This window comes from Adiantum capillus-veneris, chromosome 22 (assembly GCF_014529385.1).
Source record: "Adiantum capillus-veneris isolate H3 chromosome 22, ASM1452938v2, whole genome shotgun sequence".
Taxonomy (NCBI): Eukaryota; Viridiplantae; Streptophyta; class Polypodiopsida; order Polypodiales; family Pteridaceae; genus Adiantum; species Adiantum capillus-veneris.
This window is the reverse complement of record NC_140952.1, coordinates 3629452-3751347: the sequence shown is the minus strand read 5'-3', so window position 1 is coordinate 3751347 and position 121896 is coordinate 3629452. Positions and strand designations below refer to the sequence as shown.

Here is a 121896-nt window from a genome sequence, read left to right as displayed (position 1 = left end):
ACACACTCTGTGTGTGTTGATGTCGGAGAACAGATATTGTATATTTGGAGTCGGAGAGACGAGATGTTGATGTCGAAGAAAACTGTAATGTTTCTGCTCTCTCTCTCTCTCTTGCTGTCTCTCTCACTCGCTTGCTCTCTCACTCTTAGCTATCTCTCAAATTCTCAAGCTCGGGGTGTAGGAGGGGTCGGAGAGTTGGGATCGTCGAGGCTCACTTTGTGGGAATGATAGCTTACACACAAGAAGGTGTGAGCTCGAGCCACAAAAAAATGATTCTGACGAGCGTGCAGGGCTGTTGAATCCGGAACGACTATGTGCGTGTGTGTGGGCTCTGGTGCATCTCGGCTTGCTCAATTCCATGCAGCTCTCGGACTTGTAGGCATTTGCTTATGCGTTCGATTGCAAGCTCTCTACTCGGCTCTGCTCTGCTGCTCGCTGTACGGTTCGGGTAAGCCAATGCTTCTCGTTGCTCGCGACTCTGTTCAAGCCTCAGAGCTTGCACACGCCTTCAATTGCAAGCCTTTTGTATGCTTTTGATTCCACCTCTCTCATGCTGCCGAGGTGCTCCACAATTCTAAGCTCCCCCTCGATCTCGCTCCTACTCACCTATTGCCGAATTGAAGCATAATTGCCCCCCTGCTCGGCCTTGGCTAACTTGGCTTTCCTTGCCTTGGATCTCTATTGCTTCCAAAATTCCCCCAAGCTTTAGCCCGATCTCCTGATGAAGCTGTTCAATTCCAAGCTCCCCTAGCTAGGGGTCGGTGCACACACGGTTAGGGAGGCGGGAGATGTTGGGGCTTGGGAGCCGTGCTCTTGGGCTCTGATACCAATTGATGAGTGCGCGTGTGCATGTGCGGAGTGTGTGCAAGAGAGGGGGAAGAAGAGAATGGGGAAGGGGATGATACACAGATAGCCTGTGTTGGGTTAGTGGAGAAGAAAGAGAAGAGTCAACCCTTCCTCTTTTTCTCCCTATATTGATTAGGTGAAATCAAGTGTACAAGGGCGGTTTCCCATGGCCACCTGGCCTACACCCCAACAATATATAGCATGATTGGGTGGAGAAGAGCATGCATTTATTCCACGGTCCTCACATTCTCTCTCTGTGTGTGTTCCTATTCTCTAAGCATAAGGAGCCTCGACCTCTTCACAACCAACGTTCAAAGATGGTCTCGACCTCTTCATGACCAACTTTTGTGAAATTTCTAAACAAAGGAGAGGGGGTGCCAAGGGGGAGGTGTGGAGTGCGCAAAGGGGATTGGGTGTAGGAGAGAAGGTGCAATAGTCAAATTCACCAGTTCCAACAATGTGCAGGAAAGGAGGTGAGGGGAGACGGGAAGGATATTCCAAGATGTTGGGAGGTTTTATTGATGTAGAGTAAGTATGTAGCTATTACCAATACATTACATAAAATGCTCAGGGTATCCAGCTCAAATCAGTATTTCAAAACATAATAATCACATAGGTTAGTATTCATGTAAAACATAGACACCGGTAAAACCTTGAGCAAGTACCAAATGGAGTGTGGAAAAACTCTACAATGTTGAAGATGAAAGAGATAAATCATAAGAGAGTTCAAAGGTCAAAAGTCCCTTCCATTGATTATAGAAGTCTTAGAAAGGATTGTGCGCTTAATTTTCATTCTCTCATTCAGAAGATAGATAGAGAAATCTCTCCAATTAATAAGCTTCTCAACATGACGTGATTAAGTCTCCCCAATCTCTGGAAAAAAAAAATCCCTTCCAAACATATGAAACATATGAAGTGCATAAGTAAAGGGTGAGTTCATGAAATGAAGATATGCATGAAAATGGAAACTCAAAACACTTTTCGTCTCCATATAAAGAGATGGTCGAGTGCATATTGATACATATTTGCTTTTCTTTTGCTTATTTTCACTTTAGGGTAGAGGAGCCAAATTTCAGCTGTGAGCCTAACCAGTGCATTCAAGGAATCGACTCATTTTTGATGCAACTTTATCTTTTTTATTGGGGTGGGCAAGGCTCTCTTTGGAGCCCGACCACTTATTGGCTCCTCTACCCTAGTGTTTTCCTCTCTAAGAGAGCTAATATATTGAAATAGCGTGAAATAAGTGTGTCAAAAGTTTTTTGACCTACTATATTAATAGGAATCTAGGGGGATTCTCAAGTAGCCTTAAGGAGAAAAGAGCACCGTAAAACACGTGGAGGAGAGAGAGAGAGAGGGAGGGAGGGAGAGAGAGATGCCCCTTTGAGAGATATTTTTTGCATCCGCATTCTCTGGGCGACGAGAAAGAGATATGCAGGGTTTGTCGAGTGCTGCTGCACCGCAAGAAGAAGCAACCATGTGAAACTTGTGCGCCATTTTGCGTGCCAAAGGCGAGTAGGAAGAGATTTTTTTGATGTGGGCGCTGCACATGTGAGGGTGGAGGGCATGGGGTGGGGGTTCACAGGCAGGGCTAATATAGAGAGATGTAGGCAGTAATGGAGACGTACAACACCAATGGGATGCTACGAGTAGGTGAAACATGTGGGCCCTTTTGCGTGGTTCTGCAGAGGCAAGAATGAAAAGCGTAGGTGGAGAGAGAAAGGCGGATGGTCTGTGTGAGGGCAAAATCGAAGATAGAGAGGGTGACGGTGAGGGGCAGCCACTGCGCGTGAATGGGGATTGGAACCTCCTTTCCTTTGAGATTTACAGATTCTTGGAATCTTTGAGATAGCCACACATGGATGAACATTGCGTCTTGCAGCATGTGAGGGGTGTTGGGGAGGAAGAGGAGAGCATTCACTTTACTTGGGGTGCAGGTGATGATGGGTAAGAGAGGCAAATGAATATACATAATAAGTATTGAATTTCTTTTACGTTGTGCAAGTAGGACCCCCCTCGCCCATATATGACACCGTGACGAAGTGAAGGGATCGACGACGGAGACATGACATGCACGGATCTTGAGGTGCAAGCGAGAGTGTTGCCCTAGCCAAGAATGCCATGCACGATGGTTGAAAGGCTATCGTGCTTTAATGACAATGCTTATGCATAGCCCAATTGATGACGTGGCCATTCATCCAAAGACATATATCTCGCCCATGGAGCCTGTAGCCACCTCACCCGTCCATGCCTTCAATAGCTCCTGTGCCACCTATAGGCCCCGCCCCCCCCCCCCCCCCCCCCCCCCCCCCCCCCCAACCCCAAAAATAAAAATAAAAAAATAACCGAGCCGCTGGTAGGCTAGACAAGACTAGTAGTCCACCTCTTTAACTTTCAAGCCTTAATGTTCCAACTTCCGTGTTGTGTGAAACTCGAATAGAATGCAGCCCGCGTTAGAAATTGAGGGTTCCATTCGAGCATCTTGTCGTCGCCAGTGAGGTCTATAGGGTATGGATTCAGTAAAGGTGTCCCGAATACAGACGGCTTTCTCTTTTCCTGCAATGGAGGCTTGGTCCGTTTTGTGAGAATCCATCACTCTTCAATCTATGTTTTATGATTTGCGGCGAGATCCATGGAAGCTTGATAGCGGCAGGAGAATGGTGGGGACTCGTTTTGTGGTAGCGCAATCGGCAATATCTCTTTCTTTCCTGCTCTACTTGGTACTAGGGTTTGCAAATAGCAGAAGGAGGACAAAGAACAGGACAATAGTGGGATTGCGCAATATGACTTGTAAATGCAACGGAGACAGGTTAGAGCAGGTGCAGCAGCCGCCCTTTGCCTACCCTCAGCCAGGTGCGTCCATCATGGAACAACTTGTCCCCGAAATTACCCAGCATATGCTTAGTTACCTGGATTATCAAAGCCTTTGTAATGTCTCCATGACCAACTCCTGTATGCGTCGTGTTGCCAATGATGACAGTATATGGAAGGCCTTATTCCATAAGGTGCATTGCTTATTCACTTTTTGTTATTCACACTTTGTCAATGTAACTTTTGCACAGCTAGATATATGCATATGCACGCTCCGTAGGAAGTTAAAGTGCATATGCATGTGTGAATATATATGTGTGTGTATATGTTTGTATATTTATCTACAGTATGTTGTGTATATATGTATATACAAAACACTCTTATGTGAGAGAGAGAGAGAGAGAGAGAGAGAGAGAGAGAGAGAGAGAGAGAGAGAGAGAGAGAGTAGCCATAGGGAAAGGGGCCCCGGAATGGAGGAACGGCCATTCCCAATTTCCCCACATTGCCTTTTAGTGAATGTTCCCTGTCTTCGTTGTGACAAGGGAACGTGTTCCTTTTGTTTTGGAATGCGCTCCCTTGTGACACGTTCTCTTTGTTTTTACAATTTGGATTTATTGAGGTAACTTTAGAATCTTTCTTTCTCTTACATACACCCACCCACCCTCTGTACACTCTCTTTCAAGACACACAAGCAGTGAGCACATAGACAAACGGGCCTTGTGAAGGGTGTTCTATTCCTTGTTGAGATATTTATAAAGTGGTAGTCATAAGTGTAACATGCTTGGATATTCAAGCTAGAAATCAATAGCAACACACGAAGAGAAACTGCAACAATTGAACTTGAATATATATACATATTACATACATATACATACATACATACATACACACACACATAAATATATTTACACACACACAATACACGAAGAGAAATTGCAACAACTGAAGTTGAATATACAAATATATATAAATATATATACACATACAATACACGAAGAGAAATTGCAACAATTGAAGTTGAATATACAAATATATATATATATATATATATATATGTGTGTGTGTGTGTGTGTGCGTGTGTGTATGTATATATAAAGATTCTTAGTGATGACATAATCACTTATGTTATAACCCACGTGGCTGTGCTAGCACTTAGTGTCTAGAAGTTAAAAGTGCATCTGCATGTGTGAATATATATGTGTGTGTATGTTTGTATATTTGTCTATAGTATGTTGTGTGTGTGTGTATATATATGTATGTACAAAACACTCTTGTACATGAGAGAGAGAGAGAGAGAGAGAGAGAGAGAGAGAGAGAGTAGCCATAGAGAAAGTGGGTCCAGAATGGAGGAACGGCCATTTCCAATTTCCCCATGTTGTCTTTTAGTGAATGTTCCTTGACTCCGCTGTCACAAGGGAACGCGTTCCTTGTGTTTGGAATGCGCTCCCTTGTGACTCATTCTCATTGTTTTTAAAATTTGGATTTACTGAGGTAACTTTAGAATCTTTCTTCCTCTTACATACACCCACCCACAATCTATACACTCTCTTTCACGATACACATGAACACATAAACAAATGGGCCTTGTGAAGGGTGTGCTTGCCACTGCTATTCCTTGTTGAGATATCTGTAAAGTGGTAATCATTGAACAGAAACTTCATAATCACTGAACTTTAATAGAGAGAGAGAGAGTCGTAGTGTCGTGCCCAGAGGTATTGGCCCCAAAGTCTGGCGCCTCTATTGGTATGTATCTTTCATTAATCATTGCAAAGTATAACTCTCGAGGGGCCTTTGCTCTCAAACTCTGCGTCTAGATGCTCTGAAGAGTGAGGCCCTTGGGTCCTTTTTATTCTTACAAGGGATGCCCAAAAGCTTCTAAACTCAAAAGCAAATTTTCCCAAAAGCAATTGGTCAAAAAGCTGCCCCAAAAAGCCAGCAGCGCAAATTGCGGATTTTTCGTACGCCAGTCAGTGTAAAATCCGGGACTGTCCGTACAGTCTGCCACGTCAGCATGCCAACGCTTTTTGCGAGGGGTGCGTACAACAGCCACAACATCATCTGTTTGCTTTTGCCACGTTAGCAGGCTGCCACGTCATTGATGTGTGCCCGGGCAGTACCGCCACGTCATCAGTTTGTGAGATACCCCCCTCTTGGAAGCATTGTCATTGCCCTTGATTACGCCTGCAAACTCAGACATAAGCCATAAACCAGTTCAGTAGACACTGACTCTAAGTACTGACGCACTAGACGACACAAATCCAACACTTGCACAAAGATGACAGTCACTGAACGATCACGTCACATTTAAATCAAATCAATCACAGAAAAATTCATTTTAAATCTCCGACCATGATTGCCAACAACGTATTTAGCAATCGCATCTAGATCCATCCGGGACCTCACTGATGTCGGATTAACTAATTCATATTGTGATCATGTCTATAGAGATTCTCAAGACTGAAATGTTGCAGTCATTTCGTCTTTGAGTCCTGCACTCTAACACAGTCACATGTTAGAGTGTTCATCAATTAGAATCAGTTTCGGGAATTCCCATGTCGAAGTACTTTCATAAAGTCACCAGCAAAATATTGTGAGCCCATCAGTATCCGTGAAATCCAAAGGAAAATGAGTGACTTTATTCTTTCTAGGTAATCTGTGACAAAAGAGCGGAGTAACTCCTCTCTTATGTAGTCCTACTTGCACCAGATTGAACCTGCTGATCTCCGGGAACTCTTGGAATAGCCAAAGCTAGACCAAAAGCGTCAAGTTAAAGTTCCAAATCTGAGGAGTATGTGCTAGGTCCTCCTCCTCCATCCACTCGCATTCAATCCCGGATAGTTCTTGACTCAGAACTGTAGTCCACTTTACCTTTCTCTTTCCTTTCTTGGTGAGTCAATATCTGTCCTAGAACGAGTATCTCTTCGCTCTCTTTCCCTTCATGTTACTCCTCAGGCTCCCCGTCGATTAGCACCTCACCCTCGAAATTTTTCAATTGACTGACATGAAAAGCATTTTAAATCTTCCAAGTTTTTGGCAATTTTAGTCTGAAGGATACATTATTTATGATTTTATTTTCTCTTGAATGTGGAAAGTGCCATAATCATTCTTAGCTTTGGAAACAGTCGCTCCTTTCCTTAGGCATGCCTTCTCAAACCGTAAGAGCTCCCAATCATCTTCCTTCAGCTGCAAGTCGTGTCGAATCTTGTTGGCTGCCCTCTTATGCCGTGTTTGAAACTTCTCAAGAGCCTTGTGCACCTTGGCAAAACCAGTATCTAGATCTAGATCATACTGATCTGCTTCAAAAATCTTATCCTGGGTCTGGGGAATTCTCTGATCTACCAATTGATTTCCTTTTTCCTTTCTTTCCTTGTGCCCTGGAACCTGTGGGTAGCGTCTTTCGCTTCCCCTGTCCATTGGCACGTCAGTATCAATCATCGGAACCCTAAGATGCATTATCATCTGATTCCCTTTCTCTGGAATCCTTTGATGAACTTGCATCTGGTTCCCTTAGTTCGTCGGAACCGTCTGATTCTCTAGAATCCTGTGATGAGCTGTCATCGGGTTCCCCTAATTCATTCTTTTCAATCTGGTGGACTCTTGCCTTGTTGAGGTGGATACTATCTTCTGGTTCAGATAATATTCTCGAATCTCTTTTGGCAAACCACAACAAAACCGCTCAATCTGGTCTTTCAAAGTAATCTTCCGAAACGAAGACATTGGCAAATAAGTATCCCTAAACCTCTGGCAGCAGTCATCCAATATATCGTTCTCAATCATTTTCAAGTGATGCCAAGCCGTGATGACATTTGTTGCATATTCATATGCTATCCAAGTTGACGTGAAAACTGTCTTGAATTTTAATAACATCGCAGTTGCTTCTTTGCGTAACAATAGAGTAGACCACCATGTCTGTACAATTTCTTTCAAGTAAGATGCCGCCTTTCGCACCCTGGAATGTTTTGAGAACCGTCCTCCAGAGAAGGCGACGTCAAACTGTTATACAAACTCAAGGGCTTGATGGGTGTCCTGGTAGTCTAAAAACGTCTAAAATTTGACGACTGACTCCCTTCCTTGAACTCCTTGATTTTCTTGTTGATTTGGTCATTGTCAAAAGAGGACGAACTTTGCTCCTCTAAATGGCTAGATGGCCTTCTATGCCTTCTAGACTTTTTTTTTTTTTCAAAAATTTACTTTAAAAGAATCTTGTCTTTGGTGCTTAAAAATTGAGGAACCTTCTTAGCACCCTCGAGTACTTCAAATGGCGCCGTCCGCGTGCGTTGTTATAGGCAAACTCCACCAAGGGCAAATACTTTTCCCATCAAGTCTTCTGATTTGAAATATAAGACTTCAACAAATTCAATTTCATTGAATTGGCTATCTCAAATTGCCCATCTGTCTGCGGGTGGAACGGGGACGAGAATTGCAACTGCGTGCCAACGTTCTCCCAGATTGCCCTCCAAAATAATTTAGTAAACCGGGGATCTCTGTCCAAATCAATGGACTCAAGCATGTTATATATATTCAGAAAATTTGTGAGACTAAAAGTTTCGCCAAATATCGGGCTTCAGTGTCTTCTTTACCTGAATGAAGTGGGCCTGTTTACTGAATCTGTTGATGATTGTCCAAATGCCATCGTTCCCACTTTGAGTCTTGGGGAGATAAAAAATGAAAACCATAGCAAGGCTTTCCCAGGGGTGGGTGGGAATGGGTAAAGGCTGTAAGAGTCCATGTGCCGTATGATGTCAAAGCTTGACCTTTTAGCATACTAAACAACTGCGAACAAAGTCATCCACATCGTTTTTGAGTCTCGGCCAATAGAAGTAACGCTCCATACCCTTCAAGGTGGTATTTATGCCGCGGTGGGCTGTAAAAGGTGGACAATGGCACTTTGTCAAAACCTTTTCCCTCAAGGGCTGTGTAACACACAACATCGTTTTCCGCATCAAATAGCCATCCCGTATGGAATAGCCTGAAATTGTCTCCCCATCGTGTATCCTAGCAAAAATATCAACAAAGTCCGTATCCGTGGCGTACTGATCAACCATATCCTCGAAGCTTCTGTGATGAATCGCGGCCTCTGCCTGTGGCCTTTAGCCTATCCAGCATAATTCCAAGTCGAGCGGCCAATGAAGTTGGCCTTGGCTCCTCCATCAAAGAAAATGAAGGCTTCCTGATCGTTCACTTTGCCCCATGTGTGGCAAAGTTTTGTGCTTTCGTTCATTTGATTGGGTGTGTCTCCACGCAATGTGGTACCAATCCTGCTTTGATCTTTCCTTTTTAGCCCTTGGTTGCTACTCTGTAACTTTCTGGCTTATCTTCTGGTGGTCCTCGTCACAAATTGATGACGTGGCATGACCACCCGTTGGCACACTTGATGACGTGGCAGAGAGCTGTACGAATAGGCTGACAATAGTACGGATTTCCGAGTTTTGCGTTGACATGTTGATGTGGCAGATTTTACGGTTTTCCACGTCGCACACTGGCTGTTGACTTGGATACTATGGCCCTTTCCTAATTCAAGAGAAGATAAATGATGTATCCTTTAGATTGAAGTTACCAGATACTTTGTAAGGTGTAGCGGAAGTGAATGTTGAACTTTGCTCAATGGAGTGCTCCGGATTGTGCTCAAGGGTTCCTTTTACTTACGGAAGGGAGAGCCTTCCGTTCCTTTAGTGAGAAAGTGCAATGAACACTACTTTCTCACAAACAAAGTGGTGAACAGTGTGAATGAAGGTGCTGAGACTGAGAGATAGAGAGAGAAGAATACGACACCGGAATGTTGTCAAACCCTCCTCCGAAGGCCCCACTCTCTATGGCAAGGGCTGTGTGGGATTGCACAAATCTCTACAATGCTTTGGACTTACCGACGATGTCGACGACAATGAGGACTACGACGAGATGGGCTAAAATTTGAAAACGCTAAGGGTTGAAATCTGCAAATCTTTATATGCTGAATTCTGACTCTATGTGGGTGATGACGATGCGACGATGACGCACTGAAAACGTAGGTACTGAAATCTGCGTTTTCCGGGCTGAATCTACAAACTTCGGTGGATCTGACCGTGCAGCGAGGATCTGCTGCGGGAAGGTGAGATCTGTGAGGTTTGGGACTGCTACTGCGGTGTCTTGATGGTGAAAACTGAAAACGTTGGTTTAACTGATGAGTCTATCGCGGTATATCTGCAAAATGCCGAGGTTGGTCTGCAAATAAAAAACGCTAGGATTGAATGCTGTCCAGATGCAAAAACGCTAGGTGTCTTGCTGTGGTCTGCTAACGCCAGGTAGATCTGCAAGTTGCAAAACATTGGTTGATTTGCAACTGTTAAAAAACGCTGGCTGATCTTTGGTCTGTGGCTGAAAACGCAAGGTTGACTGTCGGGGGGGGGGGGGGGGGGGAGTGAGTCCTGCTGAGAAGGTGCCTGCTGAACACTTGGTTCCTATTGCCCCTTCTGCCTAAAAGTGCTAGCTCTAGGTTTCTTATGTACTTGCTTATCAAAATTGCCCTACCCAATTTTCCAACAAAAGTCACTTAAAACTAATAAGTGAAAATTGGCTAAAATAGGGAAAATAGGTTCATGCACTGTAAAAATGCTCCTGATGGTAATCTGATGATCATGCTGTCTCAACCAAAGGATATGCATCTACTCTAAGTGCCTGGACATGCACGGTCTGCGAACAGACTTACAAAAGTGCCAGAACACTTCCTAAGCTAGGCTGACTGAACTGAACTGAACCCTTGTCATGAAGTAGCTTGTCCATGTACACATAGGATATGCACGTGACATCCCCTCCTTTTCAAAGTGAGGTATTGGTACCGAACTGTATGGCATCGAGGGAGATCGCCAACAGCGTCTGGAATTCTGGAAAGGACTCTTTGCCGGCCCACTCTGATGCGTGGGTCATGCGATACTTGAACTTCATAAAGGTCTGCAACGCTTGCTTCTTTGGACCGCGCCGAAAGCAACAAAGTCATCTGGGGCTGCTTCAATGTTTCAACTTTGTCTTAGTCATGCGTCTACCTTCTTAAAGAATCTCCGAGGACGAAAATTCCTAAAACCACTTCCAACAGAAACATGAACATACCCATTCCATGTAAAGTGACTGGAAAAATTTTAGTCTTCTTGAAAGACTGTGCATGCAATGTAGATGAACATAGAAACGGAGTGCCAAACCGTTCATCAATCACACGCAAACAATGGATTCGAAACTTGTCTTTTTGATCTAAATCAATCAACTGCGGCAAATCACAATGGAAATGCAGATGCTTGATGCTCAATCCTTCTTGTGATCTTTTTGATACTGTGTCATGCCAAGGAAGAGACATGGAATGTGAATTCCTTGGATGCAAACATTTCATCTTTTCATGCGTAATCCGCATACATCCGTGCTCATTCATGAGTGATTCGTGTTCATCGTATAATATGACATGCCTGTGAAAAGGGATCACATAAGGACGGCGACTAAAATACAGGAAAGCATCACGAATGAAACACTCAAACAATGCATGCTGACTAATCATTCGAACATATAGTACTTCCTGTGGGGGTTCTTTGGAACTCGACTCGAGAGCCAAGATCGATTCTTCATGATCTATCGAATCTGCAATGATGTTAGCTTCACTAGACAAAGTATCAACTAAACCATCATCCTCGTGAACAATCACATCTTTATCCTGCAAATCATCATGCTCGTGAATAATCACATCTCGATCATGCAAATCATCATGCTCGTGAATAATCACATCTCGATCATGCAAATCATTATCATGCAAGTCATGTGTATCGTGCTTTGGAGAAGAAGAGACTGAGAGTCTCCTTCTCTTGATTCTCTTCAATCTGCGCGTGCACATTAGAAAAGAGTAGGACCAACTATTGCATGTGTTTGTTTGTCTGCGCTTCACGCTCTAAACGTCTTTCTTTGCGCTCGCGATCCAATTCGGCTATTCTTTCTTTGCGCTCGCAATCCAATTCTGCGTTTCTTTTTGTGGCCACCAAGCTCACTTGCTCGCACTCACGCTCTATGGCTGCCATTCTTTCTTCGTGCCACAGTTCTTGTTGTCTACTTCGTCGTACCATCATGTCCATCATCACTTGACCAAAGCCTCCATAGGAGTTGGTGCAAACCTTGGCGTAGATGGGGAAGGGGGAGGGTCAGAAAAACCTCTTGGTATTCTTCTTCGCCATTGCCATGCTCATCACCTCTATGCAAAGTATCCATTCCACTTCGGGTAATGACCATACACTGAAGTCTTGGGTTCTTAAGTTTATGAGGAACTTCGGTTCTTGTGGGTCTTGGGTTCTTGGGTTCTGAGGTTCTGGAGTCTTGAGGTTCTTCTTTAGCTTGCAATCTGTGCTAGAGAAGGACCTTCTCTTACCTGACCTCGGGCGCACCCCTTGGCGGCCTTGCGCTCACACCAAGGTTGCTTTTTTCCACCTCACGTCGATTGGCCGGCCGCTAAGTGCACGGTCTGCTCTTAATGAGTGAAAAGAGGCACAAGGGGAGGCTGGACAAGCCCTGCTTTCTTGTGTTTCCTGTCACTCGTCAAAACACGATTAGGAATCGACACGCCCAAGTGGACTTGGGTGTAAGGTGCAGTGGAATGAATGTTTGCGCTTTGCTCAAGATGAGTGCTCTGAACTGTGCTCAAGGTTCCTTTTGTTCTTATGGAAGGTAGAGCCTTCCGTTCTTAATGAGAGAGTGCTATGATCCCGCAAACAAAGTGAATGGACACTGTGCGTGCAAGTGAATGAGACTGAGAGATAGAGAGAGAAGAGAGATACGACACGAGAGACGTTGTAAAACCCTCCTCCGAAGGCCCCACTCTCGTCGGCGAGAGTGGTCTACTTATGATTGCACAATCTGGTACAATGGTGATGCATGAGACTGATGCAAGTCTGCCCAACCATATGGCCTCTTTAGAAGCCTTAGTGGCTGAAGTATATTCAGCCTCAGTAGTACTCAATGCCACAATTTTCTGCAGTCGTGAACACCAAGAGACAGCACCACCAGCAATAGCAAACACATAGCCACTAGTGGACTTCCTGGTATCCAAGTCACCTGCCAAATCTGCATCACAATAGCTCTACAACTTCAGGTCACTTTTTCCATAGCATATACACCTAGATTGTGTACTTGACAAGTATCTCAGAATGCATTTCACAGCTTCCCAATGTGCTTTGCCGGGATTGGACATGTATCTACTAACAACTCCCACCGCATGGGCAATGTCAGGACGAGTGGCAACCATAGCATACATAAGAGAACCACAAGCTGATGCATAAGGGATTCCCTTCATAGCATTCACTGCCACGTCATCCTTTGGGCAATCGGCTTTGCTAAGTTTTGTGTGTGGAGGTAAAGGTACTCCAAGTGACTTAGCTTCAGCCATGTTAAACCTATCAAGTACTTTAGCAATGTACTTTTCTTGAGATAAGAAGAGCAATTTCAACTTTCTATCTCTCTTGATTCTCATGCCCAAGATGTGCTCAACATCACCTAAATCCTTCATTGCAAAAGCTGAATTCAGCTGACGTTTAAGAGCATCAATGGTAGACTTATGCTTCCCAGCAATCAACATATCATCTACATATAGCAGAAGGATTATAGGACTTCCATCATTATCCTTCTTTGGATACAAACAATGGTCTGAATGGCTGCGTTTAAAGCCTTGAGACAGCGTAAAAGTATCAAACTTTTTGTACCACTGACGTGATGACTGCCTCAAACCATACAGTGCCCTTTTAGTTTGCATACAAGTTCCTTTCTATCAAGAACTACAAAACCCTCAGGTTGCTTCATGTAGATATCTTCATCAATGTCACCATGAAGAAAAGCTGTTTTTACATCCATTTGATTCAATTCTAAGTCAAGCACTGCAGCGAGAGCAAAAAGGACACGGAATGTCATAAGCTTTACAACAGGGGAAAAGATCTCTTGAAAGTCAATCCCCTCTTTCTGTGCATACCCTTTGGCAACTAACCTTGCTTTATACTTGGGCTTTCCATTAACACATTTGACCTTGTAAACCCATTTGTTAGGAAGAGCCTTTCTTCCTTTAGGCAATGGCACAAGATCCCAAGTATTGTTTGCATGCAAGGATTTCATTTCCTCTTACATTGCAAGCTCCCACTTACTGCTTGACTCACATGTCTTTGCCTCTTTATACGTAAGAGGCTCTCCCTCATCTGTCAACATAACATGATGCAAAGAGGGGTCAAAGCGCTGTATCAATCTTTTGACACGAGTAGACCTGCATACCCAATGATCTACATTCTCAGGCACAGGTTCTACATCAAGAGGCAACTCATTTTCAACATGCTCATGCTGTTGAAAATCATTTTCAGCCATGACAGGCGGCTGTCCATCCTCATTTGGAGCATCTAAATCATGTCCTACCTCTTCTGGCTCAAGGTTAACTGGTTGATTATCAATTTCAGCTTGTGGTAATGCATCCTGAGGCTCTTTTTCAACATCAATAGGTGGCAAGAGAGGCTGAAATTTGACCGATTTCTTGTCAATTTCATGAGATGTAGCATTTTTCAGCAATTTAGACTCATTGAACACTACATCTTGGCTGCGTACAACCCTCTTAAACTGAGGCAACCATATCCTGTAGCCCATTGAACCCTCTTCCCCATAACCTAGGAAGAGTCCTTGGATGGACTTGGCATCTAGCTTTGTCCTCAAGTCATTACGAACATGGACAAAAGCCTCGCAGCCAAACACTCTCAAATGATCATAAGAGGCAGGTTTGCCAGACCAAACCTCCTCTGGAATGTCATTTTTCAGCGTACTGTTAGGAGAGCGATTGCATACATGAACTGCAGTTTTCAGAGCCTCTTCCCAAAACCCACGAGGGAGATTAGCCGTGGACAACATGCAACGCACTCTCTCACATAAAGTACGGTTATACCTCTCAGCCACACCATAAGAAGATGGATTATAAGGGGCTATCAACTCCCTTTTAATCCCATATTCTTCGCAATAACGCTGAAATTCAGCAGACGTGTACTCCCCCCCCATTGTCAGATCTCAGACATTTAAGCTTACTACCCTTTTGCGTGGTCACAAAAGCATGAAACCTCTTAAATGCATTAAATGTCTCACTCTTATTCTTTAACAAATATGCCCAGCCTTTCCTAGTGCAATCATCAATGAATGTAACAAAGTATGATGCACCACCAAAAGACTTAACAGGCATTGAACATACATCGGAGTGAATTAAATCAAGAGCATTAGCTTTGCGCGAGACACTAGAATAATAAGAAGACTTCTTTTTGTTTACCATACAAACAGTCATTACAAAAATCTAACTCGGTGCCCTTTACATCAACCCTCTTCAAAGAGGAGAGCACATCAAGTCCCTTCTGGCTCATATGGCCAAGTCTTTTGTGCCACAACTCCAAATGAGAAGCAACTTCGGCCACTGCAAGAAACTTGCCAGGCAAAGCTTTGCCATGTAAATAGTACAATGTACCACTCTTGCATCCCTTGACAATGAGCATTGATCCCTTAAGCAACTTCCATGAACCCCCAACAAAAATGGTTGTATAACCCTGTGCATCCATCTGGCCAACAGACAATAGACTCTTCTTGATGCCTGGTACATACCTTTACATCTTTAAGCATAAACTCTTGGCCATTGTTTAATGCCAAGCGCACAGTGCCCATTCCCTCAATGTCACAAGCATGGTTATCCCCAAGGTAAACCTTGCCATACTTGTCTGCATGATAAGAAGCAAAAAATTCCACAGATGGAGTCACGTGAAATGAGGCACCCGAATCTACTATCCAAGATTGTGTAAGGCCATCATTTGCACTTAGCAATGCATCAATGACATCTCTACGTGAGATAAGCATGTCTTCTGCATTTGCTACAACAAAATCTGAGGGGCATGAAGCTGCAACCATGATCTCCTCATTGTCGGATAACTCTGTGATAACCACACTAGAGGATACATTGACAGTCTCCGAATCCTTGGAGGAGGTACCTGCTGATTTTTCCCCTTTCTTATCCTCTGTCTTCTTCTTCTCCTGTGATTCCTTCTTTCTTTCCTGCTCTTTCTTGAAATACCTGCAATCTGGGTTCTTATGGCCTTTTCTGCCACACTGATAACAAGTCACATCCTTATCCCTAGACTTGCTTTTGCTCCTGTTTTGAGTCTTGGTACCTGTATTTTGCTTATGACTTCTGCCTCTCTCATTGTAAGCAGAACTGCCACCTTCTCCACCACTAGACTTGCGTCTAATTTCCTCATTTAAGATGGAGCCTCGCACTCCATCATATGTGAGGTTGGGGCTATTACTCAAAGAAACCACAAGCGTTTCCCAAGAGTCTGGCAAAGTCATCAACAAAAATATGGCTTTCAACTTGTCATCAAAAGGTTGAAGCCAAGTATCCTGTAGCTGACTCATAACACTGGTGAAAGCACTTAAGTGCTCAGAAGTCGACTTGGCTTCGTCAAGCATCATGTTCACCAGTTTGCGCATCAAATGCACCTGATTCACAGGGGTGGCATTCTCATAAGTGGCCTCTACTTATGCCAAATTGCATATGCACTGTCCAAGCCCTTTATGTCCACCAGAATGTCATCGGTCACAACCATTTTGATGTAGGCCTTTGCCCTCTTGTTGAGCTTGGCCCAATCCTCATCCGGCATATCCTCAGGCTTTACAACCAAAAGGGCGTCCTCACAATCCTTGAGGAACAAAATCCCCTGCATCCTGTCCTGCCATAGGTCGAAACCTGTACCGTCAAATCGCTTGATTTCCATCAAGCTCTTGGCATCGGACGATGAGGAAGTAGAGGCCAATTGCACGGATAAAAATGCAGCAGAAAGTGTCTGCACAAAATCTGAAAATTTCCAGTGATCACAATATACAGCACGTTGCATACAATGTGCTAAAAATTTCAGCAATTAATAAGTATCCCCAATGCGTACTTCTATAAACCCACAAAAGGCATACATAAACCTCAATTTGTGTAGATAAAAACAGTCCAATTCTGAATTTTCTGCAAATTTACTGTTTTGGCGCATCAATTTGCATCAAATGGACCTATTTTGAGTGAAAAAAGCAAGGGGCATTCACGGGAATCGATTTAGAACACCCGCGTTTGGCTGTTTTGACCTGTAATTTTTTGGTTTTTACCTGTTTTGACCTAATTTCACCCTGTTTTAGGCTGTTTTGGAAACCCTAATCACCCTAGGTGACACCGGAAGCAAGGGGCTTCACGATGAAAGCGGAAATTTGACGCGAGAGAAGCCTTTCGCCTGCTGTGTGGCCACCTGCGCAAAGCTTCTGAAACCCTAATCTGGCTCTGATACCAGTTGATGAGCGCGCGGCGGTGTGTGCAAGTGATAGAGCACGCGAAGATGTGCAGGCTTTGAGGCTTGAAGCGGAGGCACTGTGCTGCAGAAGGGAAGCGCTAGCAGAACGAAGAGGGAGAGAGAGAGAGCTCACATTTTTGGGGAAAACTCAATAAGTGAGTTTTGGGTTTTCCCACTTTTAGTATAAGTGACCTTTAAAAAATGTGTCCAGGTTCTAGTATAAAAATGTACAAAAAAGGGGTTAATTAGGCCTTTAACCCAACAGAATCTGCTACTCTTTTATTGCTGAAAATCACCAGGCTGAAGATTGCAAAGGTTGAGATTTGCAAACGCTGGGATCTTCAGAAAACGCTAGGGTTGAAGGCTTTCCAAAAACGCTAGCTGAGCTTGTGCTGTCGATAGATGCTAATGCAAAACGCTAGGCAAGGGAAGGTACTGTGGCTTGTGTCTGATGAAACCGCCAAGGCTGATGCACTCCAGAAACGCTAGGTGGCTGATGGTCTTTGCTTAAGAGGAATCCCACCAAGGTCTTGTTGGAGAAGTTGCCTGCTGAGCTTGGCTCCTGTTGCCTCTGCTGCCATATAGTGCTAGTCTAGGTTTGCTTATATACAAACTTACTCAATTTGCCCTACCTACTTTCCAACAAAAGTCATTTAAAAATAATAAGTGAAAAATGTTAAAAATAGGTAAAATAAGCTAAATGCACTGAAAAATTCCCCTGAAGGATTCTGATGGGAATGCTTATGATCATGCTGTGTGCAACCAGAGGATATGCATCTACACTAAGTGACTGGGCATGCACGTTCTACGAATAGACTCACAAAAGTGCCAGATCACTTCTAATCTAGACTCACTGGATTGACTGAACCCTGATCATGCTGTAGCTTGTCCACGGACACATAGGGTTGGATGTGTCACGTGACATTGGGTTACGTGCGACCGCAACAAGCAAAAAAATACTTTCTTGTGGTTCTATCATTGAGTGATACACAACACTGCCAAAGCTCTGATACCAATTAAGGTTTTTATTGAATGAATGTTGAACTTTGCTCAAGATGAGTAATCCGAACTGTGCTCAAGGGCTCCTTTTACTTACAGAAGGGGGAGCCTTCCGTTCCTTTAGTGAGAGAGTGCAATGAACACAAACAAAGTGGTGAACACTGTGAATGAAGGTGCTGAGACTGAGAGATAGAGAGAGAAGAATACGACATCAGAATGTTGTCAAACCCTCCTCCGAAGGCCCCACTCTCTATTGTGAGAGCGGTCTACTATTGATTGCACAAATCTCTACAATGCTTTGGATTTGCCGACGATGTCGACGACGACGAGTCGGGCTGAAATCTGAAAACGGTAAGGGCTGAAATCTGCAAATCTTTATCTGCTGAATTCTGACTCTATGTCGGTGATGACGGCGACGACGATGATGCGACGACGACGCGCTGAAAACGCAGATGCTGAAATTTGCGTTTCCCGGGCTGAATCTTCAAACTTCGGTGTATTTGACCGTGTGGCGAGGATCTACTGCGGGAAGGTGAGATCTGCGAGGTTTGGGACTTCCACTGCGGTGTCTTGATGGTGAAAACTGAAATGCTGGTCTAACTGATGATTCTGTCGCAGTAGATCTGCAAAATGCCGATGCTAATCTGCAAATAAAAACGCTAGGGCTGAATGCTGTCCAGATGTAAAAACACTAGGTGTCTTGCTTTGGTTGTTAACGCTAGGCAGATCTTCAAGTTGCAAAACGCTCGCTGATCTGCAACTGTTCAAAAACGCTGGCTGATCTTTGGTCTGTGGCTGAAAACGCAAGGTTGACTGCCCGGGGGGGGGGGGGGGAGTCCTGTCGAGAAGGTGCTTGCTGAACACTTGGTTCCTGTTGCCCCTTCTGCCTAAAAGCGCTAGCGCTAAGTTTCTTATGTACTTGCTTATCAAAATTGTCCTACCCAGTTTCCCAACAAAAGTCACTTAAAAGTTAAAACTAATAAGTGAAAATTGGCTAAAATAGGGAAAATAGGTCTATGCACTGTAGAAATGCTCCTGATGGTAATCTGATGATCATGTTGTGTCAACCAGAGGATATGCATCTACTCTAAGTGCTTGGACATGCACGGTCTGCGAACAGACTCACAAAAGTGCCAGAACACTTCCTAAGCTAGGCTGATTGAACTGAACCCTTGTCATGAAGTAGATTGTCCACGTACACATTGGGTTAGATGTGCACCTGACATACTTGGAAAATTCACAATGTATTTCATGTGAGGCTGTTGAGACCTTTCAAAGGTGAGGTGCCAGTGGACAGGGAGTCAGAGGAGCAACCTGAGGTGGAAGAGATAGGGGAAATTCTTATTCCAGAACAAATCTTGGCTCACAAGGAAAGGAAATTTTTATTCCAAAACAAATCTTGGCTCACAAGGAAAGGAAAGTGAAAGGGAAGGTGATACGTTGGTATTTAGTCACAAGTTTAAGAACTATCCGGCATTGGATGCGAAATGGATGGAGGAGGACCTAGCAGATACTTCTTGGATTTCATAGCTTTACCTTGAGGCTTTTGGTTTAGCTTCGACTATTCCAAGAGCAATTGTCAACGGGTTGAATCTGGTGCGGTGTGGGTTGCACAAGAGGGGAGTTACTCCGCTTCTTTGTTTCAGATTACCCATATGGAATAAAGTCACTGATTTTTTTTGAGACTTCAGGGATATTGAGGGGCTGACAGTATTTTGCTGTGTGACTTTATGAAAAGAAGTACTTTGAAATAGGAATTTCTAAAATGAATGTGTTATATGTGCTCTCTCATGTGTGTAGTGTTTGAGTGCATGTCTGAAAGACGAAATGACTGCAACATTTTGGTCTTGCACACTTGAGGGGTGATGTGGATATGATAGGAACAAGATTTAGTCAATCAAGACATCCACTAGAGATCAGTGAGATCTGGATGTGATTGCTAAATACGTTACGAGATCATGATTCTCATCTAAGATCTTGACAGGGATAGTGATGTGAATGTCGTGAATGTTGAGTGGCTGTCGTCTTCGTGCAAGTACTTGATATGTGTTGTCTAGTGCATCAATACTTAGAGTCAGTGTCCATTTTACTGGTTTTTGGCTTATGTTGGTTATGTTGATTACAATTCTTTCAAGAGGAGGGTATGTCACAAAGTGATGACGTGGCATGACCTAAAGGACGGACTCCGGACAAAGAGGGGTCAGAACCCTACTGAAAGATGCTGAAAAAGTTGATCCAACTTGCAAAACCTATCAGAGAGGCCTAAAATTAAAGGTCATCAATTTTATAAGTTGTTCTAACTTATGGGGCCCTGTGCGATGGGGCCTAAGGGACACAAGGCTAAAACGTGGCATGGAGGGTTGATGACGTGGCAACTGTACGGATGCTTGCGAATTTTGTTGATGACGTGGCAAGCCGCATGGATCTCCGCGATATACGTTGCTGACGTGGCACCTGTACAGATTTTTGCAAATTGCGTTGGTTGCCCCTAGCGCTAGCTTTTGGGCCAAGATGCTTTTAGACTTGAAGCTTTTCATGTGTATAGCTTTTATCGCCCAGGGCCTATAAATTGAGTGCCAAGGCCTCAGTCTCAGGCAAATGAGGTTGGGAGCATTGCTGAGAAGAGGACCCTCGGACATTGTACTTTGTGAAGCATTAATTATAAGAAATATGGAAAGGGTGGCTAGTCTTTGGGGCGAGTCTCTCTGGGCGCGGAACTACGCCGTGCCGTGTCGTCTCTCTCTTAGTTTTGTTTAGTTCTTTCAGTTTTCTCACGTGTATTGTGGTAGATCCTCAACCCAAGTCTGCTGCACTTCTTCCCCCTCTATCACACAGAACCTGCACTCACAATATCACTCTCTCGTATCTCTCTAGTCTATTGCACAACTCTCTCATGAAATAAAAGGAAACTTGAGTAGCATTGAGAACTCATCTTGAGTTATCGCCACAAATCACTCAGCTGCATATTACATTGGTGTTAGAGCTCTTTGGTAGTGTTCGGTATCATCACTCAAGAAAAGCACTTAAAAACCTTTCTTAGTTTTTTTATCAAAGAAGTTATGTGTGAGGTAACTTAAAAAATTAGGGCTTGTCCAGCCTCCCCTCGTTCCTCTTTTCCACTCGTTGATAGTAGACCTTGCACATTGCGGAAGGCCAATCGACTTGAGGAGGGAAAAAGCAAGTGAGCGCCATGCCACTAAGAGGTGCACATGTAGGAAGGAGTTGAGCTTGTACACTCCAAGCCAAAGATTGAATGCAACACATGTGAGCGAAACTGAAACAACTAAATAAAACTAAGAGAGTTGAAACTGCACCTTGGAGTTCTGCGCCTAGAAGCACATGCCCCAAAGACTGGCGTCCCTTCTCTGTATTTTCTTTATTTATTAAGCTTCCACAAAGTACGAAGTTCGAAGGTCCTCTCTCTCTGGCAAGCTTCAAGCTAATCTGCCGGCAGAAGAGGCCATGGCACTCTTTTAAAGGCCTTTGACCATGCCCAGTACTTACGTGAAAAGCATAGGTTCTATGTCACGTGCGCACAGCACTTGGGCTACGTGGACATGCTTTTGCTACAGTCTAGCGTCAGTCTTAGCTTAGAACCTAGCCTGGCACCTTTGTGAGCCTCTTGCAGGACGTGCATGATCAGGCATGTCCTAGTTGCATACCCTCACTTGCACAGTTAAGTCACTTAAGCATATAGACATATGAACAGTCACTTAAGTCATTTATTGATAAGTGACTTTGACATGACATTTATTAAAAGTAGGGTAGGGCAAATGGCTAAAGGACCTATAAAGAAACCCTTTGAGCGCCAATAGAAGGCAGAGGAGCAGTAGAAGAGCCTCTCAGTAGTACTAGCGCTTGGCCAACCATCAACCAACGTTTTCTCCAGCAGCCATCAGCATTTTCAGCCCTATGATCGCCATCAGATTTCAGCCCTCAGCGTTTTCAGCATAGCCTCGTTGCGGCTGTAGTCCTTGCCGCAATACCACCAGCGTTTTCAGATTTCAGCCATCATTCTCCTCATTGTTTTCAGTTTTCAGCCCATCGTCGTCCTCGGCGATAGTAGATCAGCCCATAGATTGTCTTCTTCGTCGTCGTCGTCGTCGCAGTACCAAGTTTCTCCAGCAATACCCATTAACACCTCAGCAACACCACAACACAAGTACCCCTCCTCCTCCTCGTCGTCCTCGTCGTCGACATAGTACCCCAGCATCTAGCACCCCTTGTGTTTTGGCTTGGCTCTTGCCTACATCAACATAGGGATCCCCAATACCCACAGTACCCCGCAACATCTACAGCAGTAACCATTAGCATCTTAGCATCATCAGCATTTAGCATCATTGTATCAGCATTTGTGCAAGAAATAAAGAAAGTACTTGCTCTGGCAACAGAGCAAGGGGGCCCTTGACGGTTTGGGACCGGCATTCGGTGTCGTCTCTTTTCTCTCTCTCTCTCTGTTGTGTATCTTTCTTTCATTCAGTTTAGTTTAGTTCTTTCAAGTGAAGTAAAGTGTCCCTTGTGTTTGTGTGGAGTACTAGATCCGAGCAACATCCTTAAACACTTGCTGTCTCGCAGGTAATGGAGGATTTCAAATTGATTCCCTCCCATTCTTTTTTTTCTTTGAATTATTGTTTACTTACATTTCTGATGTAATCCTCTTCTGGCAACGATAATTGCAGACTTTCTTACCGTTGCACCTGACGTTGGTATCAGAGCTCTGTGCGCGTTGCACTTGGCATTGGTATCAGAGCTCTGTGCGTGCTTCGACTTCGCGAACTCAAGGGAAGAACCGCAAGCAGAACTAAGAACCCAACGAACCTCTCTCTGTTTTTTTCCCCCTCTCAAAGAATCTTCGTGCACCTATCCCGGACTTATTGACCACTCCCACCCTTAGTCCATCATGTATTGGACGCACATAGTTGCCACGGAGTTTCGAAACGTTTCGTTTGAAACGAGTTTCAGAAGTTTCGAAACAGTTACGTCCGAGAAAGAAACGCCAAATTAGAAGTTTCGTGCAAACTAAAGAAATGTATGTAAGTTTAAGTGGTATAAGCTGAGATCTATGTTTTAAGCATTACCTTACAATTACAATACAACAAACTGGCAAGAGGTGGATTCGTGTTGGGGTTTCCTTCCCATGTAGAGACCGTGTCAGTGGTCTCATGTGCTGGAACAATTGGTAGTGTGAGTAGCAGTCGTAGTTGTGTGTACCTCGGGTCTATCAAGTTGGCATGTTAGTTCTATGCTGGACCACCCTTGGTCACTTGTATGAGCAGCTTCTTGTTAGCATGGAGAGCCTTTCCCATCTCTCTCTCTCTCTCTCAAATTTTCTGTCTCTTTCTACCTCAGCAATCTCTCTTCTCCACAGGTGTGTGTTGTTCATGTGTTTGGCATTGCAGGTGTTTTAGATCGGAGTCGAGGTGCCCACCGGATCATGAGCCAATTCTTGTCTTCATTGCACCTTCCGCTGTTACAGACTTGGACACCCCAAGTCGGAGATCGGGCGCGACACACGAGAGAATCACTTACAATACTTCACAATTTTATCACACTTTTAAAACAGAGTCGACAGGGCCGGACATAGTTCCGTGCCTAGAGGTATTGACCCCAAAATCTGGCGCCCCTTCCGATATTAATTTTTATATCAATGCTTGAGCAAAGTCACAACTTCCACGGGCCCTCTATGCTCAATTGCGCGTCAGCACACTGAGGGAAAGTGTCACGAGGACGTGGCAACTGCTAACCTTAGTTGTTGATTTCTTTCCAATGATTTTTGTTTAATTTTTGAATCTCTCTTTTTGAAGTTGCAAATGGTCGGACATTGTATGGCCAATGTGAATGGTAGTTTCACCCGCAGAAGGAAAGTTGGTCGGCATTGGAACTCGTAAAGTAAAAGGAAGTCTAGGCTCAGTTCAAGATCATGTAGGTCCCCTCGTCGCGCTTAGCAAGTTGGTGGATTCTAGGAAGTGAACTCAATGAAGGTACAATGTCAAGGTGGGATCACCAACAGAAAGTATTCGACAGTTGGGCCACATTTTATTTCTGGATCCGGTCCCAGTGGGCATTGATGGTCAGATGACCAATGGGAGTCCAACAAAAGCATCTCCTAAAATTTAGGGACCTGCTATTTTGGGCCATGAAATCTGTTTGCACCGTTAGCTTCAGAATGACAAGGGGAACATTTTGTTACTCTGCTGCAAAGCCAATTGATGCATCAGTTAAGAGATGCTTAAGGAGGAAGCCCAATGCGGGGAAATTGCATGCATGAGTGCCAAGTAGCACTTTTTGGTCAATTTACCAAGTTTGGGAGAACATAACTCGTAACTGACTTTTTGGAGTAGTTTTGGAGGTTGATAATTGTGATTTTCAGCCATTTCTCTCCATTTTTGAGCTTCCCATGACTTTACCTAGGACCAAGGAGCTCATTTTCAGCATTAGAAGGCATCAGATGCGTGTTTACAAGCTGTTTTGCCGCGTTTTCAGCGATACGCAGGTTTTGGCAGCCATGGAATTCTTTCCCTTTGGCATCTATTTGTTCACATATGCATTACAGGTCAAGGATAGAAGAGGGGGTGCTCGATTTATGCTGGGGGGATGCTTCATTGAGAACCTGTCACAGGTTAAGAACTATGGAGTGCTTTCTTTCCCTCTCATGCATAGTGTGGTGCTAGGAGTGATGCCCTGCACACCACACATTGCTCTCTCTCCCCCCTACGTGCAGTTATGTGATGCCCCATAAGAGGGCTCTTCATTTGACTGATGTACAATTGTGTGGATTCATGCTTTTGTGTTGAGGTAAGAGCCTCCTTGAGCAAGAACAGGGATAGCTAACTGCTACTCTAAAGCAGGCACCGGTGAGGGTCATAACCTTACCGTACAGGTGCGTTTTCAGCGCTGTGTATGCACTGTAAATTGACTGTTTTTTAGCCATGCGGATGCCAGAACCTTTGGGAATGGTGTCCCACTAGCAGAGGACAGTTAGGGGACTGTTTGGGGCTGAAACAAGGCAAAAACCAGTAAATACAGCGTGCTGAATTTACTGTTTTTGGGCAGGAATCAACGGGTTTATGCCAATGGAAGTGAGTTCTAGGAGGGGAATTGGTCTCTCGCAAGTTTTGGGGTTGTTATGTTGCTGAAATTTTCCAAAACTAGTAGTATCTAGCGGGATACAGGTAAAGGATTCCCAGGACTCTACTTTGTAATTTACCCTCTCAAAGTATAAAGAAATAGCGAAAGGGGCGCCCATTTTGGGGCCTACAGGTTGTCGGCAACTGCTCGGGGCATTCTAGCTTTCGAGCTGTGTGCGTGCTTAAGTGTTAATTCCCGTCGCAGGGTTCCTTTGCACGTTCTCTGTGTGTGTCTAAAGTAAAGAATTTCAGGTGAAAGCCAAAGCCTACCGCCCAACGGGCAGGTTTCAAGGTTCCATTGCCGGGACATCAATCACTTTTTCCTCAAAGAGTGGGCCTCGATTGTTTTGGGTAAAGACACAGAGTACAGGAACGCGGGATTACACTATGGCCGACCAAGGGAAGGGCATTGTGGAAGAGGGTTCCTCTTCACAGGACAGACAGGAAATTCCGCACGTTCGCCCTGTCAAAAAGTGATCAAATAAGGGTTTATTTTCTGCTGCGTTTTTAGGGTTTGCAAGTATGAACCAAGATGAGATAGGGAGAGGTCTCACGGTGGTAGATTGGCCACTAGATCTTTTGCGGGAGTGATGTGGGTCTGCCAGGTGACACGGTGCTCGCCGATTCTCTGAGGCGATTGCTTGGATTCTTTGATGCATTGGTAAATCAGCTTGCAATTTGAGCTTACTTGGTTGCGGGTAGCACGCTACAGTGTTGCAGAATTATGCTCGTTTGCAGAGGCAAGAGCCTCTTGCACAGGTAAAAAGTTAAGGGACAAGTTGCTAGATTCTATTTGGTGAAGTTCAAGAACCATCCACCTATGGATGCAAAGTGGATGGAAGAGCACGAACTGTCAGAGTCACCAAATGTATTGCAGCTTTACCTTGAGGCCTTTGGGTTACAACCTGTGTATGTCCCAACCTAATGTCTGCAAAGGAGGGGTAATGATAGAGCTAGCACATCAAATGTACTCGTGGATTCAGTGCAATAGCAGTGTATAGTTTGACAAAAGTATGAAGGTCTCATTAAGTCATTTGTACACACGTTTTGACAGTCTCTCTTGCGGATACATGCAATGATAAAAGGGTGCTTACCACACAAGATCATCTATGGCATGTATTTATGGTATGCAATCTAGGACGTTTGCGATTTCGAGAGGGGGGTATGTCACGAGGACGTGGCAACTTCTAACCTTAGTTGTTGATTTCTTTCCAATGATTTTTGTTTAATTTTTGAGACCCTCTTTTTGAAGTTGCAAATGGTCGGACATTGTATGGCCAATGTGAACGGTAGTTTCACTCGCCGACGGAAAGTTGGTCGGCATTGGAACTTGTAAAGTAAAAGGATGTCGAGGCTCAATTCAAGATCATGTAGGTCCCCGTGTCGCGCTTAGCAAGTTGGTGGATACTAGTAAGTGAACTCAATGAAGGTATAATGTCAAGGTGGGATCACCAACAGAAAGTATCCGACATTTGGGCCACATTGCATTTTTGGATCCGGTCCAAGTGGGCATTGATGGTTAGATGACCAATGGGAGTCCAACGAAAGCATCTCCTAAAATTTAGGGAACTGCTATTTTGGGCCATGAAATCTGTTTGCGCCATTAGCTTCAGAATGACAAGGGGAACATTTTATTACTCTGCTGCAAAGTCAATTGATGCATCAGTTAAGAAAATTTTAAGCAGGAAGCCCTATGCGGGAAAATTGCATGCATGAGTGCCAAGTGGCACTTTTTGGTTGTTTGGGAGAACAAAACTCGTAACTGACTTTTTGGAGCAGTTTTGGAGGCTGATAACTGTGATTTTCAGCCATTTCTCTCCATTTTTGAGCTTCCCATGACTTTACCTAGGACCAAGGAGCTCATTTTCAGCATTAGAAGGCATCAGATGCGTGTTTACAGGGCTGTTTTGCTGCGTTTTCAGCGATTCGTAGGTTTTGGCAGCCATGGAATTCTTCCCCTTTTGCATCTATTTGTTCACAGATGCATTATAGGTCAAGGGCAGAAGAGGGGGTGCTTGATTTATGCTGGGGGGATGCTTCATTGAGAACCTGTCACAGGTTAAGAGCTATGGAGTGCTTTCTTTCCCTCTCATGCATAGTGTGGTGCTAGGAGTGATGCCCTGCACACTACACACTGCTCTCTCTCTCTCTCTCTCTCTCTCTCTCTCTCTCTCTCTCTCTCTCCCCTACATGCAGTTATGTGATGCCCCACAAGAGGGCTCTTTATTTGACCGATGTACAACTGTGTGGGTTCATGCTTTTGTGTTGAGGCAAGAGCCTCCTTGAGCAGGAACAGGGATAGCTAATTGCTACTCCAAAGCAGGCAGCGGTAAGGGTCATAACCTCACCGTACAGGTGCGTTTTCAGCGCTGTGTATGCACTGTAAATTGGCTGTTTTTCAGCCATACGTACGCCAGAACCTCTGGGAATAGTGCCCCACTGGCAGAGGACAGTTAGGGGACTGTTTGGGGCTGAAAACAGTGCAAAATTCAGTAATACAGCGTGCTGAATTTACTGTTTTTGGGCAAGAATCAAAGGGTTTATGCCCATGGAAGTGAGTTCTAGCAGGGGAATTGGTTTCGCGCAAGTTTTGGGGTTGTTATGTTGCTGAAATTTGGCCAAAACTGGTAGTATCTAGCGGTAAAGGATTCCCAGGACTCTACTTTGTAATTTACCCTCTCAAAGTATAAAGAAATACCGAAAGGGGCGCCGATTTTGGGGCCTACAGGTTGTCGACGTCTGCTCGGGGCATTCTAGCTTTCGAGCCGTGTGTGTGCTTAAGTGTTAATTCTCGTCGCAGGGTTCCTTTGCACGTTCTCTCTGTGTGTGTCTAAAGTAAAGAATTTTAGGTGAAAGCCAAAGCCTATCGCCCAATGGGCCGGTTTCAGAAAGAGGGGCCTTCGGTTCTATTTAAAGGCCCTTGGCCTCAAAATCAAAAGTAGTTACATGTAAAGCTTCAAACTCAAAAGCAATTGGCCCTAAAGCAACCAACAAAAATGGCGGAAACCCGTACAACTTGCCACGTGGCATGTCAATGGATAACGCGGAGGTCCATAATGCTGCCACATCAACATGCCAACGCAATTTCCGATCGTTTGTACAGTTTTGCCACGTCATCAGCTTGCCACATCATCAGTTTATGACATACCCCCCTCTTGGAAGAATTGTAATCGCCCTCGATTACGCGTGCAAAATCAGACATAAGCCATAAACCAGTTCAGTAGACACTGACTGTAAGTACCGATGCACTAGCCGACACAAATCCAATACTTGTACAAAGACGACAGTCACATCACATCACATTGAAATTATATCACATAGAATCCATCCAGATCTAGGATCATGATTCTTGACACCGTATTTAGCAATCACATCTAGATCCACACCACACCTTACTAATGTCGGATTATCTAAATCTTATTGTGATCATGTCTATAGATTTCTCAAGACCGAAATGCTTTAGTTATTTCGTCAATCATTCCATCTTTCAATCTTGCACTCAAACACAGCACATGTGTGAGTAACCATTTTCAGGAATTTAGTACATCAATCAGACACAGAGTTCATACTGACAGAGTGTTCCAATTATTTAGTCTAGTCATCTTATCGTTGTGTAGCCATCTCATCCCACGGGAACTCTTGATGCGCTCACCACAGTTTCATTCGATCATTCATCATCAATCATCATGATTCAAAATTCATGGTTCTTATCTTGAATCGTGATCGGGTTCATTCTGGAGTTGTCATTGCTCCCAATTCGTGATCATCTCACTGTCGATTTCACATGTTATCTGCACACAAATAGCAGGATCTTCTAGAAAACATTAATTTCATTCATAAATTAAAGTTATCTTCGAAAATTCCTATTTCAAAGTTATTCATTTATAAAAGAAATCATGAAGGAAAATACTATCGACACATCGTTTTCAATTTTCTATCGAGTATTTGTTCTGGAGCGAGTATCTCCTCGCCCGGTTCTATTTTCGTCTCAGTCATTCTCATTCTTGTGCCTTTTTGGGACATCGCATAGATATATGTCCTTGTCCCCCACAATCAAAACACTTCCCTGTTTTGAGGTATTCGACTTTCTATTGCTCTGTCAGTTGAGAACGTGTATCTTTCTTTCTTGTGCGTGCAAGTGACTGAGACTGAGAGAAGGAGAGAGAAGAGATACGACACCGAGAGGTTGTAAAACCCTCCTCCGAAGGCCCCACTCTCGTCGGCGAGAGTGGTCTACTTTGATTGCACAAAGGTGTACAATGCGTATGCAATGGACTGATGCAACCTTGACTATGCCGATGACGATGACGGTGATGACGACGACGACTTGGTGGCTGAAATCTATGATCTTCTAATCGCTGAATTTCGGGATTGTTTCGGTGGCTGAAAATGACTGTTTTGGCTGCGTTTTTATGGCTGAAAATGGGGGAACATTTGCAACCAATCTTGGGGGCTGATCTGCTACTGTGTCATAGGCTGAAAACACTGTGGTTCTGATGCGGTAAGGGGCTGAAACTGAAAACGCTGATGAGTCCTGTTGCTAGCCAAAAATGCTAGGCTGATCTGCATCTGCAATCTAAAAACGCTGATTGGGCTGTTTTGGGAAAACGCTAGGGAAACTGATGAATCTGTTGGCGATGGCAGTAACCTGCTAGCGCTAGGGTGCTGGTGGTGTTGACGATCCAGGCTAGGCTGAAAACGCCAGATCTTGTGGGTCTGCGAGGATGGGATCTCCAAAAACGCCAAGGTGCTTGAGGGGGTACTGCTGAGAAGTTACCTGTTGAGCGAGAAGCTCTTGCTGCCTCTTCTGCCAGAAAGTGCTAACTTGGGTTTGCTTATATATTTTCTTAACAAAATTGCCCTACCTACTTTTGTTGGAAAATCACTTAAAAATAATAAGTGAAAATAACCAAAAATAGGAAAATAGTCTAAATGCACTGGAAAATTCCCCTAACTGATGCTAATGGATTCTGATGGGAATTTCGATGATCATGCTGTGTGCAACCGGAGGATATGAATCTATGCTAAGTGACTGGGCATGCACGGTCTATGAATAGACTCACAAAAGTGCCAGATCACTGCTAATCTAGACTTGACTGGACTGACTGAACCCTGCTGTGGTGTAGGTTGTCCACGGACACATAGGGTTGGGATGTGTCACGTGACAGATGCAATGTGTGGAGACGACGGCGACGACTCGACTTGCTACCTGCGGTTGTGGACTTGAAGGTTGAAATTCTTAATGACGCTAGGTCCCCAAAAACGCTAATGGCTGTGGTATGACAACAATGATTTTTGCTGGCTGTTTTGGCCTTTTTGCTGCTGAAAGTAACACTATCTTATGGCTTTGGAACTGCTGCTGAAAACGCTGCCTGTTGGGGCTCACAAACGCTGAATAGGCTGGCTGAAAACGCTATGCGCAAAGGGCTGAAAAACGCTGAATAGGCTGGCTGAAAACGCTATGTGCAGACGGCTGAAAAACACTGCACAGGCTGGCTGAAAACGCTGTAAAGGCTGAGGCTATTGGCGATGAAGCTAGCTGCTGAAAACGCCAGGGAGCTTGTGTATAAAACGTTGGAATTGCTGGGGAAAAACGCTACCCAAGGGGGAAGTCTTGCTTGAGAGAGAGAAGGGGAACCTGCTGCACTTGTGCCTGTGTTCTCCTTCTCTTCTGCTCAATTTGCCTAATCTTAGGTTTGCTTATATATAACTTTAGCAAAATTGCCCTACCTAGTTCCCAACAAAAGTCCCTTAAAATAATAAGTGAAAAATGTCAAAAATAGGGAAAATAGTTTTAATGCATTGGAAAATGCTCCTGGTGGATTCTGTTGGATTCTGATGGTAATGCTGATGATCATGCTATGTGCAACCAGAGGATATGCATCTACTCTAAGTGCCTGGGCATGCACAGTCTGCAAACAGACTCACAAAAGTGCCAGATCACTTCCTATTCTTGACCGATGTGACTGACTGAACCCTGTTCATGCTGTAGCTTGTCCACGGACACATAGGGTTGGATGTGTCACGTGACATCCCCTTCTTTTTAAAGTGAGGTACACCGTACTGGTACGGAGCTGCATGGCCTCTGGGTAATCTTTGAAAAACTCTTCGTCGACCCACATTGTTTCGTGGGTTCCATGATCCTTGAACTTGAAAAAGTATTGTCTTACTTGCTTCTTCGAACCATGTCGAAACCGATGCAACAGCACTTGTTCCTGCTCCATGACTTCAGCTTCATCTATGATCTCCGGTTCTTCTTCTTCCGAAACACTTTCAACCAAGAAACACGGAAAACGTTGTGCATTGACCATGAGTTAGGCAACTGCAATTTCATTGAAACCTTATTTATCTTTTTAATGACTGGAAATGGACCATACATTCGAAAAGACAACTTGGAACACTTGTTTCCAACTTGTTTAAGACATTGCTTCATGATTCTTAAATACACCCAATCCCCTTCCTTGATCAAAACATCCCGACGACGCTTATTAGCTTGTCGTGAATAAGATTCTTGAGCCTTGCTTAGCCGAAGCTTCACACTCTCAGAAATCTCATCCAATGATTGACTTTCAGTATTGGCATCAGGCATTTGACTGACCGAGCAAGTCAAGTGACTGGAACGGACGGCCAAAAGCTGTCTCATACGGTGTTCGACCAATGGTAGAGGAACAAGAGTCATTCAAAATAGCCTGAACCAATGGGAGATAGAGCTCCCACAGAGACTGCTGATCATGCACATATGACTTTAAAACATCAAAAGCCAATTGATTGTAAATCTCTGTCTGACCAGCTGACTGTGGATGAAAAGCCGATGAAAAATTCAAATTAGTGTCAAAATTTTCAAAGAGTGCGTGCCAAAAATTAGACGTAAACTTAACATCCCTATTTGAAAGAATTGATTTTGGAAAACCACAGAGTACCAATGCTTAATGAACAACCGTGCTACATCTTGGGCGGTTACTGTGGCTTTACAAGGAATCAACATGCAAAACTTGCTAAAACGATCAACAATTGTTAACATTGAGTGTTCCTTGAATGCAAACTTGGTGGAAGGTTAGTCACAAAATCCATGGAAATATCTTGAAAAGGTCCATTGGGAATAGGCAGCGGAAGCAAGAGGCCTTGCTGCTTACCCCGACGAGCTTTTATCTTTTGACATATAGTGCAGTGAGTGACATAACGAAACACATCCTTTCACATTTTATGCCAATAAAAGAGTCTTTCAAATTTTTGCAAAGTGGTGTTCTTTCCCCTATGCTCACCCGTGAGAGAATCATGTGCAACATACAATATGGTTGGCCTAAGAGAGGGCAACACACATAAACATTGACGAAAATACAACAAATCATCACGAATGAGATAGTTGCTTGGCCCTTGGGAAGCAAGAGCCTGCAACCAATGCTTACCAAATTCGGAATCCCCATACTGATTCTTCATGATGCCGAAAGATACACCCTGAATAGAAAAAGTTGACCTTGACTCAAGAACCAAAATCTGTCCTTTGCGACTCTACGCATCTGCAACAGGGTTAGCTTTTCCAGGCACATACTCAATCAAACCTCCAAATTGCTCAAAATATTGTGACCACTGTGCTTGGCGATCACTCCAATGTGCACTAGGCATAGACTGGAGCCACTTGAGGGCTTGATGATGTGTGCGAACTGTAAACTCTTTACCGTAAAGAAAATGCTTCCAATGCTTGAGAGAGTGAATGACAGACAAAAGTTCTTTATCATAAACTGAATAAATCTTTTCTGCACTATTGAGCTTCTGGCTAAGGAAAGCTACAGGACGACCATGCAGCTGAAGCAGAGCGCCTATTGCGACATTGCTCGCATCTGTCCATACCTCAAAGGCATCATCCCAAGAGGCATAAGACACGCTGCTTCTGTCACCGCAACCTTGAGAGCTGCGAAAGCCTCAATGGTTGCTTCGGGCAAGTCTACGCGCTGACGGCGAGTCTTGACGCCTTTCAAAACATCAGTCATAGGTGTGGCAATGCGTGCAAAATTCTCTATATGCGAACTATATGCTTGACAAAAACCAAGCAAAGAATGCACATCATATGCAGTTTTGGGCAAATGCCAATTACGAACCTGGTCCACCTTCGCGGGATCTAGCTTGACGCCTTATGCAGAAATAATATAACCCAGATAAGTGACTTCAGTAAGAAAAAAAACAGACTTCTTAGCTGCAATGTATAACTGACACTCACCCAAACGGGTTCGTACCCTTTCGACATCCCTTTCATGTTGTTCCCACGATGCAGAAAAAATGAGAATATCATCAAGAAAGATGAACACACATACACCGACCATATCGCCGACACAGCTTACCATGAGACGATTAAGTGTACCCACTAGGACGTATGAATCCTCTAGCCACCAACTCCGTGAGTTGTCGCTCTAACTCTTCCTCCTGTGACTTGTTCAAACGGTAGGGAGCCTTACTGACAGGCTGTGCTCCCTCCATAAGCTCGATGCGATGGTCCTCCGGCCGCTCCGGTGGGAGACGAGGTGGAAGATCATCTTGCAAAAAGAGATGTTTAATTTCGTAAACAACTCCGAATACTTACGTGGAGCTTGAATGCTCTGAGAAACTGGAGCAGAATGGATGAATGCCGATTGTGCTCCTCGTCGTAATTCACGCTTTACCTGTAGATGAGAAATGAGAGGCAAAGAATGCGGACCCTCCTCAACACGAATGATGATGGGGGAGTCAGTCTTGGCATTTAATGTGAGAGTGTTAGCCTCCCAATCAATGAGAGGGTTGTCACGTGACACATCCAACCCTATGTGTCCGTGGACAAGCTACACCATAGCAGGGTTTTCGTCAAGTCCAGTCAGTTTTAGATTAGAAGTGATCTGGCACTTTTGTGAGTCTATTCGTAGACTGTGCATGTGTCACAAAGCGGGCACCACGTGCCAATAGAAAAGAACAGACTGAACAGACTTTTAGCACTTCAATAACAACTGTTCAATAACAACTGAACTGAGAGAGAGAGAGAGAGAGAGAGAGAGAGGCGACACGGAGTGGCGAAATTCCACCCCAGAGAGTATTGGCCCCAAACCTTGGCGCCCCTTTCGGTATTTCTTTATATTACCGCTGATTCGCAAAGTACAACAGCCGGGGAGCACCTCCTCTGCAATCTGCGCGCTGAAGAGTGCCAGAGAGGGCCCCCAAGGCTCATATTTAAAGGCCCAAAGCCTAAAAGCATCAAATATGAAAAGCTGACTCCAAAAAATCACTTTCCTAAAATTTCAGGATTTCCCTAAAAATCCGCCGCGAATTCCGGGACGTCCGTACAGGTGCCACATCATCATATTTTGATGTGAAAAGTCTTTTGAGTGTGTTCTGCTTTATTTTTAATGCCTTTATGTCACTTGGGGCCCCATCGGACGGGATCCCCATAAGTTGGTAGGACTTCTTCTTCTGTTGCTTGTTCTTCTTAGGGTTTCTAGAATTAGGGTTTGCAGGTTTTAGGGTTAGGGTTTTCAGAATTAGGGTTCAGCAGTTAGGGTTTCTAGCAGAAATTAGGGTTTGCAAGTTTTAGGGTTAGGGTTTCCAGAATTAGGGTTTCAGCAATTAGGGTTACCACGTCCTCACTCTGTGACACTTCTTCTACTGCTTCTTAGGGTTTAGGCCCCTCGGCCGGCATCTGTAAGTTGGCTCCATTCCTTAGGCTTTGACACGTCAGCAGTTTGTTACAGCATGCCCAGTCACTCAGTGTAGATGCATATTCTCTGGTTGCAAATTGCATAAGCATAAGCATTTCCATAAGATTCCATCAGAGTCAGTTTGGGCATTTTTCAAGTGACTTTATTTTTCCGTATTTTTGACATTTTTCACTTACTTATTAAGTGACTTTTGTTGGGTACTCAGTAGGGCAAATTGTTTAAGTTATATAAGCAAACCCAAGTTAGCACAATTGGGCGGATGAGCAAGGAGCACATCGGGCTTCCCCAAGCAACAGGTGTTCCCTTCCTCTCTCAGCAAGACCCTCCCCAAGCCATCTTGGTGAGACCCCCCCCTTCCTTAAGCCTTCAGCGTTTTCATCATCGCCATAAGGATCCATCCCCTTGGCGTTTTCCAGATTCAGCCATCGCCATCCCAACACCATTGCCTGGCGTTTTCCCCCTTCAAAGCCTCCCAAAGCCAGTGTTTCTGGATCGCTAAACAAACCATCAGCAAGCTGCAACGTTTTTGCCTCAGCTTTTCAGCCATTAAAACGCAGCCGTGACTGAAGCAACCTTAGCGTTTTTACCATCAGTTTCAGCCCTTGGAAAACGCAGCAATTCCTCAGCGTTTTGAGCCGGCAGCGGTCATTCAAAACGCAGCCTGAACCATTGATCTCAGCGTTTTATTTCAGCCTAGAAACATCGACAAAACAGGGATTTTCAGCCACCAAGATCACCCCCAATTCTCAGCCCTTAAGCCCTTGTGGACAGCAGATACAAGAAGACCCAAATCGCCCTAAAGTCATCACCATCGTCATCATCGGCATAGTCCTAATTGCATTTGAGTCCATTGCATTGGCATTGTACACCTTTGTGCAATCAAAGTTAGACCACTCTCGCCGACGAGAGTGGGGCCTTCGGAGGAGGGTTTTACAAGCTCTCGGTGCTGTATCTCTTTTCTCTCCTTCTTTCAGTCTCATTGACTTGCACGCACAATATCCACTCACTTTGTTCGTGATCATAGCACTCTCCATTAGACGGAAGGCTCTCTCCTTCCCTAAGAATTAAAAGGAACCTTGAGCAATAAAGATTACTAATCTTGAGAAAATACAACATTCATTCCGCTGCACCTTACATTGGTATAAGAGCTTTGGAAGTGTTCTGCATTACTCAAGGAAAGAACCACAAGAATTTTTTTTTGCTTGTTGCGGTCGCACGAACCCAAGTTTACTTGGGTGTGGCGATTCCTAATCGTGTTTTGTTGAAGAGTGACAGGAATCCCAAGAAAGAAGGGCTTGTCCAGCCTCCCCATGTGTCTCTTTTCACTCATTGAGAGCGGACCGTGCACTTAGCGGCCGGCCAATCGACGTGAGGTGGGAAAAAGCAACCTTGGTGTGAGCGCAAGGCCGCCAAGGGGTGCGCCCGCAGAAAAGGGTAGAACTCGGATGAAGAGAAGATCCTTCTCAACGCGATTTGCAAGTGAAAGAAACCCTCAAGAACCTCAAGATCCTCAAGAACCCAAGTTTCTTGTGAACTTAAGAACCAAAGACCCTAGTGCATGGTCGTCACCCGAAGCGGAATGGATACTTCGCATTCAGGTGATGAGCATGAGAGAGGCGACGAAGGATTCTCCCCACCAGGAGATTTTTGCAACCCTCCCCTTTCGCCATCTACACCTCGAGTTGTTCTAACTCCTATGGAGATGATGGTTAAGTCAATGATGGACATGATACTGGCACAACAAGAAACGACTCGCCTTACGATGGAACGAAATGAAAGAAACGCACTACAACAACAAGAAGCGACTCGCCTTACCATAGAGGCGAATCGGGTTGCGCTAGCACAACAAGAAGCCAATCACCTTGCTTTCGAACGCGAGCGCGATGAACGAAATGAACGAAAAGCAGAAAAGGACGCCGAGCGTGAAGCTCAAAGGGAGATTCGCAATCAAGAGTTTATTTCCCACATGCTAGCTTCGAAGACCGAACCACCCAAAGATCGTGGGAGTTCCTCTAGTGGTGCAAGCCACGATGCGGATTCCAACAACCTAGTCACCAAAAAGTTGACTTTCAGTAAGTATGATGGTAAGATGTATGCTACGGTGATTCATTCTTGGTTGCATCAATTTAATGCTTATTTTGCGACAACTAAGAAAACAGGAAAAAGCAAAGTTTTGACGGCAGCTATGTACCTTGCCGGTGATGCCATCAATTGGTACCATGCATGGCAAGAGGCACAGCTGGCCGCGCACCTAGAGGCAGCCGACGATTTCACGCCCCTCTCTTTTAGTTGGGCTGATTTCCAAGACAAGCTCAAGGCGCGGTTTATGCCACCTCAGTACCTCGCACGATTGAAAGAGGATTGGCGTAATCTCAAGCAACATGGTATGCCAGTCATGTCTTTTTCTAACCGTGTTTTGCAGCTAGGCACTCAATTACGCAAGTTAGATGATGAGCGCAAAGAGGCTTTTCTCTTTGGGTTAGACGAATACATCAAGTTTGATGTTGAAGTCTTTGACCCTGCGGATCTCAACAAGGCGGTAGCGATCGCTCTCGCCCAAGAGATGAAGCACAACAAGGGAAAGAACAAGTCTTCTCAAGGGACATCTCAGAATTCTCAGAACACATAGAATGGTAAGAACGGTAATTCTTCTAGCCCTTCCTCCTCTAATTCCTCGGAAAAGAACTCTAACAATGAATCTAAGGGTAAAGCTAAAGCACCTGCTAAACCTAAGCTAACCCCTGATGAAAAAGCTTCACAAGGAATTATAGGAGGATACATCACGGCTGAAGAACAAGTGATTTATGCTAAAGAAGGTAATGTTTTCAATGTCACGTCAAGGGTCACATTAAGAAGGCCTGTCCTAAGACAGTCCCACCTAAAGAACCAAAGGCTGCCACAACTACCACAAACTCTGTCACAACACAACCTGCATCTTCTCATGACTCTGACACACACATTGATGAATCTCTCATGAAGTGTTATGGTCATGTAAAAGGACAACGTTTTATCATATTGCAAGGTTGGATCAAAACGTACGTACTGATCCGTTCCGTACCGTACGGACGTTATGTACAGATCCGTACCGTACGGAACGATCCGTACGCCGGTTTTTTGTTTTTTGTTTTTAAAGGGGTTGTGTGGGAAGCCCGTATAGTGCTGATTTAAAATAAAAATCCAAATCTCTTGCAATAGTTACATAGTATATGGTTGTCTTGTAAAACTTGTCTTTGAATGTCTCTATAAGTTGTTGGCTTCTCTCTTGTTTTTTATTGGAAATGTCCTAGAAAATTTAGTACTTTGCGGGTTTTTTAGAAGAGTACGTATTTTTACGTACGTAAATTTTTTTCCTGTACGGAACAACGTATAGTACGTACATATACGCCACGTACAGTACGTTTGGTACCACCTTATCATATTGTTTGATCTAGGCAGTATGCATGATGTGATTAGTCCCCCTCTTGTTGAGAGAGCCCGCATAGAGGTTAGTCAGAAATCTCCTCTCGAGGTTTCTGGCTTCGCTCCTGGTATGGACTCTCTTATCACCAAGGAGTGCCTTGATGTGATGTTTACCGTTCAACAAGCTTCTTTTCGTAGGAAATTTCTTGTGTCTCCTCTCTCAGGATGTGATATGATTTTAGGCATTAAATGGTTTCGTGAATTGAATCCTCTCATTGATTGGGAGGCTAACACTCTCACTTTACATGCCAAAACAGATTCCCCCCTCATCATTCGTGCTGAGGAGGGCTTGCATTCTTTGCCTCTCATCTCGCATGTGCAAGTAAAACGTGAATTACGACGAGGAGCACAAGCGGCATTCATCTATGCTGCTCCAGTTTCCCAGAGCATTCAGGCTCTAGGTAAGTATTCGGAGTTGTTTACGAAATTTAAACATCTCTTTTTGTAGGATGATCTTCCACCTCGTCTCCCACCGGAGCGGCCGGAGGACCATCGCATTGAGCTTATGGAGGGAGCACAGCATGTCAGTAAGGCTCCCTACCGTTTGAACAAGTCACAGGAGGAAGAGTTAGAGCGACAACTCACGGAGTTGGTGGCTAGTGGATTCATACGTCCTAGTGTAAGTCCTTTTGCTGCTCCTATTTTGTTCGTTCGCAAGAAGGATGGTTCGTCTCATTTGTGTGTTGATTACAGGGCATTAAACAAGATGACCGTCAAAAACAAGTTTCCGATGCCTCGCATTGAGTATATCCTCGATAGGCTCAATGGGGCAAAGGTTTTCAACAAGGTCGATCTCAAAAGTGGATACCATCAGGTACGGGTTTTCAAAGGCGACATTTTCAAGACCGCCTTTCGCACCGAGCGAGGGCAATGGGAGTATATTGTTATGCCTTTTGGATTGACAGGAGCCATGGGTACGTTCAATCGTCTCATGGTAGGTCGTTTCTGCGATATGGTAGGTGTATGTGTGTTTATCTTTTTAGATGATATTCTCATTTTTCCTGCATCGTGGGAATAACATGAAAGGGATGTTGAAAGGGTACTAACTTGTTTGGATGAGTGTCAGCTGTACATTGCAGCTAAGAAGTCTGAAATTTTTCTTACTGAAGTCACTTATTTGGGTTATATCATTTCTGTAGAAGGCGTCAAGCTAGATCCCACGAAGGTGGAACAGGTTCGTAATTGGGATTTGCTTAAAACTGCATATGATGTGCGTTCTTTTCTTGGTTTATGTCAAGCATATAGTTCACACATAGAGAATTTTGCACGCATTGCTGCACCTATGACTGATGTTTTGAAAGGGGTCAAGACTCACCGTCAGCGCGTAGACTTGCCCAAGGCAGTCATTGCGGCTTTCGCAGCTCTCAAGGTTGCGGTGACAGACGCTCCGTGTCTTATCCTTGCTTCTTGGGATGATCCCTTTGAGGTATGGACGGATGCGAGCAATGTCGCCATAGGCGCTGTGCTCCAGCAACATGGTCGTCCTGTAGCTTTCCTTAGCCGGAAGCTCAATTGTGCAGAAAAGAATTATTCAGTTTATGATAAAGAACTTTTGTCTGTCATTCACTCTCTCAAGCATTGGAAGCATTTTTTGTATGGTAGAGAGTTTACAGTGCGCACAGATCATCAAGTCCTCAAGTGGCTCCAGTCTATGCCTAGTGCACATTGGAGTGATCGCTAAGCGCGGTGGTCACAATTTTTTGAGCAATTTGGCGGTTTGATTGAGTATGTGCCTGGAAAAGCTAACCCTGTTGCAGATGCGTTGAGTTGCAAAGGACAGATTTTGGCTCTTGAGTCAAGAACCACATTTTCTATACAGGGTGAGTCTTTTGACAGCATGAAGAATCAGTATGCAGATTCGGAGTTTGGTAAGTATTGGTTGCAAGCTCTTGCTTCCCAAGGGTCCAACAACTATCTCATTCGTGATGGATTGTTATTTTTTCGTCAGCGTCTATGTGTGTTGCCCTCTCTCAGGCCAACCATATTGCATGATGTACATGATTCTCTCACGGGTGGGCACAGGGGAATGAACACCACATTGGAAAAGATTGAACGTTTTTTTATTGGCCTAAAATACGGAAAGACGTGTTTTGTTATGTCACACAGTGCACCATATGTCAAAAAGTAAAAGCTCCTCGGGGTAAGCAGCAAGGCCTTTGGCTTCCACTGCCTATTCCCGAGGGACCTTTTCAAGATATTCCCGAGGAACTTACCATTTCCGCTGCCTATTCCCGAGGAACTTACCACCAAGTCCGCATTCAAGGACACTCAATGTTTAACGATTGTTGATCGTTTCAGCAAATTCTGCATGTTGATTCCTTGCAAGGTCACAATTACTGCACAATATGTTGTACGATTGTTCATAAAGCATTGGTACCCCCTCTGTGGGTTACCAAAGTCCATTGTTTCAGATAGGGATGCTAAGTTCACGTCGAATTTTTGGCATGCTCTCTTTGAAAATTTTGGCACAAAGTTGAATTTTTCATCCGCTTTTCATCCACAGTTAGATGGTCAAATGGAAATTTATAATTAGTTGGCTTTTGATGTGTTGAAGTCTTATGTTCATGATCAACAGTCTCAATGGGAGCTCTATCTCCCATTGGTTCAGGGTATTCTCAGTGATTCCTTCTCTTCTGTTATTGATCGAACTCCGTATGAGGCAGCTTTTGGCCGCCGATTCCAGTCACTGTTGACTCGATCGGTCAATCAAATGCCTGAAGCCAATGCTGAGAGTCAGTCATTGGATGAGATTTCTAAGAGTGTGAAGCTTCGGCTAAGCAAGGCTCAGGAATCTTATTCTCGACAGGCTAACAAGCATCGTCAGGAGGTCTCAATCAAGGAAGGAGATTGGGTGTATCTACGAATCATGAAACAACGTCTTAAGCAAGTTGGAAAGAAATGTCCTAAGTTGTCTTTTCGTATGTATGGTCCATTTCCAGTCATCAAAAAGATTAATGAGGTTTCAATGAAATTGCAATTGCCTAACTCATGGTCCATGCACAACGTTTTCCATGTTTCTTGGTTGAAAGTGTTTCAGGGAACACCTCCAAAGGACGTTTCGGAAGAAGAAGAACCGGAGATCATTGATGAAGCAGAAGTCATGGAGCCGGAGCAAGTCTTGTTGCATCGGTTTCGCCATGGTTCGAAGAAACAAGTACGACATTATTTTTTATAGTTCAAAGATCGAGGAACCCATGAAGCGGTGTGGGTAGACGAAGAGTTCTCCAAGGATTATCCAGAGTTGTTGGTAGACTACAAGGAAGCCATGCAGCTCGGTACCAGTACCTCACTTTAAAAAGAAGGGGATGTCACTTGACACATCCAACCCTACGTGTCCGTGGACAAGCTACACCATAGCAGGGTTTCTGTCAAGTCCAGTCAGTTTTAGATTAGAAGTGATCTGGCACTTTTGTGAGTCTTCGTAGATCGTGCATGCCCAGTCACTCAGTGTAGATGCATATCCTCTGGTTGCACACTGCATAAGCATAAGCATTTCCATTAGATTCCATCAGAGTCAGTTTGGGGATTTTTCAAGTGACTTTATCCCATTTTTCACTATTTTTGACATTTTTCACTTATTTATTAAGTGACTTTTGTTGGGTACTCAGTAGGGCAAATTGGGTAAGTTAATATATAAGCAAACCAAGTTAGCACAATTGGGCAGATGAGCAAGGACCACAGTAGGCTTCCCCAAGCAACAGGTGTTCCCTCCCTCTCTCAGCAAGACCCTCCCCAAGCCATCTTGGTGAGACCCCCCCTTCCTTCAGCCTTCAGCGTTTTCATCATCGCCATAAGGATTTATCCCCTTGGCGTTTTCCAGATTTAGCCATCGCCATCCCAACACCATTGCCTGGCATTTTCCCCCTTCAAAGCCTCCCAAAGCCAGCGTTTTTGGATCGCTAAACCATCAGCAGGGTGCAGCATTTTTGCCTCAGCTTTTCAGCCATTAAAACGCAGCCTTGACTGAAGCAACCTCAGCGTTTTTACCATCAGTTTCAGCCCTTGGAAAACGCAGCAATTCCTCAGCGTTTTGAGCCGGCAGCAGTCATTCAAAACGCAGCCTGAACCATTGATCTCAGCGTTTTATTTCAGCCTAGAAACATCGACAAAACAGGGATTTTCAGCCACCAAGATCACCCCCAATTCTCAGCCCTTAAGCCCTTGTGGACAGCAGATACAAGAAGACCCAAATCAGCCCTAAAGTCATCACCGACATCATCGGCATAGTCCAAATTGCATCAATTATTGCATTCGCATTGTACACCTTTGTGCAATCAAAGTTAGACCACTCTCGCCGACGAGAGTGGGGCCTTCGGAGGAGGGTTTTACAACCTCTCGGTGTCGTATCTCTTTTCTCTGCTTCTCTGAGTCTCTTTCACTTGCACGCACAATATCCACACACTTTGTTCGTGATCATAGCACTCTCCATTAGACGGAAGGCTCTCTTCTTCCCTAAGAATTAAAAGGAACCTTGAGCAATAAAGATCACTAATCTTGAGAAAATACAACATTCATTCCGCTGCACCTTACAGGGTTATGCTCACGAAACCATCTAATGCCCAAAAGCATATCACATCTTGAAAGAGGAAATACGAGAAATTTCCTACGGAAAGCAGCTTGCTGAACTGTAAACATCAAGACGATTCCTCTTCTTTGAGGCTACATGAGCATACACACTCCAAAGTTGCTCCAAGCAACTCGTAGTGCATGCTTGGCTAAGAATGTGAATAGCTAAATTTTGTAAACCGTCCAATCCCGCCCCAAACTTCTCCCACCAAAGAGCACTCCCCATCTCAAAGCGAGATGCTTGTGCATCGGGCATGTGACAAATTTCTCCCTTTCCATTCCTGTAGACATTGATTTGCCTCCGAATCTCAGTCCTTTCCTTTGGGTCGGGCACAAGGCCCGCAAGGATGGTTTGCCAACCATTCATCACCTCTTTGTTCTTCCATTGGTTCCCTTGTTGGAATTGTGGATCCACTACATAAGTGGCCGCATGAAGAGGAGAATGGTAGGCATTCCACCTTGACACACACAATTCTTGGATCTCCTCGTACCTACGTTATGAAGATTCAAAACAAAGTTACAAACTCAAGAGAGTAAACTTGTAAAGCATAGGGAAAACTTAAAAGTAACTCGTGCGACGTGAATACCTATCGGGGTCGGTCACAAGTTTTTTAAGAGAGTCAATCATGGTGTCCATGGCCTCATATATCTTGCCAATGCAAGGCTTCATGGAATCCAACACCCGCAAGAGGTGGATGATAGGCTTCACCATTTTGGAGATTGTCTTTACTTCCTCCCACCATTCTGACATGTCGGCCCGTGCTCGGCATGCCACTCCGTTGAAATTTTTGACTCTGGCATTGCCAAGAACTCATCACTGATGAAGAGTCCCTTCAATGCCCCACTACATGAACTCAAGCGATGGAGCATAATGAAGTTGTAGGCGAAACGAGTCTCTGAGTATTTGAGAAGAGCTAGCTTTGACCTATTTAGAAAAATCAAGTTTCAACATTCAAAACGAGAATTGGCCTTCCATATTGAAATTAGATTCGAATTGAAATGAGATTGGTTAACACTTAATGGTTACCTTTTGATGATTATTGACAAAAGTCACCATTGAATTCGCATGCTCAATGACGGGGGAAATCCATTCCAAGGCGCCTATATCTTTGAGAAGATTGTTGAGGCAATGAGCCATGCAATATGTGACCGTGGTTTGTGGATAAAGGGATTCGATGATGGCTGTGGCGGCACGATTGCTAATTTCTCCATCGGTGACGATGGCAATGACATCATGCTTTCCCACCTTCTCAATGGTAAGCGTCCACTCCGATGCAAGGACTTGCGCACTCTTCTCGGTCCCCGATGCATCATGGGAGTCAATGAAATACATCTCCCCCCGAGAATATGCCACTACGCCATGAATGGAGCGGCGACGGGTACCACTCCACCCATCCAGAAGGAGGGATACCTATCACGTGACACATCCAACCCTATGTGTCCGTGGACAAGATACTTCATAACAAGGGTTCCGTCAATCTAGTCAGTCTAGATTAGCAAGTGATTTGGCACTTTTGTGAGTCTGTTCGCAGACCGTGCATGCCCAGGTACTTAGTGTAGATGCATATCCTCTGGTTGCACACAGTATGATCATAAGCATTCCCATCAGAATCCATCAGAATCCTTGAGGGAAATTTTCCAGTGCATTTAACCTATTTTCCCTATTTTTGACATTTTTCACTTATTAATTTAAGTGACTTTTGTTGGAAAGTAGGTAGGGCAAATTGAGTAAGTTTGTATATAAGCAAACCTAGGCTAGCACTAATTGGCAGAAGAGGCAGTAGGAGCACCTTGCTCAACAGGCAACTTCTCAGCAAGATCCTCCCCTTGGTGGCGTTTTTCCTCCAAGCAGCAAGACATCCTCTCAGCCCTAGCGGTTTTCATCCAAGCACCCATCGCCACAGATCTCAGCCTTTGGAGTTTTCAGCAGGTATCATCGTCAGAAAACTCACAGCCCTAGCGTTTTCTATCCCTAGCATTATCGCCACAATCCCCCCCCCCTCCCCGCCCCCTGTCACAAAACGGGAGCGTACACAAGCACTTGAAAATCTGGAAATTAAAATAGTTTGCAAATGTGAGAGAAGGGAGAAGATCGACACAGTATTGGGGACCAAAAGATGGGCTGGTCCCCCCCCCCCCCAGTTAAGAGTATTCTTTTATTCAGGGAGAATTCGTATACAAGCATGAGAACCCGAGGAAACCCCTCCGTTCTGTAATCTTAGACCCGAAGGTCGTGCTTTCCCGTAAAGGGCTTGGGCACAAGGCCGTTCCTTCCCGTAAGGGACTTAGGCGCGAAGCCGTACTTTCCCGTAAGTGACTTAGGCGTGAAGCCGTACTTCCCGTGAAGGGCCGTCACGTAAGACGGGAGATTCCTGCAAAACAAACCACACAAACACGCGACAACAATTCGTATGGCGAATCCACAATAGATACCTGTCGCTCTTGCGCGGGAAAAGCGACTTCCGTGCTTCGTAGTCTCGCGATCTCTTGCGGCAGAGTCTTTTCTTGCTGACGTTGGTACCTCCTTTGAGTGAGGGCATGTGGTGCTTTTATAGCTCCCTGGCCACGGCACGAATAGCTGCTCGCGTAGAGATCGCGGCCGGTTTGTTTTTTTTTTAATTTTTAATTGCGCACTATTCTACCCAAAATAGGGAGAGAGAATGCGTTGGCTGGTTTTGTTGCTTTATCTTCTAAGTGGCTGCCCACTTATTACGTGGGCGGCCGGCATATTTTAAAATTGGTATGAACCTGCCCAAAAACTCAATAAAACCTTATAAGTTAAAACCAATGCATTTCACAACAGTTCCTAGGCGGCCTTGGATGCAACCACATGCACGAATGCAATGCAAACATAGATTCCTCGTGGGAAAGCGTCTGCCTTCCCGCGATTGTTCCTGCTTTTCGTAAAAAGCTTCATTGAACCCATCTTTATTCTTGTGCTTGCGTTCTTACGCGTATTTTCTTACTCAGTTCGGATTTCCTCCTTAGCCTACGGGATGCCCCCTTACTGATGCACCCGTCACCCATCATGTGACGCATCAGGGGCACTCGTAACCCGGCCCTTTCTACCGAACGTACGAAAACTCCTTCGCGATGTTTACCGTCACCCATCAAATGACACATCAGAGTTGTCGGTTCCTGATGGCAGTTCCTGTAGCTACAATCTTTTAACAGTTCCTAGTGCACATAATAAAATATCCTAAAAAAGAAATTAATCATTAAAAATAAGAAAATAGTCCAATTAGCAACACCCCCCCCTCCCCTTTTGTTGGCGTTTTTCAGCAGACAGTTACCGCTTCTTTCCTAGCGATTTCAGCGGTACACAGGAGCAGCAAATCAGCTGCAAAAGCATCAAGCATTCAGCCATTCCGGAGCAGCCAAACCAGCGTTTTTTTGGAGTCCTTTCACGGCTGCAAATCAGCGTTTTTATGGGCAGCAAAACAGCGTTTTCAGCAGCAGCAAATTTCAGCCCCTTGCGTTTTTGGACAGCAGGACAAAAGCACCCATTTTCAGCCCTTAGATCGGTGTCGTCATCCCCGTGGTCGACATCTATCTAGCCTAGACTTGCATCAGTCACATGCATCCACGTTGTACTAGTTTGTGCAATCAATCGTAGACCACTCTCGCCAATGCGAGTGGGGCCTTCAGAGGAGGGTTTTACAACGTCTCTGGCGTCGTATTCTCTTCTCTCTCTATCTCTCAGTCTCATACACTTTCACGCACAGTGTCCATTCACTTTGTTTGTGTCCATTGCACTCTCTCATTAAGAACGGAAGGCTCTCCCTTTTGTAAGAACGAAAAGGAACCTTGAGCACATTATGGAGCACTCATCTTGAGAAAAGAACAACATTCACTTCCGCTGCACCTTACAATACCCCATTCTTCTTCCATGAAGCCCTTGTGGATGCACATGCCGCCTCCACCATGATTTTCTCCCTGTCAAGAAGAGTGGTGCGGAAGCTCTCCGAAGAGGGAGGGACAGATGTGGGTCCAAACTCTCCGATCTTCCGTCCCATTTCTTTATAATATGGAGGTCTTTTATGTAAAAAAAAAATGTGTAAATGAGACTTGAGTGGTATACATTGTATAAACTAAAGATTAAAGCTTAGCTTAAGCCTTAGAAGTTAAAGTCTATACTATATAGAGCTTACCGCGCTGCATTGAAAGCAATAAGGTCGTGGTAGAAAAATCTTGCTATGGCGACATCTACCTCCTCTTTCAAGGCCGGTTTCCAACTATCTCCAAGAGTTGCTTGCCGCTTGGGTGGACGAAAATGAGGGACAGATGACGATGAAGGGTTGGTAGAGAGTGGAGGTGGGCGGTCATCGTCGGTGCCGGTTGATGCACAAAATGATGCTGAAGAAGGGGATGCCGATGCTCGGATGAAAGCCGCCATGGCCATCTCCCTGGGATTCACCGCGTGACGCTTGGTACGATTCTTCTTGGCTTCTTTTATATCCGCAAGAGTCTTCTCAAGGTTTAGGAGCTTTTGCTTCTCCTCTCCCGAGCCGGTTTGCTGGCAAAATTGAACTTGATGTCCTTTTTCGTGAAGGAAGTGGGCACGCAACTTCCTCACGGAACCATTGCACTCATAGCCACAATGGCGGCACTTCCACCTCCAACACCGGACTTGGGAGCAATCATCTCATTCCACCATGTCCATGTGAAGTCGGCGGAGGAAGGGCGTTGAGAAGCGGCGGCGGGGCCGAAGGAAGGAGAAGGAGGAGGGTTTAAAGAAGCTTCGGATCCATCTTGAGATGCCATTGATGATAGATATTAGTGAAAGCTTGAAGAGAAGGAAAGAGGACTAGGAGAAAGCTTGATGGGAGAGGGAGAGAGAGAGAGAGAGGAGAAAGAGGCTCGAGACTCGAGTGTCAAGAGACTCAAGGGCGGAGTCTCGGGAGTTGGAGGGCAACTTCAAACTTGGCTCTTGGCACTTGCAAGGCTTGGGCAATGCAAACTTCAAGGAAGTGGCCTTGAGCCTTGAGGCTTGGGTATGATACTATGAGGCTATGAGCCTTGAGGCTTGGAAGTTGGGTGCTGTTAAGTAGAAAGAGCTCCCCCCAAAATGGGGGTTTGAATTTTGAATTTTGAAAGGCCTCCCAAAATGGGTGTTTAAATTTCAAAAATCCCACCCCCATTGGTTGCTGCCCGCGTCCCATCCGCCGGTGTCCCCGGCCGCCGGTGTCACCGGGGACGTGCGTCCCGGTGACACCGGACCTGTCCCACCCCCCATCCCCTGTGAGGGACGTCCCCCCGTCTCAGAAATGCGTCCCCGTCTCCGTCCGGAGTCCCCCGTCTCGTCCCCGCACAAATGGGCCGCGTCCCCCCGTCCCGTGTTTCTATGTCTTGTGGGTCTTGGGTTCTTGAGGGTCTTGAGTTCTTGAGGTTCTTGAGGGTCTTGAGGTTCTTGAGGTTCTTCTTTCGCTTGCAATCTGTGTTAGAGAAGGATCTTCTCTTCACCCGAGTTCTGCTCTTTCCCGCGGGCGCACCCCTTGGCAGCGTTGCGCTCACACCAAGGTTGCTTTTTCCCACCTCACGTCGATTGGCCGGCCGCTAAGTGCACGGTCCGTTCTCAATGAGTGAAAAGAGGCACAAGGGGAGGCTAGACAAGCCCTTCTTTCTTGGGTTTCCTGTCACTCTTCAAAAACACGATTAGGAATCGACACGCCCAAGAGGTCTTGGGTTACGTGCGACCGCAACAAGCAAAAAAAAAACTTGTTGTTCTTGTGGTTCTTTCCTTGAGTGATACCGAACACTGCTAAAGCTCTGATACCAAGGTAAGGTGCATTGGAATGAATGTTGAACTTTGCTCAAGATGAGTGCTACGAACTGTGCTCAAGGTTCCTTTTTCTTATGGAAGGGAGAGCCTTCCGTGCTTTAATGAGAGAGTGCAAGTGATCACAACAAAATGAATAGACATTGTGCGAGAAGGTGCATGAGACTGAGAGAAGAGAGAGAAGAGAATACGACACCAGGGAGTTGTAAAATCCTCCTTCAAAGGCCCCACTCTCGATGGTGAGAGTGGTCTACTATTGATTGCACAAACCGGTACAAGACTTTGATGCAAACTTGAGAGCTATGATGCAATGTGTGGAGACGACGGCGACGACGGCGACGACTCGACTTGCTACCTGTGGTTGTGGACTTGAAGGCTGAAACTCTTGATGACGGCTAGGTCCCCAAAAACGCTAATGGCTGTGGTATGAAAACGCTGATCTTTGCTGGCTGTTTTGGCCTGTTTGCTGCTGAAAGTAACACCATCTTATGGCTTTGGAACTGCTGCTGAAAACGCTGCCTGTTGGGGCTGACAAACGCTGAATAGGCTGGCTGAAAACGCTATGTGCAGAGGGCTGTAAAACGCTGTACAGGCTGGCTGAAAATGCCATGTGCAGAGGGCTGAAAAACGCTGTAAAGGCTGGCTGAAAACGCTGTAAAGGCTGAGGCTATTGGCGATGAAGCTAGCTGCTGAAAACGCCACGTAAAACACTGGAATTGCTGGGGAAAAACGCCACCCAAGGGGGAAGTCTTGCTTGAGAGAGAGAGGGGGAACCTGTTGCACTTGTGCCTGTGTTCTCCTTCTCTTCTGCTCAATTTGCCTAATCTTAGGTTTGCTTATATATAACTTTAGCAAAATTGCCCTACCCAGCTCCCAACAAAAGTCACTTAAAATAATAAGTGAAAAATGTCAAAAATAGGGAAAATAGGTTTAATGCACTGGAAAACGCTCCTGATGGATTTTGTTGGATTCTGATGGTAATGCTGATGATCATGCTGTGTGCAACCAGAGGATATGCATCTACTCTAAGTGCCTGGGCATGCACGGTCTGCAAACGGACTGACAAAAGTGCCAGATACTTCCTATTCTAGACTGACTTGACTGACTGAACCCTGTTCATGCTGTAGCTTGTCCACGGACACATAGGGTTGGATGTGTCACGTGACAAAATGAGGATGAACTAGACACACACTTCTTTTGTTTTCGTGCATTAGCAAAAGAAGACTGACGACCCAAATAACCAGGGTAATCTGTTCCCTTGCTGCGTCTCTTTGGAGGCTTCGTGGTCTTCGATATTTGGTTGACTCGTCGTTCAATCACATCATCAAGTTCATCTTCAGTGTACATCCGCGGAACATGTGGTTCCTTGAATGCGGACTTTAATGGTGAATCTATGGCCGTACGCCATCGGGAATCCACCTCATCAATCGAGTGGCGGCTTAAAAATTTCGCGTGTTGGGGATCCTTCAAATACTGTAGCACCTGCTTGGCATAGGCATCAACCTGCTGTTGATGTTGCATCTCCATTCGTTCATACTCCGTAGGTCGTGGAGGCCCGTACTCTTCTTCCGATTGCCCATTTGAATTTCCCATATTTTCGCCCGATCCAGAAATGTCGGGTGGGTTTGTTTGATTCTTGCAGGATTCATCACTTGAATCCATGTGTAATCTGGGGTTGTTTATGGCTTATGTCGTGTAAGATAGAGCGATGAAGATGGGAGCGCACCTGATGCGCGATGAAGTAAGGGTGGGAGTGGCTATTAAGTCCGGGGTCAAGGCACCAAGATTCTTTAATATAATTTCCAGTAAACTTTAGAGGACCGGTATACTTTGATAAAAGCACATGCCTGAAGCTTTGATACCACTGTTACAGACTTGGACACCCCAAGTCAGAAATCGGCTGCGACACACTGGAGAATTACTTGAAATACTTCACAATTTTATCACACTCTTAAAATAGTCAATACGGCCCAGCGTAGTCTCGTGCCTAGAGGTATTGGCCCCAAAATCTGGTGCCCCTTTCGGTATTTATTTTTATATTAATGCTTGAGCGAAGTTACAACTTCCGTGGGCGCTCTCTGCTCAATTGCTCGTCAGCACTCTGAGGGAAAGAGGGGCCTTGGGGAAACCCATTGAAATCCACGACTAAGATGACTCTCTCCCGTCGATGAATTCTGTAGAATCCTAGTTGATAGCACCTCGAGGGTGATTTTTAATACTCCCCTCTTTTCCTCTATTTGACCATTGCAGAAGAATGCTTCCTTCCCCTCTTGTCTTTGTTGCTTGATTTGGGGCATGAGTTCTTTCCTTCTCTCCATTTGTGCTCTTGTCAAGTCAAAGTAAAATTTTCTCGCAACTAGATCTCTATTCTTTTTCATGAAGTCCCTTCTATTCTCCATATGCCTAATTGTAGGATCGATGGCCTTCCCTCGCTTGCATTTGCCCTTGATTACCATGTCTGAGAATCCCTTCTTTAAACCCCAATGTACTGTGTAATTTCTTGGCATCCTTCAATTGTGTACTCCATTTTCCCATGCCTATTTACACGTACATTAAGGCGCCGTGCTTGTCACATCTTTTCTTCCTCCAATATGGCTTTGAACCACTCGTCCTCATGTGCTTCCTCTCTTTTGCCTGTCTTAACTTTGCTCCTTACCACCTTTACCCATTCCGTCTTATTCGCCTCCAACTCCACCTTCATCTCTTTCTTTACCACTATCTCCCAACCTTTCTTGAGTCGCTCTTTGAGCCCCTCAAGATTGGGGTCCTTGACGATTGCTAATTCTGCCCTCTTGATTTTGTCTCTCGCGATTTGTAGCTTCTTGATTTCGGAATGTAGCACTCTTCCTGCCAGCGGCTATATCCTTTTTGGCTTGCAAGGTGTTTCTCCATCTTCTCCAACACGTATGTCAGTTTTATGTGAAGCCCACTCCATTTGCTTTCTCTTGTAAGCGTGGGAGCTTGTTAGGTGCAGCGGAATGAATGTTTGCGCTTTGCTCAAGATGAGTGCTCCGAGCTGTGCTCCGAGCTGTGCTCAAGGTTCCTTTTGTTCTTATGGAAGGTAGAGCCTTCCGTTCTTAATGAGAGAATGCTATGATCACAAATGAAGTGAATGGACACTGTGCATGCATGTGTATGAGACTGAGAGATAGAGAGAGAAGATAGATATGACACCAGAGACGACGTAAAACCCTCCTCCGAAGGCTCCACTCTCGTCGGCGAGAGTGGTCTACTTATGATTGCACAATTTGGTACAATGGGAATGCATGTGATTGATGCAAGTCTAGGCTATGTCGGCGATGACGATGGTGATGATGAAGTCGACCTAAGGGCTGAAATCTGCAATCTTTCTACTGCTGTCCAAAAACGCTATGGGCTATCCAAAACACTGATTTGGGGACTGTTTTCTGTGGGTCTTTGACGCTGAAAATCTGCAAGTTTAGGGCTGAAAACTGATGATCTTCAAGGCTGAAAACTGAGGTCTTTTTGGGGCTGAATCTGCTACCTTTTTAGGGCTGGTTCTTGTTGGTCTTTAGGGCTGCAAATCAATGCATGTGCCGGATCTGCAAGGCTGAGGTTGAAACCAAAAACGTTGGGATGTTGTAAACCAAAAACGCTAGGGAGGCAGCTTCTTCAAAAACGCTAGCTGTAGAAACATCTGCCGCGGTGGTTGCTGATGCAAAACGCTAGTGCTGAGGTCTTCTTGGCGATGGGATTGCTGAGGAAAACACCATGCTGGTGTTGATGAAAAACGCTAGGACAATGGGGGATCTTGCTTGAGAGAATTGCCCCAAGGAGTTCTTGTTGAGAAGTTGCCTGTTGAGCGGTGGAGCTCCTGCTGCCTCTTTTGCCATTTAGTGCTAACTTTGGTTTGCTTATATATTTTCTTACCCAAATTTACCTACCTACTTTTGTTGGAAAGTCACTTAAATTAATAAGTGAAAAATGTCAAAAATAGGGAAAATAGGCTAAAATCACTGGAAAATTTCCCTGACTGATTCTGATGGATTCTGATGGGAATGCTTATGATCATGTTGTGTGCAACCAGAGGATATGCATCTATACTAAGTGACTGGGCATGCACGGTCTTCGAATAGACTCACAAAAGTGCTAGATCACTTCTAAATCTAGACTGACTGGATTGACTAAACCCTTGTCGTACTGTAGCTTGTCCACGGACACATAGGGTTGGATGTGTCGCGTGACAGAGCTATTCTTGACTGCATTTTGATCCCTCCTCGTCCTAAAGTGTGTGTGTGTGTGTGTGTGTGTGTGTGTGTATATGATAGTTACAGGGAATGGCCATTTTCAGGTCCTTGTTCCCATCCTAGTTTCTTATTCCGGATTCCCGTTTCGTGTTTCAAACACGTGTGTGTGTGTGTGTGTGTGTGTGTGAGAGAGAGAGAGAGAGAGAGAGAGAGAGAGAGAGAGAGAGAGAGAGAGAGAGAGAGAGAGAGAGATGATATATTAACGTATTCTTCAAAAAGGCCAAAATATCCTACGAGACCAATCCGTTACAAATTGTTGATCTGATACCATGTCTGGGTACAAAAAAGAGACACTAAAATGAATCTAGAAGTGCTACTAGCTGGAATCGTGTGGGATATGTGTGGCCACTAATGCGATGGGTGCCCAATACAAGTGGATGATATAATGGGGGATGAACCCATCCTCATCTGTATGCTAGATGTCGAGATAGTATGGCTCTAATCCTCCGTTGTAGTCTCCGTCAATGCTGTGAAGCACCTTCCTCAATTGTGGGCATCTCATCTCCCTAGAGAGAGAGAGAGAGAGAGAGAGAGAGAGAGAGAGAGAGAGAGAGAGAGAGAGAGAGAGAGAGAGAGAGAGACTTTACTATCGTCCTCGGAGGTCAAATATGACCTATGGGACCAAAAGAACATACATAGCGAGACTTTTTAAAAGAATGTATGAAAATCTGGATACAACGAAATTGTGACATATGTCACTCAAGAAGGGGGGGGGGGGGGGGGGAGGTGGGTAGGGGATGGTGGTTTGGGGGTTTTTGGAACCCGAAACTCTTCAATGATAGCCTTGCCACCTCTATAGACGGCCCATTTGCATGCGGTCGTGCTTCTCGTCTGTGTTGAAGCTCTTGCTTTTTGACTTTGAGTTTGGCCTCACTAATTTAGACTTTGGTGTCCTTGAGGAGTTGTGCTTGTTGTAGAAGCGAGATGCGCGCCTCTTTAGTTTTGAAGACAAGAATGCCTTGGTTGGTGCGGCTGTCACGGTGAACCTTCTCGATGGTGTTAAGGTTGAATTCGGTTGGATGGATAGCTTAGTTGAGCTTGACTAGAGTCGAAGTGCAGTCGTCCTCCTCCCCAGCAAGTAGAAGGCAAACTGCCGATGCGAACGAAGAGAGCCAGTCCTTTCCATTGACGGCGTTCTCGCATGCATTCTTCTACCTTGGAGGAGACGGTTCATGGTCTTGGGTGGTAAGATTGACCACGCTTGCAGCGAGTGCGTGCTAAACTTCTTTAGCTTTGACAAGGAGGTGGCTATTGTCGGTTGGCTTCTGAGACTCCAAGGAGGAGAGACTCGAGGGCGGCAAGGCGCACCTTGAGTTCCACGTTTTCGTCCTTGAGCTCTCGTATTTTTGCTTGAAGGCGATCCGTTGGGTCCACTCGTGGGGTGGGCACGAAAAGCCTCGTCGGTTTGATAGGGGTGAATGAACCTCCGTGTTGCATTGTAGCTTGAGGGTCTCCCATGTGCAAAAGAGCCCTTGGTACTTCCGAAGTGAAAGGAGCTTCTCACTGTGTGAGCAAGCTCTCAACTGTTTAAAATGGTGGCACCTTGCAAGGGTTGGGCCTTAAGGCCCTTAGACTTGAGGCTTAAGTTGGATCTAGAATGAGTACAACTGGCAGGTTGAGCAGTAGAGTGTGGGGCTGGTCGCAAGGAAGACATGGGGAGTTGGCCCGGAGATGGGAGAGAGAGGCAGAGCTCTGTGGCCCCCCTAGTGTGGGGGAGCAGGAGAGAGAGCCCACTTGCTGTCCTATGGAATGAGAGTGAAGGAGAAGGGGAGATTGGCGCAGAAAGAGCACACGCAGAGAAAACGTGAGAGAGAGAGAGAGATCGTTATATTTTATTTGGGCTTCACCTTTGAGTATATGAGTAAGTGACTAGGGGGCCATTCACACTTGGGCCCCCTCACTTATAAGTCCTTTTAACTTATAAGTTATAAGTACAAGGCACCTAGGCCTTTATTCCCTAGCAACCTCCCACCTAAAGGCAATGTACCTTGGGAGATCAAAGAATCAGCTAACTATGATACAACAGCTGATCATGCACTTACTCATCCAACACCCATCATCTGTCGGCAATATGCAAACCGCTCTGCTGGAAGACTCTTGGTCAAAAGATCTGCAGGGTTGTCATCTGTGTGCACCTTGACAAGTGTAATGCTCTTGTCATCAAGCACACTCGTGATAAAATGATACTTCACCTCTATGTGCTTTGTCTTGGCATGAAAAACAGGATTCCTTGCAAGCATAATAGCACTCTGACTATCACAGTGTAGCACAGGAACCGGTGACTTAATGCCAAGCTCTTCTACCAAACGCATGAGCCACAAAGCTTCTTTGCATGTCTCGGTGGCAGCCACATACTCAGCCTCAGTGGTAGACAAAGCAACACATTTTTGTAGTCTAGAAATCCAAGAAACTGCACCTCCTGTGAATGTAAACACATATCCAGAGGTAGACTTCCTGCAATCTGGATGTCCAGCAAAATCTGTATCTGTAAAGCCATGCACAGATGTCTCACTCTTCCCAAAACAAATGCACAAGTCTTTAGTGCCTTTCAAGTATCTCAAGATACACTTCACTGCTTCCCAATGCTTTTGGCCAGGATTGCTCGTGTACCTGCTTACCACTCCCACCGCAAATGCAATGTCCGGACGTGTAGCAACCATAGCATACATCAAACTGCCAACGGCTGATGCATAAGGAATCTTGGCCATTTCAGCCCGCATATCATCTGTGTTTGGGCAATCATGTGCAGTCAATTTTACATATGGAGGCAGCGGAGTACCAAGTGCCTTTCCCCCATCCATATGAAAACGATGTAGCACCTTATTAACATAATCTCGTTGAGATAGATACAGACGCCTGTTGGGTCTATCCCGAGAGATACGCATGCCCAAAATATGATTAGCATCACCAAGATCCTTCATGTCAAAGCGATTCTTTAAGCTTTGCTGTAATGCATCCAACTCCGTGACATTTTTACCCGCAATAAGCATGTCATCAACATACATAATCAACAATAGAAGAGATCCATCACTTGCCGTTTTGATATACAAACAGTGATCAGAATTACTTCTTTTGTATCCTTGAGACCTCATGAATGTATCAAACTTGTGATACCATGCACGGGGAGACTGTTTCAAACCATACAAGCTCTTCAAGAGTCTACATACTTTCTTCTCTTGCCCCTTTGACACAAAACCTTCTGGCTGCATCATATAGATCATCTCAAGCAAATCGCCATGCAAAAACGCTGTTTTGACATCCATTTGCTTTAACTCGATATCTTCAGAAGCAAGCAGGCCTAAAACAAGACGTAATGTGGTAAGCTTTACAACAGGAGAAAAAATCTCATGAAAATCCACACCATGCTTTTGCTTGTACCCTTTAGCAACCAAACGTGCCTTGTACTTAGAAGAAGCATCAGATGTGACCTTGGTCTTGTAAACCCATTTACATGGCAGAGCCTTATGCCCTTTAGGCAAATCAACCAAGTCCCATGTATGGTTTTTCTCCAAAGACTGCATTTCCGAAACCATTGCTTTGAACCATTTCTTACTGTCTTCCCGTTGCATAGCCTCTTTATAGCAAGACGGCTCACCACAATCAGTAAGCATGACATAGTCCAAAGACGGTTCATATCTATCGGGGGGCCTTGTCACCCGAGTAGACCTACGCACCCAATGATCCATAACAGGTGGATTTTCAGCCTGTAAACCATCAAAAACAGCAGACTGTTCAGCCGGTTGCATCGCAACAACGGGCGGTCTAGGAGCATCAACCTGTTCCCCTACCTGTGGTGCATCAATGGCAACTTGTTGGGGCTGATTTTCAGCAGCTAATGGCTGATTTTCAGCACCATTTTCAGCAAGTAAAGGCTGTTGAACATTGGGCCTTCTTGGCTGTCCATATGTAACATCTTCACGAAAAACAACCCGGCGCACTTCCTCGACCTTTGTGGGCTGTTTGTGCATGCAATTCTCATTGAAGATGACATCATTGCTGCGTATGATTTTCCGTAATGCGGGATCCCATAATCTATACCCCATTTCACCATCCTCACCATATCCTAGGAAAATGCATTTATGAGACTTTGGTTCTAGTTTGGTGCGCAGTTCACTCCGGATGTGAACATAGGCCTCACAACCAAACACTCTTAAATGTGCATATGAGGGTGGCTTGCCAGACCACACCTCCTCAGGCACCTTTCCACCCAAAGTCTTGCTAGGTGAGCGATTAATCAAGTGAATAGCTGTTTGCACAGCTTCTGCCCAAAAACCATGAGGTAATGCAGCATGTGACAACATACTCCGAACTTTCTCTTGGATAGTCCGGTTCAACCTCTCTGCAACTCCATTTTGAGAGGGATTAAAAGGAGCCGTGAGCTCTCTTTTAATACCTTTAGTAGCACAAAAGTCAATAAATGCTTTTGATACATACTCCCCCCCATTGTCTGAGCGCAAAGATCTAAGCTTCTTGTCAGTTTGATTCTCAACAAACGCAAGAAACTTCTTGAAAGTATCCAAAACATCGCTTTTAGCACGTATTGGATACACCCACACCTTACGTGTAGCATCATCGATAAACGAGACAAAATATTTCTTTCCCCCTAAGGACAACTGTGGCATTTCACATACATCGGAATGCACTAAGTCTAACCTGTCAGACTTCAAAGAAAGTGACCTTTTGTGCGGTGTTTGACTGTGCTTACCGTAAATACAGTGCTCACAATGAGAAAAATCAGCATACCTCAAACACGGCAAATAACCACAACGAGACAGAGTTTCCATTCCTCTTTTACTCATGTGTCCCAACCGGCCATGCCACAAAGAAACACTTGGCTGCTCGGTTACGGCGACAACATGGTCACGCACACTAGATACATGCTAAGGATACAAAGTGTCCGATTTACAACCCTTGGCTACAATCCGGGCCCCTTTACAAATTTTCCACTTGCTATCACCAAAAGTGGTGTGATAGCCTGCATCATCTAGCTGCCCTGTACTAATCAAACTCTTCTTGAGTTGTGGCACATGGCGCACTTTGTGCAAAACAAAAGTCATACCATTAGCAAAGGAAAACTGGACACTGCCAATACCTGCAATGTCACATGCATAGTTGTCTCCCAAATAAACAGTACCCTGCACCTCACCTGAGTACTGTGTAAACCAATCCCTATGAGGTGTTACATGAAAGGAGGCACGTGAATCAAGAATCCAAGTATGCATGTCCACATCAGAACCCATAGCAAGGGTATGTGCATCCACAGAAGAGGCATTGAGTACATCAGTGCTGCTGTCACTGTCACAACTACTAGCAACATTGATTTCGTCAATCAACACAGTGCTCTTCTTGGCATTTCCCTTGTCCTTTGCATCAGTTTCAACACCCTTGTTCTTCTCTTTCTTCCACTCATAGCATTCCCGTTTATAATGCCCTTTCTTTCCACAATGATGACACACAACATCTTTCCTACGAGATTTGCTGCGTGCCCTGTCCTTACTGTCAGATTTCTCCCTCTGTTGAGACCTGCCTCTCAAGTGCAATGCATTAGAAGACCCACCTGTGGTGTTCTTCCTGTTCATCTCTTCCATCAAGAGAGAACTCTCTACATCTGCATACTTAAGTGACGCACTTGAGTTACTAAGAGCTGTCCGGAATACATCCCAACTCTCGGGCAATGTGCATAGCAGAAAAGTAGCTTTGAACTCCTCATCAATCGTGAATTTCAGCTCTGTCAGTTGGCTGAAAATAGAATTGAATTCATTGAGGTGCACTGACATGTGCGTGCCCTCCTTCATGCGGAGATCCATAAGCTTCTTAAGCCAATACACTTTACTGGCAGCACTCTGCTGTGCATACAACTCGTCTAAACGCTTCCACATGCCCCATGCTGTCTGCTCATTCTCTACATTGAAGAGTAAATTGTTAGACACCGAAAGCATGATCGTGGAGCGAGCCAACTCGTCCACTTCTTCCCATTCTTCAACCTCCATATCAACCGGTTTCACACCCTGTAACTTAATAGGTTTCGCCTGTTTCTTCTGCAACATCACATTATAACATTGCTTCTTCCATATAGCAAAGTTATGGGCACCTTCAAGCTTGCGAATGTGCAACAAATTGCCACTTTCACTGCTAGAAGCCATTCTGAGTGATTGCAACCACTGAAACCCTGTTTTGCCGACCTAAACACGCCCAAATGTGCGCAATCGGGCAAAAAACAGCTTGCTGTTACAGAAAAACAGCGAGCAAATTTCACGCGGAATCACCCCAAAACGGCGTACATTCACTGCCAAACCCTTACCAAAGGTTTCCACAAGATGTGTACATCATTTGCTTGCTGAAATTCCCTGTTTTAGGGTAAAAATCAGACCTGTAAACACCTGTTTTGCTGAATTTTCAGAACCTCGTTGGTGGAAACACCTGTAAGATTGACCTGTGAGACTTGCCCTAATGAAATTGCATCAAATTGACACCGAAATTGGTCAATTTCAGCAGAAATAGGCTGCTGTTCGCCAGTTTTTGAAACCCTAATTTTGGGGAAACTGTCACCGGAGGTCGATTCTACACGGTGAGAGGATCCCTTCGCGACAGAGTTGATCGAAAACGGTTGAATATCCTTCCCACAGCGAGCAAAAACAGAATTCTGATCTGTGTTGCGAAGATGGCTCTCTTGGAAACCCTAAAGCTCTGATACCATGTGTGGGGGAGCAGGAGAGAGAGCCCACTTGCTGTCCTATGCAATGAGAGTGAAGGAGAAGGGGAGATTGGCACAGAAAGAGCACACGCAGAGAAAACGTGAGAGAGAGAGAGAGATCGTTATATTTTATTTGGGCTTCACCTTTGAGTATATGAGTAAGTGACTAGGGGGCCATTCACACTTGGGCTCCCTCACTTATAAGTCCTTTTAACTTATAAGTTATAAGTACAAGGCACCTAGGCCTTTATTCCCTAACACCTAGGGCTGCCCCTCACCCAGGGAGGCTAGTGCGAAGAGATGATGATGATGATGATGTATTTACGTCCTCGGGAAGCCAGAATGACCCATGGGACCCAAAATCTCATATATGAGACTCCCCCCTTCCCATGTGAAGGAGGGGGCGTGTCATGATTGTGTGATGATCTTGTTTGTGAGTGTGGTGTGATGTTCTAGCACTTCGGCAAGATAGATGCCTAGTGCTACTGGAGAGGGATGTGTTCTTGAGAGAAGCTCCTCAAATGTAGTACATACTGAGGAAACTCGAACCGAATGTGTGCATATGCTGGACATTCAAGGGTTACATGTGCCTCATTTTCCAATGAATTCAAGTTGCATTGAGTGCATCTCCTCATGTTTGCATCAATATTCAGCTATCCTCCCGTTTCACTTTTGAGCATGTGTGATCTTGTCCGCATCAGGGTGATGGCCCGTCTCGCACTGTAGGACATGGGTGTCCTGATATGTATTTGGGTTTCCTCGGTTTTGTATTCTTCCCAGTATTGTGTGTTTATGTGCTTGCAATAGTATTCAAACTTGGACCTGTGCATTGCATTCTTCCATTTGCTATGAAGGGCCTCAAGTAATTGTAGTTCAAAATTCAGCTCGTGCTCATGCTCGATACCTTCCTCTACATGCATGTCCATATATGCTCCCACATTCGGCTAGAGGTGAGAAACTTGCTTTTGTGGTTCTTTTGCAGCTTACATCCTACCTCCCATGCTATGTGAGGCAAACGGTTATTAGGCATCAACTTCACCTTCAAGAGATATCTATGCATTCTTTGCAAAGCAAGCATTTCCAATGGTCTTTTTCTAGTCTCCAATAGCATCACTGAGTATGGTGTTGTGGTTTTTATCCCCATATGTCTACATAAGAACTTTTTCTGAATTTTCTCAATGTCACTCCAAGTGCTGGCCGGAATACTTGGTCCCCATACCTCTACCCCATACAATGGCATTTGGACCACACACACATTGAAAGCCATTGACTTTATTAAATATTTCCCACCTTCGAGTGACGCTTTGTTTGCACACAGAGAGAGAGAGAGAGAGAGAGAGAGAGAGAGAGAGAGAGAGAGAGGTTGGACTTGCCACTAATATTGTTAGTTGTGCCCTTTCGATGCAGGATTTTACTGTGGAACAGAGTTGTGTAATGGCCCCATGTGGATGGAAGGCCCATTATGCTGTCACTAAAGCTGTCTTGGAGGTGAATAGGAACTTCTACAAGAGCTTCCATGCGAAGTCCATAAAAGGAATGAATCGCCTCTGGTTGCATTCAGATTATGTTAAGTGCATACATCCCAATGGTGAATGTCTATCGGGGTAGGACTTAAAAGTTTTGACTAAAATGTCGATTTTAGTGTGTGCTATCTGTTTTCTGTTGCTCACTTTCAAATTTGGTTGATGATTGGCAGCTATGAAAGCATCATGGAACATTGGCGCACTATCTTCAGTTGGAATCAAAGATTCGAGTTTGATCTTCAGGATGAGCGTGTACGGGTTTTTGGCAATGTGGCCTGGGTAACTTTGAAAGAGAGTATCAATTCATCTCCAGACCTCATAATGACGACCAATGTGTTTGAGCTGCACCACGGTCACTGGTACATGGTCCATCATCATAGCTCTCTACAACTGGAAGGAGGCAATTTTGATTTTGGGCCATTTGTTAATTGAAGACAGTTTTGGATGATGGCTTTGGTGAATCTTGCCAGAGTCGATCATTGCATAGGTATACACAGTCTGACACCCAATGCAAATGGGTAATTGTTGTATAGGAAAGACACGCCTCTCTTGTTTAAATTTTCTGCAGAGTGAGTCTGTAAGTATGAGTTTCATTTATCAGGGTTTTTTGGCCTCCGTCAAGAGGTGAAGCTGATTGTTTTTTCTCTCTCAATCTACATGCATGCACTGGTGCACCCACCCACCCCCCCACGCACACATGCCAGCGTGCGCGTGCACGCACGCAGTACTGCAACATGACTGGGCATGATGTCATGATCATAACCTAAGGTATGCAGCAGAAACAAAGCAGATTAGAATAGCTTCACACAAATGCTGTTGAGCAAGCTGCCATACGGTGTGTTCCTGCATTGGGAGGTTCTTATTCTTCGTGACATGTAATCAAATGTAAAACTTGGGGCAATGTGACTAGGCATTGTATCTCACAGGGTATTTGTATGTTGTTATGTGCGCGTAAGATTAGAATGACATAGTAGCTATGCTACATGGCACATTTTTGGTAAGCTACCATGCTTGGATCTGTTTCTGGTTCATCACATAATGGATGGGTTGGGTAGATTGGACGGGTGAACTTTTCACATAATATTCTCCAAGCAAAAGCTTAATTTTCACTGATTGTAGCAGTTGTAACTTGGGGTGCTCTCTTTTCTTTCAACACTTTACCTTATATATATGCTGTATTTTTGGCTGTTTGACTTGATCATGACGGCCCAGTACGTACCACTAGATTAGTCTAAGCTTGTCAAGTTTCATTAACAAGATTGAGGGAGACCAGAAGCGGTCCTTACCGTTACAGGGTACTTTGTTGAGGATGGAAACATGTTTCACACCTTTGTCCATTGTTTTTTAAGACATGGACGTTCTGAACCAATACATTAATTATGAATCTGTTGTATCTCTTTAGTTATGAGTATTGAGTAGCCACATTTGTATACGTCCTACAGAATGTGAGCACACAACACACATGGAGGGAGTTTGCACTATTCTCCCTAGCTATCATTATTCTTAGAATCAAAGAGACGCGTCCTCTTTTCCATAAGCGTAAGGGACTCCTAGTGTTAGGAATCGGGTTTGGGTTTGTAGTGTTGGGAGAATAATTTGGTGCAAAATCAACATGATAATAAAAAAATTCTTTTTGTGATATGCTCAAATTGTGAAACTCTTTACTTTTCCGGGAAGAAAATAAATAAATGAATTCCAATGCAAAATATTCCATCTCACGATGTTATTTCCTTGCAATCCATTGGTTCGACTCCACAAAGATACACCATTGGCAATGAGCATACTTGTGCTATTGCACATGTATAAAAGTAACTTTTCATAGTGATCCAACTCTTTTTCATCCATTGAAGTACGATCATACAAGTGAACTTCCTTTGAAATGTATAGCATATCAAATTGTTGAATATCATGTTGCAATGTTTTTGTGCGAGCATTCATATCCCCAAAGACAATAGCATCATCTTCGTCTTCGAAATAAGCAATGTCTTCTTCTAAATCAAAAAATGATTGAACTCTATCCATGCAAACATAAAAGGGGGAATCATGATGAGGAATGTAGTTATCGACACACAAATGGGTGCTCTTTTTGGTGTCTTTGTTTTTAGCTATACATAATGTTTGTACTTGTCATCTTTCACAATTGATACAAAATCTTCCAATTCTTTTTTAACCATATACGGTATCTCTCCTTGCCCTATTCGTTGCTTTGGATTCTTTGATCACATCAATGAATGTACATTGTAATCCTCGAAGCCATTAATTCTTTTTGTATCATGCTCCCAAATTTCAACGAGAAGTATAACATCGTCTTTTTTTGTTAACTCATCAATGCCAACCCCCGTATTCCATAGGTATTCATTTCAATTCCAAAAGCATATTTTCAATTGTAACTCGGCCTCATAGATCACGCATTCCTATTTTCTATATATATATATATGTGTGTGTGTGTGTATATATAGACACACACAGAGAGAGAGAGAGAGAGAGAGAGAGAGAGAGAGAGAGAGAGATGTCGCCACCATAGGTAGTGGCTACAAATTAGTATTTGTTTATATGTGAGTATAAAAATATCTTCTGTCTCTTACTAAGTCAAAACCAAATAAAACTCAAAACAAAACATCGACTGGAACCTCGAGAGACAATTGTTAAAGTCACGACCCCACCTTTTAAACAATGTAATTATTTCTTAAAGTTTTTAATACTTTTATGCATTACTTGAAAGACATGTGCCCATCAAGACTAAGAGATTAATGAACTTTCATGCGTCCCCCCTATGGCTCGTTTAACAAGCCAATGAGGTGAGAGCTCATGAAAGTCCTTTTGATAAGCTCAAAATATTCATGAGGGTAGTTGAACTTTGAAATTTAACATGAAAGATGTCACCGCGGGTTCGAGCGTGGGTTCTTACTCACCCACATATCCACCTTGATCACTAGGTGACGAGTGTGTGCTGGCTGAAAAAAGACAAGTATAAGTCTTTACCTTGTTTACATTGTAAATGGATCTTTTTAGTGAAGGGCATTATGATTTTCCTTTACACTTTTCTTATAGCAATCTCTAAGCACGACAAGGCCTAAGATAGCATGGTAAGGGTCATGGCTAGAAAGGTAAAAAATCGCTCTTAAAGAGGCCAATGGAAGGGGCTAGAGTTGCACGACAAGCTGTTTGCCCCTTCGTGGTCCTCCTTAAAACTAGAAAACTAGTATGGAAGCGCAAGAGAGAAACATAGGTACTAGAGTGGAAAGAATTAACCAGATACTTTTAGAACTCCCATCTCTCACTGGTCCCCTTGAGTCTCTAAAGCTAGTAATGTGCTTCTTAATCCTCTTTGGAGGGACATTACCCAAAACATGAACAACAAAGGCTTAAGTCATCTGGCCCATTTCTAGGACTGCAATGATAGGAAATGGAAGGATTCTGATCAATTGGCTTCTCAGTTTAGCCTGAGTGTGACAAAAAATCTAATGGCAATCAAAGTGCTAGAAGGCTTGGACAAATGTTGCATGCCGGTATGTGAATCTGAATTTGAGTGGAAAACCTGGCGATGGACCAAGGGTAGGCATTTTGAGAAATTGGAAACCAAAGACGTTTATCTGACTCTTATGGGCTCTGTTGATTGGTTCTCTCCCCTCAACAAGCTGTGGAATATACAATGGACGGAGGCAAGATGTGGGACGATAGTGAAGAACATTTGGACCCCACAATGGCCCTTGGCAACGAAGTGCTTTATTTAGAAGGTGTTAGTGGGGGTACTTTTGATATGTATGAAAATTCATGCTAGAGGGATTGGCCCGGATAGATGTAGTGGCTGCAAAATAGCTTGGGAGGATCTTCCTCACCTGTTCAAAGATTGCTCGACTATCGATGGCGTAGCAAGAAAAGCTTGCAAGTGGATACAAAGGACATGGAGGATAGTTTTCCTTCTTTAAAGAAATTTGGAAGACCAAGAACCGTAGGGTGTTTGAGAAGACCCTGGCAACTGCAAGCTTCTCTGAAATAGTAGTGGAAAGCAAGGAACTGATTGTCTCCATTGGTAGAAGGAAGACCTCAAATGAATGGTAATGGGCCATCAACGCAGTGACGTCATGTTAGAATTGTTCTATTGAGGGACTGTGGATTGCGTCCTTGAGGAACCCTAGTTCTATCGAATGTAATTTGTGTTCCCTCAAGGCTCGGTATGAGCTTGAGGTCCCTGTACATTTTCTTGATGAATACAATTTATACATTTTCTATTGTGAGTTTGGAAAAAAAACCTTTTGTTTTAAGATTACTTGTTTTTTTAATAAATGCTCCCTTCATTTAAGTCCAAGGATTTTCTTTTCAGCTTTTCTTTTTAAAATTCTATTGTGAGTTTATTTTTTAGTAAACCAAATGAATAATTCACCACGCTTATCAATTAATAGAGTAGAGAAAGTATAAACGTGGAAGAATTGGGCTTTAGGTTACTCTAGAGTGGATTTCTTTGTTTCCTATAGTTTTAGCTTATCCATTAAATAAAAGTGATATTGATCCGAGGCAGGGAGGGATTGGGATTATCAACCCAGGGCTATTATGACGGATATGATTGGGAAGGCTAAGCTCTTCTCTCAGGTGGCCAATGGAAAGGGCTCGATATGCATGACAAGTTAGCATAACTGAGAAGAGCTCTAGAGATAAGAGGAAGAGATCCATAATACGTACATGTCAATGTTTTTCCATCCTTGCAATCATAGGGTTTGCATTTCTCAATGTTAAATGTCGTACATAGTTATGAAAATTTATGATGCCTGCGAAAATTGCCTTGAACACGTTTTGATTTTGTGGGTCAGTTCAACATTTTTTTCAAGGAGATCGGGATTGAGGAGCATTTGTTTGTTGTTTGCATTGCAGAGAGGGATGGTTTTTTTCTTAAAAGCTCTTGACGAAAAAATCTTGTCATGGATATTTTGCTGAAGTCAATGTCTTTCATAATGCCACATGCTTTAGGGGCTCTAAGATACAAGTGCCCTCTGTTGAAAACATGCGATAGTTCTTGGAGGTTGCCCTATCCATGTTGGACATATCCTTCAATGAGTGCATTCCAACATGGAACGTTAATTATTGCAAGGGATTTCTTCCAAAACGTCTCGATTGAGCCTGATGATGATGTAAGATGGCAATTAGAAAGAAGTAATGAGCAATATTTTTTGATGCAACTTGTATTGTTTTGATTTTTTAAGTTAGTAAGAGCTATTTCACCAATTTTTTTTTGGAAATTCCATTTCAATGCAACGTCAAATAATAGAACTTTTGATTCTCTAAAGGAGAAACATGATTTTTGTTGAATCGGATGTATATAGCACAAAGATTCACCCTTTATTCGGGATTACATGCATGCATGCACGAGAATGCAACACAAAACACTTTCGCAATTAACTTAGGAAATGGATTCGAGTAGTTGCAAGTATTTTGATGAAATTAAAGGTGAGTTGTTTTCTTGATGTTTGCATGGCGGACATAAGGAACCAACTTATGATGTCAAGTATGATTTAGTTCAATGTAAGAACTTCGAAGCTCTAGAGGCACAACCTACCACATTAGAGCACCAAATTGCTACATTAAATGAGAATGTTATTTGTATCAAAGATCTCATAGTAAATTTTATGAGTCAAACATGCAACACTAGGCCTATGTAGCCTACAATATAGGGTCCCTACATTGGCTCTAGTAGCATCTCCTATAGAAAAATCCGCCCAAGGGAGTGGTATTTCTACTGGTGTTGATTTGTGTGCCGTATTTGGACCCAAAGTAGATGGTGAAATTGCTAAAGAGAATGAATCCCTAGAGCTTAAGATGCTTCAAGGCATCACATACAATTCTTGCGCTTGAAGACGAGGCCTAGAAGTGGTGGACGGCATGCAAATCACATGACCATTGCAAAACATGGGTATCTTTCAAGAAAGTATTTTGAGACGAGTTTCTTCCAGCCAAGGAATAAGATCAAATCAGTCAAATTAAAATTTGTGTTTGATGTGGCGATAGTGATCATTGAACCGATACATTAGTCATTATTGGAATTTTATTAAAATTGGACATGCTGTATGATTTCTAAAAAGTTTATGGTTTTATTGGGCGTCTTGATTGAGAGCTTAAAGAGTAGCTTAAGACATAGAATCCCAATACTGTAGAGGATGCCATAGTGCAAGCTCACATTCATGATAATCCTAACAATATTAACCTATTCATTTTGTTCATAAAGCACAATGGAGTAGGCCTCGAGGACCCCTCTCTCAAATGCAAACCCTTCAATTGTTCTAGTCTTAGCCTTGATTTTTTGGGTCAGATGCTTAATTAACACTATATTGGTAACATGACACTTCTATGTCGAGTTAACCTGTAACGGAATTAAGCTAATAACTTTGAGTGTAGTGGAAATAGATTAGCCATAGTGAATATTTCATTAAGAAGATTCCTAATGAAGATAGAGAGATTGCTAGGTTGGAGATAGCAGTTTTGCAAAAGAGAGAGAAATAGAGAAAATGACAACAATTGAGGACCGGATTTACCTGGAGCGGGTCCCTGCTTCAATAGTCTTTTGTATCATGCATTCTCCCATGAAGAAAAAATTGGGACAATACAATCTTTGTGCTCTTTAAGACCACTTTGGTGCCATGAAGATGGAAAGCTTCATGCACCAAACTTATGCTCAAAACAACAATTAATCTATTTGCAATAAACAAGAACTTGTTGTCTGCGGCCTCAATCCCAAGACCTCAAACACCATCAAAGGTGGAGAGAGCTAGCATGGAGTGAGGAAGATGAAGAGAAGAAGATGTATTTCTATGAGAAAGAAGTAGTCTCCTCACATATAATCACTCTTAGAGCATACCTTAGTATAGTGATAATGAAGATGGAGAGATTGATAAGCATTGCTTTGAGCATAACTCTTGGTTGGATTTGCATTCCATAGCCAAGGGGTGTTGGTGTAGGCTCTCCAATTCTCAAGCTTGGAGAAGGAGATGACTTGTGTGCACAACACACAATGGGGGAGTGTATGCGTGGCTTGTGGAGTATATGAGAGGGAGAGAGTATTTGATTTTGTCATTTTACTGTTGTTACAAGCCTATTGGCTTAAGCCTTGGGCTAGCCAATGAATGGCTCTAGTCATAACAAGCAAGGGGTGTAGCATTTTGACAAGTGTCCTCCTTTCCCCCTTTGAAAGAAAGATCTTAATTATTTAATTGTAACATTTGGACAATCAATGCAAATGATACCAAGTCAATCTGTGGATATGAATCATGACAAGAAAGATAGATTCTTACATATTATCCTTTTGCAATGCACCGCATTTAAGAAAAAGGGAAACGGACCGTTTCTTATTGAAGATGTATCTACAAGTGGAGCAGTTAAGTTGTCCACCCTAGATGGTGAACCAATGGCTAATTGGATTAGTGGATGCCGTTGAAAGAAGTACAATTCGCCACTAACCAATGAATTACTAGAAAAGATGCATGCAACAAAGCAAAGAAAGATAAATGGATAGCAGGTCATTGATGAAGCCCAAGAGGAAGATCGACTTCGAGTACTCAAAGAAAAGCTGCTCTCAAAAGTCAACAAATACCTATTTCCATCAACACTCTGGAACTAAATGAATGACTATAGGAATTACAGAAGGATGCATTGTCAACGGATGATGAATGGTTAGATAGAATGGACCTCCGCATCAAAGTACAACTGAACAATCATATCACAAATGCATTGGTCGATACAAAAGCTCGAGTAAATGTAGTCAGTTATTCCACGTACAAGAGAGCAACGGATCAGTCTTTGACAACAAGAATATCGGCTATTAAAGGATGCAACAAGAACCCAACACCAACACTAGGAATAGTCAACTTAAATGTGATAGTACATGGATGTTCATGCCCTCATCAATTTGTATGCTTACCAGATGAATACATGAATGAAAGAATGACTCTTGGAATCTCATGGATGTGGATGTACAAGGAAGTACCAGATTGGGATACCAATCATCTCAAGCTATCACCTAAAGGAGGAAAACTCATTGTTCCAATTGCACCAAGCAAAGAGGAATGGAAAAGAGATTACTAGGAAAACAAACCACGAAGCAATCAATCTTCTCCATCGTATAGACAAGCAAATTCTACAAGTAGCATGCAAGGAGTCAGGCATATCTGGGTACCAAAAGCACAACTTAAGGACAAACCTGTCAAATTTGGTTGCCCAAAATATCATCTACTGTACCAAAGACGGTTCTAAGGTTTAAAACACAAAGAAGAGCATCTTCGAGCAGGGAACCTAAAACAAGATGGATTTAAAGGAAAAAGGAGCACTTATCTTCTCCGCAAACTGTAAAACAGATGAAGCAATGGAGAGTTAAGTCTCAAAACACTCGACCACAATATTTCATTGAAGAAAAACCAAGATACCAATGACGAGTTAAAGCTCAACAACCATCATCATTGATACCGACAGCTCAGAAAATGAGTGTGCGAAAGTGTCCTGACGATAAAATAAAGCAACGAGCACACAAGCTAGAAGATTTTCTCTTTGGAAAACAGCAAAAGAAAACCTCGACCTTAGAAACCCTTGAGTTAATTACTCAAGACCCAACTCTTGCACAACATAATGGTTTGAATTGCATTGATCTTCAAAGCATGATAGAGCCAAAAAAGGCTATGCATAGACACAATTGTTCAACCCATGCACAAAGTCGTCCCGGAGTACGCCATCTAGGAGAGGTGGAAGGGAACTAAGTAATTAAGGGCAATGTTTGAAGAGGGAGGAAAAAGTTGGATGTTAACCTGTGATTTTTGCAAAATTACCTAATAATACCCTTAACAAGTCATCAACAGGGGAAATTTAACCGATAACATCTTCTCGATGTGTGTAAATAGTGTATATACTATCAGGAAAACATCAAAAAATGATATTTTTTGATATTTTTCATCATTTTTCTTGATATTGGGAGTTAAAAATGGAGAAAACCACCAAATAAAGCAGTGTTTTTCAATGGATTTTCTTAATTATTGATATTTTACTTTGATTTTTTAGCGCATTTTATTAATTTCTTTGGATTTTTTCAATAAACATGTCAAAAATTAATAATAAATAGCAAATGAGCTCAAATGAAGAAACTGAAGATATGTTGACGATCAGAAGGATAGGGCGCACAGGCACAAAAAATTTCAATCGAATTGATAGATGGAAGCGGGAAGCCTAAATTAGGCTGCCAAGGCTTACTTTCGCAAATTCTTGCAGAATGAACTAACGGAATCCGATGGAAGAAATTTTTGAGTCTAACTAGATTTCACAGCCTAGTAGGACTAACAAAGGAATTTGAGAAAAAATAGTTTGGGAAGTCCGAGTATAGATATCCAAGGTACCCCAAAATCACCTCATTTCCACTAGTCACTCTTGGAGGAAAGAGCTCTCTGCCTTCTTCGTGCGCGATTTCCGTAGTCTACAGTCGTCTATTTACAGCGTCGTCTCACATGAAACATGATGGATAAGTTCTAAGATTATCAATGAAAATTTCTATATGGCCGGGTAGCAAGTCTAGACTCAAGAAAAAACCCTAGAAACCCAGCAATGCACAAAGTCCTACGACACAAAATTGACCATAGCGGTCTGTCAGGTCAACCAAATTGGATGAGACTTGAATTGTAGCATACCCCTATGTAATAGAACACTTTAATATCACTAGATGACCATTTGGCAGGGGTTGGACAGGGTCCCAAGTAGATAATCTAGGTTTTTGCCATATGCCAAAATTGGATTCTGACTCCACGGACAACTTATAGACTGGGTCTATACACAATGTACCTAGATGGTTTCATGAAAGCAGTCAAGGAAAGCTCTCGAAAAGCAAAAAATAGCTCGAAAGCTACAAAGCGTCAAATTTGACATATGAAGTCTAACTGACTTCAAATGGGCAAAAACTGATAAGTAGCATCATGACTATGTAGCGGACAAGTCCATAGCTTCAACAGTGACTAACCAACTCCATATGACATCTAGTCACAAAAATTGGTGATTTCAGAGTCGACAAGAGCACGAAGTGATGCCGACACGATCGAACTTTACCAAATTCATTTTAGGAATTGTTTTAGATGTATTAAATATGTTTAGGTCATCAAATTGTCAATTCTTGCAAAAAATGACTGCAATAAATAATCACGATTATTTACTTTTGTGCTTGTTAGGCGTGAAATTGACCTCTTCACTTCACCTATCACTTGTACAAATCTAGTACATGCTACATTTCAAGTACAAGCCAAAATGATCAAGAAAAACTTTGAAATTGTCAGAAAACGCACCAAGTCTTTCCAATTCAATTTTTGAGTTATTTGTTACATTTATTGATCTAAATCACCCCATATCTCGTAGATAGACTCTACATCATACCTAGAACCAAGTTGCAACAAAAAATGTACAATTTGATGAAAAAGTTAATAATCGTGAATTATTTACCTTTTTGCCAAAATGGGTGCAAATTGCAACTTTGACCTTATGGGACCAAAGAACATAACGTCCCAAGTCCACTAATCAAATTTGAGCAAGTTTAGATTCCAAAAGCTCAAAATCTCTTTATATCTACTGTTTCAGAGTCTGAAAGCCTAAATCTGGCACCATTTCCACCTAGAGCACTCAAATGAGCCCACACCTAAATGCCATATGTTTCAAGCCTATGATGTCCAAAATGCAAAAAGTTGGAAAAAATCCCCAATTGTAAATAATCACGGTTATTTACTTTTGTTGCAATTTTTGCCTGAACCGTATGATTTTGATCTCTACATGTTTTTATGCATCTATACATGCTCCAAAATTGATTTGAAGCAAAATGGACATCATTTGTCAGCAATTCAGACTTAGGGCATTTCAGAGCGGAATTCACAGAATTTTCTAACTTTGACACTGTATTCACTTAGTAGGAGCAATGCAAACAACCGAGAAGGCAAAGAATAGGGTGTCCCAGAAAGAAAAGTTGCAAGAGTTGCCACCATACCAGTTAGATCCAAGCTCAGTGAAGACAACAAAGGCAGTGAAAGCTCGGACAACGAAGAAAGACGAGCAAGGATTGAAGAAATGAAAAAGAAAGCAATAGCAGCTCACCAAGAGGAACCGCAAGAAAAGAGCGAGATTTGAAAGAGAAAAGCAGACATACAAAAGGAGCCGCCAAGCTGCAGGTGAGGACCCTGAAATATGGAGTCCAAGAGATACAAGAACCAAGAGCCAAGAACCCTGCAAGGAAAGGAAGAGAGGATCCCAAAGATTTCCTTGAGCGGATGTATGCGAAAGCAAAAGCCTTAAAGCTGAAGGAAGTTCAAGAAGCTCAAAGAAAAGCAAAGGAAAAAGTGGTCGAGCAACAGAGACAAGTGGAAGCTGCTGAATAAAGTGAGTTCCATCATGACCATGAGGAGATGTCTCCAAGACCCACTTCACCCACTACGGAGCAAGAAGACCATCCCATGCCAAGTCCAAGCTCTTCACCAACTGCTAAACTCAATGAAGGCGAGGAAGCCAAGGGAAAAGAGAAACAATGAGAAGAGGCCAGTTTTGAACAGCCAAAGGGAACACGAAAGACTGAAGTTGGACCTTCTACGACAACTGAACCAGAATCAGCCGAGGCATCCGCTAGTCTCAAGAAGCAGAAGCAGCCGAGGCATACACAAAGCCTCAAGGAGGAGAAGTAGAACCTCCTCCACGGTCACAAGCAGAAGCCATATCACCAACCAAAGACCCACAAACTGAAACAGTCCAAACCTCTAAACAATCCCAGGTAGAGCCTGAAGATTGGGAAACAAATGAAGAAGTCATCATGGAAGTGAAGAATACGCCAAGCAAATGCAGTAGATGACAGATAAGATGCGAATAGCAGCACTTAGCCACAATGCTAAGGCTAAGAAGCTTGAACTAGTCATTGATGCTCTACAAGTAGAGCTAGATGACAGGATGAACATCATTGCAGATATTCAAAGGCAGTTCAAAGAGCTGAAAAATGAAGGAGAACAACACTATATTACAAAGGAGAAGCAACAAAAAGAGATGGAAGAGCTAGGAGAGCTTCTGACTAAATTATCTGATGCATGCAAAAGCAAAGATCAATAACTAATAGAAGTAACCAATGAACTTCTAACCACTACTCTGTCAGTAGAAAAGATCCAAGTGCAGCTCAATGTAGCTAATGCTTCTTTGAAGTACTCCGAGCAATAGATCAAACCCTGCTGTCGCCTCAATCAAGGGAACATATGAAGTCTACAAGACTTTAGAAAAGAGGACCAAGGACCTTGAGCTAGAGCTGAAGTTGGAACAATCGCAAAGACGAGAGCTTGCATTGATGCGAGTTCAAAGAGAAGAGCAATTTCTCAAAGAAATAGAGGAATTAAAGAGAGTGAATCAGCTACGAAGAGAGGACAACCAGAAACTCAGGATCAAGTTGGAACCTTTGAACAACCAACCATTGACATACCATCAGTCTCTTTTGCTGATATGGAAACACAGCCATTAGAAGGACTAGCAGGAGAGTCGGATTTTCAATTACCACTCATTGAAACCGAGCAAGTGCCAATGGTCCATCTTTCTAAAGCTGAGGAAGATGCACTGAAAGAGTAGATTGTTCAAGAAACAGATGCTGAGTGGAAAGCAACAATGGATTGGGAGTTGAGAGTTCTCCACTCAGTATATGTAACTGAACTCACTCCGAACGAAATCAATGCTCAGTGGCATCAACAATCACTACCCTACCCATTGATCAAAGTGGAGCTATTACAGGTTAAGGAAAGACTATACAAGGATATGCAGGCAGAAGGCTCAGAGAATATCCACCCCAAGTGGAAAAATAATTGGTTGAACAAAAACTCCAGATATCTAATTCTGTTCACAAGAGCACCTGCAGCCCTATAGTAAGACCCTGCATTCTGTCAAGTACCAAGGGTAAGGACATAATAGGCATACGATGCACTGAAAAATAAGAGGCCGACATGGCTGAATTACCCACGACTACCAGCTCCAGAGCAGGGACCAACAACGGAAGAATACATGGTGAAAACCCTAATGGGCACCATTACCTCCTTCAAGAGCCTCCCTGACCTCTCATGTGTAATGTTGTGTAAGATTTGCAGAATGCTGCTCACCTGCATTCAAACTTTTCACAAGCCTGAGCAAGTAGGAGTACCATGGATGTCTTTCCTCGAAGGAAACAAAGATCTATGTTATGATTTAAGTGGACAACCTTTAGAAGAAGTCTTCTACGACTCTATGCCAGATGCATGTTTCTGCCATCTAGCAATGTTGGCATTTGAAGAGGCATTCTAGATAGGTTTCTTCACATGGCAAATGAAGATATTGTTAAGTATGGAGCCTGATTTACCCTTTGTAATTTTCCGTGGTAAAAGCGCACATTTGTAAGGCCCCCATTATGAGGAGAAGCCATCATGCGTGAAGGAAAATCACTCACCGGAAACCAAAATTTTCATGGACAAGAATAAGGGGCAACTTTAAAGGCCTCAGGGGCCGGAAAGTGGTCGGAAAACAACTGGTCGGTTGGCCGATGGCTGGTAGTCAATGGCCGATGGCCGGTGGTCGGAAGTCAATGGCCGGTGGTTGGTGATCGGAAGTCAATGGCAAGTGGCCGGTGGCTGAATTCAATGGCCGATGGCCGAATTCAAAAGCGGACTTGTCTTCTCAAGGGCGGCCATACATGGGCGAATTGGAGGGTCCGATTTAGACTTATTCGCACAAGGGTGGCTACACATGGCTGTCTCTCATAAGAGAGGGTAGCCCTTTTGGCCTATAAAAGGAGGCCATTTCTACACACATTTCATAGTGTGAAGTTGATGCAACAAGGTGAGTGTGAGGTGGTGAGAGTGAAGCAAGGCGGGAGCTCCATTAAGGGTATAATCCCTTTGTAAACTACTTCTTCTCTTGAAGTGCTAAAGCCATTGAGTGGCTGCTTTCCCGTGGACGTAGCCCACATTGGGTGAACCACGTATATCGTGTGTACTCTCTCTCTCTCTCTCTCTCTCTCTCTCTACTCTATAATCTCTTGTGTGTGAAATCTATCTCTCTCCATTAAGTAATCTACTCAAAAATCTATTTAGCTACGTTTTATTTCCTAACAACGGGTATCAGAGCAAGGTTTGCTCGTAGCTAAATTATCTCAAGGAAAGGATTCCTTGAATTGAGAGGGAGTTATGGCGGAGGAAGGGAAGCTCAAGATTGAGAAGTTCATCGGAAAAAACTACCAACATTGGAAGATGCAAATTGAAGACTATCTCTACCAGAAGGACCTCTATTTGCCACTAGGCGGTCTTGCGAAGAAGCCCGCAACAATGGCAGATGAAGCATGGATTGTCCTTGATCGAAAGTCACTGGGAACAATCCGGTTAAGCTTGGCGTCAAGGGTGGCCTTCAATGTTTCGGAGATGAAGACCACGGAGGACTTGATGAAGTCACTTGACGACTTCTACGAGAAACCATCGGCATCCAATAAGGTATTTCTTATGAAGCGCTTGTTCAATCTAAAGATGGCAGAGAATGGTTCAGTTGCAGAACACCTAAATGACTTTAACACAAACATAAGTCAACTTCGATCAGTGAAAATCAATTTCGATGACGAAGTGCGAGCTCTCCTTATACTATCATCTCTACCGGATAGTTGGGACAGCCTTGTGATGGCTGTAAGTAATTCTATCTCTGGCACAAATACTCTTAAGTTTGATGATGTTGTGGGTGTTCTCCTAAGCGAGGAAATGCGAAGGAGAAGCACAGGAGAATCATCAAGTGCTGCACTATCAGTGGAAACAAGAGGAAGGCCTAAGGAGAGGTTCAAAAACCAAAAGGGTCGTGATCGCTCAAGGCGGAGCAAGTCACGCACAAAGTCAGTTCTTGAATGTTGGAACTGCGGCAAGAAGGGCCACGTCAAGAAGGATTGCTGGTCCAAGAAGAAGAAGAAGGAGACAGAGTCTCAAGACAACAAGCCAACATCGGAGGCCAATGTGGCAGGTAAAGTAGAGCAAGATGCTCTAATTCTCTCATTAGACAATGTGTTTAATTCCTGGATAGTAGATTCCGGGGCTTCATTCCATGCGACACCACACAAGCAACATTTCCAAGACTACACCAAAGGTAATTTTGGGTATGTATACTTGGGGAGATGATGAAGCTTGTGAGATTGTCGGCAAAGGTACAGTTTCTGTCAAAACTGCTAACGGAAATGAATGGAAGCTTAAAGATGTTAGGCATGTTCCTTCTCTTCGCAAAAAATTGATCTCTACACGACAATTGGACGATGAAGGTCACAACATTGCATTCGGAAACAAACGGTGGAAGATCTCAAAGGGATCTTTGGTGGTTGCCAAGGGTGGAAAAGTCGGTACACTTTACTTGTGTACTGTTAGCACGCAACCTTCAACTTGTGCAGCAACTACAGAAGTTGACAGTGCGGTGTGGCACTACGGACTTGGGCATATGAGTGCCAAAGGAATGCAAATCCTTCAAACAAAGAAGCTTCTACCAGGTTTGAAAGAAGTGGACTTAGAGTTCTGTGAAGATTGTGTTTATGGTAAACAAAAGAGGGTAAAATTTCAAAAATCAAGAAATGAAAGAAAAAATAAAAAACTTGAGTTGGTTCATTCTGATGTTTGGGGTCCTGCAAGTACACCATCACTTGGTGGCTCATTGTACTATGTAACATTCATAGACGATGCGAGTAGAAAAACACGGGTTTATGTCATGAAGAATAAATCCGATGTATTTTTCATATTTCAAAGGTGGAAAGCCTTTGTGGAAAATGAAACAGGTACCAAGGTTAAATGCCTCAGATCCGACAATGGAGGCGAATATTGCAGCCAAGCTTTTGAAAGCTTTTGTGCTAGCAATGGAATTCGGAGGCAAAGGACAACCCCAAGGACACCTCAACAAAATGGGATTTCGGAAAGGATGAACAGGACAATCATGGAACGAGCACGAAGCATGCGGCTACATGCAGGCCTACCGCTTGAGCTTTGGGCGGAAGCTGTAAGTACGTCTGTGTACTTAATCAATCGGTCACCCTCAACGGCATTGGATGGGGGAGTTCCAGAAGAGGCATGGACAGGTAAACCGGTGAATTATGCATTTCTCAAAGTGTTTGGGTGTGAGGCTTTCATGCACATAGATAGAAGCCTAAGATCAAAGCTAGATGCAAAGTCCAAAAAGTGTTTCTTCATTGGCTATGGAGAAGGAGACTTTGGGTATCGCCTATGGAATCCTGAAGATGGTAAAATCTTAAGGAGTAGGGATGTAATTTTTAACGAACAAAATATGTACAAAGATTACTTGGAAAGAAAACAAACAAAAGAAACAGGTGATGAGTACATGGAGCTTGAGGACGGTGAAGACTCAAGGACTGCAAACGGTGACAATGTGCAATAACGTCAACCAAATGAGGAGCCTCAACCTATTCCCCGAAGATCTACAAGAGCAAGTAGACCTCCATAAAAGTTTGTTCCTTCCTTCAACCATCTCTTGATCTCAGATTCTGGAGAGCCGGAATCATACGAAGAAGCTATGCAACATGAATCCAAAGAACAATGGACGAAGAGCATGCAAGTGGAGATGGACTCACTACATCGCAACCAAACATGGGAGTTGGTTGAGTTGCCTAAAGGTAAGCGGGCACTTCAAAACAAATGGGTGTACAAGCTGAAGGAAGAAGAAGGTGGAAAGAAAAGGTACAAGTCTAGGCTTGTGGTAAAAGGTTTTTCTCAAAAGAAAGGTATTGACTTCAATGAAATATTTTCTCTTGTTGTAAAAATGAACTCAATTAGGCTTGTCTTAAGCCTTGTGGCTGCTCATGATCTAAATCTCGAGCAAATGGATGTAAATACGGCATTTCCTCATGGTGACTTAGAGGAGGAAATCTACATGCTTCAACCAAAGGGGTATGAAGTAAAAGGTAAGGAGAAAATGGTTTGCAGATTAAAGAAGAGCTTGTATGGTTTAAAGCAAGCATCAAGACAATGGTACTTGAAGTTTGATCGATTGATGTTGGATCATGGATTCACAAGATGCAACTCGGATCACTGCGTCTACACGAAGAATTTGGGAGATGGGAAATTCATCATCCTAATGTTGTATGTTGATGACATGTTGATTGCAAGTGCTAACATGCAGGACATCAAAGACCTAAAAGAGGAGCTGTCCAAATCTTTTTCAATGAAAGATTTAGGTGCTGCAAAGAGGATACTTGGTATGAAAATATCAAGGGACAGGACGAAGAAGACAATAAAGCTATCTCAAGAAGATTACATCAAGAAGGTACTAGAAAGGTTTGCAATGTAAAATGAAAAACCAGTTTCTACACCTTTGGCTGGTCATTTTAAACTAACGAAGGATATGTGTCCGAAGACACAAGAGGAGATAGCCTATATGTCTAAAGTTCCATATGCTGCAGTGGTAGGTTCTCTAATGTATGCTATGGTCTGGACAAGGCCAGACATTGCACATGCAGTGGGAGTTGTGAGTAGGTTCATGGACAACCCAGGTAAAGAGCATTGGCAAGCTGTGAAGTGGATACTTAGGTATCTAAAAGGGACAAAAAAAAATGCTTTGTATTTTGGAGGAACTGATATTTTTCTAGAAGGGTATGCTGATGCAGATATGGCAGGTGACAAAGATACTCGAAGGAGCACTACTGGCTATGTGTTCACGGTTGGAGGCACAACAGTAAGCTGGGCTTCAAAGCTGTAGAAAGTGGTTTCACTTTCTACCACGGAAGGAGAGTATGTAGCAATGACGGAGACAAGCAAAGAAATTCTGTGGCTTCACAGATTCTTAGAAGAGCTTGGATTCAAACAAGACAATTGTGTCTTGTACAGTGATAGCCAAAGCGCTATCCATCTTGCGAAGAACTCAGCCTTTCATTCAAGGACAAAGCACGTTGAGGTGAGATATCACTTCATACGCACTCTTTTGGAAGAGGGACAACTAAAGCTAAGAAAGGTGCTCATCTTCAATCGGCATTCAAGGATAAGAAGCCAGAATGGAAAGCAGTCACAGGTTTGGTTTGGAGATCAGTCTCCAAGTGGGAGATTATTAAGTATGGAGCCTGATTTACCCTTTGTAATTTTCCGTGGTAAAAGCGCACATTTGTAAGGCCCCCATTATGAGGAGAAGCCATCGTTCGCGAAGGAAAATCAGTCATCGGAAACCAAAATTTTCACGGACAAGAATAAGGGGCAACGACCGGAATATTCCTTTTTGCGGAAATATTATGGCCGGACGGCGGCCGGAAAGTGGTCGGATAACAACTGGTCGGTTGGCCGGTGGCCGGTAGTCAATGGCCGATGGCCGGTGATCGGAAGTCAATGGCCGGTGGTCGGTGATCGGAAGTCAATGGCCGGTGGTCGGTGATCGGAAGTCAATGGCCGGTGGCCGAATTCAAAAGCGGACTTGTCTTCTCAAGGGCGGCCACACATGGGCGAATTGGAGGGTCCGATTTGGATTTATTCGCACAAGGGTGGCTACACATGGCTGTCTCTCATAAGAGAGGGCAGCCCTTTTGGCCTATAAAAGGAGGCCATTTCTACACACATTTCATAGTGTGAAGTTGATGCAACAAGGTGAGTGTGAGGTGGTGAGAGTGAAGCAAGGCGGGTATAATCCCTTTGTAAACTACTTCTTCTCTTGAAGTGCCAAAGCCATGGAGTGGCTGCTTTCCCGTGGACGTAGCCCACATTGGGTGAACCACGTATATCGTGTGTACTCTCTCTCTCTCTACTCTATAATCTCTTGTGTGTGAAATCTATCTCTCTCCATTAAGTAATCTACTCAAAAATCTATTTAGCTACGTCTTATTTCCTAACAGATATTTGGGCCAGTGAAGTTTAACCTTACATTAAAATTTGTTGGCTATTCAGCCAATTAAACTTAAAAACAGAGTCACCATGCAGTTTTTGCAAGTCCTGACAAAGAAAGGCGACTCAGATATGAAAAATCCCTACATGTGCTAAAAGACCGCCTCGCCAGTCGTCAACTTGAAGACTACTTCAGTCCATGAAGTTGTGGCAAGGGACAACACAGTCGAGGAGGAGGGAATGTTAGCAACAAGCTGATTCGAATAACATTTTTCGGAGCTTTTATTGTAAAAACACTTATTATTTTGATGAATCGGGAATGTTGTGACTCCTACTTTCCAGATAAACAATGTAATTGACGAGCCGGAGCTACAAGCTTCCAGATTGTATCAACCTATCTTTAGTTAGAGCTCCCAGATTATTAGTTTTGATCACAGAAACCTTGGCTAAGGTATAAAAGCCAATTTTTGTAAGTATTTTGTAAGTTTTGGATAATAGAATCACAGCGTGAGCTAACGCTGATCACTTCTCTCCTTCTCACACTTCCTACTCCCTTCCCAATTGTCACATTGCAGTGCCGTTTGTTGCGTTGCAGCCGCAAGTAAGAGCTCTACGCATTGACACAAACATCTCATGGTAATCCATAGCTTTTGGCATCGCCAACGCACGGCCTAATTTCATCATAAGTAGGAATTTAAGCTTCAAAATCATAAACTAAGTATAGGTGGGGTATTGGGGCATCATTGCTAAGCATTTAGATGCATTCGGGGTCGAAACCGACTAGGTCAAAAACTCACTGCTGTTAATAATCATGATTTTGCACTTGACCTAAAGTGAGATTTGAGACCTTAAGCATGCATTCTTAGGTCTTATAAACATGTCCTAGAAGTTTCGTAACGCTTGGATGTCCTTTGATATGTAACGATTATGATTTGTTTGCCGATTAGCGACTAGCTTTTGGTGATTTCTGTCATTTGAGTGTAGCTTGAGTTAGATGCGAGTTGTTTGTTGTTTTCCAAGAGGTTGAAAACCTGTTGTAGCCTCTATGCACTAATCAGTCAGCTTCGTCCCATGGATTGACAATTATATTCGTGGTTCTCGCTATGTCTGCAATAAGATAGGAGTGAGGTTAAACACCCATCCCACAGTCCCCCACTGGCACCTTGAACGATCGCCCCTATAACCTATGGCTACTCCTATTTGGTGGAAATGGCATGCGAATCCAAGGTTGCACACCCCCTTGCCTTGTGTGCAAGCCCACATTCTTGCGCGACTCAAACTGTAGAGAAGCCCGCCATCGAAGGTACAAATAAGATAGAAGTCATGTGCATGCAATTCATGCAAAACTCCACAACCTCCCCTGCTCTAATGTCAATGTGAGAAATAGTTAGAGGTTCCTTCTTGCCCAAGGAACAGTCTCTTACTACAAAAATATGGATTCCAATCATTCATTATATATTTTACTACGAAAAAATCGTTCCACATATGAGTGCCAACTTTGGTAGTGAAAGATATGCCGAAACTGCACCCAAGTCTTAGGTATCCTTGCAGGTGGAATAGACATCCACCATTTTTATACCTTGCTATGAAAAGCTAAACTAGTCTCTGTAGGACATGCAACATTGGGTATGGACTGCATTATGGTGAATGTCGATTCATTTATGCAAGAATATATTAACTGCATAAAATCTCTTGTTACATTCATGATCTTCACCTTTGTAGGTTGGGAGCTTCAAGTCCTTCATCTGGGACGAATTCCTTGGGTTATCGCTCTTTACAAGAAAAGATTTTGATCCATTGGCTCCTTGGGTGATAGCCCCTAGAACATATGGCCGCTCCTTGGCCATATGTACCATAAATTGGTTAACTACCTCCATGTGTGTAGTTAAGTTTTTGTTTATGACGGCTAAGTTCATTTCAATTTTTTGAATTCATTGTGAGAGAGCATTAAGTCATGCACATCAACTAAACCGTGCTCTGTTGGCAAAAATTTGTTCTCTATTGCTCACATGTCCTAGCACAGCCACATCTACCCCAAATTGTGGAGGATCTTCAAAATAAACATATGATTAGCTGGAATAGCGTTTCTTGATGACATGATAGCTCGTATGAAATTATGCTCCGTAAGAAAATTAGGAAAGTTTAGGTCCAACAAGGGATGATAGAATGAGGATTAATTGTGTATTCATCACCCCAAAGAAGCCCTTTGCTTGAGTAAGGAAAGTGTGCCTAAGCACATTTCTTTCAAAACTTGACGATGTTCTATGAAAAATAACTGAAACATATTCTAGTCGAGAATGGGCAACGGAAGCATGCATACATGTGCATGCAAGAAAAATCTGCTTCAAAGAGCTCTCAACACCAAGATGATGAAGCTCTGAACATAAATTGCATAATTACAAAAACTTAAATGCCAAATTTCTACACTTACCATGTTGAGGAGACTTTGTGACTTGATCTCTGACTTGGTGGAAACGGTGCCTTGAGTGATAGCTCCTGGAACTTATGGCTGCTCCTTGGCTGTCTGCACCATAAACTTGTTAACTACCTTCGTGAGTGTGGTTAAGTTTGTGCTTATGGTGGCCACACTTGTTTCAATTTGTTGAGTTTGTTGTGAGAGAGCATTGAAGTCCTACAAATCAACTAAGTCATGCTCGCCTAGCAAAAAGTTTGTTCCATCTGGCCGCGATTGTGGGGAGGAACTTCAAAATGAGACGTATGATTGATTAGAATATTGTTTCCCAAAGACATAATGAGAAGATCGTATGATATTATGCTCTATGAGAAAATTACAAAAACTTAGCTTCAAAAAGGGATGGCAGAACAAGGATTACTTGTCTACTTGTTGCCACCCCAAAGAAGAACTTCACTTGAACAAGGAAAGTGTGCCTGATACACTGGATCATCTCCTGTCCCTATGTTTGTCTTGGAACTCAGTTTTGAACTTCCGGTATTTAGCAATCTCTTCCTTCGTGCTTTCTTTTTCTTTGCTTGGGCAATCAATGCAGTATCTCTCTCTTCAAGGATATGGTTTGAATTTTGTAGCGTTGATCGTGTAATCATATTGGTGGGTACAACGGGTGGTAGTGTTGATGTCCCACTAGCAATTTTGATCAAATTCAAGGGTGCGATCTTGGGTGCATTTGGGTTGTGCGGACACTATGCAATCAAATGATCTATGCCACAACAATTACATTTGAGTATTGGCATGGAGGACGTGCTCCCCTAATTGGTTTGCACTTGTATGGCATTGTTTTTTGTAACCTAATAGGAAATTCAACTATCTAAGGTGGTCACCACACTCGTAGCATTGAAGAGGTGGTCTCCTAGCCATGAAGTTGATGTTTTGACCTCTTGCTGCAAGAGCAGCTGCTTGATAAACAAAATTGAATTGCCTCCAACAATCTTCCATGTAATATATGGGGCCCTCTTCAAGAGTATTCATCCCATAGGCAATACTAGTATCTATTTCTTCCTCACAACCATTCAAACATTCTCTAGATGGCTCACAACCCATATGATTCACAGGGGTGACTCTTGGATGTGGGGTTGCTATCCTAGCTCTAGAGGTGGTAGCGGTGTAGCTTGAACAACATTTTGGGCTCTAGGAACCATGTATTGTGATAGTTGCTCAACAGGTGGGGCAGGCATCAATGTAGGAACTCAAGTTGAATCTGTCCAGGTGAAAGGTGGTCTATTCCTACCACATGCATTGCAATTCTTGTTGAATTTTACTCTAAATGTAGAATATTCACTAGTGCTATGTGGACCAAAGCAAACTGAGCACCATTGTTGTTCCCTTCTTGGATACATATGATTGTTTTGTAGAGCACAATTATCTCTAAGAATTTATTGAATGGCCTTGGTGAGATTTGCCAAAGTGATCTCAGATATCTTTCACTCTTTAACAATAGGATTTATGGTCATTGGCTCATGCCCCGATGCTTACGAGCTACTAGACTTTCACTCAAAGGACTCCTTCACCTGCAATCATTAAATTGTCTTCCAATTGGATTGCATTGGTAGTGACAACTTCCTAGATAGTAATACCTAACTAGGCCATTATAGATATTTTCATGTTGCAATACTCAAAGGAATCAATCTAGCAATTGATTATTGTTGAAACGCTCATTTACAGGACATTGAGAGTTTAAGTGTTTTAGACGATTGCTAAAGTCTCTCACTAACTTGCCTTCCTCACTTTTGGCGTTTTGTAGTTGAGATGTTACAAAAACAATCTCCAAAGAGTAGGGTTAATCGTTTTCATTCCATCCTGAAGGTCCTATACCAATCTCCAGCCTTCAAGCTTAAAGCATTGCCCTTATGTAGTTCATTGTGTTCTCCTAGGGAATCACATACTTCGATGTTCTTTTGAGCATCTTTGTCCCCATTGGATTTTTTCATAAGCTTTGCAATTTGTACTACTTTACTCCTAGGTTCTCTCTCAGGTGCATAACGCATATTCTCTGCAATAGATCGGCCTATCATTTGAGAAAATGCTGCCAAATTACCTAAGTGAGGAGGTATGGCCGGTGGAGGCACTCGTAGAATCATATGTGGGACGGGGGTGATTACTATCCCTGGCATATATGTAGCCGATGTAGGATAAGTACTATGACTTGGCATAGGCCCACTCGGATGAGGACTCAAGAATGGCACGCGTGGAGAATATGCTATTTGTTGGGTCCAAGCCCTTGTAGATCAGCCCGTGGGAAAAGCCTCTCATAGGCATGCAATAGAGATCCAGTTAAAGTCAAGTTTGCATGGCAAATTGACTTATATATGTAAGGTTTTAGAAAGAACAAATTAATCACAAAAGCATGTTCTGTGTTTTTTTGCTGTGTATCGAGTCTCCTCTCTCCTCTCTCTTTCTCGCTTCTGCTGCACGCCATCCTCCACGCCATGGAAACCCTTCGACTACATCCACCATAGCCACTCCAACCCCAACATTATTGGTACAATCAAAGGTGCAGGAGCCATGTGTGGATAAGTGGACATAGACATATACGGTCAAGGCCCAGTGGTGGATACTACGCCACTAGGTAGCGGTACTGCACTAGCCCTATATGTCATGGGTGCATTCTCTGTCAGGTCCATCGCTGGAGTCGGCATCTCAGTTTCTCTGAGAGGAAGTTGAGCCAAACTAGGAAAACTAAAGTTGCTGTTCGTGGGCTCGGACTACATCAAGACTCCAGGAAAAACGACATATGAGGGGTCCATGAGACTCATCATAGGAGTCTCCATTTGTGATAGAGTAGTCTATTTGGCCTTGGTTGTATCCAAAAATATCATGGGGCCAGTTGAGGGTACATTTATGTGTTGATTTTGCCTCTCCAAGTGGATGATGCCATGGATGACATTACATATCATTCTTTGTTGCTCCTCAATATTAAAGGTGCTAAATGTGGATTGAACCGTCTCTATCCAACCTACATGGTAGGAATGGCGAGAGTATAGATCCGTCAACATCTTAGTGTGGAGATCATATTTCTAATTTAAAAAAAACCCATTCTTGACTTGACGTGTTAGAGGTCCCTGGTGAGGTGGAAGCAATGTTGCTCCCCGTGGTTTTGCATTTCATGGTCAGTACTTTAGAGGGAAATTTCAAGGGAGGTAGCTCGGTAGGGCCTACATTAAAGGAGGTAGGAAGAATATCCACATGGACACTCTTAGGGGGTGTGGGGCTCACTGAGATGTGAACAACGTACGCTTCATTGGCCTCAGGTTCGAAGTGAGTAGCTCTACTAAATGTCTCCAAAAAACAGCTAAACATGCTAGCACTAGATTGTGAAGCCCCGATCGGCACCTGTCCTTCTTCCTCAAGGTTTTGTATAAGACAACCTCCCATCATGTCTGAGTAAGAGGAAGAGTCACTAGCTGCTAGGTGGGGGTCTTGGGCAGTACTGCCTTGGGTTTCTGTTGAGGGACTAGAGCCTAATGTGGAGGGATAATAGGTGCCCGTGTAAACAGAGGCACTCTCTATATGATCGTTCTTTGGCACACAACCATAGCGTAGGTGCATGTGACCTTGACACCCTAGAAGTGTTGGTGAGTGCCTTGTGAAGGCCGCTCACCTAGTTTTTTGGGTGTTTTGCAAGTCGGTTTTACTCTCAAATTTTTGATTTTTTGGTCTTTTTTTCTATCCAAGCTATGGAATATAGTATATGATAGCTCAAAACGAGCGTCTCAGTTAGAGGGATGTGGAGTGATTTACAAACCAAGATTTGGCTACTTTACGTCCTCAAAATTGTCAAAATAGTCTATTTCTAGCTGAGAACAAGGCTTAAAATGGAAAGTCCAAGGATGTTAGTGTGAAGGGGAGGGTGGAGGACTTGTCCCACATGCCCTCAATCCCTCTTGTGGGGGTAGACTATATCTTAGGTCTATACTATATCATAAGACTGAGAACTGAGGCTTGGGTCTAGGCTTGGGCTTGGGCCCGATCCCGATGATTCTTTTTAATACACACTTTTCTTTTTGTTGCTCTCTTTTTCATTATTTTTTCTTTTTTAACTTTGAGAATAAGGTTTCTTGTGTGGTCATTGGCCGCACGTGCACGAAGCTACATTGGTTGTGGCCACGCATAGAACTGAGTGATCGTGCACATGGACCTGCCAGAACCATGACAAAATGGAACTACAGAATAGAACTAGCACAATACAGAACTATCATAAAAAAATTAAAATAGAGCTGGCAGAACCAATGAAAAATAGCATAGAGCTTATTAGAACATAACTTTCCTGCCATTCCTAACAGGCTTGTACCAAAAGCACACATATGCACCTTCCTCTACCTTTCCTACATGCACTGAGTGACTTCAAGAGGTAGCACAAAGTGCTTCTTGAGATTGATGCAGGGCAACTCCTGGTAACGACATAAAAAATGTGTGCATCTCTGGCATGTATCGGAGCTAGGGACTTGCGTATGTGAGCCACGGATGGCTACAAGCACACAACCAAGCTAACCCAGCAAGCTCAAAGAGAGCAAGGGTGTGTCACTCACCGCTCTACGCCCGCCGCTACCGTGAAGGATTCCTCACCACAAAGAAGAGGGAGCCATTGCCGTGAAGGATTCCTCACCACAAAGAAGAGGGAGCCATTGCCGTGAAGGATTCCTCACCACAAAGAAGAGGGAGCCACTGCCATCACGCTCAACTGCCTTGCCACTGCCAATGCTGTCGTAATGCTCAATTGCACTCTCTCTCTCTCTCTATCAAGCATACACACACACACACACACACTCACTCACTCACACACTCACACACAATCGTGAGCACGCAATGGAGAAGGAGATGGAGATAGGGCAAGAGCACTCTTCTTTAGCATGAACCCTTCAGAATAAGGGAATTAGGTCACAATGGTGTGTTTGTATGGGTTTGGCCCATTCATACATGGACGCCCACACTGACCGGTCAAAGTAAAAATACTGTCAAATGAGATTTGTGGTGCGGTTATCGTCGACAATCACACAAGTACCTATGGGACCAACAAGCTCGGCTCATGACTCAAAATAATGTGATAAGGCGTCGATCATCGGTTAAAAAAGTTTGCTCAGTTTGAGCATCTTACTTGAGGTAGGCTCCACTACTAGTATGAGAAATAGTTAAGAGCTTCCTTTTTGCCCAAGGAATTGTTAACCCTCACGGCTCACGGACACCCTATCACCTACGATGGATGTTGTAACCTACGACGGACATTGTATTATTTATTTAGTAGAGTTAGGTACCGGACTTGTCGGTCCAATAGGAAAAGGGTAAGAGTGATCGCCGATGAGAGGCGCACTCTAACTGGAACATTCAAGGGATTAACTGGCTAAGCATGGGCGCCCAAGTGTGAATGAGACGAGCTCATATAAATGTCAACTAAACCTAAAATTCACTCATTCTCTCATTTGTGCAATAGAAGAGTGCTCTTGCTCCATCTTCATCTCCTTGTGTGTGTGTGTATGCGTGAGAGAGAGAGAGAGAGAGAGAGAGAGAGAGAGAGAGAGAGAGAGAGAGCGAGAGTGTGCAATCGAGCATTGTGACAACAGCACGACGGCTGCGAAGCGGTTGAGAGCGGCGGCTCCTTCTTCTTCGTGGCGAGGAATCCTCCACGAAGCAAGCGTAGAGCGGTGAGTGACACACCATCGCCTTGTTTGAGCTTGCTAGTTTAGGCTTGTTTTGTGCTTGGAGCCATTTGTGGCTCGCACACGGTGTATCGGAAAGTTCCTTGCATTGACATGTGCGACATACGCTCACATTTTTGGCGCCGTTGCCGGGGAATGCCATACACTAAGCTTGAATGGCACTCTGTGCTTCTTTTATGGTGCAATTTCTATTGTAGGAAAAGTAAGGAAGGAGGGTGTGTGTGTTGAGAAGAGGGATTTGGTGTTATACTGTGTGTTTTTTTTGTTAATGGAGTTTTCAAAGGTACTGTGTTTATTCTCTGTGTATTAAGGTTGTTAGTTTTCTTTGTTAATGGAGTTTTCAAAGGTACTGTGTTTATTCTCTGTGTACTAAGGTTGTTAGTTTTCTGTGTACAGTAAGTAGGAAGTAGATCTGTGAGAGTTAATAGAGTGTGTTAGTGTGTAACAGTAGGTGTATTAGTTAGAAGTAGGTAGATAGAGTGTGTGTGTGTGCTCTCGCGCAGGCCACGACGACCTTATCCTTTAAAAAAAATAAAATAAAAATTTTAAAAAAATATATAATAAAAATTTTAAAGGTTGGACCGGGATCGGGAATATCTCCCAGACCCAAGCCCAGACCCAAACCCAAGCTCACGCTTAGGCCTAGGCCTCAGTCGCCTTTAAAAAAACAAATTTTAGCTTCACACGTAGCTACAAAATCGATTTTTTGAGGACCAACAAAACTTCAGATGCCCGAAAATTGTGCTGTAAAGCACACAACGACCCTCTAAGTGATACGCTCATTTCGAGCTATCACACACTTTAATCAAAAAAATCAAACATTAAAAAACATTAAAAATGTAAAAAACACGAGTGAAAACGGACGCTTAAAAAAGGTAAGCGGTTAACCTTCGAGGTTATTCGTCGACGTTTGTAGGGTGCCAAAGGCACATGTATCTGCGCTCTGGTTGTGTGCTAGAGACTGAGCAACTAGAGAGAATTTCGACTTACGTGAGTTCTCAATATCCACCTACTTTAGGTTCTGGACCCTCGGCGGGGACCCAAGGTAGTACAAACCAAGACCCGAACATAGCGGCTAGTGACTCTTCCTTTGACTACGACGTCATGGAGGGTTTCCCAATGCCTAATCCTGATAGCTCAAGCCAGAACATGCATGCCATGGGTCCTCGGTCCGGGTCGAGCGTGCTTAGCCGCCTGAAGGAAACCTTTAGTAGAGCCACTCGCTCCGAACATGGAGCTAATGATGTAAATGAGGGGGGTGGGGAAGTAAATTCTCCATTCGTGACAAACGTAGACCCTATACCGTTAAAGAATGTGCACATGAATACTTCATTCACTGCACCTCTTGACTCTTCAAAGTTATTTCCCTCTGAGGTCACATTACCCGATGGTAGAAGCCTTGCCGAAGTGCAAGCGGTTGAGCGATATATCCTTGCAGCGAGGGAAAAGGAAATTGAGAGCTTACGTAAGGTGGAGCAATGAAAAGAGTTAAAATCGAAAGGGCCTATGTCAATATCCTTGCTAAGAGAGCAATCAAGTGCTCGTGATTTAGCAAACGCTAAGGGCCAACCCCTAGAACGCAACATTGCATCTAGCTCAAAGGACACCCCTAGCACCTCAATCCTAGATGGAGTGTTCTTAAATGAGAACTGGGAGTACGAATTACAAACAAAGACTCTGACCGACCTATACACAGGTCACACCTACCATGTGGGTTGGTTAGATGTCCTACAATCCACAATGGGTGCTACTAGTGTAGAGGATCAACAACAAAGAGTTTGTGAGGTAATCCATAGGGTCATTGAGTTAGAGAGACAGAACAAGGGGATCAACATGCCTTCAACGGGTCTCATGAGATTCTTAGATACGGGAAAGGCTAAACAAACGACCTTATCGCAAATGGAGACTCCCTCGGTAAGTCCGATGGATCCTCCATATGTTGTTTCTCTAGGGGTCTCAGTGTAATATGAGCCCACAAGTGATAGCTTCACCTTTCCAAGTCTAGCTCATCTTTCCCTTGATGACACCACGGCTACGATGCCTACCCCAATGATGGGCATGCCAAGAAACACGCCATGGACCTCATTTGTTAGTAAAGCACCACTACATGGTAGCTCAATGCCTGCAACAGTACCTACAGTGTGTACCAATCGTATGCACCTATGGGTCATCGCGCTCATGTAGTCCCTACCCATCCCATTGTTTCAACAACCTATGGTCCACAACCACAATACCCAAGTTCTTATTTCCATGGGACTATACCGGCTAGCATTAGCATGTCACATCCGATGCTTGCTATGCCTAGGGCCACACATATGAACTTTGGACCACCACATGGCACAACATCGTACCCAACGTGGAACCCAAGGGATTCCTATGCGCCAAGCCCAATGCCAATACCTACTCCACATGTAGTCTTTGGAGCGCCTTCACCCACAGTACCTACTCACTTAGGTGACTTGGCAACATTTGCTCAAGCTATCGATCGATCTATTGCTGAGAATATGTGTTACGTGACTGATAGAGAGCTTAGAAGTAAGGCAGTACAAATAGCCAAGCTCACACAAAAATTTAGTGGAGACGGGGATGTGAGAAAGAATATCGAAGTGTTTGAACAAATATGCGATTCTCTAGGAGAACACAATGACCTACATAAGAGCAATGCTTTAAGCCTAACCTTAAGTGGAAAGGCTGGGGATTGGTATAGAACCCTAAGGGTGGAAGAAAAAACGATTTACCCTACTCTTAGGAGAATGTTCTTAAAAGAATCCATACGAGAGGGAGTACTTTGGGGTGTAGCCTCTCAGCTCCAGAAATCCCAACGAGAGGAACGAGAGTCAGTGAGAGACTTTATAAGTCGCTTGAAGCATTTGAATTCTCGTTGTAATCCAAATGAGTGCTTCAACAATAACCAATTGCTTGATAAATTCATTAGGGGATTACAACATGAGGATATCTACAATGGCCTAGTCATTAGAGGTATCACCACTTGGGAAGCAGTCACCACCAATGCGATCCAATTGGAGGATAATTTAATGATTCAATAAGAAAGAGTGTCTGTTGAGGCTAAATCTATTAGCTCGCAAGCATCAGGGCATCATCCAATGACCCTAAAGCCTATTGCTAAGTAGCCAAAGATATCTGAGATGACTTTAGCAGATCTCACCAAGGCTATTCAAGAGAGTCTTAGAGACAATCGTGCTCCGCAAAAAAATCATATGTATCCAAGAAGGGAGCAGCAATGGTGCGCAGTATGCTATGGACCGCATAGTACCCGTGAATGCCCTACTTTTAGAGTAAAATTCAATGGGAACTGCAATGCATGTGGAAGGTATGGTCATCAAGCTAAGGATTGCATAGTATCAATGGCCAATAGACCAACCTTACCATGGAAAGACACACCTCGAGTGCCTGCATTGATGCCGGACCCACCTCTTGAACAAACAGCACAACACATGGTACCTAGGACCCAAAATGTTGTTCAAACAACACCCTTACCACCTCCAGTGCTAGGACCTCAACCACCACATCCGAGAATCACTTCTGTGAATCAAGTGGGTTGTGAGTCATCTATTGCTTGTTTGGAAGGCTGTGAGGAAGATATTGATCCTAATATTGCCTATGGGATGGATGTGCTTGAAGAAAGTCCACAATACTACATGGAGGACTATTGGGGAAGAGTCAAACCTGTATATCAAGTAGCTGCTCTTGCGGCAAGAGGCCAAAATATCAATTACACCGCTAAGAGACCACCTCTTCAATGCTATAAGTGTGGAGGTCCACATCATGTAGCCGAGTGTCCTATTAGGCTACAAAAGAACGCCACACTAATGCAAACCAATCAAGCGAGCATGTCTACAATGCCGATACTCATGTGTAATCGATGTGGCATAGATCATTTGATTGCCCAATGTCCAAATAATCCAAATGCACCAAAGATCACGCCATTAAACTTGATTGAAGTTATCGAGGAGCCATCACCAAGTACACCTGTAGTACTAGTAAACGTACTCACACGATCGATGCTCCAAAAACAAAATTATATTCTTGAGGAAAGAGACACATCATCAATTGCCCAATCTCAGAAAAATAAGAAAACACGAAGGAAGAGATCGCAAAAAGCAGCGAAGTCAGACCCCAGTTCCAAGACCAACATAGGGACTGGTGACGACCCTGTATATATAAACGACGCTGAAGAGGATTCTGATTCAGGAGAAACCATGGAGACCAAAATGACCACTAAGATAGAAACCAACAAGGAAGATCTTCGTGAGCCACAATGGCCAAGATCCAAGAAGAAGATAGGAACATATCCAAACCCTACAGAGGAGATCGAGCGAGTCAAGCAATTAAGGAGTTTGGTAGAAGATACCCAAAGGGATCTAGAACCAACACTAGGAAGATCCAGATTACAGACACTGTGTTCCCTATGCAACAACAACCTCACCAAGACCATAGAGCCTTAGCCATACCTAGTGTCATCCAAGAAGAAAGTGACTTAAAGTCATGGGAAAGTGGGCATACTCACTTCTTGATGGAAAGAATGATTACAGAGGGACTACTTGATCCTATCGAAGAAATGGAGATCCCATCTTCCCCACGTCAAGGGAATGAGGTCAAAAAGGTGCCGTTAAACATTGCCAAATTGATGGATTTCATGTCTTCAAAAGTTAGAACCACCATTATGTCCAAACTATATAAAGACCCCGTAGTCTCAGCTCTTCGAGCCTTCGTCAATGGAGAACTAAAGTTTGGGCTACCACAATTTGCACAGATGGATGGAGCTGGGGAGATGCCAATAGACGAGGAATACATAGATCCACAACCCAACCTAGATGAGAACCTTGTTATAGAAATACTTGTTAACAAGTTGGGACAATACTTTGAGGGTGATGAATCCAATGCGACTATACCAATCACTACTAGGGGATTAACTGTGAAGGGAATCCTTGATGGTGGTGCTGGGGTTAGCATTGTGACTAAAAATTGCTGGGAAACTATGGGAAGACCTCACCTTGCGACCACAACCATAGTAGTGAAGATGGCCAATGGGTCTATTGTTAAACCTATTGGGATGCTAGAAGATCTCAAGATCAAGGTCTTTGGACATAAAATAAGGGTTACCTTCATTGTTATGGATTTCTCCAAGCACACTATGGCATCGGAGATGATCTTAGGATGTCCTTTCATGAGGGAAGCAAAAATGGTGCATGACTGGTCTAAAAACCATGTCTACCTGCAGTTCCAAGATTCTGTCATTCGAGTGGATCTTGTGACTGGTCGAGCACATCCTCTAGGAAACAAGTTTATAATTGATCATACATCTGACACAACAGTTCACTCGGCCCCATTGCAGTATTGTTACATGTGTAAAGCGGACACTGATGTTGGGAAGATTCTCCTTATATGGACGTACTACTGGGAATGACTGAGTCAGACAATGTGGATTGGGTCCACCTAGCAGAAACCATATACACTTGGGGAAACAGGGGGATGACCTGGGTAACACATGAGGGGGATGAAATGCCCGTACCATTAAATATGCTACAAGCAATGCATATAGCTTATGACAAGACTCATCCTTATATAACAAAGAAAACATATAAGTGGGTCCCTAAAGCTTCTTTAGCAACCATAGCCAATGCTAAAAGATAGGAGCCTGGTAAGAGACGTCCTATTCGCCCCAAGAAATGTAAAGAAATGTTGCGTTGGATTCCTAAAAAACTATTGGAAGCCCAAGGCTACTATGAAGGAAATGATCAAATCTGGGTGCCAAAACGTAAATTGTGCTCTTACTTGTCACCGGGCCCATGTGAGCTCAATCCTGTGGCTCCAAAACAAATTGAAGATCGTGGAAAGGAAAAAATCACGGAATGCGACACACCCGCTCCATAGCTAGTTTGGGTACCAAAGAAAGAACGATTTGTTCCACCTAGCTCAGGAACAGGAAAGCAAATGAAGATTCTTACTCTTCATGTAGTTCCTATACGGAAATAGAAGCTTCGACGAAACCTCCACCTACCATTGTACATATCCATACAAGCAAGAAAGAGTTTACACTTCCCGTTGTAATCTCACCACCTACAACGATGTTGCAAATAAAATCATGGGAGAGTACCTTACCACCCTTGCAACTAGATGAAACGCATAGAGCGGTCGAAAACTATTGGTTAAAGCCTTCACCTATAACAACTTGGAACAACTGGTTTCATTGGGTGACGACATCATTTCAAACGGTATGATCTACCCAAGGAAGGGGGGAGTGTTTGTTGACATCCATCATTCACTTGCTTCCCTCTCAACCTTTCTCCCTGACCTCTTAATCTCCAATCTTAATCTCCAATCTTAGGGAATGTATATATAAAGCCTTATACTCACAAAAACAAGATAAAAAAGTAAAAGAGAAAGAGCCATAACACAAAATCATAAAAACACATTATGCATAAGAACACGACCCTTGTAATATTTTCACTCTAACCATCATCTATTTGCGTGTACAGATATAGCTATTACGCTAGAGTCATCCACTCCTGCCTTGGGTGAGAGGTACCCTTGTTACTTTTCACAAATGTTTCACATGGTCTTTCCGGTGCTTGCATGTGAATGGGATTTGGTAGGCACGCTAGCATGTGAGAGGAATTTTCAAGAGTTACAGTGGTTGATACGTCTCTTGACCACGACTGATGCATACTTAGTAGAGATCGTTTCTCCCATTGCACAAGCCTATCCTTTTGACCAAGATGACTATAGGCGTCTAGTGACCTTCTTAGTAAACATGGGTACCTATGATGAAGAAGAAGATTTACATGACTACATGGATGGCACATATGGTCTCATGGATGATGACTTTGTTTATCTCGACGGCGAGGATAGGGGTTTAGCCTTAGGGTTTCTCCCCAATCTCTACAATATCCTATTCCCTTGACTCTCTAGGGGGAGTGCAAATAATTAGGTTAGGGTTCCTTCTGTTTTTTTTGTTGTGTTCAATAAGTGTTGGTACCTTTTCCCACTGATGTGCCTCCTAGAGGTATTCTTTGTGTGTACAGGAACGTGTTGTTGTTGTTAGGATTTGGACCTTCATGGGATCTGTCTCTCATTCACACTTCAAATCAAGCGTGACCATCGACACAAACAGGTGTTTCTTGTCCATTAGCATTGCCCCTTATCTTTTTGCATCCATGTTTGTCTGCTTTGATTGTGATTGGTAGCCTAATATTCAGCGCATTTGCTTAGTACCAAACATTAAATTCAATGAATTTTTTGTCATAATCACTTGTCTAGATTTAAAAATCAAGCAATCCGACTAAGCTAGTTTGACCAACTTAGGTGTTAGAGATCTTCTCTTAATACCATGGGGAATGCCTTCCTAATAATCAATGGTTACTTAGGTTCTTAATCTGATTTAAGCAGCATCGTGTGAAATGTACTAGGGCTTTCTAGTGGGCTTGACCCTATTGACCTTTAGCTTAAGTATTATAAAGGGAGTTTACTTGTGTGATGAGCCTGGGGAGGTGTATCAGTGTTATATGACCCCCCAAAGTTACAAAATTAAAATGTTGAAAATGAAAAAACAAAAAATCAAAGTGCCACAATGTAAATCTTAAGCTAGAAGAGAAATCTCAGCTTGATTGGGTACTTCACTCACATGTATCGCCTATGGTACTAGAGCCCTAGAGGTTCCCAGTGTGGGCGCTTTTCCTTGAAATGCAAAAAACCCAAGGCATACAAAATAAGCACACACATCAAAATTGAATCACTGTGAAAAGACTTTGGGGGGTCAAAGAAAAGGTAATCAGTCAGGCGATGATTTCATGAGAAATTCCTTTTATCGTAGCTTAACTACAAGGTCTTCTCGGTATAGCCTCTAGCCAGCCCTCGAACATGAAATACTTGGCTCTTGTGATTAGACAACTTAATTGACCAGAGAAAATTAAGAAGCTTACCCATGGTATTAATAGTCGAGCTCTAGTGCCTTTCGACCGTTAAATTAGCGACCCGAACTTGTTTAATTTTTTACCTTTACATCTATTTATGCATTTGATTATATTGCAATTTAATGTTTATTGCTGACAAATTGTTTAAAATTCTGTTACCAATCAATTTGTCTGCCTAAAACTGGGTATGCTTTTTAATCGCTTATGAGAATGCAATTACTGTGCCAATGTTGTTTGATTTTGCAATGACTGAAGAAGGCTAAGGACATTCATCTCAAATGCTCTTCCACCTCGACGAACGAGCTTCAACTCAATAGCTTCCGAGGACGGAATCTACATCAGGAAGGGGGGCATGTTAACCCTCACGTCTCACGGACACCCTATCACCTACGATGGACGTTGTAACCTACAGCGGACATTGTATTATTTATTTGGTAGAGTCAGGTACCGGGCTTGTCGGTCCAATAGGAAAAGGGTAAGAGTGATCACCGATGAGAGGCGCACTCTAACTGGAACATTCAAGGGATTAGGTTGCTAAGCATGGGCGCCCAAGTGTGAATGGGGCGAGCTCATATAAATGTCAACTAAACCTAAAATTCACTCATTCTCTCATTTGTGCAATAGAAGAGTGCTCTTGCTCCATCTTCATCTCCTTGTGTGTGTGTGTGTATGCGTGAGAGAGAGAGAGAGAGAGAGAGAGAGAGAGAGAGAGAGAGAGAGAGAGAGAGAGAGAGAGAGAGAGAGAGAGAGAGAGAGAGAGTGATCGAGCATTGCGACGACGGCACGGCGGCGGCAAAGCGGTTGAGCGCGGCAAAGCTGCGGCTCCTTCTTCTTCGTGGCGAGGAATCCTCCACGAAGCAAGCATAGAGCGGTGAGTGACACACCATCGCCTTATTTGAGCTTGCTAGTTTAGGCTTGTTGTGTGCTTGGATCCATTTGTGGCTCGCACGTGGTGTATCGGCAAGTTCCTTGCATTGACACGTGCGACATACGCGCACAGGAATAGTCTCTTATGAGGATCTAGATTTTGCAATTACTCAGTTTAGTTTTTCCCACAAACAAATAGCTCCACATATGAGTACCATCTTTGTGTCAAAGTTGACGATGCGGAAGCGTAGAGACCAAGGAGGGAGAGAGAGAGAGAGAGAGAGAGAGAGAGAGAGAGAGAGAGAGAGAGAGAGAGAGAGAGAGAGAGAGAGAGAGAGAGAGAGAGAGAGAGAGAGAGAGTCTCCTGAACCAATCAACCTTGGCAATATTTAACTGAATGTGTATACAATGGAGGCAAGAGGTTTCTTATATAGCAATCCTAGTAAATTGGCCTACCCAAGACTTTGACAAATAAGTAAAATAAATACCTAAAAGCCAAACTAAGTAATGGAATCACATTGGGAAGTTCACTTGAGATGCCTAAACTTTAACACCCTCTCTGTAGCTCATAGTGGACATCAATAGTGAGACCAAGTCGATGAACAAGCTACCATGGACAACCCAACACCGGTCGGGATACTGGATACACCTCGGTGTTGCTCTCCTCAACTTTGTACCTGAAAGTAATGCCATCTTGATCATCGGTTGCCTTTGAACAAACTTTGAACTGTAGACCATACTACATCCAATAATCCCCATTTGTGAACTGTGAACACATCACGTCCAAATAATAAAACTCCAACATAATGAACTGTTGGAACACATCCTGTAACATTTAATGGCCTAGTAACTTGTGTGTGGCGGAAAATAGCATAGACATAGTGAGAATTTCATTAGAATAGATTCCTAATGAGCATAGTAAGAGTGCTTGGGTGGAGAGAGCAACAAAAATCATAACACCTAGTTAGATAGGCATGAACAATACTTCAAAAGAAAGAGAAATTAAGCTATTGACAACAGTTGAGGACCGAATTTATATGGAGACAGTCCCCCCTCCAAAAGGCTTAGAATTATAGGTTTCCCCCATCACGCGAGACATTTTACAATACAATTCTTCGTGTTCCTTCAATAACTAGCTAGTGCAAAGAAGATGGAAGATTCAAGCACTAGCAAACACTTTAAAATACAACATCAATTCCCTCACGGTCTCAAACCCAAGACCTCACACACCTTTGAAGATGGTGAGAGCTAGCGGGCTATGAGAGTAGATTGAGCGGAAGGAGTAGTCTTACAAGAAAGATGTGTATCTCCTCACATAATCACTCATATTAGCATAGCATATCTTAGTAATAGCATGGTAGAGGATATGAGCATGCATTGAAGCTTGGATCTTGGTTGGATTTGCATCACAAAGCCAAGAGTTGCTGGTGTAGGCCTCCCTTCTCACAAGCTTGGAGTAGGTGATGAGCTTTCCATTAAAGCTTGAGAAGGAGAGAGAGAGTCTTCTTGCTCCACACATGGGATTGTGTGAGAGAGTGTGTGTGAATGACTTGAAAAATTCAGCCCCCTCTCTCTCTCTTGGTCGACCCCTCTTGCAAATTACTCTTGTTCGCACCCCATTGACCCATGCGAGGCTTAGCCAGTAAGAATTAAGTAGCATAAGTGATAGCCTTCTAACATGTGTCCCCCTTTCCCCTTTTGTGAAATATTTAGGTAATTAAATAATGCAACTAAACTCTCCTTGGACCCCTTTGTCTTCTGGCCAATAGGAATCAGGCAAGCCATAGGGCTGATGAATGCTCATTGGATCCCTTGGGAGACTGTCCATTAGTCTTCTAGAGAGATTAATTCTTATTGGTTCTTTTATCAAGTGTTTTTAAATGAATTAAACTAGATTTACTCTAGCCTAATTCTCATTGGTCCACCTCCATGGCCATCCAATAGGATTTGAATGCACCTTGTGGGCAATTGGCCTAGGGAGTTGACATGTGTCCATTATGCCCTTTGTGTAAGGGAGCTTGTGTGTGTGTGTGTGTGTGTGTGTGTGTGTTTCTCTTTCATCCCCTATTTGCAAGGCTCGTCCCCACCTTTGTAGGAGTTTTGAAGTCTTTTTGGTACACACACAAAGCATCCAATTTTCCTAGCGTTTGACCTTTGGACACAACCTTCGAATTTCGGAACCTTATCATTTTGGAAGTTTTAATGGGCTGAACGTTAGGGTCTTTAAAGCCCATTGTTGCACATTGCTCTTTTGCAAATGCCCCCCCCTTTGGATCCCTATTTCCCCTCTTGTGGATCCCTACTGTGGCCGGTTTGCTAGCTTGACCAATATTCTAACTTTTTCTCCCCTGGTACTTTCCCATATTAAATGATCAGTTTAACATGAGAAAATCATCTAGGAGATTAGATAAGTTAACATGAGAAAATCATCTAGGAGATTAGATATTAGTTATTATGACATTACTTCTCTCTTGAAATCATAGTCGTCCTCGACTATGGGGTAGAGAAGATAAAGCCTATTCATTAGTCCTTTTTCTAGCGAGTAGAGGATCCCTATCTTACCCTACAACATCGTTCCAAAATGGATGACTAATCCATTTGGCGCTTGAGAGCCTAAGCTGCCGCAAGCATGTCTGCACATTAGTCCTATCAATCTTCCATAGTAGAGTGACAAGCTCTACTTGGTGTTTGGGAGACTTTGTCTCGGCAAACTTGATTCTAAGCATGCATACTACTTCACATTTTTGCACAATAAAGAAAAAGAGAGTCTTATAAGACAAAAACTTTGTTCATCTTAAACATTTGTACATTTGCTAACTCTAGGGAAGCATTATAAGCATTGACAAGGTTTAGGTTATCCTTTAATTGTATGCCTTGCATCCATCTAGCATCTTCAAAATGATACTTCTTAAACTTAATAAGATATCGTCGGATAGTCTTACCACCTCGTAATACCTTGTCTTCATGTCAAAGAATGGACTCGGGTTGCAGTACCTCTTCTTGGTCCTCGATCTCTGGTGGGTCTTCAATAGTTGGTTCTTGAGGTGGCTCTCCTTTGTAAGGCTTTAGTAGGCTCACATGAAAACCATTGGGTATGAGCCAATGACTAGGCAACTTGAATTGATAGGCCATCTCATTGATTGTTCTAAGAATTTGGAAGGGACCATATCACCTTTTTGGAAGGGACCATATCACCTTTTTGCTAACTTAGCATAGTACTTTTGGTGTCCCGTAGTATTCTTGCCCGTCGTGTGCCTTAATCGAGCCTTGGGAAATTTAAGCAAGACCCAATTATTTTCTTTAAAGGCTTGGGCTCTTCTGTGCTTATCAGTAGTAGCCTTTTGCCTTTCTTGTGAGATAGAGATAGCATCCTTAATCTTTTGGAAAGATTCTTGTAGGTCTTGGCTATACTCATCTACAACAAAGATCTTCCCGTGTACCTTAAGTAGCAGGGGACTTTTTGATCTTCCCTCAATTACCTCAAAAGGTGATTTTTCCGTGGTAGTATGTACATTGTTATTGTAGGCATACTCCACTAAGGGTAAGTACTTCTCCCATTGGGACCTTTGATCTACTTCTGTTACATAGGCTTTTAGTAGATCAAGAATTGATAGGTTAGCTATTTCACTTTGGCCATCCGTTTGCGGGTGATAGGCCGAAGAGAAGTTTAGCCTTGTCCCTAAATTCTCAAAGAGAGCCTTCCAAAAATTACTGGTCATTCTGGGATCTCTATCCGACACTCTGAACATTGGCAAGCCATGGTACTTGAAGATTTGTAAAATCAAGAGGGTTGCCATTTGATGGGCTTTGATAGTCTTTTTGACAGGTATAAAATGAGCTTGTTTGCTAAACATGTCTACTATTGTGCATATTCCCATATTCCATGGATAGACTTAGGCAATCCAAAGATAAATTGCATGGATATTCTCTCCCATGGTGAATTAGGGATTGGCAAAGGTTGAAGCAATCCAGGTTGCTTCCCTCTATCAAACTTTGTCTTTTGGCATACCACACATTTAGAAACATACTCTTGTATTTTGCTTTCATGAAATAGAAATATGTTTCAATCTCCTTTAGGGTAGACTGGATCCCTCTATGCTCCACATAAGGAGGAGCATGAGATTCATACATTACTTTCTCACGTAGTGAGTTAGTAATGCATAGTCTATTGCCATAGAGAAGATAACCATCTTGTAAAGTAAATGGTTTTTATTTCTTCCCTAGTGCAAGGGCTGAATTCACATTCTAAAATCGGGATCAATAGCATACTCATCTATCATAGAAGGTAGATCATTGTGAGTTGCTATGGAAACCACATTCACTCTTGGCCATCTTGAGAGTGCATCGGCTACTTGATTATGCTTGCCAACAATGTGAGCAATATGAAAATGAAATTGCAAAAGGACATTTGCCCACCTCATTTGTTTGTTGGAGAGCTTGGTCTGTGTCGTGAAGTACTTAAGACTTTGGCGATCTGTCCGTAGAATGGAAGGAGGCCCCAATAGATAGTGCTTCCATGAGTCTAAGGCATATAGAACTGCGAGGAGTTCTTTTTCATATATGCCTGGAGTTTGCTCAACAGGGTCAAGCCTTCGACTTTCATAGGCTATGGTGTGCCCTTCTTGGAGCAAAACAGCTCCAAGGCAATCACCACAAGCATCACATTGGACCTCAAATGGCTTTTAGAGATCCGGCAATGTAAGCACAGGTTGAGAGATAAGCTTTTCTTTATGATTTTTGAAATCATTGTTCTCCTTGGCAGACCATGTATACCTAACGTTTTTCTTTGTTAGGTCATGTAATGGTCCCGCAATTTGTGAGAACTTTTCTATGAAGCATCTATAGTATGCACACATACCTATAAAGCTTCTTAGTTCATGAAGATTCCTTGGTTTAAGCCATCCTTTTATTACCTCTAGTTTTGATGGATCCATATGGATGCCATCTTGAGAGATAAAGTGACCTAAATACTGATTCTGTTGTAAGAAAAACCCACTTTTCTTTTGATTAACATAAAGTTTATTCTCTCTTAAGACTTGAAATATTACCCGGAGGTGTTCCTTGTGTTTGTCTAGTGAATTAGAGTAGATGATAATATCATCAAAGAACACTCTAGAAAAGGTTCTGTGAGGCCTGAATAGCTTCTCCATTAAGCGGTTGAATGTGGCCACTAGCTGGTTCCTTGCTTAAGCCAAAAGGCATGTCTATATGTTTGTAAGACCAAACGTAGTGCGAAATGCGGTCTTTACAATGTCTTGTGATCTGTTGAAGATGATGAAACAAGAAACAGAAGGAAGACAGCAACTCAGAGTAGGAACAAGATGGAGAAGGAGAAGACACAGAGCTTGCGTACGAGATCTCTGTAGTCTATCTCTCTGTATTAGAATAATAGGGTATACAAACTCAGAGCTACAAAGCGTATATGAAACCCTAAGAGATAAGGTGTCCTTTCACACCAGATGTCCAAGGGGAAAAACCCAGTGGGAGAAAAGTGCCCCTGGTGAAGCGCGTATACACACTAACACTACTACATGTCTACAAATCCCCCCTGTAGTGATAGTGTGAATCCGTACAAGGTAGCAGATCATCATGTGTATGAGAGTAAGCCCAAAGCTTTTCGGAAAGCTTCAAACTTTTCTCGTGATAACGCCTTCGTAAATAGATCTGCAATGTTATCCTGTGTAGGACAGTAAGTTAGTGTGATCTCCCCTGCATGTAGCCTTTCCCTGACATAGTGGTAGTGAACCTCTATGTGCTTTGTTCTTGCATGAAATACTGGATTCCTTGCAACTGCCATTGCACTCTGACTGTCAGTGAAAATGGTAGTGGGTGCCTGTTGACACTCACAAAGATCTCCCAATAACATGCGTATCCATACACAATCAACTGTTGCCGTGAAAGCTGCCCTGTACTCAGCTTCACAAGTTGATGTAGCCACTGTGGGTTGCTTCTTGCTTAGCCAAGATATACATGCATTTCCCAAGAAAAAACAATTGCCACTTGTGGAATGTCGTGTGTCAAAATCACCAGCCCAATCTGAATCGCTGTAACCAAGAAGCTGCATAGAACTGTGCTTTCCATACATATCCCCCCTTGGAAAGAACATGGCAAGATTAGGGGTACCTGAAAGGTAACGAAGTATGCGCTTCACAGCCTGCCAATGATGCATACTTGGCCTGTGCATAAATCTGCTTGCTTGTGAAACCCCAAATTGAATGTCTGGACGAGTGTTGCCTGCCAAATATATCAAGCAGCCAACGGCTGCTGCATAAGTATGTACATCAAAAGGTTCTCCAACATCGTGCATGCTCAACTTTGATCCAGTTTCTACAGGTGTAGAGATTGGTTTACAATTTTGTATACCAAACTTGTCCAAAATTTTATGCAAATATTTTGCCTGCAACATGTATATGCCATCCTCTGATTGCACAAACTGAATACCCAAGTAATAATGTAGAAAACCAAGATCAGACATCTCAAAGGTTTTTCTCAAAGCATCTTTAAACGCTTCAATTTCATTTGCATTATTGCCTGTAAGAAGCATATCATCCACATAAAGTGTTAGCATAATGAGAACTCCATCTCTCTTTTTGACATACAAAGTACTTTCTGTTGGACTATTCTGAAATCCCTGGTCAATCAAATAAGTATGTATCTTCTCATACCATGCTCTTGGAGCCTGTTAGAGACCATACAAAGCTTTACGCAATCTACATACCTTTTGCTCTTGACCTTTTACAACAAAACCACTTGGTTGACTTACATAAACTTCTTCCTGCAAATCACCATTCAAAAAAGCAGTTTTGATATCCAACTGATGCACTTTCCAACCATGATGAGCAGCAATTGCAACTAGTGATCTAACTGTGGACGCACGAGAAGTAGGAGCAAAGGTTTCATCATAATCTATGCCTTTCTGTTGCGCATAGCCTTTTGCCACAAGCCTTGCTTTGTACTTGTCAACAGTACCATCTTGTTTCCTTTTTACCTTAAAAACCCACTTTGTACCAATAGGATTTTTACCTGTAGGCAAGTCCACTAGATCCCATGTATGATTCTTATGAATAGAATCAATTTCTTTGCTGCATAGCATCTTTCCACTGAACACACTCTAAAGCTTGTTCAAATGAATCAAGCTCATCTGCATCACAAAGAGTGCTAAAGCAAGCCAAATCTACTTGCTCTCTGCCAAAAGTAGTACCAGCACGTGTTTTTCGTGGCAACGGTGCATCCAACTTGCTATCCTGCAAAGTTTTCTGAACCCATTTAGGCAAGGTTCTTTCTTCCCTGAGAACTTCTTGCTCTTCATGCACAATTTCCTCTACATCATGAGGTGTCACATGCTGATCAAAAGATTGATCAAGATTATCAACCTGTTGTGATTCTTGATTCTCCACAAAAGAAGGAAGCAAACCTTCAAATACATCATGTGTCTGCATATGCGGTACATCAAAAGCAACCATAGGTTGAGCAGTAGTTTCTGCAAAAATTACATCACGACTTTCAAAAATCTTGTTTGTAGCAGGATTGTAAAGTCTATAACCTTTACTTCCACTACTGTACCCCACAAATATACATTTGATTGCCTTATCATCAAGCTTCCCACATAACTGCTGAGGGATGTGAGCATAAGCAAGACAACCAAAAACACGAAGATAACTGACTGAAGGTTTTCTGTCATACCAAGATTCAAATGGAGTAATGGTCATCAAGGCACGAGTAGGACACCTGTTCAAAACATGTGCTGCACAAGCAACTGCCTCCATCCATAGCTTATGAGGCAAACTCTTAGCCTTGAGCATACATCTAGCCGTCTCCATTAAAAACCTGTTCTTCCTTTCTGCAACACCATTCTGTTGTGGTGTGTATGGCATAGTGCATTGGTGTTTAATGCCTTTCTTTCCCAAAAAATCCTTAAATGCACCTGACATGTATTCACCTCCTCGATCGGTACGAAGAGTCTGTACTTTGCAACCTGTTTCATTTTCAACCATGGCGACATAATGTTGAAAAACTGCAAACACATCTGACTTTGCTTTGAGTGGATACACCCAACAAAACCTGGAAAAGTCATCAATGAAGGTCACAAAATAAAGGCTGTTTCCTATAGATGGCGTCCTCATAGGACCACATACATCATTGTGTACAAGCTGCAACTTTCGTGTCGCTCTAACTGAACCATCCTCTGAAAATGCAAATCTGTGCATCTTTCCAAGAACGCAACCTTCACATACATGTCTTGGTGGCATCTCCAATAAAGACAAATCATGCACCATATTATGACTTTGTAAAGTCATCAAACTGCCATAACTAACATGCCCAAATCTAGCATGCCACAACTCAGCATCCTGCATGGCCTGAGTCTTTGTTTCTGCAATACATACCTGAATTTGCTTTTCATAACGATCTAGCACAAATAGTCCATTTTCCAACGTACCTGTAGTGATAAGAGAATAACCATTCTCTCGATCTCGTACAACACATCTGTCATCCTCAAAAATGACCCGAAGACCATTTTTTGCAAGAGAGGATATAGACAACAAATTCTTCTTGATCCCTGGAACATATAAGACATCTGGCAAGCATAAATCTGAACCATCTGAAATGGTAATCAAAATCTTACCAACTCCTTTGATTGGATCAGAAGCATTATTTGCACATGTCACCTTCTTTCCTGCTGGAGCTGCATCCAATGAACAAAACAAATCCTTCCTTGAAGTAATATGCCTGGATGCACCACTATCAAAGTACCAAATCATTTGTGTCTTGTCAACACTGTAAGCAGAAAAATTTGAACATACTACAAAAGCATAAGTATCCTACACAAAGTTTGCAGACTCTTCTTTAGTTGTAGAAGAATCACCAGAAGCTGAAACAACCAAACTTGACTCTTTCTTCTTTTCTTTAGCAATTCGCTTTTTACACTCACTAATGTAGTGACCAGGTTTCTTGCAGTAGTGACATTTACCTTTCTTCTTGGACTTGTCGGGATCACCTTTAGACTTCTCTGAAGACTGTCCTGCACCAGACTTGGAGTAATGAGCACTCTCTTTACCCTTGTTTTTGTTATGTACAACAAGAGCATGATCCATACCATCCACCTGTAAAGACTTGTTCTTACGTGATTGATCCTCCTGCAATAGCAAAGCCACTAACTCTTCAAAATGAAGAGGCTCAGGATTAGCTCGCAAAGACAGAGTCAAAGAAGTCTGAAAAGTCAAATAAGATGGTGGTAGTGAATTGAGTGTTTTGGAAACCAAGTCCTTCTCTGGAATCACTTCATCAATGCTAAGCAATTGCTCTTTAAGATCCCTGATTTTTGTAAGATGCTCGACGATATCGTCACCTTCGTCCATCTGTATTTTGTCAAGTTGTTTCTTCAAAAACTCTATTCTGGCAGCATTTCTTCCTCCAAACATAGCTTGCAGAGTGTTCCAAGCTTCCTCAGAAGTTTTGCAAGATCTTATATGTGGTGTGATTGTCCTCTTTATGGTTAAGGCAATCACGGCCATAGCTTGTGCATCTTTAGTATCCCATCTCTTTTGCTCTGGAGTGACTTGTGAGGGTCCTGCACCAATAGCTGCACCACGACCAGGCGTGGCAGGTGCAATTCTACCTCGACGAACTTCATCTCCAGATACATAATCCCACAATCCTTTACCAACCAAAACATTTTTGGCCATAAAAGACCAAAGAGAATAGTTGGTACCATCCATTTGTCTTCGGATGTAAACGCACCAAAAATCTCTTTCTCCGTAGATTGAGCCATATTGTGGATGCACACAAGAGAGAAAAAGAACCTCCAAGAGATTCACAAATCTCCTCTCCAATGCAAGCAAAACTCTACACAAAATCTCAGCACAAAGCTAAGACAAGCTGCTTCCCAAAAGAACTGTTTACCTGAAGAAAATCTGTCAAAAAGCACACCCTCTTGATCTAAACACCTCCGAAAAGTAACTTCTGCTACGCTGCTCAGAACAAAATTCTGAGGGCTCCAACGGCTTCGAAAGGGGGGTAAAACCCTAGGTCACCTAATCAAAATACTCCCGGAACGTCGAGGATGCTCCCACGAGCAAATTTTTCAAAAACTGCTTGAAAACTGCGATTGCACGCGCGGACACGAAAACGCAAGTAGAGGCTCTGGAAATCACCTCGCTCTACCAATTGTTGAAGATGATGAAACAGGAAACAGAAGGAAGACAACAACTCAGAGTAGGAAGAAGATGGAGAAGGAGAAGACACAGAGCTTGCGTACGAGATCTCTGTAGTCTATCTCTCTATATTAGAATAATAGAGTATACAAACTCAGAGCTACAAAGCTTATATGAAACCCTAAGAGATAAGGTGTCCTTTCACACCAGATGTCCAGGGGGAAAAACCCAATGGGAGAAAAGTGCCCCTGGTGAAGCGCGTATACACACTAACACTACTACATGTCTACATGATCAACTATCCTTATTTGATGGTAGCCACTTTTTAGGTCAATTCTACTAAAGTTGGTTGACCCTTGTAGCTTATCAAATAGGTCTTCAACCCGTGGAATGGGAAACCTATTTTTGATAGTGATCCTATTTAGTTCTTTATAGTCGACACACATATGATATGTGACGTCTTTCTTTTGCACTAGTAGCACGGGTGAACAAAATGGAGATGAGCTAGGCCTAACCATGCCCTTCTCAACTAACTCATGCACTTGCCGCATAATCTCCTCTTGTTGAGCTTGAGAAACTCTATAAGGAGGTTTATTAGGCGGTGAACTTCCTGGAAAGTGTTCAATTGCATGGTCATCATTGCCTCGTTTAGGAGGTAGTTCACAAGGGATGTCAATAAAAACATCTTGAAACCCCTTAAGAAAATTGGATAACTCTAATTCCTTATGATTGTTTATAATTTTCTTTTGCTAAAGCATTAGGTTCATTTTGAGAATATTTAACAAAAACCATGTACATGGAAATAGAGCTCTTTATTGACTAATTGAAAGCTTGCATATGTACAATGGGTATGGTGTTACCTAACTCCTTAGCATCTATGTACATATCTTTTTTCCTGTACTTAAAGTAGATTTTTCTTTCATGGAATTTAACATTGGCAGCCATGCAATCAAACCCTGGTGCCCCTAGGATTACATCCTCGTGCTTAAGAGGAGAGATAAATAAGTCCTCTTTGTCCACATAGCTTTGGACATGGAGCCTCAATTTCTCGATTAAAGGGGTGACTGAAGCTTCTTGCCCCTTCTTGAAAGCACACTCTATGGGTAGGAAATCTCCCATGTAGGCTTGTATGGCTAGCTTGGTGGCCAACTCTATGGATATAAAATTGTGAGTGGAACCAGGGTCGTCGTCAAAAGTTTGTTCGTAACATCTGTCAGCTGTTCATCTTTTGCTTTGCAAACATCTGATAATTTGGTGAGCAGATCACCTAACTCTTCCATTTCTTTCTGCTGAGGATCTCTTGCTAGCTGATGTTGTTCATCTTTGGCTTTCATCTCCTGCACTTGCCTTTGAAGATCGGTGATGACAGTCATTCTGTCTTCTAACTCTCCTTGGAGAGCGTCAATCACCATCTCGAGCTCTTGAGCCTTTGTGTTGCGGCTAAGTGCTGCTGAACGGAGTCTCTCCGTCATATCTTGCATTTGTCTTGCATTTTTGTTTAGTTGCAATATTAACTTGTCATTTGACTGCCAATCCTCCTGTCTTGCCAGCTGGGTTGATGTGCCTGCAGCCTCATGTCTGTCCTTCTGCTGCGTCGTGGCTGTTGGTTCTTCCTGCGTGGAGGTAGAGGGTTGGTATTTTTCTTTTTCATCCTGAGGCCTTGTGGATGCCTCGGCGGTTTCTTGCTGAGTGGAAGTAGAACGTGTTGGCTCAGACTGTGTGGTCTCTTCTGGTGCAGGACTCACTTGCTTCTATGGCTCAGGTTCTTTCTATTGTTGCTACTCTTGTATAGCAGTGGCCTCTTATGCAGATTCACTTGCCTTTTGCTCTTCAGGTTTTTGTGTAGCTGTTTCTTTCTCTTGTTCATGCTCTGCTTATTTCTCTTTTTGTTGCTCTTGCTAGTCAGCCTTTTGTGCAGATTCTGTCTCTTTGGTGGACTCAAATTTTGTGGCTCTCTCTTTCTCAGGTGATGCTGGTGGGCTTGGCATAGGATGGTCCTGTTGTGCCGTGGACGGTGAAGTGGGTCGGGGAGACTCATAGCCTTGTTCTTGGGCTTCTTCCCTTGCCGTTTCTTCATCTCATCTCTGTTCCTCTACTTCTTTGGCTTTTCTAGCCGCTTCTTTGGCTTCTTTCAGCTTGAGGGCTTCAGCTTCTTGGTACATTTTCTCCAAAGTTTCTGTTGGATCTCCAGCCTTTTTTTTGGTGTGATGCTTCATTCTTGGGCCTTTAAGTCCGCTAGGCACCCATTTCTCTGGGTCCTTCCCTTGTGCTTGTCAATTGTGCTAGTAGGCGTGTGTTTCTCTTTCAAAGCGAGCTTGTTTCTGTGCGGGTTCTTCTTCGTGGGCGGCCACAACTTTTCTCTTCATTTCTTCTCTTCTCGCTCTCTTCTCCTCGTTATCAGAGCTCTCGCTGCTGTGCCTTTTTGGTAAGCTATCAGCTGACTCTTTATCTGATTTATAAGATCTCTTTTCTGACCTTGTAGCTCTAGGAGACGGTTGTGCTGCCAATATCTAGGTGTTTTGGCCAGGGGCAGGTGACAGATTGTCAACCATGCCAATAGCATGGTACACAATCCTCGTCAACACTTTTGGTGCACCCAAGTAAGTGATCTTTCCTTCTTTCTTGGTGCCCTTCAAGGTGGTCAGGGCATACTGAGCATGGTCCACTAGTTGCCTGGTTGTTGATTTGAGAACTTGGGTAAATGTGGTGGCAACCGCGTGATTTGGCGTAGTGTACCTTGGTGGCCTTTTTGCCAAGAAGTGGAAGTGCTGGTGGTATAATCTGGCTAGATCTTCCACCTATTTGTGAATCAAATCTGCAAAGGTAACTGTGGCAGTCTCTTTGGTAAAAGTCCCTGCTATTTTCCTATCCCTTGCTCTCATGGTCATTCCTTCTGTGGGCAGTCTGAGTGCTTCTACCACTATATCTTTAGTTATGACCACCTCGACCTTGTTTCACTGAGTGTCAAATATTTGGGCCGTTCCATCTTCTTTGACTGAGCATAAAAGCTCGTAAGCTTTCTGAAAATCCACTCCGCAAGGCTCCTGTTCATAAAAGTCTTTGAGTCCTAGCATGCGGTTAGCTTCTTTGGTCTCTAGCTTTGCGGCAACATCATATACTTCCTTAGGTAGGAGTTGCAACTCCACCTGATGTCCCTCTTCACTTTTGAATCTGTCGGTGAAGACTGTGGTATGATGTTCTTCTAGCTATTCTTTGGAGAGGTATGCTGCCTTGGTTGCTTTGACTGAATCGGGGTCTAGTTGATATGCGGGCAGTACCTGTAACTTCTCCTTTTGGTTGAGCTTCTTCTTGGCCCTCTCTGCTGCTTGCATGGCTCCTGTTCAGTGAATAGAGTGCAAAGTTAGCAGATTTGTCTGAATTTTCTATGAAATGTCCTTTAGTCTGAAATGCTGACAATTTTGGTCCAATTTGCTTCAAATCAATTTCTGAACAAGCATAGATGCATAAAAACATGCAAGGAACAAACTGTAAAGTCAAAACAAATTTTTGCAACCAAAGTTAATAATCGCGATTATTCACAGCTGAGTATTTTTTTTCAACTTTTTGCAATTTTGGCTTCATAGGCTTGAAGTATATACCAAGTACATACTCTGTGTGAATTATGGGCTCATTTGGATGCATAGAGTGAAATGGTACTAGATTTTGGCTTTATGTCTCTGAAACAGTAGATATAAAGGAAATTTGAGATTTTGAGCTCTAAATTTGTTCAAACTTGGCTAGTGGGCTTAACACATCATGTACTTTGGATGTATGATGGCAAAATATCAAAACTCCCCAATTTTGGCTAAAAAGTAAATAATGACGATTATTAACTTTTCTACCAAAATCAACATTTTTTGGTACAACTTGGTTCTAGGCATTGTATAGAACCTATGTATGAGATATGAGGTAATTGGGATCAAGAAATGTTGTCCATAACCCAAAAATTGGCTTGCAAAGACTTCTTTGCGTTTTTTGACAATTTTCCAAGTTATAAATCCTCATTTTGGCTCATACTTGATTTTTGGCATGTATTAGGTATGCACACATGATAGGTGGGGTGATGTGACAATTTCCAATAAAAAATGATGCAAAAGTAAATAATCATGATTATTTACAATAGTGACAAATTCTTTGTAAAACTTACAACTTTTGATCTAGACATATTCTATACACCTAAAACAAGTCCTAAATTGAACTTGGTCAAGTTTGGTCATGCTGACATCACTTTGTGCTTTGTCGACTCTGAAATCACTGTTTTATGTGACTACACTGCCCCGTTGGGTTGGTCAATCAACTTTGAGGCTTTGGACTTGTTCGCAACATAGTCGTGAAACAACTTGTCCAATTCTGGCTCATTTGGAGTCAGTTTGACCCCGTATATCAAATTTGATGCTTTGTTACCTTCGACATGTTTTCTGCTTTTCGAGGGCTTTGCTTGATTGATTTCACTAAACCAATCATATTCACTAAACCAATCATATACATTGTATATGGACCTCATAGGCAAGCTATCTGTGGAGTCAGATCAAAATTTTGGCATCTGCCAAAAACCTAGCTTTTCTACTGGGAACCCCCTTGACCCCTGCCGGCAAGCTATCTGTGGAGTCAGATCAAAATTTTGGCATCTGTCAAAAACCTAGATTTTCTACTGGGAACCCCCTCGACCCCTGCTGAATGGTCCACTGATGATATAGGAAGGTTCTATTATGTTAGGGGATGCTATGGTTCAAATCCCATCTGATTTGGTAGAGCTGACAGGTCGCTATGGTCATTTTTTTGTCGTAGTCTTCGTGCACTGCTCGATTTCTAGGGTTTTTTTAAGGGCTTTAGACTAGCTAACGGCCGTACAAAATGGATCATTGACGAGTAAAGAACTTACCCCTCATGTCTTGTGTGAGACGGCGCCCAAAACGATCAACTGTGGACTCCGGAAAAGTCGCACGAAAGAGGTCGAAATCTCTCTCTGTAAAGGCTACAAGTGGAAATGATGTGGTTTTAGCCTACCTTGGATATCTATACCCGGACTTCCCAAACCAATTTTCCCCAAATTCTGCAAGAATTTTGCAAAAGTAGGCTTTGCCGCCTAATTTAGGCTTCCCGCTTCCATCTTCTAATTTCATTGAAATTTTTGTGCCTGTCCACCTTGTCTTTGTGATCACCATCGTGTCTTATGTTTTTCCGTCTGAGCTTCCTTGCTATTTATTATTGATTTTGACCTATTTATTTGAAAAAATCAAAGAAAATAGCAAAATGCTATAAAAAAGTACAGTGAAAATACAATAATTAAGAAAATCCATTGAAAAACACAGCTTTATTGTTTTTTGTTGGATTCTTCTATTTCTAAGCTTTATTATCAATAAAAATGATAAAAAATATCCAAAAAGGACCTTTTTTGATGATTTTCTAATAGTATATACACTATTTACACTCTTCGGGAAGATATTATCAATGAATTTTTCTTGATAATATATTATAAGGGCATTATTAGGTAATTTGGCAAAAAATCACACGTTAATATCGAACTTTTTTTCTCCCTCTTCAAACATTGCCCTTAATTACTTAATACTTAGAGCCCCTCCACCCCTCCTAGATGGCGTACTACGGGACGATTGTGTGTATGGGTTGGCAATCGTATCTGTGCATAGCTGAGGTTGGCTCTACCATGCTATGAAGATCAATGCAATTCAAACCAATATGTTGTGCAAGGGCCGAGTCTTGAGTAATTAACTCAAGGGTTTCTGATGTAGAGGTTTGCTGCTGATGTCTTCAAATCTTGTAGCTTTTGTGCTCTCTGTTTTATTGTATCATCAGGATGCTTCAGCACACGGATTGTTTGAGCTGTTGGTAGCATTTTTGACTATTGTTGAGCTTTTTCTCGCCATTGGTAGCTTGGTCTGCTTGGTGCTGTATGGTGTGGTGGAGTCTTTTGAGACTTAACTCGCCATTGCTTGATTGATTTTATGGTTTGTGGAGAAGATAAGTGCTCCTTTTTCTTCCAAACCAATTTCATGCTAGGTTGCATGCTTGGAGATGCTCATCTTTGTGTTTTAACCCTTGGAACCTTCTTTTGTTTTGTCGGTGAAGTTTTAGGCACCCATATCTGAATCAGTTTATCCTTAAGCTGTGCTTTTGGTACCCAAATTTGCCTGACTTCTTGCATGCTACTTGTAGCATTTGCTTATCGAGGGGACTAAGAAGATTGACTACTTCGTGGTTTGGTCTACTGATTGCTTCTTTTCCATTCCTCCTTGCTTGGTGCAATTGGAATAATGAGTTGCCCACCTTTAGGTGATAGCTTTAGCTGATTTGTATCCCAATCTGGTACTGCTTTGTATGTCCGCATCCAGGGAATTCCAAGGATTATCGTCTCATTCATGTGTTCATCTGGTAAGCATACAAACTGATGAGGACATGAACATCCATGTACTATCACGTTCAAGTTGACTACTCCCAATGTTGGGGTTGGGTTCTTGTTGCATCCTTTGATTGTCGCTATTCTTGCTGTCAATGCTTGACTTGTTGCCTTTCTGTACGTGGAATGACTTACTGCATTTACTCTAGCTCCTGTGTCGACCAAAGCTCCTGTGTCGACCAAAGCATTGGTGCTATGATTGTTGAGCTGTACTTTGATGCGCAAGTCCATTCTGTCTAACCAATCATCACTTGTTGGAACTGCATCTTTAGGTAATTCCCATTGTCGGTCATCTATTTCTAGAGTGTTGATGGGAATCGGTATTTGTTGATTCTTGAGGGCAGCTTTCGTTTGAGTACCCGAAGTCGAGCTTCCTCTTGGGCTTCACCAATAACCTGCTGTCATTTAATCTTCCTTTGTTTGGTTGCACGCATTCTTTCTAGCAATTCATTGGTTAGCGGAAAATTGTATTTCTTTAAACGGCATCCACTAATCCAATTAGCCATTGGTTCACCATCTAGGGTGGACAATTTTACTGCTCCACTTGGAGATACATCTTCAATGATTAACGGTCCGTTTCCCTTTTTCTTAAACTTGGGAATGTGTTGCTTAAGGGAATAGACTAAAACTAAGTCCCCTTTCTTGAATATTTTTGTGATTAAGTGGGAACCAAAAAACTGTTTTTGTTTCCGCTTTTGTGCATAGATGTGAGCTATAGCAGTTAGCCTTTGCTCGTCAAGCTTTTCCAAACCTTCAAGTCTTTCTGACAATTCATGTCCAGTCCACTCAAGATCCTGTGCTACCCTTAATGTCGGCAATAGAAATTCTATTGGAAGTATGGCATCAAGACCATAAACAAGGTTAAAGGGTGTAGCATTTAAAGCTGTTTTGAATGAAACTCGGTAAGCCCATAGAGTAGCACGGAGATTCATTTCCCAGTCTGTCCTTCCTGAACTAACCACTTTAGTCAGCACCAAGCTAAGAATTTTGTTCGTATGTTCAGATTGTCCGTTTGCTTGTGGGTGATAGGGAGCCGATTTGTTATGAATAACCACAAACTCATTAAGCAAATACTTGATTACCTCATTGAGGAAATGAGTTCCCCGATCACTGACAATTTCTATTGGGAGTCCATATCTCGTGAATACATACTCATATAAGAATGCAACAGTGGTTCTGGCATCATTCTTTTGAGTTGCTTTAGCCTCATAACACTTGGTCAAATAGTCTGTAGCTACAATGATATACTGCGCTTGGGTTCTATAAGCAGGTGGCTATATTGGCCCAACAAAATCTATACCCCATTTTGCGGAAGCTCTAGCCCCCATCATTGGTCTTAAGGGCATGCTATCTACACGTGTTGGCATTTTTGCTTGTTGAAAAGCATCACACCTTCGAACATATTCTTTGGCATCTGTAAAAAGTGTTGGCCACCATATGCCTGCCATTAAGATTGCTCTTGCGGTGGTCTCACTAGAAAAGTGACCTCCAGCTAATCTAGCATGTGCTTGTCCTGTAATCGGAATATACTCGTTTTTATTTGCACAAAGACGCAAATGTTGATCCTTACCTCTCCGATACAATTGGTTCCCAGTAAGAGCAGAGTCTCTTGCTTCAATTTCAATTGCTCTTTGACGGTGTTTACTCATATTCTCAGTAAATGTTCGACTTGATAAGTAAGTAACTAGATAGTTACTCCACTTAGGAACATGTGACATTTGAAACAATGTTACATGAGGTATGGGTGTTTGTTTTTGACAATCCTTTACAAAAGATCTAACATCTCTCCTCATAGTCGGCCAAAATACTCCAAGTCTCAAGATTTGTTACATAGTTTGGTCTTCCGCAGAGTGAAGTCATACTATGGTAACATGTGCTTGACTTAGATACTGTTCTTTTTCTTTAGGATTAATGCATAAGAGAAATATCCCTTCTCAATTTCTTTTGTATAGCCTACCAGCTAGCAATGGATACGTAGCCAATTGCTCGATTAATTTGATTGTGATAGGAAGTGGTATTTGTGAATCCACTTGAGCTATTGTCATCAATGACACAATGTTTTCCGACCATCTAGGTATCATTTCCACAGAGAACAAATAGGCATCTGGTAGATCATCATCTACCCCTTTAGGTGATTCTCCTGAAACAATCCTTGACAAATGATCTGCTCGTTGATGTGTAGTGCCCTTCTTTACAACCACAGTGAAATCGAATTCTAAAAGAATGATGAACCATCTCACTATTCTTCCTGTGCTACATGGCTTGTTGACCAAATACAATAAAGCTTGGTGGTCCACAAAGAACACAAACTTGTTGGTAAATAGGTAATGTCTATACTTTTTAACGGCATAGATCATTCCTAATCTTTCTCTTTCGGTGGTGGTGTAATTCTTTTCCGCCATGTTCAATTGTCGGTTAGCATAAGAAATAGGAAAGTCAATTTTCCTGTCTCTTGGTTGAGCTAGTATACAACCGATAGTAAAATTGGAATCATTTACATGTACGTGGAATACCTTATTCCAATCTAGTGCTTTCAATATTGGTGCTGAGGTGAGAGCTTGCTTAAGCTTCATGAAGAATTCTTAACATGCCTCGGTCCATTCAAAGTGTGTAATGAAGCTATACATGGGTTTTGCAATCATAGTATACATGTAGATGAACTGTCGGTAATATCCACAATGCCCCATGAAGGCTTGTACCCCCTTGACTGTTGTTGGTCTAGGCAAATTAGCAATGACATGAATCTTCTCAATATCAGTAGCTATGCCATTTTTAGACACTATATGTCCAAGAATTTTTCCTTGTCTACCCATGAATGTGCACTTTTCAGGATTTAAGCAAATCCTATAAAGTCTACATTTTTTGAATACCTTTTTGAGGTGTTCAAAATGATAAGCCCGGATTGATGAATGTACACATAGATCATCCATACATACTTCTAAGAATTTCTATGGTTCATCAACCTTTCAAATGTGACTGGAGCATTAGTTAACCCAAATGGCATAACCTGATAGGCAAATATACCCCATTCTATTGCAAAAGCAATTTTATGCTGATCTTTTGGGTCAACCAAGAGTTGATTGTATCCCGAAAAGCTGTCTAAGAAGCTCTAAGCTTCTTTTCCTACAACTCGTTCTAAAACATGCTTAGTGATTGGAAGAGGAAAGTTGTCTCTAATGGTAGATGCATTCACCTTCTTGAGATTAGCACACACTCGTAATTTTCCATTCTTCTTGGGGACTACCACAATTGGAGACACCCAATCTGTGTGTTCAATTTTGTAATGAATTTGGCTTCCTTTAGTTTTTCAATCTCTTCTTTTATCTTCTTGGCAAATGTTTCATTATACGTGTATGGCCTTTGTCTACTAACATCATCTCTCATTGTTGACAGATTTCCGGATCAACACCCTTGAGATCCTTGTAAGACCAAGCGAAGATATCTCGATATTCCTTTAAAAATCTTAGCAAGAGATCTTCTTCTTCTGTTAGGTCATTCGCAATGTAAGCCAATCTAGGCTCTTCTCCTGGTCAGCCAAGTCTATCTTTTTAGCATTTTTGGGCCCTTCGTAAGACTCGCCCTGTTTTTGTAGTTCCCTAATAGGTTGTTCGACTATGATTTTTCGATCTTAGAGAGTATACTTTTTGTAATGGGATGGAACGCTCATTACATCCTTACCATCCTCTTCCGTGGTTTCCATTTCGGTTGTGTATATCTTCTTTAGAGCTTTTTTCAACTCTTGATATTTCTTTTTCTGCTTGACTCTGGTCATGACTGGTTTCTTATCCTGTGGGTTTGCTTGCCTTCCTTGTTTTTCTCGATGTTTGAGACATTTTTGAATTTTTATTTGAATGATATCTACCAATTATTTTGTCCTTGACACAATCACTTGTATCTATCTGCAGCTGGAAAAATGTTCTACTAGAGACGGATGGCATAGGTCATGTTTTCACGTTTCTTGTGTCTGTTTTTCGTCTATACCATTTTTTTCTTCTTCATTTCTGGTTTGGAAAGTCAAAAAACTTTTCCTCCCCTCCTTTTAAGAGTAGATTAGCTCTCATATGCTCTTTTTCTGACCTCGAACCTTCTGAGGTAGTTGAGTGTTCATCTAACTCATCAGTTGCATCGTAATAGAGGTCTAAAAAGACTTGTTGAGATTTCATTAAGTCCTTGGGTTCCTCATCTTGGTCTTCAATGTTGAGGATTGAAATCATTTGGATGGGAATTATGTCGTAGCCATCCTCATTGCAAAATTGAGTAGGCATAGACGTATTCACACATACATCCATTGTCGCTAAAATTTGAGTCCACTCGAATGGCTCAAACAAATGCTCTGGAAAGGGTTCAGGTACATAGGCTTCGTCTGTGCAGTCCCTTTCTAGGATACATTCTTCTCGTCTTAAGCTTCCATTTTCTGAACCTCCACACATCCAAATAGGAGTGTCTTTGTTTAACTAGGATGGAAGCTTAGTTTCAGACGAAGAGACTGAATCAAACTCTTGTATGGGTGTTTTTAAGACATCTCTATAAGTGTGATCTTTTAGGTTTAATCTTGTTATAAATCCCACTTGCTTCAAGTACATATAATTGTTTCTCCAATGTTGGATAAGCTGTACCTGTCGCATGAAAGGTCTTCCCAATATGATTTCATAGTTGAGTTTTTTCCCAAATTCTACTATGGCAAAAGTGTGTTGATATTCAATTCCACAAGAATTAACTATCACTTTTTCAAGCAGCCCTAAAGGTCTCTCAACGTGTCCGTCAGCCAATTGCAATTTCATTCGAGTTTGTCTAATGGCTAGCTGTCCCCAGGATTTCCATACTGCTTTAGTGGCTATGGCTATGCCATCTCCACTATCTAGTATTGCCATGGTTTCAATGTCATTATATTTCACTGGGAGTGTGGTGTTTCCTTCTTCCCCTTCATAATATTCTCCGTCTTTGTTCATGGGAACAGATCAAATCCCTTTCTTGTCCATTTCATTTTTCAAAATTTCCAAATTCTTCAAGATTAACCCCGTTATCCCCACCTTCTCTAGGGTTTTCTGTAGATCATTCCATAAGTATGATATGAGTTTTAACAATTCTCCCAAAGTAAGAGTGCATTGGATGGGTGTAGACATGATTGAATGAATGTTGTCTACTTCTAGGGTCTATTCAACTCTTTTTACTTTCGTGGTCTTACATATTATGGATTCATCTTCGTCATCTCCCAAGTAAGAGGGTAATGTTTTCAAGGTCAATGGTTTTGACATTCCCTTAAGCTTCAGATCCGCAATCCCCGTACAAGGATTGCACATCGATGTTTACATCAGAAGGTAGGTTATCCAACTAGACTTCCTCTATAGGAGTTGACTTTAGAGTTAGGCTCTCATCATTGATCTCTCTAACTTTTTTCGATAAGTGTCCTGGCCAGTTTTCCTCTACGAATGGAATTCCGTCTAAGGCATCTTCGCTGTCGGACACTATAAGCTCTGGTTCTTTTGTTTCAAGGTGGGTTTCTGCCACCGCATCGAATTTTTATATAGTGTCTCTTACCACAAGCTCTTCAGGTTTTGCGATACTTTCAAGCTTTGGGTTTTTGTTTTTCCAGCATTTCTTGCATGATTCTTACTAAATTTTGATAAGCTTCTAGCTTAGCTGCTTCCATGTCTGGTGAAGGATAGTTTTTCCATTTGTTTTTCATGTTTTGGTATGCTTTAAATCCTGCTTGGTAGGCTTCCAATGCGGCATTAATAGGCTCAAAATTTTTATCAACCAGAATGGATACTCCAGTTTTCACGGTTGTTTCTTTGATTTCACTTTCAATTTCTTTCAACTTTTTCTGATATAGATTTTTTGCTTTCTCCTCGATTTCAACCCGTTGTTTTTGTTTTCTCATCTCATATCTTTTGCTTCTACTCCTTTTGATTCTTTAAAAGGAAACTTTTGTATTTTCCAAATCAGCAGAGGAGTTGTGTTTCTTTTTCTTGGCCTAGGCTCTAGTGATTACCTTGATTGGAACAATCGATTCACTCTCTGATGAGCTACTAGGTATCACTTGGACTATGTTTATTACAGTTTTACCCTTGTTCAAAGGATTTTTAGGAAAATATTCCGGAAAGTGTCCTCCCTTTTTGCAACATTGTATGCAATAGGCTTCAACTGGTTTGAGGTTTTTGTCAGGCTCTGGACATTCATTTTTCCAGTGATCATCTGCACCACAGTTATGACAATTTCCTGTTCTTGGCTTAATCATGGTCCTTACCATGGGAGTTCTGACACCTTGATTAGCTACATAATACATTGGTGCGAGCTCTGGTGGAGCATAAGTCATGGTTTCTTCCATTGGTGGTGGATGTGAATTATACCAATCTCCTTCTACCATTATTGTAGATAGACTAGGCTCTACATAGGGTGTAATAGACACAATGCTTGTTTATCTATGACTCCTTCAGAGTGCATGTACTTTACAGGCAATGCATTATGTCCTGTATACGGAGGTTGTTGTCCCAACATAGGTTAAGGTCTTTCCATACCCATTGGTGGTCTTTGATCTTGGGCCATATTAGGCTGATATCTATACATGGGTTGTCCTTGTGGCCTCATGGACACGTACTGAACATTACCATCATACTTTGGTCTGAAGTAGCACTCGTAGGTCTCATGGTTTTTCCATTTACACTCGATTGCACACCATTTTTGTGGCCTAATTGGTTGTCCTTGTTGAGGTATCCCCTGTCCTGGTCCCCTCATAGGTGCTTTTTGCATGTTGTTCATCATGTCATTCATCCTTTTGAGCATGCCTTCTATGGCTGAAAGTGGTGCTGCAGCAGCCGTTCCCACTTGTGCTAGTTTAGTAGATGCTGTTTTGTCGCTTTGGTTATCCTTAGGGACATCTTCTTCATTGAAAATATCACAATTGTCTCCTAAGTCAATAGCATCTGTCACACACTCTTCTAGGGTTGTATGCTTTTTACTATAGAGTATCGCATGAAGTTCTTTGTTTAGCAGTCCCTCTAGAAACAAAGATACGAGTCGTTCTTCTGCAGGTATCTCTAGCCCTGGGCATCTGGCAATGTATTGTTTTTCATGCGAGTCGCACAATCCCTAACAGACTCACCATGTTTCTGTTTAAAGCTGTAGATTTGAGCTACCGTATTATGTTTGATCCCAGTTTTTGGAATGAGCAGCTACAAATCCTTGAGCTAATGTGTTCAAGCCCATGGTTGACCTTGGTGGAATGTTTTGGAACAATGTCAATGCTTTTCCTTCTAATGTCATTCCAAACCTCTCGAATTGAGTATGGAAATCGAATATACGTTTTGCTCTTAGCACTTGCTTAAAGATTGCTAAGTGGTCGTATGGATCCCTTGATCCACCGTATTTTCTGACCCATTTTTTAAAATCAGCTGGTCTGACGCATCTGTTTATTTCAACTCCCGGTCTCCTGGCAGTCGGTCCTGTTCCGAGTCCTTCAAACCAGTCTATTGGAAATAGTGATTCATGTAGCCCTGGACTGGCCTTAGTGTAACCCGGTTTTCTACGTGATGAGGTGGTTTTCGGTTTCTTCACATTACTCTCAGATGATCTCTCACGGTGTTCATCTCTTGGAATTGTTTTTGGTCCTTGTCCCAATATCCAATCCCGTATGGAATACCCTTGGTATTTGGTTTGTTCTACCTCCTCATGAGTCATCATAACAAAGTTGTTGTTATAACAATCCCTAAACAGGTAGGTTGATAGGTCTGTTGATCCCTTATCTTTGATCTTGAAGATATAGATGATCTTTATGGCCGTTAATTGTTCTGGCTTGGCATGCGAAGTCCACAAAAGACTCTTTTATGTTTCTATCTTCGCAACAATAGACCCCGATCCTAGGATTATCCGTACTAAGCCGTTTCAAAGGCTTCAAATCTACCTATCATATCCCTCAAATTCTAAAGTTGGTGGTCCTTCTTTTGCTGACATATCTGGGATTATGGTATTTACTTCTAATCCCTATTTGTCTACCACATCAGGGTTTTTGACTTGTACATATTGAGTTTCGTTTCTGTTCATGTACATTTTTCCTTGTTTGTTTGCCCTAATCTCTTCTTCGAACTCAATACCATGGTCATCAATGCGAATAGCATACTCCTCGTTAGGATCCAAGTAAACCTGGGATCCATGACGGTTAGTCTTGTAAAAAGAGAGTATATGCTTATAGTGCATTGTCGTTCCGATTTCAGAGTGAGTCGAGTAAGAAGACATTTTGGATGTTGAGTCTAAAAAAGTGTCTAAGACTTCTTCAAGCATTGTGTGCAAGGAATTGCCTTGATTCACGCTTTCTTCGGTGGATACTCTACTAGAGGTTTCTCCAAGTATGTCTTGATTTCCTAGTACACAACCAGATATAAGGTTCATATAGACTTATGAAGCCCTAGATAGAGTACTCACCTTTGGATTGACATGTCGTCAGTTTCCACTTGATTCGATTGCAACTTTCTGTCAAGCCACTGATTCCTTGTCTGCAACCTGATTACTGTACA

At 43.0% G+C, this 121896-nt stretch overlaps 1 protein-coding gene and 1 pseudogene across 1 annotated transcript; one reads left to right on the top strand and one right to left on the bottom strand.

The window, feature by feature from the left end:
• The first annotated feature begins 3264 nt into the window (after positions 1-3264).
• LOC147428856 (F-box protein SKIP8-like) lies at positions 3265-61703 on the top strand. Its single transcript, XM_086494932.1, has 3 exons — positions 3265-3848; positions 60959-61155; positions 61248-61703. The coding sequence occupies exons 1-3, from the start codon at positions 3450-3452 to the stop codon at positions 61504-61506; spliced, it is 855 nt and encodes a 284-aa protein (XP_086351058.1). The 5' UTR covers positions 3265-3449; the 3' UTR covers positions 61507-61703.
• LOC147428857 (uncharacterized) lies at positions 42848-47206 on the bottom strand (annotated as a pseudogene).
• Positions 61704-121896: the final 60193 nt, after the last annotated feature.

Coding starts and splice junctions, on each gene's coding strand:
- LOC147428856 (XM_086494932.1), top strand. CDS start 3,450: ATGTTTTATGATTTGCGGCGAGATCCATGGAAGCTTGATAGCGGCAGG. Junction 3,849..60,958: donor GGAAGGCCTTATTCCATAAG/GTGCATTGCTTA, acceptor CTTTCGATGCAG/GATTTTACTGTGGAACAGAG. Junction 61,156..61,247: donor AATGGTGAATGTCTATCGGG/GTAGGACTTAAA, acceptor GATGATTGGCAG/CTATGAAAGCATCATGGAAC.